Source organism: Phoenix dactylifera, chromosome 4, assembly GCF_051530095.1.
Source record: "Phoenix dactylifera cultivar Ajwa chromosome 4, Ajwa_hap1_PhDact_Kaust_v1.1, whole genome shotgun sequence".
Lineage (NCBI taxonomy): Eukaryota > Viridiplantae > Streptophyta > Magnoliopsida > Arecales > Arecaceae > Phoenix > Phoenix dactylifera.
The window spans coordinates 49,567,724-49,680,568 of record NC_143193.1 but is presented as its reverse complement, the minus strand read 5'-3'; the positions used below and the strand labels follow the sequence as shown (position 1 = coordinate 49,680,568).

Here is a 112,845-nt window from a genome sequence, read left to right as displayed (position 1 = left end):
AAGAGGCAGAAGATTGGGCAGAAGTAGTGAGGCAAGGAGAGAGCACTGCAAGGCAAAGCTGATGCAGTGGATCAAAGTTCCTTTTGTAAATCTGCTTTATCTGACATCAGGACATAGCAACCACAAGTTTCATCGAACGCTTTTCATCTGGATTTCCATCCAGCAGCAACACTGCATCAGACTTGATGGTTAAATAAGCAGTCAGAATCCCACCGGTTGAAGTTAACATCAATTTTTGATCCACTTCCCCTCTTGACAGGAAACGGGGTAAAGCCTCTCAAACATTCCCCCAGAAAGCAGCAGCCCCGAGTACCTGTCCAAGCATCAAGATCAAAAGGAGAAAGACAGATTGGCATGCATGCTATCCCTAAGGTGAGTACGCAATACAAGCCACTCAATTGAAAAGGACTCTTGGATCTAATGTCAGAGAGATGAGAATGGCGTCATGCCAAAGTCGCAACAACAGTTGCAGGAAAATAAGTTGGATATCAGAACTGATGTCTGAACATCATCAAGCCAGTTCTAGTACAGATGGAATTTCTCTCTGATACAGAATTTTTAGTACAATTTTCAAAAAGCAGCTTAAAGAACGTTAAACACAGTTTGAAGGAAGAAACTGAACCAAGGAATTCTCTCCACCAAATATCTAGAAAAGAAAACTGGACATCTTTCTGATTTCTTGGACCTTGTCTCTCAATACTTGCATATTCCTTGACATCGCCTTGCATCATGTTTGAACTTTGCGCTTTGTACTTCTGGGCATATAGCAAAACCAGAAAAGAGGTGGAGGGGAGGGGATGCAACCGGGCTTTCCTTTGGGATTGAAAGAGGGGGAGAGAGATACCTGCATGCCCTTACAACCTGAAAAATGCTAATTAGGCCGAGGGGAAGGGGAGCATTTGCTGCGGCTGATGCTGGCACTTCTCCCTCTAGCAGGCCTAAACAGCACATCATAAAAGAAAGATTAAACACACAATGTGAAAGATGGGAAAAATTAAGGCTTGCTTTAATCCTAGTGTGGAGAAGGAGAATTTTTTTTTAAACAAAAAAAAAGTTCGAGACCAAGTGTAACTGCAAAGGTTGGAGAATAGAAACTATGCACGACTGCAACCAGAAAAAAAGAATACTATGCCCGAACAAAAGGGAGCATCTACAGTGCAGACGAGAAACATATAGGGCCTGCTATACTTTTGTACCTAAAAACCAAGTCCCCACTGCTACTAGAATCTTTTGATCTCTTAGGTGGCGACCTACAAGAGCATGTACAGAGTATGCTTGTCCGCAGAGCGAAGCTGGTGGCTGTACATTGCAACAGCCAGCATCAACGATCCTTCAAGCCTCTCCATCTAACCCTCCATGCATGTGGCTACACTGACAGGCCCCACGGTGAATCTCTATCCATATATAGGAGATGAAGCAGCATCATCACATAATTTTGAAGGGCCATCCAGTACATCGATGTGAAGAGCATTTTCATTCCCCAATAGAACTTGTGAATCTAAATTTCAACTTAAGGATAAAAACTCCACTAGTCTCTGATTATAATACAATGAGGATAACCTATGACAGCTCAGAAAAGAGAAGGTGATACAAAAAATAAATGCATGGGAAAATGCAGAATAAGGCTACCTTCTAGGACTGCGACTTCTTGATATCTTTCGAGCTCCCTGGTTCACAAAAAAAAATACAATTCACCAAGTGTTGTCTCCAGTAATTCAAAAAAACGAAGCATTTATAGGTGTGTGCACAAGCATGTGTCCATGTGTGCGCCTTTTTTTTTTCACGAGAGGCGATAATAACCTTACGAGGACTGGGTGATTCAGAATATGATGAGTCTGACCTTCCACGCCTTTGAGGTGGTGCCCGACCCCTGCGTCTAATTAGAAAGCAAAATTTAAAGATCGGCATAGATGAGAATTCCATTCAAGTCATAAATAGATAAATCTAGATAAACACTTGCTCTAATCACTAATCGATCAGTGACATATAAACATTTCATTATGCGGCATAAATATATAAATCTAGAGATGAGAATTCCACTCAAACAGATGTGTCAGTAAATCTCACTTTTCCCTTTAGCAACAAGGAGTTGTGAGGGTTGGGATGCATTGACAGGAGATGGAATTTATTTTATATTGAAAAATTGAGAGGATGTCCAACACCATGCATGTGTGGAAATTTTTTTGCCATTATTAGAATAGATATCGAGACCACATATTTGAACAGGCAGCATATAGCTGCACCCAGCTACATAATAAAAAACCTATTCCTGCAACTCCATGTGTTTCTGCTCAAATTCTAACTCAATGTATAAATTCTCCACATGAGCTGGAAAATCCTTAGGGGAACTGCATCATGAGCCCTTGAGGTTTAATCTTACATTAAAGAACCAAACGAGCCTACTTTTCCTCCAAGCAAACAGTGTCGATGGCACCTTTGCAGCCCCTAAGTCTCCGTCATTCCAGTCGATGGCACCCTTGCAGCCCCTAAGTCTGTCATTCCAACAAAAATTATCTTATAATAAATTTCCAGAGGCCACAATCCTTCTGGAAACCACTTTTGCCTAAAAATATTTATCAAATACATTACCACGAACCCTCCTTACCATATAATTAGATGACAGCTACTATAGTTGCTCTTGTTTCACAAAATTTAGCTGGAATGCTATGAATCCTCACTGTAAGAGCCAAGGAACTTCTTAGAAGGAAAAAATGTAGGAGGATTCGTATGCTAACTCATCTTCCTATTCTTAAAGGATCCACCTAGATATTTTGACATACTGGCCAATTTGACTGATATTAGCAAAAGGAAACACTAGAGTACCTTCAGGTACATAAGAAAAGTTGATGGTTTCAAATTTCCATCTGCTCTAGGCCTACCTTCAAAAGGCTATAACACTTACATGAAACAAAAGAATGCACAGAAGAAATAGACAAATAGAATAGCATAATAATTAGTAGGTGATGTAAGAGGAGGATGATCACAACAACAATATCCATGAACCAGCCACCACATGCAGATGGCAAAAACTCTTTGAGAAAAACAAACAAATCAGTTGCTTAGTGAATGGAAGAATCACCCCATCACAAGAGTATGCACTTGTTTGTTTCAATCTGGCTGACCACAATAGATTGTCGTGTTCAGTGTACAAGGCTCTCGATGCAGTAGTTTAAAGCAAACTTTCCATCACGAAGACTTGAAAGCTCATAACGAAGTAACCTCATCACAAAGCCACACGTAATTCAGCAAATGGTTTATAAACCACCGACATGTTAAGGTCCCAGATTGATTAGAAAAGGCTCAGTTAAGCATATGCTAGCATGTTCAGATAAAACACTATACAGCAGGCTCAAAGTTTGACCAAAAGAAATAACGACACATGAGAAAAATTAGATAGATGGGCCATGCAATTTTAGCTGTTTACCTGCGAGGAGAGACCGATCTAGAATGGGAACGAACAGGCCTTCGAACAGGTGAACGGCTACGATGGCGAGGAGGAGGTGACCTTCTTGGAGGGCTCCTTGGTCGTCTTGGAGGTGATCTGGAACAAAACCAATTTTATTAAGAATACACCCATGACACCTACTGGAGCTTAAATTATTTTGGAAAAGTTAAAAACCAATCGCAGCAAATGGAAAAGTAAAATCTTGAACTGGGGCTACAATGTATAAATGAAGGTCATGTCTTTGTTTTTTTTTAAGTGAAAAGGAAATGTATGGAATGTATTCATCTCATTACAATGCAATGAAAGGCTTCATAAAATGTCCTCTGAATTTTTCCCCCAACTTAAGGAAAGTTGAGAAAAAGGAATAACAACCTGGGAATAATGGCCAAATCCTGATGTACATGCTTGTGTCTGGTCAAGTATAACAGTTGTTTTGGAACCCTTGAAGGTTACATCAAATATTAAAATTTCACAGCACATTTATGCAGAACATCTCAGCTCCCCTATGGACTATTTAGGTATGCCAATAATATGTAAGTAAAAACAGTTGCAGAAAACAGAAAGAAAAATAGCCAAATTGCCTAGATGGCACATATAATGAAGACAAATCCTGATGTACATGATTGCGTCTAGTCAAGTATAGCAGTTGTTTTGGAACCCATGAAGGCTACATCAAATTTTAAAATTTCACAGCACATTTATGCAGAACATTTCAGCTCCCCCATTGACTATTTACGTATGCCAATAATATGTAAGTAAAAACAGTTGCAGAAAACAGAAAGAAAGATAGTCGAATTGCCTAGATGGCACAAATAATGAAGACAAGTATTGATACAAGTCTGACATTTTCAGAGTAAACTACAAATAAATTGCAAAAGGACATATCTAGATCATGTTTACCTGTATCAATGGCATCAGTATATCATTTGCAGTTAAAAATTACAAATTAAAATTACTACAGCCAAATACTCGGTCAACCTTTTCTCCTTGTCAAATAATACACAGAATCAAGATTCAGAACAGAAGCACATCTGTCACTTCATTGAAGTTAGAAGAGAGTGTTCCAACTTCCAAGTTTATGATATTTAGAGGAAAAGGGAGGAGGAATTGGAGAACACTTGCAGACTTGACCTTTTATTATTTGCATCCCAGATGAGTCACTGTACGATAAGCAAAAAATCGAATCATAAGTTGTACAGATTAACTTACCGCCGCCTAGGAGGAATTGGGGAACGCTTGTGGACTAGACCACCACGACTCCTTCGTGGAGAGAACCTAATAAACATGAGGATAAGTCAATGTTATCACTGCAGAAAATGAGCGGAACATAAGCTAAGAGAGTACATGGCAGACATAACTAACCGTGCAGGTGATCTATGCCTCCTTGGAGGAGGAGAAGGAGAACGTCTTCTAGGAGGAGATGCTGCTCTCCTCCAAGGTGGGGTTCCACGTTGGTAAGGAGAAGAATCTGCTCGGCGACGCATAGGCGAATCTACACGACGACGAGGAGGTGAATCAGGTCGATGCCTAGGTGAATCAACTCTTCGATTTGCTGGAGGAGAGCGTCTTCGCGGAGGTGACAGTGGTTTCCGACGTGGAGAAGCTGATAACATTAGGTCATCAACAGCAAACATCAGATGCTACAATTAAAGCACACAATACTAAATACAATGTGCATTTATAAAAAGAAACCAAAAGTATTAGCAATAGTAGTGTAATGAAACAAAAAAAATTGAACTATAAGAAGAAATAAAAAAACAAAGCAAAAGTTCGAGTCTTCTAGAAAACTTCAGGCCAAATTCATCATCTAATCTCAAATAAACCACAAGTTGGTAACAAACAGAAAAGATAACATAAAGAAGGAATTAATGGTTACATAAAAAGAAATAAGAGTAAAGAAGCTTCGAATTGAGCTTCAAACAAGATAATATTAAGAAGCTTACACTCCCTAGGCCACTGTTGAGCATCCTTTTCAGCACTGGCACCAACTTTATCTCTTTGAGGAGCTTCTCTTTTTGGAGCACGAGGAATTGCCTTTGCAGGGGGAGATGCTTTTTGCCGTTGCGCTAGAGTAAATTTTACTCGGATAACATTTCCATCAATTTGACCCTGTGATGAGATTTGCAACAAGAAAATTACTTTAAGATATACTAAAGCAACAGGCTATGAGCTTTTCTTTTGAGACAAAAACACATACACCATCCATGTAAAGAAGAGCCTTCTCAGCATCAGACCTCTTCCTGAACTCAACATAGCCATAACCCCGAGGAAGATTAACCTGATTCACAAACATATGCGAGAATCATGTGCACGAAATGAGAGAGATTTATATTATCGGTAACATAAAATAACCAATATTTGCCAACTTACAATCCGGTCCATTGTCAGCTCCACATTGACTATTTCACCAAAATTACCTGCGAAGAGATTATCTTAATTTCCGATTTTTTTAAAGTTTTTGCATTCTAAGTTTGGTCATGGCACATACTGATCTGCACAGGTCATCCAGTTTTGGAGCCAAAAGACAGTCAAAATAAGAACATGAACAGAAAGTGTAATATACATTTACAAGCAAGTTTTCTATAAAGAGAAGATGCACTTATTGATACTATACTTCACTAATCTATAATGATTCAAATTCTAGAGCCTATGTCCACCAAATTATTCAATTTTCAGTTTATCATAAAATTTCGTTTCTGAAGTTTTGGTCTTGATCTTTGGCCCCCATTTAGTAGTAGAAGGATCTAGATTTTTAACCGAATATTGTTAATTAGAAGATTGCCGTGCATCCTTCATTAATTGTTTCTGGAATTTCGAGGATATTGTAAGATATTCTACTTATTGTCCTCTCTTCCTGTGCGCGCGCAGGGGCAGGGTGGATTGCACACATGCTTCTGTGTGTATCTAAACTTTAGTAATTCGAAATATACCCATATCTCCCCAAATAAATCATGAATCTCCATTATCTTCCTAGAGAATTTTGTATATTGTACCACTAAAAAAAATCAAAAAATAAAAAAATATTAGTAAAATAATAAAACCTTAGTTGCATACAATTAATGCTAAGTTACAGTTAATAAGCAAGACAAAAATTTAAAACAGGGACCCATCGATGCCAAAAAACAGTTGTCAAACAATCTAGTTACTGTCAAACTGAAATATATGATAAGATTAATTAGTGTTTCTTCTAAACAACCCCATATCTAATGCTTAGAAAGCTTAAATTTAGCTAAAAAGGCATCCTGATGAAGGTATCTTGCCCAGAATAATGGCCGTCCAATTTAGATACTGAAATTTAAGGAAAAAACAAAACTTACTGAATATTTCTTTTAGATGAGCTTCACTGACATTCCTTGACAGATGATTAATGTGAAGAACCACAGACTCAGATACTGGAGATGCTTTCCTGAAATAAAAGAGCATTTTATAAAAGTTGTCTCTCACTCTTGAATGGAAAGGGAAATGATCAATATTCATAACTAAACATATGGATAATCTATAAATTATAGGTAGCAAATTCCCTATCCAGCTGAAGAAAATGAGGGCATAAATGACAGTATTGCTCTTTTTTTTAAAAAAAAGGCAAAAAGGACATGAAATATCAATGCATTTTTCATTGGAAAATAATAATAAATCCACAAAAGGAGTTTAGATTTGTATATCAAAGCAAAAAAGAATCGAAAACTTCACTATTCACCAAATTCATTGCTCCCAACAATCATACTTGGGTCAAACATGATACAAAACCAATTCGGAATGCACTCCATATTAAGGGTACAGGCTTGGTCTCAGTAGAAATGGATGACAGCTCCAGTCAAGGTTGAGCATGTTCAAGAACTGTTTGCTTTTGAAAGGATAAAGCGGGCCAGATAAGAGACAAAATGAAAAGAGGATATAGCGGGCCAGATAAGAGACAAAATGAAAAGAGGAAAAAAATCAGAATTAACAGTCAACATTTCAGGTTCATTTCAATCAAGTCATATAACCAGTAGGTCTAAGCCACTTGATTTTGAATTACAATAGCCAGCTTCAACGGTCAGGTCAACTACTCTCTCAATTTGTATGGTCTGGATCCAAATGTTCTTGATGCCCAGACAAACCCAAAAGCACATAGCTGAGAACTGTATTGATCAATTTACAGTTTATTTCAGTTAATATTGATGATCCCGTTATAACCACCCTTTTACAACAATTGCTACAAAGCCTTCAGTTATTATCTTAGCAATCTTCCAATGGTATTTATTGCACAACAAAAAAAAATTCTGATACTATTTCAAAGTGGACAAACAATAGGATGATACCTTACAAGGTATCCATCTTCTACATTAGTCTCTTAAATAGCTCCAAGTTTCAACAAAAACCAAAAAAGTTCTTTCTGAAATAGAATAGTTTTTGCCAACACCAAGCCAAACATCCTAAGATTTGATGCTTTTAGGAATTTTGGTCAGGTTCAGTCAAAGCTGACTGATTTATGGCATTTCAACCATAGTTTCAAATCCCAGTGAGACGTCTCGTAGAATATGCCATTCCAGGAGTTGCGACTGGGTAGTCCCGCCATCATCCCAGCGCATCCTAGGGCATTGCCTATCCCAATTGTCAAGGCAAGCTACAGGGAAGCGCATCCTATTCCACAAAAAAAAAAAAATTGGTGATGACCTCGTCCTACAATATTTAAAACCTTAATTTCAACAAAGAAGACTAATTAATATTGGTTCGAATCAAGGTATGCTGAATAGGTATCGGTCCGCGACCGGATCAGTTCAGCATGTTTGGTACCGGACCCATACCAGGAAAGCCTAGCCGGAGCCGGAGAAGGAGAAGAGAAACAGCTAGCGAGCAGGGGGAGGAAGGAGAGGCTGCGGACTCTCTCCGAGGGCCGCGGGGGCGTCTCCTGTTTCGAAAGGAGGCGCGGCGGAGGCCGAGGCCGCGGCCGCATCCTCTGTTTTGAAAGGGGCGGCCTTGGCCTACGCCCCCCCCTCGGCCCTCCGCAGGCGGCTGCTCCCTCCCTCCCCCGCTTATTGTTTCTCTTTTTCTTCTCCGACTCTGGCGCGAACCAATTTCCACAGCGGAGCCGTACCAGTAAGCTACCGATCGGTCCAATACAGGCCGGTTCAGCATACCATGGTTCGAACTGACAAATATGGAGCAAAAGGCCTCAATTTCATGTTCTTTTTCTGAGCTTTCTCTTGAAAGATAAAATAAGCATTCACAAACATTTTACAAAGAGATAAAATAAGCATGCAAAAACATTTCTACAAAATCAAACTTGAATATTGCGAGTTGTAAATGTAAGAAATGAAAATAGGAATCAAGATGAAAAATTGCAAGAAATGTTAAAATTTTGAATTATTAATCATGCTATTCTTTTAAATTGGTACAAATCCTACTATGGTTCGTTGTACTGGTCCGAACCGGACAATACAGAGCGTACCATACTGTACTGGTTCGGTATCGATACCAATACAGATAGCATCGACACTCGATAAGCTGAAAGACCCCATACCGTACAGTATCGTACCGACACAGTGCTAGGGTGGTATCGGTATGGGGTCCAGTACCAAGACAGCGAACCTTGAATCTTACGACTAGGTAGACCTTACAAACATCTTGCAAGATCTTAAAAAAATAAATTCATAAAATAGGATAAAAAATCCTTACAAAATAGAAAATCTCTTGTTATATCAAGATGAATGTATACATACATACATACATACATACATACATATATATATATATATATCTGTTATATATGGTTCTTTATTTGTTATATAAGATTCTCATCAAATAACATTTTATGATTTTGAAGTGAAATCTGATATATTTTCCAACTTAATAATCTTTCTTTAGATTTCTTGTTCTTGATCATTCTTGATGGTTTTTAAAAGGTACCAAACCACCAAAAAAAATATATATTGATAGACATATCTAACATATTCAAAATGTATAATTTAATATACTTGCCTTGTTTTCTTCACTTTGTAAGAGTATTTCATTTTTTGAATTTTTATCTTTTCAACCAAGAAATTCAACATTCAAATTTCAAACTAAAACTACAAAACCTAGGAAACTGATTTGTCTAAGCCAAAATTGAAATGGTATACTCCAACTTTATTCTCAAGATAAAACTATGTTTTTACCCTCGTTATTAGTGAGCTTAGTGTCACAAACACAACCCAAAAGCTTAAACCAGTGTCTACCGAACCATTCTGAACTAGACCAATTAGCCTACCGGCATGATTCATCATATAAAATCAATTTGCCTCTTCTACAGTGATTCGACAGCTAATATCCCTCCTCGATCGTGGCTTTGACCCTCCCTCTCGATGCCTAAACCCTAATCTGTGTCCCCAGTGCTCGACAACAACGAGAACACAAGCACCGATGAGGTCCTTGAAGCCTTAGGTAGGTCTCTCTCCCTCTCTCTCTCTCTCTCTCAACAACAGTCTCTCCTTCTCTCTCTCTCTATTCCTCCCTCCCTCCCTCTTCCTCTCTCCCCCTCTATTCCTCCCTCCCTCCCTCCCTCTTCCTCTCTCTCCCCCCCCCCACTTCCTCCCTCTCCATCTTCTATGGTACAAGGAGAAAGGGAATAGAGCAAAGAATCACAATCGCAGTCCTCTATTTTGAAACCCTTTTTTATTTGCAAATTTCGAATAAAAATCAGCAAACCATTGGCCGACTTCAGTTTGAATTTTGAAAACCAAAGAAGGAAGCTTGAAACACCCTGGAACGGTATAGTATGGACCCGCACCGTGTTGAACTAGTCGCCGGCCGGTCTGGTATCAGTTCGGCAACCCTTGAGTTAAACTATTAAAAGGACTAACCTAGGATAATAAACCCATGCAGCGCCCTATTTATTAGTTGATGTGAGACTATAACAATCTCCCCATCCAATCTTGTGATGCCCTTGTCGTAGTTAGCTCCTACCTGAAAGAGAAGCCCACCCATGGCCAAGGTCCTACTCGACCCTGGTATTCCCCAATAAGTAGACCACATGATTAATAAAGGTTGTAACACACACTAAGCCTGGCTTTGATACCACCTGTCATGGACTCACAGCCCAAAGCTTAAGCTGTTGGAAGAAAGACCAGCCTAGGCTAAAAAACCTGTGACTTTTATTAGTCAGTGTGGGACTATGACATTAAGCTTTCTTATTATCATTGTGCCAGTCTCAAGAATGAAAACATTATTTTTCACCACAATAAGTGCAAACTTTTAAATCCTCTATATGCGATAGCTATGGTTTTATCTTCCTATGATTAAGCAAATAATGGTGAATGAATCATCAAGAAGCCTTAATCACCTAGCAATGCAAGTTTTGTCGATCCAATCGTTTGAACCTACCTAAATTTGTGACACGTCATTGCCCAAATTAGCTATTGAATTCATAAAACATAGATTAGATTAGACAGGTTGGGCCGAATATAAAATCTGTCCCACTTCTGATACATTTAACATTCAAATGCGAACCAGCAATATGAATGAATGCCACACCAAGTGGCTGATTGGAGGCATACAATGGCAGAAAATTGAAATTGAGGTGATAGAGGTGCAGTAGTTAAAACCACCAGAGTCTAGATAATAATGCCACAAGGATACTCATTATAAAGTAATAGATCTGAGAGCATATCTATTATATATCCATTACAATCAAGTCTTGAGTCAATAACAATAATGAAACTAGAAAAAATGTTAACCAGAAACCCACCTTGGGGGTGAAGCTCTTTTAGGCAGTGGTGATGGCGAACGACCTCTTCTACCAGCTCCACTTGGACTGGAAGAACAATGAACAACAGGTAAGACCTTAATTTATTCTAGAGCAAGCGATAACAACAACAGAAAAAGAAAACAGAAATAGATGAATAAAAAACATCACCTGCTTTTACCAAAATAAACAGATAAATAATGTTATTAACTAGTCTTGAACATGCAAACTCCAGTTTGAAGATAAAGGTTTGCATCATATTTTAGTTATCCTAAAGCATGTGATCATTTTTTTTTGCTATATAAGAAATGAGAATTAATTGATAAGATAAAAGTAATAAACATATTAGGACCTACATGAAAGCATGGGTATACATGTCAGTGCATGACCCACTAACCCTAAATACATAAACTGTGGTTAATTCATAAGTTCAACAAATCAACCTCCTCGAGAAGTTGGTTTCTTTTTAAGTTATGGAATGATTGTAAATGTGCATAAACCAAAATCTAATTGTAATTGTATAATTCCATTTTCCTTTTCATCTGTGTAAAACTAATGTTACAATTTTTGTAATAAGTATCTCCTGAACATTGTCAGCCACTGATTCACAATTCCACATTCTCCCACTTCCACTCTACCCAATGTTTAGGAAACTAGAGGAAATTCTCTTTCAATTTCAGAAAGATTATGCTTCATACAGAGCTGATATCGATAAAGCATGTCTATGTATCCTATGATATGAAGCTAAGGCTGAAGCATATTATACTTGAGAAAGAAGGCAGATTGCTAACCAGAAAATTTAATATGAAGAGATCCAGGCAGGCGTAGGGATGGCAATGGATTGGGCTAGCTTGTGTTCAGGTCTGGTAAGAAAAAACTCCCCAACCCACATGCAAACATTTATTTATGCGGACCTTTACCTAATCCACCAACCCACTTAGTGCTTTACTTATCATTTGTATACCTCAGTAAATGAATATAAATATGTCCAAACATAGCGGCAGTTAAGGATAAGGTCATAATGCAAGAAAGTGAGGAGGAAAAAATTAAAGTCAAAAAGAAAACATGGTAAATTTTACACACATCATTCTCTCCACATTTCTTTTTATAAATTCTCTTAACCTTAATTATGAAGCCTTCCCAATCATCACAACCAAATTTTGACAAGGAATATCCTGTTGCACAATTATCATGACCCTAGGGGTTTGTTCAACAGCTGGTGACCCATGATTCGACAGGCCAGACCCATAGCCAATTATGAAAACCTTCACCCAGAGCCATTTAGTTTGTGTGGGTTTGGGTGGGTTGGCAGATCTCGGACAAAAATTGCACCCCTTGCTAGGTGAAAGGAATTGATAAGCCCTAAGAAAAATAATGAAATTCAATTAATTAAGTATTTCAAACTCCGCCGTTCTTTTGAGAAGACTAGAAGTTAACCCCAGGCCCAAAAAAGACAACCAACACCAAGGTATGTAATTATGGAGTAATGCAAGGAATCTAAACATAAACTATCGCTGCGTTACTGGTTTACCCTAGAATGCAGCACGTATAAGCGAAAAATATCAATAAAAACAACCCATCAAGGAGAGATTTATTTATAAGGCAATGTACATTATCGGCAATAATATCTTCTAATTAGTAAACAAAAAAAAGTACCGACTTACATCCATAGTTCAAGAAAACCGAAACAAGAACGTATTTTTATGGGATAAAAACCAATCAACTTGTTTTATTTGCTCACAGACTATACCAAGACCCTATTTCGTGGGGTACGACCTCACCTTCTTCTCTGTGGCGGAGGTGATCGGCTCCGAGAGCTCACGCTTCGGGAGGGAGAGGAGGAGGAGTAGGACAAGGACCTGGATCGTGAGCGAGACCGCGACCGGGAGTACGAACCGGAGGTCGAGCGCGAGGGCGAAGAGGAAGAGGGCGACGCCGACCCCGACGGAGCGGCCGGCCGGGCTCGACCGGGCTTCACCATGGCCGCGGCGGCGGGGGAGGGAGCGGTGGAATCCCTAGAAGGCTAGGGTTTTGGTCGGGAACGGCTGAGCAACTTTGGTGGGAGCGAACTTGTTAAAAGAAGATGGGATACGGGCGCCCAGACGGGGCCCTTTGCACGTAGGTAAATTACGGAAATACCCATAACCATTTCCAAAGTGTTAAGAAGGTTCCCAAATGACACTTATGGCGTAAGATTCGTCACTAGGATGCTTGCCGCAGGGGGTGGGCGAAGTTTCGGACTGCTTGGAAGGGTTTATTCTACACCAGGCAGGTACTTGACGTCGAGCGGGTGTACCTTGAGGAAGACTCTGCGGTGGTGATCGACTGGATCCAGAGTACGGACAGGTATAGTGATGGTCACCCTTTTATACGGAAGACTCGCAGGATGGCTTAGCTGATGAGCGGCTTTTAGACAGATGACGTGTTTATGGAGGCGAACAGGGCTGCAGACTGGGTAATCTCTTTCGTAGCCCGGCATTCCGGAGATTTTTTGTGGACGTCTGCATCAGATGCTCCTTTTACTTTGTTGTTTTTTCTTTTCCGTGATGTGATTGGTTGCACTCATGTTAGACTTATACGAATGAGTAGTTGTTTTTACTTAAAAAAAAATTTTTTTATATTTTTTTTATTTCTCTTAACAATAAAAGATATCGGCGCTGCTATTATAGTCCTCATTTGTCTACACAATTTCAAAACATAATTTTTTTTATGAAAATAAAAAAATATGTAGCATCTCATAATTTAGTAACTAGGACAAGATAATTTGTATGGTTTAATCAATGAATACTTTAATTGATTATCATTTATTTAGTGATGACTATAACCTTTTATTATTGATTTTAAAATAAGAAAGGAAAGTAAATCATTCGTATTAACAAATTATGTCATATTAATAGAAATATTGAATTATAATACGTCAGTGATCAATCAAATCAATCATTCGTTAATAAAGCCGATTATTTCATCTTAAATATAAAAAATAGTATGGTACATGAGATTTGGGTAAATAGCTATAAAAAGAGGGCAAAACGTAAAGCACTTTTTATTTACCTCTTGTACCACTATTTTGTCCGGACTTGCATGCATATTGAAATATTGGCCATGACTTTTTAATTAGCCACGTCGTTACTAAAAAAGCAATGTCGATGTATATAATACGTGAAAAAATATATTTTAAATTAATAAATAAATAAATATATTTTGGTAATAAAAAATTAATACAATATTATATATGCAAGTATGCAATTAAAGTATCAATAATTAATGCCCAATTTATCATTGCATAATAAAACTATTCTCAATTTCAACGATCCCCGCTATTTGTTATATGCGCAAGTATACTAAAAGCCCTGGTCGTAAGAGATTTTTTTTTTTAAGAATTTAAGATTTTTTTACTAGATTTTAATATATAGTTTCTTAACCATTATGCATCTACTCTTTTTTTTTCATACAATTATAAATTATTTTTACACAGTTATATTTTTCCTACATATAGTTATATTATTTTTGTATATGTTTATATCTATGTATATTATGTATTAGAAAAATAAGTATGTACCGAAACAGGATATCAATTTATTTAATTTTTTTGGGTGAAATTCTTACTCCAAAGATGAACCTAAGATTTTCATATTAAGCATATTTTTTATGGAGCTAACGGAGCTACGGACTGGATGACCAGTTATGTAACGAGTCGCTCCACTAGTACCTTTTGGACTAGTGATGAATCTTAAAGGCTGGACCATGAACATATGGAGGGCACGTGACGCAGCACTCGCGAGTCAAGAACCGGAGCCGCCTCCCGTCTTCTCCGAGTCTCGAGCTTCCGAACGCCGCCATGCCTTCGAAGGCGCGGAAATCCTCCAGACCTCCTCCAACAGCCGCCGACCGCGGTCCCCTCCCCAATTCGCCGGCGACCCCCGGCCGGGAACCGTCGGAGGCCGGCGACGACGAAGCCCTTCACCGCCGCCTCCTCTCCGACGCCTCCGCCAAGTTCCCGGGCCTCATCTCCGATGCCGCCTTCTGTGGGAGGATCTCCGAGACGGAGTCGTCTTGCTCCAAGGGAGCCCGTGCTACCGTTTGGCTCTCCGAGACCGCCATGGTCTCCTCCTCTTTCGTCCCCGGCTCCCTCGTTTCGGTACTCCCACATTGCTTTAGCCTTAGTAGTTACTACTTTTTTATCTGGATTTTTTATGTGAAAGAACTGGATTTATCATCATCATCATCCAATCGCGCGAGTCTGAATTCATATTTAGAATCATACTCTGGGTTCGCTTTTGCTCCAAGGTTTAGGCCTTTCTCGCTTGTTAAAGGAAAGGGACAATCTTTTTGCATAAATATGTTCTTTGACGCTTTCATGAATGAGATTGGACACCAAGATGAGTTCATGTTGGATTGAGTGATTAGATTTAAATTTAAAGTTTTTGTTTTTATTTTCTGTAGAACCAATCAATAGGCAGGGGAGTTTTCTTGAATTTAAAGAAATTTACGGAGATAATACTTATTTTTCAGTCCACGCGAATCTATTCACTGTTTATTTGCCAGTATCTAGGCTACTTCTGTTAATTTCCTCATTTCCTTTTAGCTGAAGACAAGTTAAGCACTTTGGAGAATAAATTGCACTGTGGTTGCATTGTTATTTGAATTCTTTTCTTTTTACTAACAACTGGTTAGTACAGTTGGACGAGTCTTGGCGATTTTAGCTTTGAAGTTCTTGGTTCCTTTTATTCTTTTTCACCATTACAGGTATCTCTTGCTGCGTCGGGCAAAAAACCTTTGGATAACTTTCCACTTGATACTTTGGCTGAGGACTGTGCTAGACATTTTGGGTTTGATGTTAGTGATCGCTTGACTGATGGACTAGGAAGCTACTTTGCAATTGCAAACGTTCTCCCTTCACGCAAGGTATGACTACATCTTGAATGATTAATAGGTACCTGGTTCTTTAGATATGATCCTCTCATGTTGCACAATAGGGTCCTTGCTCTTATCACTAATTTTACACTGAGATGGCTTGTGATTGTACCTTCTGTTTATCCAATTTTCAACTAACACATAGCTCTTTGGAGAAAATATTATGTTAAAGAAGCCCTTTCTGGTTCCAAAACTCTACTTTGTATTGGGGTTCATGTCTTAATCTAGGTTCTCAAGAATGGAGTAAGGCTGTCATGGGGTCTTTCATGCACCATGGGCTTTCCTGCTACGGGCAGAGCGGTGTTTGTCTGCCCTATTGAAAACATGTCTAACAACCTAAACAGGACTGACAATACTCCTCAGCTCTACCTGTGCAAGTGCAAGGATCTTTACCTAGATTTGGTTCCTCCAAAGCCTGGACATATTAGTTGTGGCAAAGGGTTATCTATCAGTGATTCTCCAACCAAATCAGTGCCAATTGGAAATTGGAACGTTGCATCACCTAAGACTCCTTCATCCCGTCAATCAAAGCTTTCTTCTCCTGTTGCCTCTCCAATGCACTCGAGAAAACCACATGACTGTGTACTAAGTACAGATTCTTCTACATGCTTGGATGTCTCTGCTGCACGGTTGGTACTAGCAGATGAAGGAGTTAATGAACTGCTGCAGATTTATGCTGCCCGGTGGCTTTATGGACGCCATTTGCTCAAGGGGAACTTTGCAACTGTTCCACTATGTGGACAGATGTGGGTTTTCTTGGTGCATGGTTTGGATAAGTTATCAGCATGCTGCTCTAATCAAGATTTAACTTCTGAAAATTATAAATTGTTGCCTCATGAGATTCAAATTCTTAATTCTTTAGAACAAGTGCAAGCTGCTTTCCTAGTGGACTCGGGAACGAAAGTCCATTTTTCAGATTCCATGTTAGATGTGGGAACCACAGATAAAGTAGAACTGCCAGCAGAGAAAATCAAATACAAAGCAAACTGTGATAATACTGCTGATGTCCCAAGATTGGGTGGCTTATCTAAAGAATTTGCAGCTCTGAAAGAAACCATTCTATTCTCCTTGGCGGACAAGGATGCTTTGCCAAGGTAGTCTCAATTCATCCTTTATATTGGCCTCTTTCTAGATATTGCACTATTTGATCTTTTTTTAACTCTGCTGGCCTTCATTGGTAGAGTGGAATGAAGTTGAGAAAATCTTACCTTTTGAATGTTTATCTGCACATGCCCCTTAGTTATTAAGATTTTTGCTGAATGAGATCCTTATGGAAATAATTTTGAGGATATCCATGGTTTAGAAGATCTAATGTAAGTGATCATTCATGAAAGGCTAATTGGATTTGGAATTGTAGCTGCATGTTTGTCAATTTGTAGGCTGCATGGTATTGGCGCATGAGCTGCTCAAATTAGCTGCACCACTCTGAAAGAAAAACTTGTACTATAATATGCTACTTAAATGTTGATTATGATATATGCTTGAATCACTTGACTCTTAGGAGAAGCTCGAAAGGAAAAGAAAAAGAAATAGGAGACTTTCACTTCTCTTCGGGAGTCTAGACAATGAACTTTATAGGGTCAATAACTTTCATATCAGTTTTGAACTTCAATTTGCAATCTTCATAAACTTTTCCTCTAGTGAATATTCTTCACATCTCTTCTTAACATTAGTCAGCAGAGGGTGGCATTTGAGGAAGGGATGGGGAGCAAAAACACAGGATTCTCATTCTGATGCATGGTATTCACCGAAAAATAAAAACTCATTATCTAAGGATGACCCGATATTTATAATATCACGATAGGTAAAAATTAATATGGGGTTTGAATGTAAGCTTCGAGGTCAAAGTATATATACTCTTCATGTATTAATATTTTCAAGTTAGCCTTCTACATAATGGACTTCTAGGAGCCCAACAAATTTTGTGGCCATTTTCTACCTGTCATTTGTCAAATGGACTTGAAGATCTTGCTGACACTTATATTTTGTTGCACTTTCATAGGTTATGGTAGGTTGTATATGATGTATAAACATTCAATCTTCATTCCTTGACACTATTGGTGACTAAGAACATTTGCCTTAATAAGGTGTGACCATGGTTTACTTCCTCTTCGAGATAGATTGTTTAACATTGAAGAAATATCTCTTCCTTTTGTTTTGTTAATACTTTTGGGTTAATTATTATTGTTGTGTTATATAATAGGTACAAAGGTGTTCTTCTTTATGGTCCACCTGGCACAGGAAAAACATCTTTGGCATCATCTTGTGCTCATAATGCTGGTGCTAGCCTATTCTGTATCAATGGGCCTGAAATCATCAGTCAGTACTATGGAGAAAGTGAGCAAGCTCTGCATGAAGTTTTTGATTCAGCTAGGCGAGCCGCCCCTGCTGTGGTTAGATTACTTCTTCTCAGTTCACAATGCTGTCTTGTGTTCTTATTTGTTTCCCTGGTCCATAAATTTGCTGATATATTTTTAGACCATTTCTATCTGCTTTATTATTTTTCTATATAATATGTGGCTATCAAAGATAGGTTGTTGCAGAAATATTAATTAAATGAACCAGAAAAGGAATATGGATGTTTAGATAGTAAACTGAGATTGCTGTCTGTGGTTGTATATTTCATACAAAGTCTACGAGTTGTTTATTAAAAGGACTGTCTATTTTTCAGGCATAATTGCCTTGTGTCGAATGGATTTTGTTTGCCTTCTTATTTTTGCCTTTTGAATTTGTCTTTTATTTTTAAAGTCATTCACTCTTGAACATATTTTCTTTTGAATTTGCAAAAGATATCATTTGTAGCATTTAGCTATCAAGCTAGGTTGGATACAACAGACTGTTAATTCAACTAGTTTCTCTTAAAAAAATGGATAGAATAGAAAACTTAGAACTCTGAGCTTGATGCAGCAGATTCATTAGTGTGATGATGAAAGATGAGGACAGCCACCTTAAAAAAGGATTTAAGATACAAGTTCCATGAAGAGAGTTTGAGAGAGGTTACATGCAAATGTTGCATTATGAATTGTATGCAATATTTTGTGTGTCTTCATGTATCATACACTCATTATCAATGGAAAATATGTGTGACTGGCAGCCCAGCGTAAGCATACATGTTGACTATTGCTTCTGGTTAGTGGAATCACTTCATTATTCCATCCATGCAGTGTTAGCTATTTAAGTTACCTGGTACCGATCCACATAAATTTCTTCACTACTTAAGATTGCCTCAGCATGACAACATCTCATACTTTGCTAATGTTTCTCATTATATTTGTGATCTTGTCATTCTGTACTATGCACTTGTGGTTGTTGAAGTCGTTGGCTTTGCTTAAATAATGTGCATGACCTTTTGTTTTAGTATTTAAACTGTGTGATATGTGATATGTATTTTACTATGATTCACTTGTTGAGAGACTTTCATTGTATTGGCAAGCCAGGGTCTACTTATCTTGTGTATGCATTATTAATAGCTTTGTTGTTTTCAAGGTTTTTATTGATGAATTGGATGCCATTGCTCCAGCACGAAAATATGGGGGCGAAGAATTATCTCTCCGAATGGTTGCAACACTACTGAAATTGATGGATGAGATAAATAGTGGTGATCGCATTCTTGTAATTGCTGCTACAAATCGGCCTGACAGTATCGATCCTGCTTTGAGGCGACCTGGAAGATTGGATCGAGAAATTGAAATAGGTATTCTCCTATAATTTCTATAATTCATGCTTTGAAAGATAAGAGCATCTATGCACCAATATGCATGGTCTGCATCACAACAACAAACATAAAAAAAGAGAAAGCAATGCATTAACTTAATGTTGTTCAGGTTCGTGTTTTGGTGTTCGTTTTTTTTAAAAATAATTAATAAGACAATTGAAGAACTGAATCTGGAGATTTTGATTGTTTCTTGTTAGTTGACTTCGAATTTCATCCTTTTAGTGGCAATATAGGTGAGCATTTTTTTTTTGTCTATGTTGGTGGTTTCATGAAAGGGTCACAGGCTCATAGCAGATGTTTTGTTTTAAAGTCTGGAGGTAAATAGAGCTACATCACTTAATTGGCAAGAGTTTGTAAAGTTGGAAAGAACCAAACGAGGTGCTGGTGAATAGCCAGAGACTGTCAAATATAGGTCATATTAATGAATAGGGCATTTATCTATAAATTACTATACAAAAAATATTTTAAATAGATTTTGAGAGGATATTGTTAAACTAAACATATTGAAGAGTTTTTGTTCAATGACCAAGGACTCGTGTTTAAGATGGCACTATCAGCAGTATGTTATGTAACATACGGTATTGGTCCTTTTTTGATGGTTTATGTACTTTCTGTATAAATCACCAGTAGAAATCCATCAAGCTGGGTTGTCACTCGTTCATGTGTCTTAATTTGTAGCAATTGAATTTATGCATATTAGATCCAAATTTTCAGAAGCGTGTTTTTTAAATGTTCGTTTAATGAACTAATAATGGTGTTAATTTGTGCTTTCATTTACTATTGTACAATATTTTGTTCTTTATCAATGTTTGTTAGAAATAAAAAAAAAAAAGTGTACCCAAGGGGATTTTTGGTATATCATGTATTATAAGAATCAAACATATTTAACCTTTTGACAAGTTTGGGTATTAATAAGAATTAAACATGTTATGAAAGGAAAACTCTAGCACATTTATTTTTCTGATCGGTTTGAGATGCATACATTATTAATGTCAATCTGGGAAAGTTTAAAATTATTTTAGAATTATCTAGTGTATCCTTTGCAATTTTTCCTTCAAAAAGATGTATAAACATATTCTTCTTTCGCATATTCCGCATCTTTGCTTTAGAAAACTAATCTTAAGATATTTATACACTCTAAATTGTCATGTTATCTTTGACTAACCAACAAAAGTAGTCTGCAGCATCATACATGATGTTGGTAACTAACTTTAATGAAACACAACATGTTTGTGTTCTGTTCAGATCGAGTTTGATTGATGAGTATTCATTATTCTTATATTTTGCTTTTTTGACCTACTCCAGGAGTGCCATCTCCAGAACAGAGATCAGATATACTTCGTACCCTTTTAAGTGAGATGGATCACTCCCTTAGCAGCACAGAAATTGAGTCTCTGGCTTTGGCTACACATGGATTTGTAGGTGCTGATTTAGCTGCCCTTTGCAATGAGGCTGCAATGACTGCTCTTCGCCGCCACATTAAGCTAAAAGGTCTATGCAAGCAATCTAAGAAAACATTTTGTGAACCTGATGGAGATGTAGCTGGTATTCAAGGCTCTGATATTTGCAAAGATGAGGATGGAGCATCTCTGGATCAGGTGAGTTTGTTGTCATCATCACTGTCAGAGCTGAGTGTGTCATCAAGGCCTATTTCTACTGTTGGTTCCCAAGGGACACTAGAATGTTGTGTCATTTCTCAACATGGATCTTACAGACCTCATGAAGTGGAAGAAGATATACTGCTTAAAGTGATGGCTGAAGATTTTGAAAAGGCCATGATGAAAGTGAGGCCCAGTGCCATGCGTGAGGTAATTTATTTTGTTTTACTTATTCTAGACTTGTATCTGTGCACTACTGGTTCCAGTTGGTTCCTCGCATTGGTCCAGATGGCAAGGGCCATGTGGTGCTGGTTCTGGTGGTGGGGCCTTCATATCATCCTTACCTGGACCGTCCATGGTCCTGCATCCATTGTCCCATCTTCACCCTGTGGGCCAATCACCTTGTGGCTCCCTGGAAGTCCAGTCGATGAAGGCCATTGAGGATCTGCACTCTACTTCTACTGTCCTATGTCCTATGCGTTAATAATGTCGATACATATAATGTGAACCCTGATTTATTTTGTCTCTTGGTTGAGAACATATTCTCACATCTGGCCAATCTACTTGTATGAAAATTTATCTGAGACTGATGGATAATTGAGCCGATCCTTCCAATTGGAAGACTAACTTGAAAGCACTCACACACCATCTTGATAGTGCCTGTTGTAGCCCAAATATATTGTATGGTACAATAAAAACACATCCAGAGATGGCCATAATCCAGATTGCTGTTTCCATGATTTTCACTCCATGAAGACTGATGGTTTGCAATGGTTACGAACACTTTTACACACTCATTCTTCTATGGATAATTAAACACTTGTGCATGTGTTAGCATATTCATTCAACCACACTCATATGCCCAATGTTTGTTTACTTTTTTTTGCATGCTCGAAATGCGCAAAATAGCATCATGCTTTTTCATCATCAGGTAATGCTTGAGCTTCCAAAGGTACGTTGGGAAGATGTAGGTGGTCAAGCTAAGGTTAAGAAGCAGTTGATTGAAGCAGTCCAGTGGCCACAAATATGTCCAGATGCATTTAGACGCATAGGAATTCGTCCTCCAAGGGGTTTATTGATGATTGGCCCGCCAGGCTGTAGTAAGACCTTGATGGCCCGAGCAGTAGCTTCTGAAGCAAAATTGAACTTTCTTGCAGTCAAAGGCCCTGAACTTTTCAGCAAATGGGTTGGGGAATCTGAGAAGGCAGTGAGATCTTTATTTGCAAAGGCGAGAGTTAACTCTCCAGCAATTATATTCTTTGATGAAATAGATGGCCTTGCAGTGACACGTGGGCAGGAAAATGATGGGACATCTGTTGCTGACAGGGTCCTGAGCCAGTTGCTCGTGGAAATGGATGGTATGTATAATGAATCTTATTTCAGTAATATCTTAGAATATGTTGTTTTAAGTCAAGTCTAGCAACCATCTAAAGTGCTTCATCTGTATATGCTGTCTCTTCTGGACTGAATTGTTTTGTTAATGTTGATGCCTTGATTATTCATGAAGCGGTATTGTCAAAATATTTAACTGATCAGAAGAGCATTTGAAAGGTGCCTGTAAAACAAAATGGACCTCAATATGCTCTGTGCCCTTCAGCAGACACACTATTAAATAAAGTTTCCACTGCTATGTTCCTCTGGAAAAAAGAGTTCCTATCTAGCAAACCCCCGGCCCCCACCTCAACCATTTTTTGAGAAAAGATGATCAAGCAGTAATATCAGTGTTCTCTGTTTAACAGCATGGACTTTGCCATGCAATTGTACACTAGAAGGAACTCTTTTTAATTTCCCTACATTATCATCTGTAAGATATTTTATTTGAAATGTAGTATCTTCAAGTTTGAAATTATCTCATTAACATTCATTGTTGTGTTTGGACTTGATTGCATTTTGTATTCCTAGCTAACCATGTCAAATACAGGTTTGGACCAAAGAATTGGTGTTACAGTTATTGCAGCTACTAATCGCCCCGACAAGATTGATCATGCCCTTCTAAGACCAGGTTCTACCATGAATTTATCATTAATCTGGCTTTTCTACTTGTTTTCTTGTTCGTGTTTGCTGCCATTGAATCCATAACCTCACCATTTTCACTTTTTGTGTTTGTTTCTTTACTAGAATATCTGAAAATTATTTCTATGGCCCAGCTAATAAATAATGGTTTGAACAGGACGCTTTGACAGACTGTTGGATGTCCAGCCACCAGATGAGAGTGATCGTGAAGATATATTCCGAATTCATATGCGTAACATGCCTTGTAGTCCTGATGTCAACGCAAAAGACCTTGCTAATCTTACTGAAGGATATACTGGGGCAGATATAAAACTGATATGCAGGGAAGCAGCTATTGCTGCGCTTGAAGTATGTTGATTTACTTATTCAACTATTATTTTTGTGAAACATTTGGGAACACAAAAAGCATTAATTTGTTGCTAAAATATCTATTCTGACAAACTGGCTGTAAGTACTAAACAGAGATTACTGAGAGGAAAAACATTTGCATTCATTTGAGCGGAGAATAGGGGAAAATATTCATGTTGAATTACAAGGCACATAATTGGAAACTGCCATATCAGTGGATATGATTTTTTAAGGATCAAGATTATCACCATAAATCCATAACCAGTCAGTTTTGTTGCATATTTAGGTCTGAATATACAAATTTTATTTTGTCATCTATTTACAGTTAACACAAGTCTTCGCTATATCCTTTTGCCTGATAATATCCAGGCCATAAAGCCCAGTTCCAGGAAAAGGAAAGCCAGGGTGATCTGTCAGCACAGATCATTGCTACCCATCTAATGTTTTCTTTTTGGGGTTTATTAAACTTGACCAAACCATCTCATTTTCTTTGTTTTTCCGTACATTATGTTTTCTGAGCACTTAAATTAATGTACATCAATCACTTCCACCTGGCGAACTCTCTTAGTTCGCAATTGACTTCTTTGTTTACTTATTGTGAATCTTGCCAAGACTCTCATTTTACACTGTGATTTTAGATTTCTATCTATGTCAATATTATTTTCCTTTAAATTCATTCATTATGCTTTCATGTTACTTACCATTGATCCTACTCAAAGAGCATGACAAACTTATAATCTGCTTCTTTTTTTTTCCCTTCACTGGCAAATGTTGATCCAATGATATTCTTGAAGTGCATCTTTAGTTCATTTACCACTTGACGCTATTACTTGGAGCACCATTAGCCGTTCTTGTTCTAATACATTTGTTGATGTATTTGAATTTCATCAGGAGAATCTGGAGATTTCTGAAGTATCAATGGCACACTTTAGGATTGGAGTCAGTAGGGTACAGCCATCAAATGTTCAATTTTATCAGGAACTTGCAGCGCAGTTCCGAAGGCTTGTTGACACTGGCTCTGTCAGAGATGAGTGAAACCAAAGGAACTCTTTGTTATGTGTCTGCCTTCTTTTCTTCTCAAACTCAGCTCCTTTGGTTGCAGAAGATCGCCTCCCATTTATTGGTTCTCTATTCATTGTCACTGTAGGGAATATACATAATACAGTCTTGAGCCTGCCTCATATCTGCAGTCTCAGAGTACCAACTGCATGCATAGGTTTGAAGTGCAGAAGAGTGGCAATAGTGGCTCGCAGTCATCCTCCTGTTTTTGATATTGTCGGATAGTCGACTATCGATAGTCTGTGACTCTTGCAGTTTTGGCTGCATTTACTGGTATTGGTAACCCGTTATCCTGTATGTACATTTCTATGAAATGTGTCTGTTGATCTTCACTCCTTAGGTTCAAAGTTGCGAGGTCAAATGCTTTTCATCAGGTGACAAATACATGTCAAAAATTTCAGCACCAAGCTGAAGCAGTTTTGATTGCTTTGTCGAAGAGAGGCTTGGAAATTTTCGACTGCATTGCTGGAAGTTCATAACTGCAGTGGAAATGCCCAGATTTTCCCCCGGGTTTAATACTACTACATTTGACTCCTGTATACTAGTTTGGACATTTAGTATGCATTTCTTGTGCTGGTTCATTTATCGATCTATCAAATATGTCTTGATCTTCAATTTGCTTGCATTCTGTATTGGATTGAGTTGAGCATGGACTTGAGGAGAGTTTCCTAGCCATGGTAGGCATAGATTTCGTTGACCATATGACTGGACCAAGGCCTAGCCCTCTTAGCTTTCTGATGCTTTTCAGACTGGTGCAATTTATTGGTCATCCTTGATCCATTTTTGCATTGAGATGGGAAGCCTGCTCCAGGGGAGATTTTTCTCCTGGCTGTAACACAAAACCAATGCGGCTGGTAAGAGAACTGTAACCATGTTCGCTGCAGAAGAACTGTTATAGTTGCTGCTGACACCGTTGATCCAACCATGGCTGTTGTATCGGGTAACTCGTGACCTCTTGGCGAAAATCTTTCGCTTACAGCTCTGAGCAAACTTTCCCAGATTAGACCAGGCTGGAGAAAATTCAAGTCAAGGATATTGAGATCTAGTAGACTTCAACCGGTGGTACTCGAGCTGGAACAGGTTCAGGTTGGACCAGGAAAGTAGCCAGATCTTGGGCCCTGGTCTTGAAAAACTTTTCTGACGAATTTAACAGCAGAATAATATAAATATTTAAAGCCGCGACTTAAATTTCATATGTGAAAATTTAATGACTGAAACAACTGGGAAGTTGAAATAAAATCCAAGGTCGAAATGTTAAATTCACAAACCAGTTCCTTCCCTGATATCTGTGTTCCTGAATAAAATCAGAAAGCCCTAAAACTAACCATCGTTCTTCATAATTCCACATTTCATTCTGAATCAACTCCTTGAAGGAACTGCTGTGGTTCCAAGAAATATGGTTTTGCTCAGCATAAATTCTTTCAAAGGTTTCCAACACTGCAAATAGGTCGAGTGTGTTATTATGTTCATCACAAGAACAATGAAGAAGGCAGGCTGGTAGAAGATGAATTATATGAAAGCACTTGCATTAATCACAGATTTGGTCTCGTGTATGCCAAACCATATCTCAAATACAATTTAGTGCTACAAAATTCGTTGTAATTAAATTCTCAGCAATTTAGGCTGAGGCAATGCTCAAGAAACATTGCTAATACTTGCAGTTGGAAAGCCTGCATGTTCCTTTTGCTCGTCTTGGAACTTCACACACATTAGAATTGCTTTATGATTGCATACTTGAAGCAACTTGAGGTTCAGGGGGGGACCAAAGCTTCCATGGTCAAATAACTCGAAGATTCAGAAGGCACTGAGGCTTCTAAATTGGGAGAAGTTTCGGCGGGGACTGAAGCTTCAACAATACTGACTGGCTTGAATTTGTTGATGTAGTAACTTAGAGGTGGCCCAGAGTAGTCTATGCTCTGAACTTGTGGTTGGTTCTTACCAACCTGGAGAAGAATGGAAGAGGCTGCAGCAATCGATACAAGGGCCAAGCCAGCAAAAATGGCTGCAGTATTCTCTGCTCCCTCTGCTGATCTGCCTGCACTCCCTGAGCTTATTGCACTCTCCGCCACGTAAACTGAGGGCTGGAGAACATGGCGTTTGTTAAATCAATCGATATAATATGCTGTCGACAGGTGGGAGAAGCAACTCAAATATTCGACTTAGGTTATGCTCTAAAAAGAAAAAATTGTCACAACAATGTGTTGCAATATATCAGTCTCCATCCATAATTTGTTACTTATTGCTTGTAATGACTATGATTTTGTGGATAAATTCAATGAGATCACATTATTTTTTTACTTCATGTGAAAACATCATAAATAAAAAGGCACGAACTGATCTTTTTTTTACAAAGCAGTTTTATAAGATATAAGATTAACGGGACAATTTGCATTTCTATTATGAAAGAACTAATGACCTAGAGGTACAGGGTCTGTTACCCTATGTACTCAGCTGCTGATTTTAAAGACTCATGATAATTTCAAGGCTTGTGTACCAAAATGACTGAATTAGTTAGAGTCTACTCCGAAACTAAAGAACCAACCAACTCTGAAGGGCTTCATATTGTATTTCCTGATTTATCCAGGACTAGTTCCGATATTTATGACGAAATTTCCATAACTAGTAAAGGCATATGGTAAAGATTATGAACCCAATTTCCACTGTGAAATCCACAATTCAGAAGGACTTTGAAGATCTATGGTACCCAAAAAAAATTCATAAATTTTGGAAGCCATGGTGGAGCAAATGACAAACTAAACATGTACCTCAACTGAGTATATATTTGTTTGTCCAGCCGTATCTTTCTCAACATAACCAGTCCAACCCTGTTTCCGAGGAGGGAAAGTCCCGACTACCTTTGTTTTTTCCCCAGCTAACCATTCCATGCTGACCTTTCCAACCTGCAAATCTTATAGAAGTCATTTTTCAGCTATGTTGTATTGGAGCAACCTTGCAATATGGTATCTCTGATTTCATCTAATTTTTTAAAATATAATAACTGCTAGCAAAGCATAACATCTAAGAAGTTGCTATTACTTGAGAACATGCAACTTTAAAAGATGTGCAGTACTGATAGGGAATTAAGCAGAAATTTAAAAAAAGAACATTTGGTTTAAGCAGCAAACAGAGACTTGACAATCTAGTACATGACAATGCAGTAAAACAATGAAAGTGAAAACTGCTTACAACTCATCTCTTCTAATACTTTGGCAGTAATCAAAAGAAGAGAATATACATCAATCAGTTAGGAAAATGAAAAAAAAAAAGAAGAAAAACCGTGACATGAATGCTCAGAAGCAACATTTTGTTAGAAATACTGTAATAGTGCAACGAATTTTGCTGTCAATTTGGAACAAAGATGTCCCACAGTGCCAACCGATGTGTACAAATCTGTATTCTGGCACTACAGTTTCAAGCTGTGCTTTTTTGCCTTATACTAGCACCTTCTGTTGAAATAATTATTTGTATCAAATATCAAGAGCCAGCAACATGGACAGGTATTGACAATCAAATTATGCAAACTGCGAAGAAAAGGCCAGTAGCTGTCTTTCACAATTGGAAGGGCTGAGGTTAACATGACAAACTGAATGTTGCAGCTTTGAAGCAAAGGCATTTGCAAAGTGTCAGGTTTGAGAAGCAGTGGAAACAAGCAATTATTACTGATAACGTGGGACATGAAATTGATAGCTCATAACTTGTATAATTAATATTCTTTCTTTCTTTCTTTCTTTCTTTTTCTTGAAGAACGGAGGAGTGAAAACTATAAGGATGTTTATGATCAGATCGACTTTAATCTCAGTATATGTGATTTCATATGTAACTCAACCAACAAGGATTTAGAGACATCGATGTTGTATATGGCGACGATGTATATCCGAGAAGACAATACCACAAACATTTCTGTAACATGATATCTAAATGTAGAACCACATGATTTTAGACTCTTCACAACATCAGAGAAACTAAAAGAAGAGAGGAGCACAATAGCACGTGATTCAAAGGAAACATAATAGAAGAACCCATCAAAATAAAAAAAATAAAAAAACAAGCATAAAGAATCTAACTTCGGTAAGACAAAGACAAATAAGGACTTAGAATTGACACAAAATGGACCATGTTACGATAAAGCCTGAAACTCACCAACGTCTTCCTAGAAAAATAAAAATTTCTGGTAGAAACTGCCAGGACCCACTGTGGAAAAAGCATACTTTCGTTTATAAGACTTGCGTTCAAATCCTATTTGATAATAGCATTAAAGTAAACAAATTAACGACGGCAAATTTCAAGGCAAGCAACATAACATGAGTTCATATAAAGTATTCTAAGAACCCCCCAATGTTTTTTTCCTCCGAATGAAAAGGAAAGAACCAGAAGAATGATTAGATGAGTTCAAGTAACGAAGAATTAAAGCAACCTCCTTATCCGGAGCACACTCTTCGACATTGCAGTCAGATTCGTCTGAGCCGGTGGAAGCGTTCACAGTAAAGAGCCTCGTGTTCCACTTGACAATCCTCGGGGAGTCTCTTAGAATCCTCTTGGAGGGAAACACGCAGGTGCTGGCAGATATTATGGACTGGGAGGTGCAGGCCATTGGAGACCACCTCTTTCGAGAGGAATGGTGGCTTGATGATTTTGAGAACACAAGCAGAAGATTTTTTTCTTTTTCTTTTTTTTTTTCTCTTTTTTTTGGGTGGGGGGACAAGGAGGAGAAGATGATGGTTGGACAGAGAAATCTGAAGGCCTCCTTAGCCCTCCCGTGCTCTTAGATCTTATGCTTTTGGATGGAAGTTTTTTTTTTTTGAGTGGATTTAGTGCCGGCCACGTGTTCCTACGGGATGGACGTCATTCCAAGTTCTTGGTTATGAATGCGGATACGTGGTGGGATAGGCAAACCATTCCGGCAGCTATGATGACCTTGCTACCAGTAGTAGGGGAAATCGTCATGGGATTTTATTCCTAGCGAGATTGGAGTTGGGATTTAGGATTGAATGAGAGAAGCCTATTTCGAAGGTTGGCAATTGTTAAGTGGAATTTCATGCGGTACATGTATATGGCCATGATTAGGAGGGACCACTCTAATTCCTTGCAAGACTTGGAGTTGCGCGCAGGTGTGCGGTTTTTGAAGTTAATATGGAAATCGAAGGATTACAATTGTTTTCTGTATGCAATTTGCGGGCCCAAAAAAACCTAATTATAATAGTGCCTGCAAAAGATACAAAATTACTTCAGTAAGAGTTGCATACGTGGATGATGGTCCCAACAAATGTCATCTTAACATTGGCCCAAGCCCATAACATAGCCCCTCTCTCTCTCTCTCTTCCCCCCTCTTCTGTGTGTGACACAACGAAATCCTTCCATAAGATAATAAAAGAGCCTTGACCTTTTACTACCTAGAAAAGCAAATTATGCATTAACCGCAGGCTGTTAATATGACCATGATACATATAGTTGGATATACTCCAGATAGATTAAATCAGCCTGACCAGAAAAATAGAATTACAATTAATTGCTTGATAACAACCATGTCATGAAACTTTATAATTTGTAACAAGGCAATTCAAAAATGGGATGAGCTGGAAGGCTCGGATCACATGATGTAAGTCTTGAGGCCGATGAAACATCAGTTTTTGATTTCTTTGCTTCTGTACCAAGGCCTGAGAAGAACCTGTCTTTGATTAGATACAAAGGCAACATGGGGAAATTTCAAATATGTCATCAGAGATAAAAATCAGCTCCCGTACCTTGAGACAGGAGGCCCATCATCCACATATCATTTAAGGGATATGGCAGTAACAGAAATTGCCAATTTAATCATTTGGTATTTCAGTTCTCCTTCCACTTGTTGACATACCTGAGGAATGCCATAGCAGGGCTATCCCTCGGTTGGGCTCGAACACGTGTAGACCGCCTGAGCACAGCTTCCTCAAGCAGGATTTTTTGGGCAACATCTTTTGATCTCTTCTGTAACGCCGTACTGTATAATAAAATACATCAAGACAAGATGAAAGATCACAGCTTGAGATGTGCATAGTTTGATAAAGAAATGGTAAGGTGATACCAACAGTTTACAATTAAGTCTGATAATAGGTTCCCAGATCGGGAATAAAATGTATAAAAAATATAGTGATTCCAAGACACTGTACAGCTACAATGCCATGGTGCCAATAGACACATTTTATGGGAATGAAACATAGGAAACAATCAATTGGACATGCATTTTGCACATGTAGGTAGTCAGCAAAAAATAATCCACATAGAGGTAATTTATCTTGCAACTTGGTTTCACAAGGTTCAATTTCCTTCTACTAAAAAAGAAAGGAAAAGGAAAAGGAAAAAAAAAAAAAACAGAGTTACAAGGTTCAATCAAGCTTGACTTCTGCAGAAATGAAAAAAAAAAACCTATAATTCTGGAGTCCCCTCCAGATTGCATTGCATTGTGACTTAATTCATCATGAGCCAAAAAAAGAATAATAATCCGATCCCATGTTTGTGTTACATATCATTTATTTATCAATCAGGAGATCAGTGAATGGCAACTAAGGCTCCTAAATCCATGATAAGAGTTGGAAATGCACCCTTTTCCTTTCTTTGAACATGAAACCACTAATCAGGATGCAAATTTCTGAGCAATGCAACTGGCTGATTTACCACCGGGGCTCTCTGGCCTTCAAATGTCAGTGGTTGAGTGTCACAAATTCATTTCGCTTTTCTTAGCCTAGTGAATTTCAACTACATAGACAAGTTAGCTTACTACCCTCTGTGACGTTCCCCCTTACTACCCTCTGTGACCTTCCCCCTGATGACTAGTGCAATGCCATGCAAATTGCTTAAGACAACAAAAAGAAAAGTGGAAGATGATAGAAAATTCTTATTTTCTTGAAGTAGAAAGGACTTGAACAATTGCACTGGTTTGCATAGAAGAGATTCAACATCCACCCCTATTAAGAGGGAGAGTCAGATCTAGTGGCAATAATTACACATCTTCATCAGAGTCCAATGGAGGAACTCCACAAATACTGCACTTTATTTTCAAGAATAAACAGGGGAACCTTACAACAAAGAAAAAGAAAGCCCTGTTTAATTCTGGAAACCTTTAATACAATCTCCCATATTACACGTGGCCCAGAAGTTTGAGTAGCTAGGCACAGATGAAGCTTGACAGAGCAAAACTGTTGTGTTATGAGAACCTCCTGCACCCATAGCATTAATGCCCTTGTTGCATGGAGGAAAAAAATAAAGAATAAAAATGAGCAACTTTCCCCCAGGAGGTTAATGACCTTTTGTTAGACCAACCAATGAACTCAGATCCTTATCAAATATGATACTCCTCGAGATTGCATAATTCTCATGCCTAATGAAGAGGCATGTGGCTTCCTCACAAGGCAACTGGTAGGCATGATGATTAAAGAACCTATCTGAAGAACTAGTCCACCAGCACCATGGTTAAATCATAATCTCCAATATTTGTGTCCAAATTAAGGTCCATCGAGACAAATTCTCTGTGGATGACTTGCAAGGAACATAGATAGATTACGCTGTCCACCCTCGCTTAGCATACAAGACAAGTGCATTTACATATTCTTTTGTGTGCTCCATGTGAATAACCTTATTTGGCAATAATCAAATGCAAAATAGGGTTGGACAAAAGATTCCTTTCTCCATGATTGCTTCAAAAATATATTCTCTCTCCAAAGAACTACAACATATCTTTGCCATTGGTTTAGGTTCAGTAAAGTGTCATTATGCCTTAAAACTAACACCATCTGAACATATCATTCTCCCTAACAATGAAGTATTACCCAGTATCAGGTATCTCTCAGTTCTCATTGGCAATCTACTGTTCTTCTTCCACAAACATCCATAAACAGTGAAATCCGTTGCATCTTTGCACACCTCAAAAGGCTTAACACGACCTAAAAAATTCAATACTAGCTTTTAGGCAATAGCAGCCCACAGAAGATAAGCTAAGCATCTCTTTGCACAAATCCTGATATTCCCAACTCTTCCGTTAACGATGTAGCTGTTAAATTCTTTCCTAATAACTCTGTGTGGTTTAAGGAAAGGAACATGAAAGAATATAGGGGGAGGATGCAACACCTTAGGATTTCGTTTAAAAGGTGAAATTTTTAACTTTGACTCCATGAGAACATGACATAAATCCATATGATAAATAAATTTATGATTTATTTCTTACAAAATTAAGCATAAATGATTTTGTTATACATGCATTCCCATGAGTTGCTTTCCTAGAAATTAAATAAACATATCATTAGTGACACCGTTGAAGATGCCTAAAAAATTCATCCAGAAGAGGAACAAAGATATGAAACATTGGAGTACATAACTAGCAAATCTTAACATATATTTGAGAAGACGCAGAATAAGAATAAGAATCAGATATACCTTATCCTGAGATAGTACTTCTCTAACTGCCTTTGCAGGGCTCTCTCCCTCTCACCTTTTGGATTTAATGAGCCCATCAATGCATCAAGCTGATTATATTTAAAATATGTAGATTAGCATCATACAAGGCATTAAGAAGATTTTAGAAAAAAATTATGGCACATGAGCATTGAATGAATCACCTCTTCCTTGGTACTGTAGTAGCCCCACTGCTTATGGTCTGAACTTTCAACAAAAAGTCTTCCTTCATGCCGGAAAAACCAATACCTGTTGTAGTTTCTATCTTTTCCTAATGAACTAGTGCGTATGGACAATTTCTCTATCTCCCTTTCAAGGTGCTGCTCCTGTGTTGCAGGTATTTTAAACTGTCAACAGAGAAAAAAGCAAGACCATGGGGGGACAACCATGCACGTGCATGCAGTCATGTCATGCGCACGAGCACGCGCGCGCGCACACACAGAGAGAGATTATATAAGTACCTTGTATTCTCCAGGTTTCTTCTCCCAAGCTTCTTTGTCTTTGTCCTTCCCTCTTCTCTGTCCCTTCATAGCATCCTTGGTAGCAGATAAATGCTTTAGTCTCTCAGCGCCACCTCCATCATCCATCCTTGGCTTATTTGCAATTTCCCTAGAGTTTGTGACATCACACTTACCATGAACGACCATCGACATGGAAAATTACATGCCCCAGCAATATGTAATACTGCATAGGATAATTGTTAACTAATTCTAATTGGGTAAAGATAAGGATTTGCATACCCATTTTCTGAAATGTGGTTTTTCTTAGATGAAATAACCTTCTCAGTTCCTTGCTGTGAAACAGAATTATGTGAGTTTTCTTTGCCATTCTCCAGAACATGTCCCCGATCCATTTGTTTATTGTCAGTCTCTTCCTTTTTCAGATGCTGCTCTTTTTTCTTCTTTCTAAGTTGCTCCCTTCTAGTAGCTGCAAGTGCCTGCTGCTGTTCAATGCAGTCATCTAATTTCTCTCTAATAGCATCGGTTGTGAGAGCCTCTAAAACCAATTCACGGAGAATTTCCAGTTTCACATTAATGTCAAGAAGACCATAATGCCCCCGTTTTATAGTCGCCACGTGACTTGACAATTCAGCTCTACCTTCCATCTCCAAGAAGTCACATAAGTATTCAGCCCAGTTGGCTAACGTAATCTGAGGAAATGGGTAAAAAAGTCAGCTAACACTTGGAATCTAAAGGATAAATCTGCTAGCTAGATATAAAGACAGACACTCCACAGATTAAACATTTTATTATAAATATCATGATTCCGAAAAAGAGTAAAATAAATAAATTCACCTTTGATTTCCTTCTTTTGCTCTGTACAGCCATGAAATAGTCACTTTCATCCTTAATAAGCAAGCGGAAAATTGCAGAATGCAATTCCACAAGGAGCATAAGATCACTGTCCTTGTGGCAGAGTGCATTTTCAAAATCTTCCAGAGAAAATGGCCAAAGATGCAACAACCTACTAAAAGAAGAGCAAAAATCCCAAACCATAAGAAGGTCCCCAACACAATCCATAGGCACATGAAAATCCATAGACAGAGTAGGGCGATCTGTGAAAACAGGATCATCTGCAGCAGGCTGCACTAAGAGGTCATCAATTGGGTATTTAACTGGTTTTTCTTCCGGCTTCTCTTCCTCTGCAAATTTAGGGAACATGTAAACAAGTGGCATGAAAATATTGTTTTCAAGATATTTAAACCTGAAAACTGAAAAGAATAAAATTTAAGGAACTAAACAAATAGACCTTAGCAAGTTCAAGAATGGGAGCAAAATTTAGTTTGTAGATAACAAATTAAAGTTTCTTCCATGTACCTTTCTTTAATTTTTTCTTGATCGTACCCATGCCTTCCAAATTTTCATTTTCTATCTCTTTCCTTTTCTTGTTGATTTTGTTATCTTTGACATCCTGAAGATGATATGAATTTTAGAAATACTATATATGCAACTCAACAAGCAGGGGGATCAGGATAGAATATTACCATAACATTGTTTCTTCCTGCTTTTTTGTGTACTTTGCCATTTTGAACAATAAATCTGTCCTTCAACTCTTCAAGAAGTTCAGTGGAAATCCCATGCTTCTTCGCAAGGTTTTCATGAACCACCCATGGGGCACTCTTTGAAGTTGATTCTCTAATAAATGCTTTCAGTACATTCCTACTAAATGGTGGCTTCTTCCGTATCAGTTCACCAGCCTTGACTATTGAAGTGTCAGTTACTTTCCTAGCTTTATCAACCCAACCCACTTTGTATAATGTGGTGTCTCCATTATCTAAAATCTTCAAGATTTTGCATGCACATACAGACTGCTCCTTCCTCCCATGCAATTCTAAGCCTTCAAACATACGTTCTTGTAACATAGTGTAAACTTCATTGACAAGATCTTTTAAACTGAGAGTACCTGCAAAACCAATAGCGCCGCTGATGAAATTACAAGAAATGGAACAAAAGCACATTTTGCAAAAAATCAGTTTCACTGATTCAATAGGCAGGAAAAAAAAAAAATCCATAACAGGATACAACGAAAGGCATTTGAGGTATGATGAACATAACCTTATGCAAGCCAACTTGTAAACGCAGAAGAAGGATCTCTTCAGCATGAAACCTTCATTTTTTTTTAAAATGCCAAACTGTTGTTTTCTCATGTCCATTTTTTGGACTCCACTCTTACCTTCTCAATTTTACACCAAGTCAAATGAAAATCACTGATGACCCTCTCAAAGTGAAAGCAACAAGGTTGATTATGATCTATGATGCTAAAATGCCTTGAAAATAAAATCATTTGTTTAGGAGGTCTCTTGCCTATGTATCAACTCAGGCACAAAATGAATGGTGGAAGCAATCTGGCTAGCAAGCAAAAGTGCTTCATAGACAATATAATCTGACCCATTGAAATTGATCTAAACATCTTAGAATATATACAGATCAGAATATAACTGATTTGGATGCCTTTAGATTATAAATCAAATTAAAACACGGCATCATACCATAAAAACTACCTATTTTGTATCAATTTGATGCACATGTAAAAGATCTCTAAAACAGTAATATTTGGTTTCTAGTCAATTTAAATGTCATAGATAATGATAAATTATGGACTTTCACTTCAAGAGGCCAGCATTGATTATCCTTGGGAGACATTAGAGGCCACATGCTCAACTTTGATATCCAAAAACTATACTAAAGAAGGGTTTTTTTGGTACCATAAAAAACCAATATTAAAGAAGTTAAAGGATAACAATTCGATATCTTAAAATTTATAAAAAAAAAACTTTGTACATTTAAAATTTCTCATACAAGAAAGCAAAACTAAACCATGCATAACAAATCATCATATTTATTCCAGTATATAAAGATCACATTCTAAAATATTGGCTCAAGTGTTTGTTATACAGTTATGAACCAAGTGGAATATTGAATATGCCTAGGCCCTTTTTCAGCTGACTAATGGAGCAATTTATGACAATTTATGCGACGACACATCTATAATATAACATAACAACCTATGCAGATCTTTTGCAAATTATTCATTCTTCCAAATCTTAAAAAACATTTGGCAAAATTGAAATTAAGCTTCCCAAGTTCTGAGAACAAAAAACTTTCTGATATTGTCCGTATGAGATATTTACAGATAATTCATTACGAATTTTGTTATTCTGAAACTTAAAAATCTTATGAACATTTAGATCGTCATGTTTTAGAATCTCATAAAGCAATATATTATACATTTCACTCCAAAATGAAATGATACATAATTACTATCTTCTTTATTTTATAAAAAAAATGACCATTTCATAGTGACACCGCCGAGGGCAATCCATCCAAAGGTCTCAACAATACAAATATATCTTCAATGATATCTATTTATTTTTTTTGATGTTTTTTTATTCTATTTTTCAAAAAGTTCCTTATTTTTCATTGTTTTTGTGTTAAGACTACCGAATCTTTTGAAATTGTCAAAACTCTTTGGGCAAGCCAATCAAAACTGAAACCAAAACCAAGCTTTTGAAACTTGCATAATTTGCTTACACAATGTGAGTTTTCTTTTCCCACTTTCCACTTATACCTCCTCCCAGATCGACTCCTTTCCCTCTTTTAAGGTAGAGTAAGAAACTAAATGAAATGTTTGTTCTTTTACCAACACCAACAAGACATCATTACAGGGGGAGCTCACTCAATTTGCAGATTGGTACGCCTCAGTGCTTTGGGTGAATCGATCACCAGTGTACGATGGGTGGTATGCACAGCACCACGGTACATATTCACCACAGCCTGCTGATCCATGCCCCACAGCCATAGCTTTCCTGTAACCAACCAATCTTAGCTAAGAACTATATATTTCCTCCTCTACGCATCTCTTGTTTCTATCTTTATGGAGATGTTAACTTCAAGTTGGCACCACAACCTAGAGTGGCTTCATAGTCAGCCTCATTTGGTTAGAAAGAGGGTTAACTGTCATTATTGTTATCGTCTCTTGGGGCTTAGACATGGAAGATCATATTCCCGACCCATGGCCACCACTATCCAAGCATGCAACAATGTTGTCTGTATTTTGATTATTGTTCATTGTTATAAATTTATACAAAACAAACCCATATCAACTTCTCATATACATAATATGACATTAGATGGAAAACACAACTAAAGGCTTAAGTAATGATGATTATTATGTGATAAATTTTCTTTACATGTATGATATGTTACAAACTAGAATTTAAAATCTTAATCCTAATCATGTAGCCATTCTTGTGTTTCCAACCCCTTTTCTGACCAAGCACATACATTGCACCCACTAACTATCAAGTCTACTCTTACTGTTGTGCTATTCAAGGTTTTAAATCCCATTGGATGGGGTTGTCCCGGTTTTTCCATGGAACGGGATGTACCACCATCCCGCCCCATCTCGACACTTGGGATAGAGGATGTGCCAAGACATGCAAATCGGGATATTGGGACGATGACAGGATGGTCTTGTCCCGACACATAAGATGGTACCCCATCCTAGTGTCCCACGAGACATCCCGCCGGGACTTGAATCCTTGGTGTTATTTATAGTTTTCTCTCTCCTACGATAAAAGACCAAGTTTAGTTAAAAAAGAAGTGGAACTTATATGTTATCTAATAATTAATATGATTGCATATAGGCACTTTCTAAGTGGCACCACATCCTAATATTTTGCAGGCAGCCAAGGACCACTTCCTTGTTGACACCAAAATGTGCTAACTGCACTAGCTCTTAATCCAGCTTTTAAGGTTGTGCATCCTCTCCCTCTTCTGAATTTAAGCCCACTTCCACATCAAAATATCCTAAGATCAAGTTGCACAAACAGCTAATGCTTTGAATGTCAAATATAAAACTGTGATACCTTAGTAGCTAGGAAATAACTTACTTGGCATTCTATGCTATACATTTGTTCTTTGAGATTGGGTGCAGTTAATTATATGCATCTCGAAATGAGCATCTCATGTCATTAGTTTTTTGCTCATGTTCATGCTCACATGATGTTTTCTAGTAATAGTCTTCAATACTCCATATTCTCATCTCTAATGTCATATTGTGCCAAAAAGGACCAGAAGCATGAGTATTATGTGGAGAGAAGAAACCGTGGTTCTGTGAAAGCAATAAATTATTTTTGTTAGTCTACTCATCTGGAACTATGAAACCTAATATTGAACATCAAGTGTACTGCATATGTTCTCACACGCTGCCTCTTAATTAAATCTTGAAGGACAGGTTCCGTATGGTAGGCTACAGAGATTACACGCTAGGCCAGAGATTACACGCTACAGAGAATGTCTTTTTTCATAAGTAATATGTATGTTATTAAATTAGAAAAGAATAAAAACATTCAACAAGAAAAAGAAAACATTAAGAACATATTAAAGGGGAGTTAAAAACAAATATAGAGAAAATCAAAGAAGCCCAGGTGTAATATAGAAGGTTAGAAGCCAATCAACAGCACAAGCCAGACTTCCTTGTATCATATGCAAGGATAAACCCTTTTTGCCCTCCAACTTTAAATCACTTAACTACAAAAGGAGCTGACATCCACCTTTATATGTTTCTAAGTTGTATGAAAAACTCAATGACTTCCCAGAAAATGCGGTGACAAGGGAATGCAACCCATCTATCATACTTTGTGACTTATGACAATCTTTGCACGAGTCATAAAACTTCGGCATTTTAAAACAACCTTTTTGAATCCTCCACTGCATAATAGAAATCCAAGAACAAAACGGTGTCTATGCCTTAAACAACCAAGCATGAAATTAAGAAGTCAAAGAATGACAAACTTATGGATAGCTCTCATACCTTGCATACCACCCTTGATTTCTAAGACACAAATGGGGACAAAAATATAAATTAAAAACTACAATATCTTTATATATTGTCCATGCTGATTTGTGGTAGAACAGAAAATGACCAACAGCATAGGAACAACATGACATCAATTAATGCATGAGATAAACCTGATGCATGATATCCCATGTATGGACAATGAATGGAACAATTATGCAGGAAGTAGAGTATGATAGCATAAATCCAATAGTGCATCATAAAGCGAAATACAGGAGAAAAAAATAAGCATCATATTTCAAATTCCAAAGGGTGCAAATAAGATATATTGCTAGTTTTAACCAAAGGAAATGAGTAGAACTACAAAGGCAAATTAACAAAGAAACAAGTAGATAGATACTAATGCCTGAGTAGTCTAGTTCTTACTGTATTGGATCAGATGAAGAACAGGAGCCACTAATTCCTTAGGGAATTGTTGAACCTTCTCCGTTGCACGACGCTCTGAGACCAAAGCTTCTTCATAAGTTAAATTAGTTTTCCCAGTAACTTTACATGTCCAAACTCTTTGGCGATAAAAATTCAATCTCTTCAAGTACTCTCTAAATACAGGTTAAGGAGATAAGCAGAGGAAAATAGTCATCAGCTACAAGCAACACTGATGTTTATAACAAAAAGCATGATTCATTACCATTTAGGATGTGTTTGGGTAATCCAACAGGATTTGGGCAGAATTTCCTGCTGGATTCGTAGACTGGGAAGTCCATTTGAACATGGCCTATATCAACCTAACACCCACAGCCTGAATCATGTGGGAAGGAAAAAAAGATCTACATGGGCTTTTTTTTTCTCCTGCAGACCAACAGGCCTACAGGTTAGGATCTAGGCTAGGACTTTGGCGAGCCTTTAGAAGACACCGAGCTGGGTGGGCAAACAGGATCGATTCCAGCAGGATATTCCTGCCGGAAATCCAAATAGGCCCTTAGTCTAATCTAATTTAAAATACAAATGACATTAGCTACTGATGATTGCATCAAAGGATTGAAGAAATAAAGACCATTCATGTTGATCAGCTAAGAAAGCATTGTAGAAGAGGATACTGATAATCCCGAAATACCTCCTTTGTAAAACGAACTTGGAAAACAAGCTCGTTCGGATCCATATCTTGTGGTGGCTCTGCCAGGTAAAAGGGCTTCCTTTTGTACAGAGGCATAGCAAATTCCAGACAGCTTTAACGATACCGGGCTTTAATGAAAATATCCACTGCAAAAACTCTTGCCACCAAAAGCTTCAGTACCTGCAATACAAATTCATTAAACATGCTTTCCCAATTCATTTAGATTTTTGTGAAATTAAATCCAAACAAAACAAAGGATAGTCCTATAATTGAGCCATCAAATATAGAAAACCGGAAAAAAAAACTCAGATGCAATTTATTCTTTCTCGTCGATTTAGGAATAGTTGAGTGTCAATTCATACGGGAGTCCCAAACACACATTGTACGGCAAGGGAGTCACCAGAGGACTAAGAACTTTATGTAGAACAAAACCCTAGAACCAAATTTCCCAACCACTAAACCAAAGGCCAATCAATTGCCGAATGCAAAGCTGCATTACAAAGAGAAGATCATCCGCAGTCAACTACATCCGCAGCAATAGATTCAAGTATAATCAGCAAAAGTGACCAAAGAAAACATCTAACAAGAAACCCTAGATAGCAGTTTTCAAGACAATGCAATATGTTCCAGCTTCTCTTTTCCATTTTCACTTCAAAAATTAATGTTCTACCCTCCAAACAAAGCAAAAAAAATTACAAGAAACAGCGAAAACCAAGAACGTGACCAAATAGATATCTCAAAAGTTAAAAGAAGATAGGCATGAGCACAAACTTCACAAGATTCCCATCAACAAAGACACAACGAAGAGCTTTTTGAACAACGAACCCACTAGAACACAGCAAACTCCACTACCAATCCAAAGAAATACAAAAAGAAGATAAATCTTAGATAGAAAACCAGATACCAATGTTGGCACGAAAGGAACTGAATTTGACCTAGAATTCGCGCGAGCTACGGCGGTTCCTACCGTGAAGAGGCGAGAACTCTCGGAGCGGCGAATCGTATGGAAACAGAGCGGAAATCGATAGGAGAAAGACGAGATGGTTACCTTCGTAGCATTAGAGAAGGCGGGGATGGAGACGGCGCTGGGAGGGAAGAAAACCCCCGACGCGGTCCTGTTTTTTAGAGGAGTCGATCCTTTTGGGAGGAGCGCTCGTTTTCGACTTTATATATGCTCTCCGCTCTCGCTCGCTCGCTCGCCTCTCCCTTCCGTTTTGAAAGAAATCGTCTTTTTGTAACCCAAAAAAAAACTCGTCTTTTTATTTATATGGCTATTACACGAAACCGTCTCGTGGGGGTTCATGAGCCGCCACGTGGAGGTGACTTGGCGGGGAGCGACACATGGTCACATGATGACGTGGCCGCCGTTTCGGAAGCTTCCAGGAAGATGGGAGAAGGGCGGCCCAGAAGCGGATCGTGTGGCATATGATCTGTACGCCCTGATGGTCACGGTTGACCCATCGCTCACAGGTTCATCGAGCGACACGAGGTTGATGGAGATGGGGATTGTACAGTGTTTGATTAACAATCACTTTAACCAGCAAATATACTACAAGTTTTTTTTTATATATATATAGTGCAGGAAAATCATATTATTCTAATATAAATGCATTCTACAAAATCGAAAAATAAAATATTATGCTATTAAGGTGGTAGCCCAGTGGGAGCGTGGCCTTACTTCCAACCAAGTGGTTCCGAGTTCGAAACGCACGGGCGTAGCCTTGATGGTGCCAGATGTGACGTACTCACATGTGGTATTCGTGCCATAGCCCAAAGGGGTAACCGAGCCGGGCCCATGGGTGGGAAGGGTGTGAGTAAAACCAGCCGAGGTGCGCAACACACAGTCATTTCTGCCCACATCGAACATTCTCCTGGTGGAGTGGGGGCTCAGTAGGGGCCGCTACGCGGGGGTGGGCTCGTCCCTTCCTCCCTTCTTCCCCTTTTTCAAAGCAAAAAAAATAAAAATAAAAATAAAATAAAATAAAATAGTACGAATCAAAGAAGAAATGTACAGAATTAGTCTACAGGGTATCACCAGAGTGCTCAACCATTGAAGAAGCCACCCAATCCGCATTACTATTCGCCTTTTGAGATTGAAATAGCTCGGAATATAATACAACTCGTAACTATCCTTTAGATATCCACCAGCAAAAGGGGTTCATCCATCGGTTGGGTCAATCTCGAAATCCATTCAATAACAATCGTTGAGTCGCCCTCAATATGAATCTAGTCAACTTTGAGGATGAACCTCGCATAACTGATATCCTCTCATATGGCTCTAAATTTTGCTCTAGGAACTGAGATAGCACAAATTTGTCTACCACCTATAGCAATACACCTAGAATTAGGGCCTTTGATCACAAAACCCTACACTTCCTCTCCCATCTGTATCAGCCATATTATCGTCGAAGTTTATTTTGAGGAAGCTAAGGGGTTGAAGATTCTAAATGAAGAAGATCATTTGAAATGCAGTTGATTTTGAAAAGTCCTAGGTATCTCTAGTTGTTACAGGTTCTTCAACTGCAAGTGGGTGAATAACCTCAGCTGCTTGTGAGAGTGCCCTCTCCACAATAAGTCTCTACGAGTGGATATTACTCTCTAAAATATTGGCATTTCTAGCCAATTAGATACAATACATAATATAAGCAGCCCTGATATCCTGAAGAATAGTAATAGTTCTATCCTGCAACTTTTCAAATAAGCAAGAAAAGTCTCAATCAGTGACGTATACCTAGGATCACTAATAGGAAGGCTAAACATGCTCCACATTGGGTTGCTCTCGAGTGTAGAAAAATGACATGGGCAATAGATTCCTCCATATTAGGATAGCAATCACAACTCGAGGGAATGCTCAGATACCTCGTAGCTAGCACCCCTCCGCAAGTAATTTGACCTCACGCAACCTTCTAGAGGAAAAGAGAGAGCCTTAGATGGACACCAAGTTTCCGAATCTAAGCACTATCCATCCTCTCACCAGTACTTTCTTGTAGAGGTTATATAGATCCTTAGCCCTTACTCTGAAACTATAAGTGGACCTCCATACTCTCCTATCAAGCACATCATGTCCAAGGATCGCTATAGATAACACCTTCTCGGCCAAACACTCCCCAAACATAATGATAATAAGAGGGCCCTTTCATCTCCTCTCGCCATATAAAATCAGATCTCGAACCCTTATGCCACTATAGCCTCCTGGTTGACCATTGTGGGCCACTGAATCAACAGCATATCAGATACTCAGGCATCCTCAAACACATCTACGGATCAGCCATCACTTATAAACCATTTGATATGTGGCATCACAATTGGAAGGTGGGCACATACCTCTCTCCAAACAAAGGAGATTTTACAACCAGACTAAGGTGTTGAAGCTGATGCCCAATGCCTATACTTGGCTCTCATCATAGAGCTCCATAAGTTATCAGGCTCAAAAATATACCTCAAGGTGTGTCTGGTCACCAATGACTCCCTTCTAATTAGCAAAGATTAGATTCCCAGAACCCCCTCTTGGAGAGGCTGATAGCCTGAGTCCCATAAATTTCCCGAACATCTGTTTCATCTTCTGCAAGAAAGGCTTTAGGAGAAAAGCATCGGTCATGAGATACTCATGAACAGAGCTAAGCACATATTCCACGAAAGCTATCTTTTCCCTCGTGGTTAGAGATTTTGACTTCCATATCTCGAGTCCTACAACTGCATCACATTCCACCAACGTTATAAATGTTGGTCTAATTGGCAACAATTGTTTTACCTTGAGAAGGATGACAGTAGGTATCAAAATATGACTAGTATGAGGGACATGACTGTGACCCGGCCATCAGTCCATGCGATCAGATAGATTATTTTGTACTGGTTGCCAAACTAATATGAGGATGAGAATAGCTGCTAGGGTAGAGGCGAGACATAAGACAAAGCCACGAAACCTTTTGGTTTGTAGAATTGAAATATATATATATATATATATATGATCAGCATGGCATTATTCTTCAAGAACCAGTCAAAATTGCCTTTGATTGGAGTAAACGACCCGGTGGTTTCTCGCCCTTCCACGAAAATGCCCCATGATAGAAGTCAAATCACACTGCTGAATAATCCTTCCAATAGAAGAAAATCAGGACACTCCACTGTGGGTGACCATTTACTGATTCCAGCTACTCGGGCACAATTGTTTAGCTTCTTCTGATGGTAACAAATTCTGCCCATGCCTGAGCAAAATAGAATGAAGGATTTTTAATGTGGTCACACCTGGCGAAAGAAACTGTTAAAGATAATAAACAAATGACATGAGAATATTTTTATGTCAATATGAAGCCCATAATCTGCAAAGAATAACCAATTTACTTCCGCTATCTTCTGTTTTAGACCATCATTCTCATCATCCATGGATTCCAAGTCGTCTTCTTTCAGTGTCATCGTCAACAATTCATGAAGAGGAGCTGGTTCACTAAGTTGGATGGCATTGAAATGGGAAAACCGATGTATGGCTTGTCGACACATTAATTCCTTGAAAGAACAATATATTGAATTAATTTAAGCAGTAAATGTCAAGATAATTTACAACTGACAACAATAGCAAAAACGGAAATTTAGCGATTAGGAGAATCAATTCTATTAAATATCTAAACAAGTACAAAAAATTGTCACATTATAACATTTTATCATGAAGATAAGAATAGCCCCCTGATTCAATGAACAAAAAAAATAATAAATGGTGGAGATATGTGAAATACATGGTTGATCCCTCTCACTTTCAGAGTAGACAGCCACTCTCCTGATTTAAAATAAGTTGCATAATAATTCTGCCCTACATTGTATTTGAGTTTCCATGATTACAGATCCATTATATATCCTTCACTCGACCATGAAACTTAAGAGGCTTCCATGTGCCTGGAGTAAATCCAACATACAAAAGATAGCAGCAAATCTTCTCATAGTAATTTTTAGCCAATTGGATAAAGAACAAAAAAACTATGTGATCCCATGCAACAGTCGTGAAGCTTCAGATATCCATATACAGCAAAACTGAAGCACAGCGAAGCAAATTAAAACATGCTAGGACATTGAATTTTCATATTGGCAGCTCAAATGAATAATACTTGAGCTTATCTGTCTTTGTGTATCTCAAGTTCTGTGGTATTCCGGTCAAGTCCATACCCCAGTCCAAGTCCTTAACCTATACCTCATGCTTTGTGATACTCCAGTCAAGTACTTATCCACAATATTAAAATAAATGCATGCATGCAAGCATTCACCAGGCTGCAAAAATGCAAACTCAATGTATGGGAACTATATTTGAACTTTGAAGTTACATGAGCTCCATGAGAAGGGGGAAAAACACGTTGCTTTGTTATTGAACATGGTTATTGGAATATTCATGCACCCTTGTGAAGGCCACAAATTAATACAAAATACATAAGGCCTAAGGTTGACTAGAATATCAAAGTACTACTCCTGCAAAAAGCTGACTTGAACATTATATAGTAAATGCAATTAATATAAATAAAGGAGCCTTTGTGAATTCATGACTCATCAGTCTGCAGAATACTTTGCATTAGACTCAACCTATGATATAGACAGCAGCTTACAATATGAGTGATTCAGTACATGACCAACTTCCAATTGCCCCTTTTAACTCTAGGTAGAATCTAATCGACAATATCTAAATCTTATTTTAAGTATCTAAATCATATTTGGCAGCAAATGTGAAGTCATGATTTTTTGAGATGGAACCAATAGTTTGTAATAATCACATGAAGCAAGTCCTTAGATTAGATGCCAGAGAGAATTACATCTATGAATCCATAAAAGAAAACTAAAATGGAAATTTAAAAAAAAATTGTTGCAAGTACTAGTAGATTGCTTTTTATAGCCAAAAGCTAGCTAAGTATTTTATTCTAGACTACGCAGAAAATAGATAGTAGGGAAAAAGAAAACCCAAATTTATATGCTGAATGACCTTTTAGAGCAAACTCAAGAGCTAATACTGGCTCAAGATCTACAAAACTAGATAATTTAGAGAATAATATAGTTAGCATCAAAATAACTACAGTGATGTGCTGACACATGCCATCCCATACCAAATTAATGAAAAATATTTAAAAAATGGCTCAGTACTGAGTGGTACCAAGCCATATGGAGCCACACCCAATAGGCACACATCGATGGGCCAGAATGGGCAGATACCATGCAATGCACAAAGTATCACGACAGACATGCATGCCCAATGGCAGCACCCTGCCAGTTTGTCATGACATGTGCAGCATGTTGACACATTTTTTGACAGAACTATTGAGATAATGCCACAAAAATGTAGTCGAAATTTGAATTAGAAAAAAGGGAGAAAATTTAAGGTTTAAAATCATACCCCACAGAAACCACATTCATTAGGTACAGTGAAGATTGTGCTGTAGCAATGCAAAAACTTCATCAGCAAGTCCAAGAAATGTGCAATTCTTAACAAAATCCAAGAGACCTACATTGACAAAAGAAAACAAATGAGACTAAAATAGTATGGCAGCACCTCTCTCAGACATGATCAAGAGAACAGAAAGTACTGTCATAACTCACCTGAATGAACATCAGAATCAATGTCATTAAGAATCTCATAGATGCTGGTCAAATCTGAAGACTCTTTAGAGTTCCTTACAGCATTTCTTGCAGAAGAAGAAAAAATAGATGGTGGGTGTACCAAAAACAGTAGGATTAGGATGGCCTGCCTGCTTAAGGTAGAGGGCATTGTGAAAAACTGGCCCACTATTTTCTTTTTTTATAGATTCAGACATTTTCTTCTTTTTTTCTCAACAATTGCCTATCTCTAAAATTTTTGGATGCTCTTGCACCTAAGGCCTTACCCTAATAAGTCCACTCCAGATGTATGTTTAAGCAGAGCTGAATGCACATAATTTTTATGGTGGTTGCGCATATCTTGACAATAAATGCATATCTATTACAAAAAAAAAAGTACATATTATAAACACCAGAGAAGTGCGTATTTGGTGAATGTGCCATGCACATCCCTAAGCTAGATTGTATCTGCAGCGCCAAGGACGCAAGCTCCCTAAAATTTCAAAAATTGGGCAACTTCCAAAGAAGGAAAAACAAATAAACCATGGCTGGCAATACTATACCACACCAGGCATACCAACATGTATTGGTATTGAATTGATACTCGGTACACTCCCCATAACAAGAATTGGAGCTACCAACACTGTACCAGTTTGGTACCGGTACAGGTACTAGAACCGATATTTTAAACCTTGAAATAAGTAAAATAAAAGTGGCTTGAATCTGAAAAAGCATAAACAAATGGGCCATTTCTGCAATTTCCTCAAGAAAAAGGTAAAACCATAAAAGGCTGAAAGAAACTTGCATATCATGAGGGAGAATATTTATTAAAAAAGTAGCCTTCCAGCCATCAACTGATCAAAAACCTAGAATAATAACAAAGAACCTTAGAATACCTATTTGAATAAGTTTTATTGCATTTAAGGTGTGTCTAACATTACTCTAGAAAAGTTCCTTTATAGCAAAAACATTATGCTTCTATTAGAAAAGCACACAACATTTGCAATAGCCTACCATGAAGTGCTTCATGACACAGCTGAGGGACAAAAGTAACTTTAGGGGTTAACCACAGTGGCTTAATGAAACAATAAAGAATATGACCTAAGGGTGAAAGTGGATTGGATAATATTTGTCAGAATCCGTTTTCGACTAATACCCATATTCGCATTCATATCGGTCTAAGAAAAATGGATATGAATATGGATAAACAACCACCCGATCCGTATCCGAATATCTAATTCTATTTGTAACCTTATTTAATTTTATATATCATTCATGAACTTTTAAGAAAAATATATAACCACATTAACATGCTTTTAGCTTGATTTACCATCCAGTTAGTAATATCTTTGATTGTCTGGTCATAAAGTTTAATTATCATACTTATATTCATATTTATATCCATACTTCTAGTATCTGATTTGTATTCATATCCGTTTAAAACAAATATGGATATAAATTTTTGCAACTGACCAATATCCATATCCGTATTTATATTCGTCAAACAAAACAAATATGGATATGGAGACATTGGTATCCGATCCGCATCTGATCCGATTTCAATCCTAATCTAACCAATGATTCTAGTGGAAGTTGATTTTGACTCACAAAGCTATGATGACTCACCCCCCTCCCACTCCCCAAGAAAAAGCACCCAAAAAAAGCAGGGGGAGGGGGTTGGGGAGGGAATTGAAGTATGAGAGGAAAACATTGGAAAACAATTAAACAGAGACAATAGATTATGAGGCAGCTTCAGATAACTATAGTATGAAGTATGAACTATAATTTCTATTGTTTGTACCTGAAACCCCAATGTATCTAACTGCCGTTTGGCATAATTACAGAATGGCTTTAATGGGTGAGGGGCATGGTTCTAAAGTACGAACAAAGGGTGTTTAATATATTTTTTCTTAAATAATATTTTCAAATAAAATTATTGTCATTTAACAATGTTTTAATTCTTGATACATTTTAGAGAAAAAGTATTCTAACATTAGATGCAACTGCACATCTCCTAGCCAATGTTTCCCTTGGTAAAACATTTACACCATTCTTTGAAGGAATTTCTCATAATAGACAAATGCATAAAACAACAGTACAAACTTGAAACTGAAATTAGATTATACCTCATAGAAGCTAAATCGGATCTCTTTTCATGCAGTCAAGCAGGCCCATCTCACCAGTAATGCATGCAACCTTACAAAAGAATCGTGTGAATCTGTTCAAACCATTTTATGCAAGGTACCTTTTGAGATTTTGTCCCTATATCATCAAATTACAATAATAATTAAAAACAAATAAACAGATGGATATCTAAACATCATAAAGTTATGACGAAGTAGCTGCAATTTATATTGATTATACTGTTACACTATAAGAAAAGGTATACTGCAAGTAGAAAATGACTGGATGTACCAGAACTGGAGGCATTGTTCTCGGGATCCTTTTTTCACTAATATGGCTCGCCTGTGGTGTATAAACTGAGGAATTTACATACTGTGATGTGGATAAAAAAACCACTGATCAGGTAGGATGATGGGTTACAAATCACATTCAAAAATTTCCACGGCACTAAATGTGCCAACAAAACTACAGTGACATAAATGTGAAACTATTATGCAAATTTTCTCTTAAAGGATCTTCATAACAGCATTTCTGTGGTATCATCCTCTTCTGATTGTTCTCTTGCACACCATTTTTATAATTTACCTTCTTGACAGCAACTTCGACAAAAAAGATGGTTGGTTGCATGGCAATATCAACAAATAAATGAAGTCAGAAGAACATAAATAAATATATAAATCCTCTGTAGCCTCGCCGATGCAACTCAAGAAAAATTGCTTTTGATACGATAAAAAACAAGTAGAAATAGAAATCTAATCCCAAGAGGAACGAAGAAAATGGCATCTTGGGAACGTAACAGGTGCCTATTAAGTATCTTTTGTCCTGCAACAATCAGATCTTTGAGAAGAATTGGATGAAAATATGTGACCATATGCATACAGCCTTGCTGATGCAACTGAAAATAACCAAGTAAATAATAATGATAGAAGGAAATTTTGGGTTATTTTAATGTCTTTTTGAATTACATGTACCTATGAGACGAATATAGATTCCAACCTCAAAAGTGATCATCTTCCCTCTTTGTCTATAATCTTTCCAAGTCTAGGGGAACTTCCGAGGGCACCTTCTTGGTCATATGAGCTTAGTCTCCAATCAATAAGGTAGATCTCCCTGCCCGCCAATTAGACACCTTAGTTTTATGCCAAGTTCTTCTTTTGCCAAAGTTTGCCTTGGCAAGGAATTCAGCAGAAATTTATAGAGAATTGACATCAGCTTGACAACCACTCATAAGATTTATTCACTCCATTGAGCCTTCTTAACTCTGAGTTGTGCTTATAGCCAACCCCACATTTGATGGGAAAAGACTTAAGCGATGAAGATGATTAATGGAAGGAAAACAAGAAAGCAAACAAATCTATGTTTGAGGAAGGAAAAAAGAAAGGACAACCTGGGAAGTGCCTTCAAGTACCATTGGTTTTGTGTCAACGAGATAAGTTGAGAAGATTACATATAAGATCTATTTGTCATAGATTTGGGGATAAATAAGAGAATCCCTTTAAGAGGACATAAGAAAGAACTAAGAAATAACCAGATGATGATGAAGTTTCCCTCTATACACAAATATAAGCAGCCCCAATACTATAGTCCCACAACCCCACCCCACCCCCTTTTAAATCTTTGTATGTTTCAAAAAACCCTCCATGCTGAGAGTCTATTCCTGCCTAAGTTTTGGTGTGAGAGCCTCTCCCCCTAAAATCTCTAAATTACAGTCCCACAAAAAGAAGAGGAAAAAAGAATTGCTCCCACAAAAAATCTCTAGCTTTAAATAAGAAAGTCCAAATAAACTTCATAATCCCACATACCCAACACCCCCCCCCCCCCCCCAACACACACACACAAACAATCTCTTGTTCTCCATCAAGAGAACACCATAAAAAGTTTGTCCTCCTATACTACATCTTTCTCAAATATTTGAATATATCTCAGAACTATGCTGCAATAGCAGAAATAGAAATCCTTTTTTGCTGTATGGTGGTTTCATTCTTTAATGATGAAAATTTTCAAATGTTTATCCAGCATTATCCTAATCATTCTTTTCCATCACATTGCAACTGATAATGAAAGAAAGAAAAGCAAGGGCAGTGCTTGGATTAATTTTTTGCTAGCTACAAACAAATTCATCACAAAGCTTCCTTTACACAAATCTCTATCTCCCAGTGTGCACCGACTAATCGACTTTACAATATTTGGATAATCATCATTGGAGTTTTACAATGTCTTTCTACAAGCAATCATATTGTAAAATAGATTCTCAGCCTGAAATAAGTGAGCTTTGATAATCAAAAATCCATTTCCACAACCTAGATGGTAGTCAAAAAAAAATGATGAGAAACTTGTTAAGCATGGAATGATACCAAAACAATGCAGAATGCTCTACCATTATCAGAGTTCCTCTAACAGCAGCACAGGGCCTGGGTTCATGCTCCATTACTCCATCTCTATGGCATCTGGAAAAGTACTGAATATGATAGAACTGTATAACAGTGATGGAAGGGACTTGAGATAGACACCTGTAACCATGCAGTAGACCTTCAGTTATATTTGTCATAGTAATATGACCAACATATGCCATGCTGGCCAAAGCCTCCCCTCTAAAACCCATTGATTTAAGTGTCTGTAGGTCCTCATATGCAGGCAACTTTGCACAGTATTGGCAGATCTTCATACTGTTACCACGATAAGTCTGTGCCATTAATAATAAGAAATATCAACTGACTGCAAGACACCAAGTATCACAAATCTGTAATACAATTCACAGAAAGGAGTAAGCATTTTACCAATTTTGAATCAAGTTTGATGTTCCCAAAGGCTTATCCTTTCTATTGAATTTATATAAAGACTTGACTTTATGATTTTTTAACAAATTCGAAACTCCTGGTACCTGAATCATTCGTTCAGAGAGCGACTATCCTCCATTAGCTCGATATGAGCCTTCCTATATCCTCCAGTTCCCAAGCTTTCCACTATCTATTGTTTGCCAACAATTCCATAAGCAAAATGCCCTTGAGAGGCAGTCAGATAAAAAAACCATAGATCGAACAGCTCTTGAAGATAATTTAGAATTCACCACTCGGCGAATCAACATGATCAGCCACGCTTGCCTTCCATTTCTTGAACCAAGAAATTGGGTCACAATAAAAACCCTATATGCGTAAAAGAATCAAGATTGGAGAACAAAGGCACCAAATTAAAGGATCGAATACATTTTTTCCGTACATTAATCAAGAGGAAGAGGCTCAAGATTTGCGCAAGTGTATCATCGGGGGCAATCGGAGAACATGGGTCTAGGTGTTGAACTTGGTTACTCGGATGCCGCGGCCGTTGTCGGAGACCAGGATGAGCTTGAGGCTTCCGTCCTTGACGACGACGGAGATGGAGGTGGCCCCGTCGTCGAGGCTGTTCTCCACCAGCTCCTTGACCGCCGAGGCTTGCGCTAGATCACCTCCCCCTCCGCGAACCGGTTCACCACCGCCTCGTTCAGCCGCCGGATCCTCTGCGGCTCCGCCCTCGCCGCGGCAGAGTGCGTCGCCCGCTCAGGCACGCCAATGGCGAGCGAGCGCGCGCGCGCGCGAGAGAGGGAGGCGTCGGTGATTTCGAAAGAGAAGTCGAACATTGGCGCGGAGCTTGTGATCTTTTGACTAAGTAGACCGTACTTTGAACTTCCATGAAGTCGGCACATTATACCGATTTTATCTGTTGAAAATTCATAATCTTTTTTTTCTTTCTTTGCACGATTAAACCGAAGTTTCACCACTATCAGCTTGATGTTAGTTTGAGGCCTGAAACTTGAGATCAAGCTCGAGTCATTTGTTATGTGATTGTTTAATTTCGCACCTTGCTAAACTCATGTCTAACTTTGTTAGTTTGGTAAGCTTCCATCAAGCCAAAACCAGTTTAGGCTTACATCAAAATTAGTCCAAGTTTGGTTGAAGCTTGCTTAAGTTTGAGCTTGAGTTAAAGCTTGATTCGAGCTTGAACTAAAGTTACAGGATTTTGATAATAATTAAAGGTGGGTGGTGTAGACGTGATCGGGTTCAATAGTGGTGAGAGGTGAGAAAGAGAGGAGGTTGCAGGGAATGAGCAATGAAGGTCGTAGAAAAGCATGAGATTGTGGAAAGCAAGTTAGGCAGCAAAGAGAAGAGTCCCTAAGAGAAGTTATAGAATACGGATGTATGCTAATAAATTTTAATATGCACATGAGGGCAAAATTTCAAAGCATAAAAATGTAACTCTAAGCACAACAAAATTGACTATTTTATGGTTTTCAATGTTTGATCAAACCATTGAAAATAAGATTGTTAAAAAGAAAAATTTAGATAAAATTAGCATCTTTTCTTTTTTTTTAAAAAAAAAAAGTGATTGTAATTTAGAGCCCAAAAATAAACTATGTAATACTGTGCTTAATGAGAAGCACCAATACCAAGAAAATCCTTGGCCATGTCAAATAATATACATTTGTAAATTTTAGAGGATTTGATTTCAACTGATTTTCATGGCTAATGGGATAGCGTATACAATAATTACAATCTTGATATAAGGAGAGATATATACTCGCACATTATTTTGATTATAACTATATAGAATAAGAAAAAGTAGAGTGCGCATTCTTCTAAACTCATTATCATACTTGTGAGCTTTCTGTATAATTTTTGCAACATAATTCTTGATGATGGAAGCATCATACCAAAAAATAAACTCCCTTACTGATACGAATAGTAACAAAGCAAACATTCCTCGGATTTCCACTAAACAGTTATGTAATGGCAAAAAATTTCTATAAGCAATAAGCCTAAAATAATTAAAATTTATCAATTTATCACAAAAGGTGCCTGCTTATGAGTCATGCATTACAACTTTATTTGGAGACCTAGGTTGAGATCCATTGGAGAGTTTGGAGGATTTGGAGGAGCTAGGGTTATCTCCGTTGTATAGCTCTCATTATCTAGATCTCTTCCAACAGAAAAAAAAGACAGAAGCATAGCCACAAAGGATGGAATGTTACATTTATATGGTGGAAAAACCAATGATACAATCTTATCAACCACCTTTGAACAGAATACAACCTTTCAAATTACTTTTCCCTCATAATTTTTTATGAACTGTACATAACATAGTTGAGATGCTGACTTTCTTGTTATTCCCTAGTCAGTATCCATAGCTGTAACCATTCAAGCATTGTCTATGAAGAAAGGAATCAATAAAGGTGATCGACCACAGGTATTCCTCCTTCAAAACCCATCCATTCGTCCCATTCGTCCCATTCATCATTAAGTGCTCGTTCAGTGGAGTGACTTTCTTCTTCAAATTGGGCCATTATACTCTGTCAACAATAAATAAGAAGTGAGTGCAAGAAAAATTTATAAAATTGGTAACTATCAAGTAGATCATTAATTGTAAACATAAACTCGGATTATTATTTTTTAACATATATCATTACATAAGCGGTCATGTAGTTGTTGAGATTAATAAAAAAAAGGAATTGGTGGCCACGTAAACTTTATATATGTATATGTTTCTTAGTCAACAAGTTTATCACTTTCTTAAAAAACTTATTCGACGGCCTCTTTCTCATGACACAGAAATCTTCTCTTATTGGGACTAGATAAAACTACAAGTAAACTTGTAAGAGCGTTCTCCAAGTTTCTTTCCATTTAATCCACTCATCTAACATAGTAATGATTGGAATTTGGATGCTAAATATTTGATGAACTTGTATCATTTATTCAAAGAACCCATTATTCTTCCATTGTCCTCTTAACTAGTTATATAGATGTTTTTCTCCCTTAAAAGCCAGGATCTTCTCAAGTTTGGAATTGAAGTAGAATGGTCCACTTTCCAATCACCTGCTATTCCAATACATGCATAGTGGTCCTTGCTGAATCACCAGCCATTGCGTGATACACGTAAGGCAAGTGTTTTAGAAACAGATCTCTCTAATAGAACCCTGAATTAGTGAAGAACGGAATGTTTTCTATGTGAAAAGTTTGTTCAATGCATAGGCAAAACTAAAAAAACTAGAGATTTGAGAAATGCTTGCCTTCTGTGATATGTTTCTGAGCCATGCTATTTTAGTCAAAAGTTAAAATTTTTCTCACTTTCAGGTAATCACCTTTTGTTCTCTTATCCTTTGTTTTGAAAGAGAAAAAGCTTCTGCGTGGTGGAGTGGAGCTGGAGGATCATTTCATCTCACACTTTCTAAATTCTCAACAGCTCACTAAAAGGTATTCATGTAGCAGAGATCATTAAGCAACAGTCATATAAGAAAAAGAGCTTTGCAAAATGCTTCTCAAAAATATTGACATTAGTACAAGATTTTGTCATTACAGACCTTTTATCCAGGGGGAAAAGTAAAACATATCGTTATGCAATATACATGATAGTCATTCAAGGCACAATATTTCTATATTTCAATCCTGGTTGCAATATATAAAAGATCATTAGATTTATATAATGCTCCATGTATCTAAGTAAGTTATTAGTGCACCATTGGATATACAATGATAGACATGATTTTCAAAACCCATCATATATCATCGGTAGATCTAAAAAAATATTTAAAAAAATATACTCAATTACTACTTTATAAGAAACTTAAAAGAGTGTTGCTTTCAAGCACCATTCCACTCTTTGCTCTGGGGGATTGATGCGATATATAGAGATTATGGGGTTCATAGGCAGACCTAATATTGACCAACCGATCACCATCGGTGAGCGCTGCGAGCAAGAGTGATGCTCGAAAATTTTTTCGAGACTTAAACCATGCTGGATTTTACAATATCCAAGTCTTTAAGTCTCATGTATTTTGTAACCCACTAGCATTGTCCAGGTAAGCACAAGTTTATAAGTCTATATAACCTAAAACCATTTATTTTCTCGGTTTAGAAAGAAACGACTCAAAAATATCATTTATGACGTCAGCTGCGCATGCAAGTTACAAACACCTAACGTCCAATCATTGTCCGTGAAATGCATCATGAATGGGTTAGATGGATCCATTTGTTTATTACCTCGTATGCAGATTTGATCTCCCTAAAAGCTTCCTCCTCTTGGACCCCCTTCTCCCCCCTCATCACATCCGGGTGGTACTGCAAATATTACCATTTATAACCCAAATAATATTATTTTTTTTAAAAAAAATTATTTAGGCCCATGCCATAAGTAGGCGAGAAATTTTCGATATATTAAACTCGCAGTAAAGCCTTAATAAAACGTACTAAAAAAATCGAACAAATTTGTACCGTTTGATCCATTCAGGCAGCTCTTAAGTCCTACGATCGCATCAGTCTAAAAGTTATCCGCGGGTAATTATACCTTCAAGGCCAGGTGTTTGTAGGCGCGCTTGACGTCGGACTTGGACGCGGACGGCGCCAGCCCCAGGGCGGCGAACCGGCCGGAGAACGGCAGAGATCTCGCTGGAAATCTCACCCATCGCCGACTCTCCGGCGACCTCGAGAAGAGACCGCCGCCGGCCGATCCGTTCCCAAGTCCCCTCGACGGTGTGGCGGCCTTCTTCATCGCGTCCTCTCCGTTAATTGTCTTTTGTTCTCGCCTAACGGAGATTATTTAGTATTTAAATGGTTAGGACTTAGGGAAAAGCCTTAAAAATTTGCTCAAATACACGAAATGCCACTGTGATGGCCATGATAGTTTTCATTTGGGGCCGTTGGATTAGTTATTGGCGGCTGGATTGAAGTGGATGGCGACTTTGGGACCGTTTGGTTATAAGGGGTTTTCGGCTCTTTTATTTTTTTTAAGTTTCTTTTATTGCAGGGAACATTGGGTTTGTCTTTCACGGATAATGACGGATTGACCCCTCATCTAACGCTTGGCCCGGCTCTGGCCAGTCCACCTACCGCAAAGTGATGGTGACGTGGAAATCTATCAAGTTAGGTATTTTGAGCCAGAATCTCGATGCTAAATTTGAGGGCGGATAGCCTACGATTTTTGCGATTCCAACAATTGTTTGGTGAGAGTTCCACTTTGAGCTTATTGGGGAATTTCTTTCTTAAGTCCGGTAAGATGGCTGAAGATGGATAGTGCAAGCCAAGGAGGTTATGAATCATGGAGCTTTGTCACACCTTATCATAATTCAAGATTTTATTTGAAAAAGCTAGCCAAAAAATATTATTTAGTACTCATCCCATGTAGCTCATTTTATACTCATCCTATTTAAGCTCTTGCATCTTCGCTAGGCTAAGAATCCAAATCTATTCGCATTCAAACATAATTATCATAAATCTAATCATATAACACTACAATCAATTTGTGGTCAACCCATATGGGCTCATATTGCAATATTCTCTAATTTAGGTATGTTATGAGCTGGCTAAATACTTCACTCAAAAAAGTTGGCTAGAAAGTGTTATTTAGGTTCCTTAGCCTCTATAAGTATCTAAGATTTATCTAATGCATAGTCGATGTCTGACTAAATATACGCCTATGCAGATCCTCAAGCACCCTCTTTTGCCGCCGCCCGGTACATCGCCATCATGGAGGATTCCCTCAAGGTGACTGGTGCATGCTTACATCAGGCAAAGCAAGTGGGCGAGGGAGATCAAGGTAACGAAGGCAGCAATGAGGGAGCTTGGCGGCGGCAGCAGAGGCTAAGAGCAAGGCCGAGCCGCTAGGGTCAGGTGGAGGTCCAACAAAATCAAATCTTTAGTACTTATTGATCTCTCGACATCCGTAGCCAAAACATTCTTAACATTATCATAAGCAATTGCAAGAATGGAAAGATCAATACCATGAAGTGCATCTTCTACGATCAAACCTTATTAAAATAACCATATCTGTTATTTGCATGGATTAACCTCTCAGCCCCTCTGCACTAGTTGTCAAGCAAAGGAAAACCTGGTAGGAGGCAGAAGAAAGGTGCCACTTTTTGCCTAGTAAGGTGAATCTCTATACAATATAATGATAAAAGAAATTTATAGGGGTAATTAATTCTCCACTCTCCGGATGACTCGGCTATAACAAACCGTCTCTGTTGACCGAAAATGAAACTTTCTGTCCAATAGCTCTCGAAAGTATAATTTCCGGTTCCTGAGAGGAATAATGTCTCAAGATAATGTGCCGAATATGCCCCGATCCATGCCAACGCTAGTATTTTGAAGGCGGAAAATTGAGACGTTTGGAGTTTCCGTAATCCCCAAATTTATATGGAAGATTTGAGGAAAAAAAAAAAGGAGCTCCTAGAAAGATAGAGCTCATACGGGAAGAAACTATATATACAAACTTGCGCATGCAAACCCAACAAATTATCTGGAACTTGTGGGCTCTATCTTTCCCCTCTTTGCTCCGGCGTAAGTCCTCCCTTGCCACAATTGGGGCAGCTCTTCATGCCAAATCCTTGGCACTCAAAACACCTAAAACAAACACTTCTTAGAGGGGTAAACATCATACTATAGACTATATTTTTGCTATAAATTAAACACAATTTTTTAAGATGAAGAAATTAGAAGAAAAATATTTTTAAGAAGGGAAAAAAAAGGAACTTACTTCCATCTTTCAAAAATATTGCCGTTCTTCTTGTTCTTTCCTGTCCCCTATATATAACAGATGCCGCATAAAAAGATTAGAGAAATGATTGTTTCTTCTTATGCTGAACCAGAATAAAAAAAAAGATGAATTTTCAGTCATGCAAACTCGACTGTGAATTGTCTATTAACCTGCTTCTTTTGTTATTTACTTTTTTGTAAGAAAGAAGAAAAAATGTTCTTCTGTTAGAGCGAAAACAGTTGTGACTCTAATTTAAAAGACTAGAAGCAGAAATTAGAAAGAAACAATGCAAGCAAATGAGCCATGACCCTAATAATTTTATTCTTTACTCTCAAAATTAAAAGGAGAGTGTGAGGAAGAAGACCTTGCACCCAGGGCACTCAACTGCACCTTTTCCTCGGCACGTTCGACAACTATTGAAAACCTGTAAAAATTCTCTAGTTAGATTTGCTTGTGAAGGATGGATGGTGGCATTTTTCCTGCATGTATAGGATTCACATTTGTTATGTTAAGCTATGCCAGAAAAATATAAAGAAAGGGCTTTACCTAGGGGTGGCAAAATATGACCCGACCCGCCAACCCGACCCGCGTTCGACCCGCCATAAACAGGTTTGGGTTTGGCCTAAACGGGTTCGGGTCGTAAACAGGTTGACCCATTTAACCTGTTTATTAATTGGGTCGGATATGGGTTTTGGATATCTGACCTGTTTAACCGTTTAACCCGTTTATAATTTTAGATTTTTTTTTTCAATTTTGTTTGCTTGCTGGGAACTTGGCAGGGTGGGACGATTAGCCCGACCACAGTCCACAGAGTCACAGGCGGGGAGACGGAGACGAACTGGCGGCCCTTAGAAAAATCCTTTACCCAATCCCCTCACGGCTCACCCTCACTCCCACCACCCTGCTCCCCCTCCCTCCCTCCCTCCCTCCCTCCTTCCCGTTCTCAAAAATCCAAGAGCATCAAGGAAGAAGAGGTAAGAGTTCCTTTCCTTTTTGTCTTTCGTTTAACTCTTTTTTTTTGTTCCTGTTTGCTGGAGGGCCCGAAGCTCCATCTTCATGGCAAAAGATCTCCACCACCTCCGAGCCCCACCTCCGCCGCAAGCAGTGGAAGATCTTCTCCTCCTTAGTCGGCGATCACCCCCGCCATTCCCTGCCGTCCCATCACCATCCTCGGCCCCGACGACCCCCGCGACGCCCCCGGACGCTGCCGACCTGAAATCGAGCGGCGGCAGGGGCTAGGGTTAGGGTTTCGGGCCCTCCCCTCTCTCCATTCTCCTTCTTTGGCGATGAGAAGGTATGATTTCTTCGTCTTCTTCCATGGGGGGTGGGGGTTTGCGGAAGGATGGGATCGTGGGAGGAAGACAGTAGGGCCGGCTGCGACTGCGAGTGAAATTTTGAATAGGTGGTTCACTGGTTCTCCACCACAGAGGGATTTGATATTTGGGAGGAAGACATTAGGGCGCCATTAGGGCCGGCTGTGAGCCTGTGATGCTATTCCAATTTTTTTTTTTTTTATTAAACGGGTTAAACGGGTCGGGTCGGATTACCCGTTTAATAAACAGGTCAGATTCAGGTTGTAATTTTCTGACCTGTTTATTAAACAGGTCGGGTTCAGGTCTGCAATTTTCTGACCTGATCTGCATCTGACCCGACCCGTTTATGCCTGACCCGACCCGATTGCCACCCCTAGCTTTACCTGATTGCTAATTCCCTCATCTTTAGCAAGAGTGTAAAAAAAGGTTTTACAGAATCTCAAATTGGATAACCCAAAATCTAACTCTTACAGAAAACATCCATGTTTTAGCCTGTCAAAGCCTTTGTTTGACTGATATCCTTTTTTTTTTCTTTACCTTCCTCCTTGTTTCAAGCTCTCTTTTCTCCTCTCATGGCTTGCATGGTACAATGAAAAGAACTTGTTCTATGAATTCTATAAACAATAAATGAAAATTCTGCAGGAATTCATATGTTTTCCATTGGGGTCAGGTCGGAGAACTGAATTATAAGAAGCAAGGAGAACTCAAAAATATTATGGTACCAATGTCATGATGCCATATACGATGAAAATCAGAAATAAAACCTGATACATTCTAATGAAAGATCGGATAAAATTTTTCTTCATGTATTTATCATCGACCGCTCTATTATATTTTTAAAATTTTTATAGTATTAAAGTTTTTTGCATTTGTTTCCTATATATACTCAATGATGCTTTATGGAAATACTTTAGCATCAATCATTCAAACAAGCATGGTGACACAAGTTTGATTGAATATAAAATAAGGTCTATACATACTGCTTTGATGGGCACACTCCTAGATTTTGATGCTGAAACTGTGGTCTTCCTTGCTTTTGCTTGCCATGCATGAAAATATTTCACAGGATAACTAGCCAAGGAAGAGATCATGGCCATCTCCATATCTTCCTGACTAAAATGAGAAATAATGTGAAGGGAGAAAAACTTTGTACAACATACTCCAACCTCTCCGGCTTGTTCTCTGTTCTGTATAAAGGAACAGTCCTGAAGAGATTGATATATATGAAACTATGAGGCTAGACAATAAGAAAGTTGGGAGCCACACGTTTGGCTACTCCTGAGTCGAGACATCATCTCATCCACAAGTAGTTCCGGTATGTTACATGGCGGATCCTTTTTGTTGAACTGCACCAACAGTGGGTGACCCATGGAAATCATCCAAGACCACATCACCTTTTTCTTAGGACACAAGTATTGGAAATCATCTCCAATCTCCTCCTTTCCCATGGAAACAGTCTTTTTTTCTTCTTTGATGAAATGGGAGGGTTTTACCACCCAGATTTATTAGAAAAGATATGTAGGTGAGGGTAATTGGAGACCATAATCCATTATTAGCCCGGTCCAGAAAACCGTGCTTGTAATGATGTATTCTATGATACCAACTTCATTAAGACAAATACATACTATTACTTGCTTCTGTTTTTAACTGTTTGATGCATTAAGTATGAAAACTAAATTGACTTTAATATTAACTTGGCTTATTTGAGATTGTAATCAAACACTTGTTATACTATAATATATGTATTGATCCTTATGCTCAAGGGACATTTAAGCGCTCCTCTGGATGGTAGCAAACCTAACTACTGATTAAGTTGAGAGAGAACAAATATAATCATTTTTAAAAACATTAATAATCTCATCATTTTTTATGTTCTGCTTATCTTTTGATTCTTTTTTTAAAAAATATACAGTCATTTTATTCTTATTATTACTAGTTAGAGTGCATGGTCTAGTTTACATAGGTGAAAATAGAAAGTCAATATCTTAATGGCAAACCATGGGAATCTACATGAGAAAAATCCAATGATAAGCTTACAAATTTTTTTTAAAAATTCTAATCTTCCTTCTTTTAACGTGGCACTTTAACCTTCCATCTTTTTGCTGACCAATGGTCCAACTGATTAGGATACCTTTTCATCGAGAGTCATGTTGACAAAATTCAGAATTTTAAAAAATCATTATTTTCCTATGATTTTTTAAAAATCATTATTTTCTTTCACCATAACAGTAGCCAGCAGCTTGCCATTGGTGAGGTATTTTTTTTTTAGTGCATATAACTAATATTGGCATTCCAAAAGAGGTTTCATATAAATATCCCAAGATTAAACTACTCTCGGTAAACTAATTGCCGATATAAATTCCTGTTTGGCACAGGCATTACATAAATTCCTGTTTAACAACATATGCTTAGAGATAATATTTATGTTATTTGAGGGTTTGCTGCTCAATATGAATTTGTGAGTTTGGTTTGATATCGGCAAATAAGTTGCCGATATTACATTGCAATTTATATATAACCCCCTGTCAAAAATTACAATTGGCGGATCCCGGCGGGTGCTATTCCAATGTCCGGCGCCTCAAGAAAACCCTCATAAAACCCACGCACACCCTCTGCGAGTCGTTCGATCTTTTCTCGATGCGCCTGTTCGACACAGCAATTACATAAACCCCCCTTGCAGGGACTGTCTAACAACATATACTTAGAGATAATATTTATGTTAGTTGAGGGGTTTACTGCTCAATATGAATTTCTGAGTTTGGTTTGATATCGGCAAATGCGGTGCTGATATTACATTGCAATTTATATATAAACCCCTGTCAAAAATTACAATTAGCGGATCCCGGCGGGTGCTTTTGCAATGTCCGGGGCCTCAAGAAAACCCTCATAAAACCCACGCGCACCCTCTGCGAGTCGTTCGATCTTTTCTCGATGCGGCGATGAGCGACGACGGCGGGCGTCCATCTCAGGCGGCGGGATCGCCGGACTCGCAGCACGACTCGAAGCGATTCCTCGACCCCTCCTTGGATTCCTCGAAGCCGTCGAAGCTTTCGAGATCTATAACGGAAGGCGAGGCGGGTGCAGAGGAGGCGAAAGATCGGGTAGAAGAGGGGCGCGAGATCATGAGCCAAAACCCTAGAATCCAGAGGTATTTGGTGGCGGTAGAGTACATTGGGACCCGGTTCTCGGGATCCCAGAAGCAGCCCACCTGCAGGACCGTCGTCGGCGTTCTTGAGGTATGGGCTCGTCGTCTGGATAAGTTCTTTTTCTTGATCTTTAGAGTTTTCTTGTTTGATTCCTTTTGGAATAAATTTTGGATGTGCTCATTCTTGTCTCGAGAAATTGGTTGAAAATAGGGATAACACGTGAAACAAATTTCAAGAAGAAAGCAGCAAACCCTGCATGTATTATTTGATGGAAAAATTATAAAGGAGGCATCTTGTGATAAAAAATTAGTGGAAATATGTGTTAGAATTCAAAAAAAGAGGCGTTTTTTTAGTTTTTTAATCTTTAATGCGGTTTTTCTAGGAAGGAACTTTCTTTAAGAGAGCCGGCATGATCTTCAAGTTTCCTAATGTTATCTAGGCACTTGCAGTTATCTAAGATATGCTATTTCAGAAAGTGGATTAAATTCTTCTTCTTCTTCACTTTCTTCTGCTTCATCATCATCTTTTGTCTTATTATATGAAGTGAATTTGTATAATATTAGGAAATGTTGAATACTTAACGAGCATAACAAACATGAAAAATTGTAACTTTTAAATCATGCTGTCATATTGGTTTATGAATTGACATTTTGGTGTTCAATAAGATACAACTGATACTGGTTTCATGCAAGTTCATGATACATATATAAGTAAATGTGTACGAATCCATTAACATCAGGTCTGTTGTAATTGCAGTCCACGAAATAGAAACTCCCCCCGTCTCTTCATGATAGAGCTGAGCTGTACAATTCCATGAAAGCTCAAGCAGGTTTAGTTCATTTGGCTTCGCTTACAAGGTCTGGACATCCCAGTTAGCTGGCTTAGTTTAGCTCACCTGTAATATTAGCTTGATTGCAAGGTTAAATATTGGTTTTGTTAACTGAACCTTAGAGTAGAGTGGGAATGAGAGTTGGGGCGGACATGAGGTTTAATGAAATGACCGGAGTGCAGCTTGAGATTATTGTCTAGCCATAGTGCCATACATGCATTTTAGAACCCGAGCCTTTGTAAAGACTTGATTTGCAATCAAGAACCTGGTCCATGTGTATACTAGTAAGTTTGTCAATTTGTCTATTTGTAAAGCAATACTTTAAAAAAGAAGGCCTAGAATTACTATCACTAAAAGATTTTTCTTATCAAGACATTGTGCCATGAACTGAGACATATGACCTTCTGAGCTGAGTTATGTTGAACCTAGGAAAATTTAGATTGTCTTGCTTGAATAATGCCCAGCACTAAGTGTTATGACTTGCTTGATTGTTAACATCCATAACACTTTTCATGTATATGCCCTATTTTTATGAATTTAGACATGCATACATGGATGGGTAGAAAAGGTCGCCTTTTATTCTCATTTTTCAAAATCTCTCCTTTAGCTGCTGTTAATGTTTGATGTGCATAAGACTTTTTCGACTCAACCGAAGAGTGGTTCTGATTATTGAATTTCTTGCGATTCATGCAGGAGGCTTTTCATAAATTTGTTGGACAGCCTGTTTCTATCTTCTGCTCTAGTAGAACAGTAAGTGGTGATACCAAGTTGCACAAAAATTTCAATCTAATCCATGTTTAATACCATAATTGTAAAAATTGCTGTTTGCTAATCATATATTTATATCTTGATTATGTTGAGATATCTGCAATTTGAGAAAAATCGCACTTTTTATTGCATTTTTAAGCTTTGTTGTCCAATATTATCATTTTGCAGTTGTTGCTATCAGTTATATTTATTGATCATCTGGACCTTGTTCTTGTAAATTTGTCCAGTACTTCCTCAACTAGGAGAAATCTTTTGTTTTGCACACTTGTTCTAATAATCTGTACAAATTGGTCCATTGCAACCTTTCAAAAAAATTGATTTGTGGATTAGAATTTGGATAGCCATGATTTAGGCAAGTTGGAAATGTTGATATTGTCTTGAAGAAATTATAATTGCCTTTTGAGCCAATATTTTAATATCGATAACCTATCATCTCTTTATATAACAAACCATTAGGACATTGTTGACTCTTATTAGAGGTCAAAACATCTTGAATAGTAAGCATTTTTAAATTCATTTGTGTTATTTCTATCATCATTTTTACTCTCCTTCATTCTCTTTGAGTTGAACTGGAGATTCCTCCTAACGTGGGCAGTCTATAGCCCTTGGTCACTGTACGTCATGTCTCATATCAAGCTCTTTTTGTATTGTAATTTGCCATAGACTATTGTGATAAGAGTCCTTTTAGTTTTGGAAATTGTTAACCTTGTCTAGTTAGTCCACTAAAATCATGTGCAAAATGGAACCTCAAATAAACTTGCATCTGATTTTAATCGAGCTTGCATGCGAGTTCAGAGCTAACCTGTTTTGATGGATCTAAACTTGAATCAGCTATTGAGCACCTTAAAGTTCAAACCTGAGATGCTATTAGCTTTTGTAATCACAAGTTCTATGATTTATGTTCTGATCAAAGATATTGCAGATCAAGTTCTGGACTTATGCAAAACTTGCCTCTGAATATATTAAGGAAAAATGCTGTCAAGATCACTTGAAACCATCATATTGGAAGTTTTGGCTTAAAATGCTTCTAAGCTTGGTTTCATATACCTAGCTACCTGCACGGTTAATTGTAAATTTGGATTTGTTTCTAACTGAGATTGCAAAACCCATGCTCAGTTTCTGCACATGGATTGTTCCAACCTTTTCCCCTCGACTTATGAATGATATAATGGTAACAAGAAATAGCACTCTTTGCTTGTATCAGTGACATGGTTTTGCCTCAGGTCTTTATGAACCCCACCTCTCTGATATTGTTCACTGGTCTCACTCTTGTTTATGATTTTTGCTCTATGTTTATTAATGTGTCACCACCATTTATACATATATAGACATTAAATTGTTTTATCGTGAAATACTGTTCTTGTGCTTTATAATTGTAAAATTCTTCAAAATCACGGCCTGAGCATATGTCAAAGTCAAGTAAGCTAGTATTACTAATTTACTACATTGATCTGTCATGACCTTTTCATTTTCACTTGCCTGTTAGCTCCAAATGTATGAAGTTTTAGTATGGAGGCGGCCATATGGTTCTGCTGGTATTCTACTGACGTGATGATTGTTTGTATTTTTTCACCGTTACCTGCATCACTTTTATCTTGACAAACAGAAAGCGACTGCCATCAATGATTGAGCACTCCGGATGTCATGAGATGGTTGTCACTTTTTTCTACCATTTTTCTCTCGATGAGATTTAATCACTCCCTCTCTACATTGCTGAAATCATTCAACATATCAAAAGTCCCATATTATGTAATTGTATCTTTTACTTTTCCTTGTACCTTGTGGACAACCAATTTTACATTGGGTAGGACATCTATAACATATTTATTGATTCAGGATGCAGGAGTACATGCTTTATCAAATGTATGCCATGTTGACGTGGAGCGCATAAGTAAAAGAAAGCCTGGTGAAGTGGTTTGTAACTAGCACTCTTGAGTATGTAATTGTTAAGTTACCTAATGCAGTTTCTGTGCTTCCAGTAAGAGTGACTTTTTTGTTTTTTAATTAATTTTTATGTTTATTTAATTTCTGCTATCAGTTAAGTACGTGAAGGAAAAGTATATGCAGAATGCTTAGATCCTCTCATTCGCAGTGATGCGGATTGCCTATTTGTCTTTTAATACATGGTAGGTGATAAGTTTGTTAGCAAAAGACTTATCGAAGATCAACAAAATATGTATGCAAGGTGTTCCTGAAAAGGAGAAAGTCATTCTTTTAGGATATATGTTTAAAGAATGATTCAATATGTAGAATAATTTCGAATCCTTGTGGCAACATGCATCTTAAAGAGCAACATTTGAGATATCACTGGGATTATGGATTTGGTGTATGACATGCTAGATAACCAGTCTTTGTTGTCCTGTTATATTTATCTAGTGATTGTTTTACAGTACCCAGTATCTAAGCCATCTTGGTGGGTGGACATAATAAGAGGAACCTATTTCTCTGTTTATCCTAGTCAAGAAAGAAGGTCAGAAAATTTGAGAAGAACTGAGAACCTGAGATGTTACATTATCTTAGCTGGTATTGACTAACTGAGATAATCAAAATATTATTTGGTATAATAAAACCCTGGATCAACTATTTTCTTAAATCATTTAGCTTAATACTTGATACATAAGGTACCGATTTAGGATTGAATAAAGGATAGATAGGAAATCTTGGCCAATATTATTGATATTGTCTTGGCTGATATCACAAGACATATTGGCGTATATTTCTGAGATAATTAGGGCTGTGATTTTATAAGCCATGTTTTGGGTGCCTGATATTGATACAAATCAATATCTCGGCTGGATGAATACTGTTGATTTCAGATGAACCTCATTACTCCTGCTGAGGTCTTTGCCTGTGTGTTCAGTAATAACAATTAGTCCATCGAAGTTAATTCCTTTGGCCCTTTTAAGTCAATATGTTTAATATGTTAAGCCACAAATTATGCTACTCCTATATTTTTATACGTATATGCTTACTCTTCTTATTTTGTGCTTCCAGCCTTCCACTGTGTACTATATCTTAAAATTCACTGCTTGCAACTCCTGCATTAGTCTGTGCTTATTATTCTCTCTTGTTATGCAACTGTGCACAACTCTGTTCTCAATAACTCTAACAAAAGTAATGCTATATGCCTGCATGTTATCATTCTTTACAAATGCAGTTGCCACCTCATGAACCTGGAGTTGTTAGACGTGCTGTGAACCATTTCTTACAGGTGTGTTTCTTTCTCATCCAACTTTGTGATCAATTTCCTTCAGGCCCATATTTTTCTCATCATAAACTGATTTAGGGCCATACTGGATCTCATGGCAATTTACATCTATTATATTCTGGTATATACTTATACAATGAGAGATTGTAACTAATCTGTGGGTCCTATTTGTTTTTTTTTTTTTGATAATTTTGCACTGATGATGTTCAGAACTAGATATAGTTTGTTCTCATATGTATGGGTTCACTGTGAAAACTCAAAGGACATTGTCCCAGAAGATTAATATTTATCCACTTGTTTTTTTGGGTATCTGGCAGAAGAATGAAGGTGATATAATGGTGATTGATGTTCGATGTGTCCCAGCAAATTTTCATGCTAGATTCAAGGCCCTAGAGCGCACGTAGGTGGCAAGGAAGCTTCTTTTTGTGCAAAGTTACAGTTTACATACTTTATTATAATATGCTTGTTTAAATAATTTCGTTTATATCCATGTATAAAGTAGGGAATTTTGAGATGTTTATATTCATAGCTATAAAGTAAGGATTTTTGGATATATCTGGAGTAAGCATCATTATCTAACCCAAAAGAAGGAGAAAAACTAAATACTTTGTGATCAAGACAAGAATATTTAAGATCAGAAGTGTTTGCCACTACACTGGAAATCTAATTATTAGCAACAAGCCCTTTCAACAAGTAAAAGCAATAATAGGGTCACATAAGACATTTTGACAGGCACTAGTAATGATGATTGGGTGTGATATATGAAGCTCATCTGTTGAAAAATTACTTATACTTCTACCTTTTACTCAATGATTTTTTTTTTAAACATGTATTCCTGGAAATCTCATAGTTTTACATTAAAATATTGTTTTTATGTAAAATTTTTCATAGGTACCACTACCGCATACTCTATGGGCCAGAGCCGTTATCAACCTTTGACAAAGAGCGTGCCTGGCACGTTTCAGAGGAGCTAGATATACCTGCTATGAAGGTTCATTATTTGCTTTACTTTTACTCCATAATTTCCTCTTCAATTATGGTTTTGTTTTATCTAACAAATGCTTTCCATGCAGAAAGCATGCAGCATACTTGTTGGTTGTCATGACTTCAGTTCATTTAGGGCTGCTGGCTGCCAGGTTAACTTTTGTTCCAAAGCTCTTGAGGAATGAGATTTCATGTGAATTTGTAAACATCATTTAGTAATTATTATCGAAAACTTGAAATATACTGGGAAGAAAGTAAGAAACTAGTGCCAGGCATTTCTGTGTTATTCATCTTTTAATTTGCTTTCCATGTAAATTGATGCTAACATTTGCAATTTTAAACTGCTTCAACTCTCCCTTTGGCACTTTGCATTGAAATTTCTGAGGAAATAAAAAGTGTCATTTAACCTTAGCGAAAAATAAAAGATGAAAAAAAAGTGAAATAAATCAAGGAAAATAAATTAGAAATCATCTTAAAATAAAATCTTGCTTAAAACATCAGGGTGTATTGTTTTAGTTGTTTGATAAAGGAGTAAAAAATCATTTTTCTAAAGTATGTCTAATATATGATTTTGCTGTTTGCTAAAATCTAAGATATGCCAATAAATGTGTCCATGAGATTTGAGCTCTAGAATGGCCAAACCTACACCAACTAATATACCTTTGTCTAAATCCTTTTGGAGTCTAATGTGATGATGCTTCCAGATCTTCTCAAAACTATCAAATTCTAATTTTATTTAATCTGGAGAAAATTATTCTGAAAAATTTAATCGAGAGAAGTGACTCCTAACATTGAAGAAAATGAACAAGTGGCAAAACATTAGAATGACTCCAAAACTGACCTCAATTTTGGGTTGGCTCTGGTTGAATCAAATGCTTCGGTTTCAATTCAGAGTTCCATACGAAACTTCAGACCATGGTTCTGATATGAAAATTTGAAACTTATTGTTTCATACTGATGTGCTTTTTGGTTGGTAAATAAACTCCGTTTCACATATTGATTAGCTGCATGGATGTTATGGAATTTCTTGTTTTACCCTGATATTCTTAGAGGTTGATAAATAGACTTCTTATGAGTTAGATTATACCCTTTTTAATTGTTGATTATAGTATTTAAGATGGAAAGAAACAGTTATCTATATATGCCCCTTTTTGACATACAAAATGCCTATTTGATAGCATATTTGCTGCCCTTTTTCAAGTTTCGGGTAATCAGAGTTGGTTTCAGCATAGTTTGAAGTTCAGAACATCATAATTTAGGGAAAAAATTGTATATGAAATGTTATTAAATCTTGGTCTTCTATTTGAGCATTACCCTCTAGCAAGAAATCACAATAATAGTCAAAATAGTATCAAGAAACTGGTGAGCTTAGATGTTTTCTTTGACTGAATTGACTGCTTTCAGTGGTTCACAAGTAATAATTAGTAGGGATTACACTGCATATTCTTTTAACTTATGTGTTCCTAAAGTTTCAGTATGACGGAAATTTTGTTCTTAATTTGTTGTGTTACTTTCTTTATGTCTATATATTGGCCACTAATTGAATGTTTGCATGGGAACATAGATTTCAGTAAAACCCTAAGTTTCTTTCCTTGAAATAGTGTTCTTGTAATGATGGATTCTCGAATGGTCTGTTGATTCCTTTCTCTAAATTCTTGCTAAGAATATGATCATATGTTTTTGTGTTATGAACTCAATTAGTTCACTTACTGATGCACAGGCAAACTCTCCTATTAAAACCCTAGATGAACTTAATGTTACTGAAGTTTTTCCATCTCTTTACTTCCCATCAATTTCGGAGAGAACAGAGATGGAATCCTTGAATGGGCATCATTCTAATACATCAGAACTGGAATCATTCACAGAATGTTCTAATGTCTCTCATATGAGTGTCAGGAAGTGCAATGCTGAAACTGGTCAAGAGTTTGGCCAAAGATCAAGGCATCGTTGCTATGTTATAACAGCACGAGCACGCTCTTTTCTCTACCACCAGGTTCACTATCTATACTTTTTTATTCAACATCAATGAATTGATTTGCTTGTCCTTCCCTCTCATAGGAAAATAAACATATACTAGTTGTTCGTATGTTACTTCTGAAGAAAAGTTTTTGTTATTCTGTTTTTCTGATCTACAGCATCCTAATGTTTTTTTAACTCTAAGATGATCATTAAGAAGATAAAATATCTCATTATGTCATAATTATCTTAAACACTGAATGTGTTTTCTAAATATATGAAGGAATTAATATTATTGTCTTCCCTCATCAAAGATACGGCATTAAAAGAGCAACACTAGTTGCAAGGTTTTAAATCCCATGGGTTGGGGCCGTCCTGGTTTTTTTGTGGACAGGATGTGCTGCCATCCCACCCCATCCTGACACATCGGAGAGGAATGCCCTAGGACACGCCGACAGGGATGCTGGGATGGTCCCATCTTGATACTTGGGATGGTACGCTGTCTCGCCATCCTGTGGGACATCCGATAGGGATTTGAAACCATGACTAGTAGTGAAACTTGCAAAACCCGAACAGGAATCCTTAGTAGCTTGAATTTTCTTTTGGGGTGCCTTATTTCTTTGAATATTTCTTTGAATATCTTGCTTATGCCTATACCTATTTTTTGATGCTTCATCCTACTCTTCAATCCAGTAGTCGATTAAAACAGATGTTTTATACTACATATGACCTTATACATATGTTTTGTGTGTGTATTTGCCTGCTATGTTACAGTAATATATGTAGTGAATCATATTATTTAAAAGAACATTATAAGCGGTTGACTTTTGATTTTCGATAATTTAGTTTAACAGTAGGCTTATTTAAAATTATAAGCATGCTGCTTTCCTGTTTGGTAATAAAAATCTTATGCAAAATATCCAAAAGAATAGTCTGAGATTCACACCTTTTCCCCACATAACTGAGCATTCCAAGTCTGCTAACTTTACTAATTAGAAACATAGTTTTGATATTATGTAACAGATATGGGAGGTGAAAAATGAGGGGAAAGGGAATGCTTGAAATTGTTGATGCCTTTGACATTTACATTTGACATTGTATTGAAGCCAATGTAGTCTGCTCTTATGGCAGAATATTTCTAAGCAACTCCTCTTTTTCTTGTTAAATCATGCAATAAGTGACAGGGGTATTTTATTTTTTCCCCCTTTTGAAAAAATGAAGTGCGTAACATAAAATTTTGTGACATTTAAAATTTTGAACTTTAAATCTTTTTTTTAAGAAAATCCCTTCAGTTTTCACTATTCTTAAAACTAGAACATTAGCTTCACTTGGAAGTTGACTTGAAAGGTGCTGTTTAATCCTAGAAGGTGCATCTTTTTTGTGTGTGGGTACCTAATCAACTTCCTGTGGAATCTATTGTACAATAAAGTGAGTTGCATAATGATGGCATCTTATTCAAGATTTGGGTTAATACTGGAAGATGTGCCACATTCCAGATGTTCAACTTCTCCTCCTCCTATTCTGCTTCATTCCTGGAAATCTTTCTGCTGAGGAAGATGTTACCTAGCTAATGCTCTTAGAGAATGATGATCATCCCAATTGAGAGAGAGAGGTCATAAAATTTGGTTGAGAGTAGATGGAGGATGCTGCTGCTATTGCTGTTTTGTTTTGTTCTGCTGGAAGGATGAAGGTCAGAATGATGGTGATGTGAAAAATAGCCATTGTCTTGCCTGTGTTAAATCTGCAGCCTTAGCCCACACAAAAGGATTCCAATTGTCCAAGTCATGGTAAAAACATCCTCAAGACTAGTATCAACATAAGCAATACTTAAATAATCAGCAAATGTTATGTACAGTGCCTGATCCGAAGGCTTCACAATATGGATTTTTAAGTACTAAGATCACCATGATAACTCGTTGCCTCTTGACATGCAACTCAAGCTCCTGGTTGCTGCCGATTATTCATTGAATACATGATAAATATTGCCCTCAATCTGCATTGTGGATCCTCATTGTGCTTAGCTACATTCAGGGCTTATTTTCAGTGAGGTCCTCTTTATACACCGGAGTCTATTCTTTTATTCTATCAAATGTTGTCGTTAACTTGTATAGTTCACACTTTTTGGTTCTACTCATCAATTATACAGTAATAGTTTTTTTCACAATAAGAGTTATCCATATAGTGACGACATTTAATTATGAAAGTTGGCTAGGTAGCTGACCCTGTTAGTCCGTTCTTTCAAGAATAGGAGTTTCGCCTTGCCCCTTGAGCTCTCTCCTTTATCAGTTGTTGATGGAAGCTCCCCCCCTCTTCGGGGCCTGGAGCCTTGCCCACCCGAATGTGAAGGACATTTTTCTTTAGGACTAGGAGGATCTTCTTTCATTTTTCTGCAAAGTAAAGAATCTTAGAGTCTATTGATATCGGAGAACTCGGGTATATATACTGTTTACCCGCAGATAATTTTCACTTATAAAAAGAAGTTGGACAACAAAATGAGATTTGCCCAAGTTGTAGACAATATGCTATGTCAATAGTGCTGCATACTTATTTTTAACTTAAAGATGATTTAATATCAATTTAGAAAGTTGCCTATTTGACCTTTAGAATGGTAGCCTGAGGTTTTGAAGTCTGCACTGAAAGTTCTTAATTTCTGCAGGTCAGACTAATGGTTGGTGCCCTAAAATCTGTTGGGACTGGAGACTTAACATTTAGTGATGGTCTGTTTTCACTCTTATGCTTTCTCTTATTTATTGCTATTAATATTATCTTAAAATGATTATATCAAATTTAAATGTTGTTATTAATATGATGCAGTCGAAAGAATTCTGAATGCAAAGACGATCACTGCTGCAAGTCCTATGGCTCCTGCTTGTGGTCTCTACCTTGGCAATGTGAAATATGATTTTCATGAATTTTCTTAGATGAAATTATTCTATCGGACACTGTAATTGGAGTTGCTGCAAAGTTCAATATGCCTTACTGTACAAGTCTAAGGTAATTTCCAACTCAGTTATTATCTCATTATGGAAAATGAGCTGCAAAATTCTTGGCCATACTTTCATAGAAAAGGAAGTTTTTGCAAGTATGGAGCTCTTTTTTGGAAAATTATTATTTGGTCATGAGATTTTGTGATGCTAACCATTTATTTAATACTCTATCTTCTTCAGTAGCTATCTGTGGAGTAAACTGACAATGGCTTTTTTGTCATGTTTGTTTCTATGTTGACCTCAATAACTAGCACACTAGAACAATGTGCGAGTTCGATTATGTAGGTGCTCTTCCATTAAATTTTATTGCTTTCTAGCGGGAATTGGGGTCATTGTTCATGTCAACAGTAGGCGTTACATGATTATATTGATGTTAAAAGAACTAACTGGAAAAAAATAGGACAGCTGCGGGAGTTGTTTATTTTTAATGATAATGCCTTTTGCTGTATGATGATTCATCCAACCAATAAGCTGAATTATGAAGAAAGCATGTGTACTGTTAATAAAAACACTCGACTAAAGTTTTCAGACTAGATTGAGGAGCTTGTTTGATGTTATCAATTGAGCAACAAAACATTACCTGTAACAATCAACTTCTAGCTTTAGTTTTATATAACAATTAGTTTTTTCTATTGACATCCCATTAGCATATGTGGGATCTATTCTGAATGTATCTGCCGAATATTTTCTTAGATCTAGCCCTCCACAATCCACACCTTGAACTCAAAGGCAAGCCCTATTTCACTGTATCTGGGAGTTATTGTGCACTGTCCAAGAATCGCAATGTCTTCTTCAGTTATGATCTGTTTTTGACAACTCTTTCTTTTCTTCTCTCTTTATTTTTTGGTTAGAGATAATCATCTGTGGGTTGTTGCTTCTGATTCTTTTCATTTCATTGTGGCCCAGTCTATGTTCTGCATATGTTCATGCTAGAATTCCTCTCATATGCTAAGGAACATAGACCCATTTCAGTGTGCTACTTTTGATCCATGCACCATCATTGAACATTCATTGGCTTTTTATTTGCACAATCAGTTTCCTGGTCTCTTTCCTTGTTAGTTACAATGAGAAACTATGGAGAATTACTATGATGTATGTTGTGGCTGTAGGCTTCGGCTGAAAGTTTCTTTCCTATTTAGTCTCCAAAATTTCGTCCCATTTACCGTATTCCATTTTGCTTGGTGATCGGGTATTCTATGTGTTGTTCACCTGTAACACTGCAGTAATTTAATACCCACGACTCGACTTGAAGAGTCCAGCTTCAATTAAAGACATTTATTTCATGAGGAATTTCTTTACGGGCGAGTGGATCTGTCCAGTCATCTAGCCTTGTCTTAAAGGCTAGTCGAACCCACGTCCTAAATACCTTTTTGCCTTCGATGCTCTTGATAATGAAGGATTCCACTCTGCATGGCATCTTAAATTTTTGTAAATAATCTTACTCTATATCAAGTCCTGTAACTGAAATAATGCTTGTTGGCAGAAACTCTCTCCCCTTCGTTTTATAACCCATGTCCAATTTTATGCATACATCTTTTTTGGTTCAACAGCATGGACTTTTAGTTATTTTTTTCCCGTTCTATAAATTTATTCAGAACTCAATTTTATGAAACCATGTGTCTTTGCTACAGGTGGATATGCACTACAGAATCGGGGCTTTTCTTCTGGAATGATGGTGATTCCCTTCGCCTCAAGTTATTTAAAGCAGGTACTTAGTTTTCCTCCATTATTCTGGATGCTTCTTGGTGGGTCATCAAATGGCAACCAATGCATGCCACGGCGCTGCTTAAGCTTGCAATCAACTGCTCAAAGTGGTGTAGAATCCATGTACACTGAATCGCAAAAGATCATTTGCTAGGCTTTCGTAATGAGAGTCAGCATGAAGCCGAATCCATGTGTGCTTGTGGAATTCTTGGAGTACATCTCAAGTAGCATCTCAAGTAGCACTGCGCCTAACTAGAAGATGCTCTCTGTTCCCTACATAATTTATGCTCTTTTTATTACCATGAGTATATTCTCTTCAATAGAAATTTGAAGGTATGCATACCTCAAAGAAAATAAACAATTTCATATTAACTATAAAAATAGAACAAGAAGTTATAAGTCCTACTCCTTATGCATGACTGCAGGATAGAACTATTGTCAGGTTGTTTTGCCCATGCTTTTAAGTCTCGGCTACTATTTTGGATTCTTATCCATCTAAGTAGGAATTTGTTCACGACTCGTTTGCATTGGACTTACTGGCCTTTTAAGCTGTCTTCCACAATTCCCTCGGCCGGTGGATCACCCAACCCTCCGGACATATGGTGTTGAAGAACTCCTTTTCTTCATTCATAACGTTCATAACTTTGATTCTTTTTTCTCTCGCAAAATTCCATATGTTGAGGTATAATCCCCTTGTAAGGAAGGAAAGAAAGAAAAAGTTGGCCATCGAAAAAGGCGACATAAGGCTGCCATGAAAAGAGCGCACAAGAGAGAAGAACCCCATGAAAGAAAGGAAGGAGGTGACTCGAAGTCAAGGATGGCATCAGAAACCCACCATTTTCCCAATAGCTAGAGTAGTGCACCTGGAAAGGGACACCGCACGAGCTTAAAGCGCAAAACCCTGTTTCTTTATGGCAGTGTAGATTGATTGATATGATGGCTCTATTGCTGGCTAGCATGGCTCTTTCCTGTCCTGTACGTGCTCTCATTCGTTTGGTGAATGTGGGTCTGGTGCTAAAGGCCTCAATTCATCTTTCCTTTGGATCTGGCACAGTTTCTAGCTCTGGGACGGGTTCTGGACTTCTTCCAAGGTAGTGGTGGTATGTTTCCTCCGTTTGTCGAAACACTATACTCTACACTATGTGCCCCATGCGGTCATGCAGGTAGCCAATCACAACCGACGTGAATGCTTAATGAATGGATCCCATAAAAATGAGCAGATGTGATTGGTTGTATGCACGGCCGCATGGTACATGCACTGTAGGTTATAATTGTGGCGATGGTGCCTGTTGGGTTTGAAATTTGGCATGAGGGTGACGACGCCGAAGGAAGCTGAGAAAACGCCGGTTGGGATGGAGAAAGAGGGCCACCTCCTCCTGCGCTCTGGGGTACCTGCGCAAAATTTTGGCCGGAGATTCTGGCGAAGGCCCTTCGATGGTTAAGTTAGAGTTGATTCAGAGTTTTTGGCCAAAAGTCCTCCGAGTACTTTTTTATGGCCTCTTTTATAGTCCTCACAAGAGTGTCCAGGTGGCGGAGGGTATGGTCCATGCTCATCATGGGAGGAGATGGTCTTGGCCAAGTGGTGTGTGGCCAAGGCTTGCTTGAGACACACGGTTTGGGCAATCCTTGTGCACGGCATGGTGTTGGCGGGTGTGACAGGGTATGGCCCTTGGCAGCAAGGCATGGTCCTTGGTTGACATGTCATGGCGTGGCCAGCAAGCAAAGCACGGCGCGGTGAGGTTGCTATAGGCCATGGCTGCGGCATGGTTCGTGAAAAGGGGCTAGCTAGCCTGGAATACTCAGTCATATGTGCGGGCATGGGCGTGCGCATGAGTGCGGCTGCGGGCGAGGTCGGGCAGGTTTGGAGGCCACAGCATGTGTTTGACGAGGTCGGCTCGGCCTTTGGTGGGGGCTGAGGTCAGCCTGGCCTCTAGCCGAGGCCAGTTTGGCCTTCGGCAGGTCCGAAGTCGGCCTGGCTCTTAGCGGGACCAAGGTCTGCTCAGCTCTGAGGTTTGCTCGGCAGGAATTGGATGGTTCTATGCTAGGGCAGCACGACCCATTTTGCCTCCCATCAATGCCGGATGCCCTGAGAAGAGTTATAAATTGGACCCGAAGTTTTGATTGATTCGGACGGGATGGTGCGAAAGAAAATTATGGGAAGTCGATGAGGTCTGAAAGGAAGCTTAATGGAGGGGGAGGGGTTGGATGGAAATGACCGAGCCAGTGGTACTAGGGAGCTCAACCTCAGCTTGGAAGCTAAATGAGCCGCTTGAGCTTGGCACGGACTCAAGCCAAGCTCGTTCAATCTCGGCTCGGCCATGCCTTGAGCCCAGCTTTAGTCGAGACAAGCCAAGCTATTATTTTTCCACTACATCGGAGCAACGCGGCTATTCATTCCGGCTGGTTCAAGAAATGAGTTCTAAGATGTGTTTGAGCTCGGATCGGGGCTAAGATGAGCTCTAAGCGATGCTGTATAAGAATGCTTCCCTTTTCACCCATTTATCGTAACGAAGATCCCTGCAATAGAGATTAATTTCAGTTGCAGACTAACGCATAAGGGTGATGTTAATCCGATGCCTATATATTTCAAAGAAATGGCAAATTGTTACTTTGGGTTGTAATGATTACTATTTGGTTAAGATAAGCAAAAAGATAACATACAATATTAAATACCTAATTTCATGTGTCTACTGTTTATTCATTTTTATTTCCTCGATATTTTGTATTTTTGGTAGAAGCTTGGGTGTTCCTTTTGTTAGACACATTTAAAGAAATTGCTAGATTTGATTTTCAAGCTTTTTTTTTTTGTGTAGTGTAGATCTTGAATTTCGATAGTCTATCATCGATCTCGAATCACTAACCCTTTTTTTTAACAGACGATTTTCAATAATGCAAGGGGTTCGCATTGCTATCTTTATAAAGTAGTATCCAACACTCACTTGATTTAAATTTTAGCCGTATCTATAGATCATGTTAACCTGGATCAAGGAGAATGTTGACCTTAATTAAATTTAAGCTCAAACAGAAAGGAATTTCTTTAAATTCCTTAAGCACTGTATCATTACAGCCCCACATTTTGCACAAATGAACATATATTATTTTGGTCAGGCTGTTCCTTCGGCCCTTTTATGCATGGTTTAGGTTTGCAAGTTTGCTTGTTAAAGTGAATCATACTGCAAACTAGCTTTGGCGTGCTACTTTAATCCTTAAGATCTCTTCTTTAACATGACCAGTCTCTTTCTATGCCATTTTTCTTAACTTTTCTTTCTCACCCTGTCAAATAAAAGAGAGGGGAAATAAAGAAGAAAGGAGTTGATGGACAGTTAGGCTCGGCATGCATGCTCAAGTGATGAGTAGCTAAACTTTTTGCACTGCAGAGAGTGTATTTTTTTGCAGCCGAGTTGTTAAGAAAGAAAGGAAGATCATTTTAGTAGTTTTGAGGGTGGGGACTGGGGAAAAGAAGAAAGCTTGAAGGTGATGATGGTTGTAGGATGGTTTGGATGGCATCCCGTAATAGCGTGCGATCATGACTCACCTTTGCACTTTATCATTCCCATCACATCATCTCACTGCAAGTTGCCCTCCACACAAGAAGAAGGGCTCTTTCAATCTGAAGTGATCCCTTTGTTTTGTCATATCAGACTATGAGACTGCCAAAAGAAAGAAAGAAACAAAAAAGGCGAACAAGGCACACATGCATGTGATGGTGTTGAGAGCCAAAACCTATTGATCTTATTCTGAATCTCACCACTTACGTAGGGAGAATCTTCTATTTGGTGCAGGAGTCGTTCAATGAGTTACTCATGAGCAGCTCTTTTGTCAACGAGATGGCACTTCAAGCAACATAAGTTGCTTGTCCTTAAACTCTATCACACTTCTTTGGGAAGTCTTCCATAATCCTGTTATGATCCTCTAAATTCCCAGTGTTTTCATTTTTCTTTTCCCCTCCTCATCCTCCTTCTATGGTGATAGAAGAAAGAAATGCAAGTCAAGAATTGGGAAGGGAGGGCACCTGACACTAGAACAATGAGTGCGGAAGTTTTTACTTGAAAAAATCCAGTATCGATCTCATGGTGTTTTATTGGTGGTCTTCCCTTCCACCACATATATAGTTTCCTCCTAAACTTGAGGGCTCTGTGATAACTATGACTTATTAATAATTTATATTTCTAGTTTAGTGTATAACGACCTACATATGCAAGTCATGTAATGAGGATGATTTTAATGTTATCCCTGCTGATATGGTAATAGATTGTTGACTTCATCCTGACATCCCATATACTGCAGTTCTTGTGCAGTCTGAGTATATCTCATCCCTGCTGAATAGTCAACTTAGTCAACTCACCATTTCAATTGAAGTTCTCACAAAGATCATCCTTCCAATTGACCAACTTTTTATTACAGTTAACCTTTTCTCATTAAATGAGAATCCATGAAATTGAAGAACATTGTATTTTGAGTTAAAATTATTTGATCATCCTATGAAGTAGTCAAGATTGGCTGTCAAGGGTTGCTAGCAGAAGGCATTGACCTTTCAAAACTGCAAATACTTTTTTGGGTACAAATATATGCAACTTGACAGATAACGCCAATTTGTCATGCAACTGAAAGAGTGAAATATTTCTGTCATAAAAGATTTTTAAATAAGAAGATTTGAAGATCATTAATCTGCTGGTTAAACTTTCTTCTTAGTGCTCTTTTATGACTGCCATTTAACAAATGGAGCTGCAAGACTTTTTGTTTAGGTTAAAGATCCTTTCATATAGCAATAGCTATAGAAAAAAATATTAGACATCTTAAAGCATATCCAAAAGCGAGTGCTAGTGGATAGCCCTATCGAGAAGGCCTGAAACTTAATCAGTTTAAAATTCAGACAGGGTTGCTCATTGTAAAACACGTGTTTCGATTATTTTGTCGATAAGAGAACAAATTATAACTGCAGCATCGGAGAACATGAAACAAGCTCTCAATGTATCTATGATGGATACTGAGATAATGATGAGTGTAGTTAGTAATAATGCTTGGATTGGGAAAAAGATGGTATTCACTTTTAGTGGGTCGACATGTTGTGTCTTCTTTTTAAAAATTCTCAGTGTAAAGCAGAGATTCTAGTAATAATTAAAGATGTTAAAGAGGGGAAGAAAGGAGATACCATCCCCACAATGAGCCGTAAATCCAAGCAAAACTGTATTATTATTATTATTATTATTAGAGGGGGGGTGGGGGTGGGAGAGAGAATCTTCTGGGTGAAATTGAGAACTGCAAATTCTTTATTCATGTACCGAGGATGATAAAGAGAAATAAATTACAAAGCCACAATGCATTTACTGAGGTTTGTGTCACAGCTTCACAAAGAAGCCCAACTAAGGTTGTATATATACCTGCACAATTTTATTATTGAGATGGTAATTTGAGAGGAGGAGATTGAGAAGAAACAAACTAGAAACTATTAATCACCCTCATCAGTCTATCATATTTGGAGTAAAAGTTAACTGCATGGTTGCATCGAAGAAATAAAGTTCAAAATATAATTTGCCCAAGATGAGGACAATATATATATACTTGTAAATACCAGTTTTCTTCTTTGTTCAATGCTCAAACTTGAGACTTTCATTTCAACTCATTATCCTTTTCAATAAAAAAAAGAGAAGATTTAACCAAAAAAAAAAAGACACAGAGAGAAACGTTGGAACAACATGACAATGTTTCAGAGCAATACTTGAAACACCCTCTTCCTCCCCCATTTGGAGACAATTGAATGGGTGCTGCCATCAGGTATTGTGGGAAGAGGTGCATCAACCATGTTTGATATTTTAGAAGTCCAGTCTTTTAAAATTAAGATACTTTCAGTGAACCTAATTACAAAGACAATAGTCTTTTTATCTTTCTTTTTATAAGAGAAGAAAGAAATCCATCTTTTGGTAGTTTTTCATTTTAATTTATGTGGAAACTTTTACGGGGTATGGCAACGGTTCGATGCCGGTTCCCAACATCCACGAGCCGGATCTTTTATAACAATACAACTCCTTGTACGACCCTCTCAAATCTCAACGACTCAATTATAGTAGCGAGCTGTAGGCGCAGCAGCAGTGATTTGTGAAGCGAAAAAGAGAGCACTTGGGAAGCTTAACCAAATCATTTCATAGCAAAATAACAAGAAGTCTGTACTGTGACAGAGTCCCTACAACACAATAAACACACAACCATCCTTCCTTCATTAGCGTATGCAATGTAAACTCCGACGTTCCTCTTGGCTCTTGCTTAGGCCACCACAGTCCCTACAAGCCTCCGGCTCAGTTTTTATTTTTTTATCTGCCACTCCACCTCCTGTTCTCCCCCATCTCTCACCCCTTCAAACCCCTTAAGGAAGCCTTCTTCTCCATCCCTTTCCCCTCTCCCTCATTCTTCACAAACTTTGTACTATCTCTCTCTCTCTCTCTCTCTCTCTGTGTGTGCGTGCGCGTCTCCTCCGAAAAAATATTTCTGTACCTTATATTTCAATAGTAAAACAAGAAACAAGCAGCATGAAGGCCATACTGTTTGAAACCCCACCCAAAGAAAAGGCAGGATGGGGTGGAGGAGAGTTGCATGAAGATAGAGCTAAGGAAACAGCCAGTGGCTTGCAGAACCACCTTGAGCTGAGGCTTGGCATCTCCTTAAACAACGGCTCGGACGACACGGTAGCTACCCCCACCAGCGATGGAAGATCTCGTGGAGGAAGCAGACCGAGTTTCTTCACCACACCGGATGGGCTACATCTCCAAGCGGCCGAGACATGGCTTCCTCAAAGCCGTACTGGATTCATTCACCCATGGAGTCTTGCTGCCCGGCAACAGAAGGCCGTCCTCGAGCAAGCTCACCACAATCCCAATCCTCCTCCTCCTCCTCCTTCTTCTACCACACCAAGGTTGGTCGCTCTCTCTTCTTCTTCTACTAGTAACTAATAAGAGTACTACTACTTGTTTCAATTTCAACATGCATGATAGGTACGTTGATCTGCCGGAACATGCTAAAGGCAAATATTTTTGCTGCTGTTTGTGCACGTAATTAAAGCATGGCTAGATTAAAATTGAGCGCTAGAGTCTTAGATAGCATTTGGTTGCTGATGAACAAATTTTAGAAGGGCCGGACATCCCTTGTACTGCTGTTGGAGGACTAGACATAATCCACCGAGTGGTAAAGAGAGTAAGATGCATCTAATGTGCATTTAATCTCAAAATATTTTAGATTTTATTGCAAAGAAAAAGTCATATATGTGTTTATAGAGCGAAAAAGGAAAATTGATAAACGGAGGGACTAGGACCCTTGTATAAGTCCATTCTACAAAAATAGTGGAAATTAATTAACCATTTATATCCCATTAAGTATAAACTTCTGTGTCGTGCCTTTTTAAGCATTTGGCAAATATATTCCTCTAAATGATGGACATCGATCCCCAATTTATTCGGCAACTGATCAAGCCATAGGTTATAAATCTGTTGGGCATACTGATAGAGGCATTGGAAAATGAATAAGTGTAGTAGTATGTGAGCCATGGTATACATGGCCTCAAAATAGGTATATATATGCTCCTAATTTGATGTGGCATCAGCCTTTGCTGAGATTTATGCCTTGTGGTTTAGCTTGTAGGAATTTGAATTATAGAGTACCACAATGCACATGTATATGAGTTGAGGAGGTGCCAATCGTGGGGCCAAATGGATCCCCTCGTGCTTTGATGGAACTTGTATTTTTTTCTTCTTTGTATATTCAAAGGGAAAAAACTCAGACTCAAACCCTTAGGAATGTCATAATCTAGGACCTCACTTAAAAAGACTAGCCAAAAGGTATTTTTTGAGTTTCGGAATATAAGTACTTAAGATCTTCTCGACAAATAACCGATGTGGGACTAAACATACGTTTGTACAGGTCCTCACAAGAGGTTTGACCATTTATTTGGTCCATCTAGCTCTTTTTTCCATATTGGAATGGCTCACCCACTTATGGAGAGAGAGAGAGAGAGAGAGAGAGAGCGATATCGAATTACTTGTTAAGTAATCTAGAAATCTAGTTAATTTACATTGAATTGACAAATGATAACTAAAATTATGTGTTAATTGATATAACATAATAGGCCTATTCTTTAAGAGGCTACAATCTAGCAACTTTGTTTAATCTCATGCCAAAGTGGTGATCTAGGTTTCACAAATATATATTCTTTAAGCGAAAAAAAAGATATTGCTATGGCGTAAACCAAATTTTTAGTATCAAAATGATGGGCTGGTGGTTTATGAGGAGTTGGAATACCAATTTCATAAAAAAAAAAAAAAAATCAGTTCAACAAGTTTTGGAGAGATTTCAGGGAAGATAAAGCATTTTTGAAAGAAAAAGATAAAGAAAAATATAACAGAAAGATAGATAAAGAAGATGATTTTTTTTTATTTTAAATTTTATGTTCATATTTTGCTTGATTAAAGTAAATGGTTTTCAAAACAAGGCTAACATGCCAATGTAGGAAGATATTCTGAAACCTAGGAACTCCATTTAAGCAAAATTTTCTATTTCATTAATTAAGAAAAATATACCAACATACATCTGATTATTTATAACTTGTTTTGTGCAAACCATTGAGAAACCATAAACTTATGTAACTAATATATTTATATAAGTTTTGATGTCTGAAACGCTGGCATACAATAGCATTCCTACTTTAAAAAAATATGACTACTAATAGTTGAACCAATATGGTATTTTTTTAATGTAACCTGATGCATATAAATTATAGACAAAAATGAAAATCATATAAATATGAATATAATGATCTTGCCATGGAATGGACTACCTAGAAGTAACCTATATTTTGCTTAATATTTTTGAACTCCTTTTTTAAAAAAAAATAAAAGAGAGGAGTATACATTAAGTTTTAATATAAATTGAAATACAAATCCAAATTTGCACAAGGATTCAACTTTATTGACTGTGAGCTGACCCCTCCCATTAGTAATAGCTTTTATCATCATTTGTAAGCATCTTAAATATAACTATGATCCCCCCCCTCCCTTTCTTTTAAACAGTGCAACACAAGGTTAAACATCAGCAGTCCTACTAAACAAACAAAAACTTGAATCAACTCTTGCTTTCTCATCAAGAGATGGAGGATAGTGATCAGTCCACATGATCTGCCTGCATGTCCATGATTTTATTTTAAAAGATTTCAAAAGAAACTTCTGATTTGGCTTTACATTGATAGCTGTACATGATTTCCTCGATTCCCTCTGTCTATAGTTGACAATGAGTCAAACCTTGACACACACACACACACACATACTTACAGATCTTGGCACATTAGGAAATGCACTATATATTCAACAAACTTTCATGATATAGTAAATAAAATAAAAATAATATATATATATATATTTTAAATTTTAAAGTTTTACACAACAATCATAAATAGGAAAATTAGGTGCGATATAGACAGCAATATCGTATTTATTCTCTTAACTTTTTTTTTTGCATGAATGTCCTTGTATAAACTGACAATAAGTTCGCTTCCTTTACATTCTATTTTATAATAGTCATGTATGACTAATTCTATGCTTGGTCCATTAAGCATCACCAATCATGTAATGGCATGATGCACTTGCACTAATGTGAGACATAACATGTACTCAATCTAATATGTGATCGATAAAATGATGATAAAAATAAGAATAATAATATGAGAAAGCACTTTCATGTAACCATAATAGTTTCTCTAAATGTTTATTTTTCAAAAACCAATTTAATACCATGTTGTTTACTCGGCAAGGTCCCAAACAGCAAGTCCCAAATGCTGACTTCCACCTTATGCCCATTTAAATGGGCTGGGCTTGCAGACCCATAATATATCAATGGGCCAAAGAAATATTTATACTAGACAATAGAAGAATCCCATCAATTAATGGACTTGTCTTTCCATTCCCACTTCTACACCCACAGGTTTTGCAATTGCCCTAAGCCCTTGCTACAAAATGCTTAATGTACAATGAATTCCTGGCTGCATATCCTATTAGGGTTCACTAAATAAATGAGATTCATGTACATTTATATCTTTAAAATGTCCTTGCACTGAAAGGAGTCCATATCAATGTTTCATCAATAGGGTTATCCCATTATATAGCCCCTTCCAAAAATAGTTGCTTATTCATTTTTAGAGTAAAAAAATAGTGACTACTATAGCAAATATAATGGCCGTATACACCCAATTTAGTCTTTGATTATAATTTTAGAAGAAATGGCATCTTCATGGATTGTCATTTGTAGTCATGATGGAACAATAATAAGCAAAGATGGTTAGATAATGGCGTTTTCTAAATGTCGATTGTTATGCTCTAGTTTTCCTAGATTAGAAAAAAGTGGAGGGCCTTTTTTGTCATTTTAGCATAAATCTAGATTACCACCTGGTTATATAGTGATTCCTACATTTGGCAACTCAAACGTCTCTATTTCTGTGGGCTCTTCACTATATATAAGTCGAACAAAACATACCAACTTTCCCACTTCCATCACCTTCCACCAAGGTTTAACAATCTTCTTCCATGTATATTAACAAAGATTTATCTTTCTTTCCTCCTTATTCTTTCAATTTTGTCAAGTATTGTTTTTCTAAGAGAGCATTTTTGTGAATTATTGTTGTTATGCCTCGTTTGATACCTTAATATGGTTTTATTGTATCGATTATTTTACAGAACCACGCATCAACAATCTTTTTCACCAGTCGTGGGCTGGCCTCCAATTTGTGCTTTCCGGAAGAATTTAGTAGATCCACAATCATTGAAATCTGAGATGGATGAGGAAAAGGATGCGAAAAGAGTAAAGCTGGTAGAGGCGGAAGCCATAATCAAAGAGCTTGAGGTAAAACCTACAATGTTTGTGAAAGTAAATATGGAAGGATGCTTTGTTGGAAGGAAGATTGACTTGAAGGCTCATGATAGCTATAAATCGCTCTTTCATGCCCTCAAAAAAATGTTCGACAACTTTCTCTCAAGTAAGTAACATGAAATCTAATTAGAGATTTGGCTTTTTAAATTTGGATCCCCTTGATCAAATGATGTTCTTCCATTTATTTTATGGCTTCTTGGCATTATGAGAAAGTTAGTTTTTCTTTATATATTTAATGGTCTTATTTATCTTTTATTTTATTCTCTTTTTAACAGTTTTGTTTCTTTCCATTTAAAAACCTAGATTAAGTTGAACTTTTGCATAATTTTTTCTATTTTTGAATTATTTAGTGTTCAATATAATAATTTGATACTTATGCATAAAAAATATATACGGATTTGCTTGCATATGGATGGTTTATTAATGTGCACCAGTTTTTATCATCATATACATTACTATTAAGTAGATGTTATATTCTTTTTCTCATTTCTTTTTGGTATTTCTTGAAGCAATATTATATATAAAGTTATTTTCTTAATTTTAGTTTAATTGTGATTGTTTTGTATGGCACGACTATTTTAGAGATTCATCCAGTGCCCTATTGCAAGAGTATCTTTTTTTTTTCTTTTCCTTTATTGAAGAATAAGATCAATTACTACTTTATTTATTTATATGACTAATTTATTAAATTTATCTTCACTTTTGCTGCCACAAATTCAAGCAAGACTTCATTCTATAATGCATTTGACTTTTTTTAATCTTTATATTGATAGATCTTTTTCTTCGTATTATCATTTCAAAGAATTTGTTGATTTAGTTTATATGATAAAATTTTTGTATTTGGCCATTTTACATGAATCAAACAATTATATATAAGGTTCTTATATTTTATGAAATTCTTATAAAGTATTCATGTTATCGTTCTGTTTGTATATATGCAATAAACTAATGAAGTAGGTTACTTTACATCTCTTTTATCTTTATATTCTAATTATATAAATCTTAGTACATATTTATTTTTTTCATATGAAAATTCTAATTAGAAATAAAAATTTATTTTGAATAGTATTCTTACCATCTTAATGTTCATTTTCTAATATGTTTAATACATATATAAATTAAATATGCTAATATTATTTTTTTATTTAAATAGATATGTATTTTTTTACTTTCAGTTAATGACTCAAACAACTCTAATGAGGAAGAACAAGATGAAGTGGCTTCTTCCGACTTCATTCTTATTTATGAAGATCATGAAGGTGATAGAATGCTTGTGGGAGATGTGCCATGGAAGTATGTATCTTATTACTTAATTATTTGAGATAATTTTAATTCCTAAATCTTTTCTAGAAATATAAATGCTTATATACTTTAAGATATGCTACTTGAAGAAAAATTAATATAAAAAAATTGCAGGTTATTTCTCGCTTCAGTAAAAAGGCTATATATTGGCCATAATCCTAATGCACCAAATAAAGGTATGGTTATATGGAAACTTTTTTTTTTCATGAGCTTCTATTTCTTTCAGTAATTATATTATTTTATAAATCTGCAGTTAATGGAGAAGTACCTGGAGATCAAAACTAAGCAAGTAATCAATAAAGCAAAATGATGAGAGAAAAGAGGCAATATGTTGTAATCAATTTACTCTTTACATTTTGTTACATGTTGTGCTTTATCTTTAATTTGTTGTGAGTGAGGGTTTAATAATGTAATTCAATCATTTCGTCATGCTTATCTAGTATTGGGACTTGTATCATGTATGCCTTAGTTAATCAAATCAAAATTCAAGATATATGATAATTGGACTCGATGTCATTATTAGCTTGAATTGTGAGCATTCTATTGTTTTCATTTAAAATATATTTTATTATTGTATTCATCCAGTATAGTATTATGTCATTTTATTCTTCTAATGCCATTTCTTGGGGCAAGTCATGTGACAATATATCGGTAATTGTAACTTAGGAAAACAAGCAATTTAATATTGATTGATTATCTAAAAAGGATTGCTAACAGATATGAGGTGCCTGGTTAACTTGTTGGAATCATAAAAATCAGTATAAGGCTCTCTAGAATGAGTAAATCTGATATTATGTTTAATATAGTGGATATAAATTAAATTTCTTTTTACATAGCAAACAAATATTGACTCTCAACTTACTCTTTGAACTTGAAACCAAATTATAATCATGATATGTGATAACATTGAAAAGTTTATTATTTTATAAGAATGAGGTAAGAATAAATTGATACTAATAAGGAGATAAACTTGGTATCAAAATTAAATGGTTAATTTTGTATCATACCATTCATTGTCAAAGTTAAATGGTTTTTTTTAAATGCAAGTCAGTTTTACATAATAAAGTTAGCAAGTCTTACAAACCACATAAAAATTCTATATCTCGAGAATTCATACGTAAGCCTCAACTAGGTATTTGTAGATAGTATTTTCTAAATATATAAAGTCAATTCGGCAGCACCTTTTGGTCTATGTTTGAAGTTTGCAAGTTAGAAACTATAAGTAATTTAAAACATTGAGGCTTAATAAATGGCCTATAAATAATTTTTTATTTTATATTAGAGTTATCAACACTTGCTAACTTTGTATAAATATATATCTTATGATTATAAGTAATTCAAGGCTTTCATACAAAATGAAGTTGGCAAAATCTGCCAGCTTCATGCAAAGCTTGTAATTTAAGAACTTAAAAGTAATTTTATAACCTGCAAAGGAGTGAAATACTCACCCTCGATATTATTCTGTAGTAGAATATAAAAAATGTTATCCATGTATTTTTATTAAAAATAAATTAATAAACATAATGTATACAATGAGATATTTTTTTATTTTTAATAAAACTTATTTAAATATTTTTTAATAAAACTTGTCAAATAAAAATAATGAGAAATGTTATAAGAGGAATTGGAATCTTTGATCTTGTCTTTAAGAGACACATGCTTTATGTTACCCAGATGGGATAAGAGAAATGTGATGTGAGAAAATAAGGAAGAGATAAATAGAGCGTAGAACTAGATTATGCATGTAATTTTAATTTTTAAATAATAAATTTATATAAATAAATATATAATAAATGTTACTTTAACTAGAACCAGTGGAAGGAGTGGGGAAATATGAATAGCACGAGATTGGAGAATGCAGGATAGGAAATATGGATGGTTATATACCTCTCATACAAATTCACATTAGAGTTGGCATTTTATAGTAGACTAGAGTATGACATGTGCAACTCACATTGTCGGAAAAATATGAACAATGGAATATAGTAGGAAATATATATACATGTATATGTATACGCATGTATATATATATAAATAAATATATATGTATAATGTATGTATGTATTGATGAGCCTTGAGAAGAGTTCGCACTTCTAGATGCTCATATTGAAAGAGAATTCTATATATAGGAAAAGTGGGGAACATCACACTCTTGGAAAGATGTGAAAATGTTGATAATGCTAAAGCCTGACGCAAGGCAAACACCAAAATATGCATTACATAGTAGATAAGTGCTGCTTTATAGCACCACTCTACTCCCTATTTAGAGCACCAATTCTCCTTTAGCAATTAAGGATTGGTGTAATGCATGGGGTCATGTTGATGACAGGTAGGCCACATGTGCTAGCCTAGAAATCACCATGGGTTAATACTATAGTGGAGATAAGAGTGGTCTAATGAAGGAAAATATCTTATCCATGAATTTTGATGGCTTAAGAGTAGTTTTGGAGAAAAAAAGGTATTCCAATTTTCAACTGGTGAGAAAGTAACTTTTCTATGTTTCTTATGGATTTTTCTTTTCTATGAAATATAGAGATCTTATTTCCATGAAAATGTTACTATTCCATCTCTCTCTTTTAAAAACTTCAACCAAATAAGAGGTCATTCTTCATTTTTCCGTTGACTATACTTTTTCCTCTTCTTTTTTCGCGAACCAAACGAGTCCTACGAATTGGTGCAATATATGATGTAATGTTGATGACAGGTAGGCCACACGTGCTAGCCTAGAAATCACCATGGGTTAATTCTACAGGGGAGCTAAGAGTGGACCAATGAAGCTTTTTTCCATAGTACATTTAATACTCTCTCTCTCTCTCTCTCTCTCTCTCTCTCTCTCTCTCTCTCTCTATATATATATATATATATATATATATATATATATATATAACTTTAGGTGTAATCGACCGTCTGTTTAACTATCTCATATGTGTGAGATGAAAATTCAGTATCAAGAAAATGTCATAGAATTAAAAACTAAACATAGTCATGATAAATCTCAAGTCTCCATAATTCTTGCTACTATAATACGAAAACCGAAAAAAAAAAATTTATGTTAGAAATTGAGAACCTTCATCTTATTAGAATCTTTTTTTTCAAAAAATATATTTTTAGAAAACTGACCTATCTCGAAACTCTGAAAAAAAAACCCTTTCAAGAGAAAAAATTGATTTATCATAGGTACTTAAAAGTAAGTTTAGATTCCATCAGGGATGTCTGAATAAATTTACCACCAATTCCTTCTACCCTAAACCAAGACGACCGAAGGATTCCAGTGTCGACGGCCCGATGGCTGAATCCTTTTCCCTCGCGCGAAAAAAGAGACTTGCAAGGGGCCATTTATCGCAGGTCAGTGTGTCCAAGTTCCGTTCCCATGGTTAGGGTTTGTCTGATTTCTATTCTCCATTGCCGGATTCCTCTCTCCTTTGGATGCGGATCATATTATATTTTGAAGATTTGGGAAATCTAGAGTGATCCAATTATATTATTTGATGTTTGTTTATTTTTATTGCTAGCTGTTATCTTTTCCATAATCACTTAATTTGGTCGTCTGTGGCTCTGCCACCTGAGCTCGGTGGTCTTTATCTCACTATAGTTGAACTCCAAACCATTCATTTCTTGTTGTGTTTTTATTCAGCTAGCTATGATTTTTATGAAGCATGAAGTAGTTTTGTGTTGGAGTGAGTTTGCCAGAAAGATAAAAGAATGTTATGCCAAGAGTCTTTGAAATCTTTGCTTGCTTTAATGTTGCAGGAAATCTTTGCTTGCTTTAATGTTGCAAGAAGCTCTTTTGTTTTTGTTAAAAACAAGAAGCTCTTCCTATGCGAAAAAAAAGACCCTGTTTATCATTTGGCAGCTCATTATCATGGTCTATCACGTTGTTATTGTTATTACCCAGGATGTGGACCTTGGTTCTCTTCCAAGGGCAAGCCATTACGGAGAGGTGCCAACCAATTGACCTAAGAGTTGTTGGCAATAAAACTTTATTTATTGATTAGGGAATAAATTGATTCAACACTTTGTGACTGCGAACTTCTTCTTCTTCTTCTTCTCCTCCTTTCCAAAGATTTGAGTCTTGGATCTCCTCCATGGGCAAGCCCTTAGGCGAGAGGTGCCAACCAACTGATCTAACAATTGTTGGTGATAAAACTTCATTTATTGACTGACACTTTTTAATTTCATGCTTTCATTTTTGTAATCAGATGACTGCAAACATTGGGAAGTAAATTGATTTTCTTGTTCAAACAAACAAAATTTGAATTGTTATTAAACTAAGATATTTGCATAGTGCAAGGATACTTGTGTGCTTCCTGAATATAATTGTGTTGAATCATTTTTCAATGAATAACCTGTGTACTTTTTCTCACTGTTTCATAGTGTGGGATTGACTGACAAATCTATTATATCTGTGGCTTGGAACGGGTTTTAGATGTGAAGAAACTGGTACCATAAAAGATGACACATGATTAAGTTAAGAATAGTTGTAGTTATCCAATAGTAATGGGCATTGGATATCAGAAGTTGAGGAAACCATATTAAACAAGAGGGTGCCAGTTTTGGAACTAACTCGTCTTTGGGCCCAGAATCTTAATAAAGCACACAAAGCTCCCATTATTTTTGAGAAAAGCTAATTTACTAGAACTGGCAAAAAAATGCTTTTGAAGGAACTAGTGTGTAAGGGAATATGACCTCAAGAATTTATCAGTTGCCAAGTATCTTGGTCAAATTGTATATTTCTGATATTTAATGGATCCAGAAGCTCAGGAATATGGTCTAACTATGGTGAGGATTTCTTCTCATTTAAGTTCCTATTCCCTCCATGATAGGAAAATCATGAAATCCTTTGTTTGACATCTATATGTAGCTCCAGTGGCTCCTTTTCACTCAAAGGCTGCTATTTTCCATGCTTTAAGAAACAACCATTTGGTAAAAGAAAAGAAAATCCATTACACAGTGAGTTATTGCTGCAATCAATTTAGTGTAACTACTTCCTAAAGTCTTCAAATGTTCAGAGATCTCTCCACTCTTGCTGCATTTAAAGAAAAAAAAAATCAATACAATTGGAAAACAGTTAGAGAGGGACAGAGGAATGTCAAATTACTCTTTCAAGTAAGTTAAGTGGGTATTGGATGGGGAAAACTTGAAATATATACTCTACATTATTAAAACTCGAAATTAGAAAATCAGGGAATACTCCCAAGTTACTTTTTTCAACAAGTTTGTACTAGAATTTGGAGTCCACTCGGACCAAAACTTTTTTTATTTACAAGATTGAAAAGGTAAGAAAATGGCTGAGAATGCACTTTTGACATGTGACCATGGTAGTATTTAGAGTACTATGCAGAGTACGAGGCAAAATGCAAGTTGGATGCTATGCACTACACCTCCTTATCCACCTCCCCTTCCTCATGCACCACCTCCTCTCCTCCTCCTCCTCCATAACCCTCCTCCCCCTTCTCAGCTTCCTTCTTCACCCTGTTTGTACTCCCTCTCCAACTCCGTCACCTCTCTTCTCACCTCCTTCTCTTCCTCTTCTTCCATATAGGCACCCACCTGGTTGCCCGTGGCCTGCCTGGGTGATATGCGGTACACTGAATGCGTGCACACCAGAATAGCATCGTAGAATCTTGGTTCATAAAGCATAAAAACTTTATAAAATAATTTGAGCCCTTTAAATTTAAGCCTGTGATATTAGAAGCTGTCGCCTTAAGAATTATAGGAATTACCTAAAATTTCCGATTCTTGATGGCCTGTCTGCCTTTGCAAGGATACTTCATGTGTGGGTGCTGATTTTATCCTTGAAACATGCAAACTAAATGCTTTGTTTCCCATTGCAAGAAAGCTCTCCTAATACATAACCATTCATGAAGGATGCTTGATGCCTAAGGTAATGCTGGAAGCACCTGAACTCTGAAATTTTGATTACTAATAGACTAGATGATAACCTGTAAGAGAAGTAGAAGATTATCGGAACCCCAGAATGCAAGTAGCAGCTATGTACCTTCCAATAGTTGCCACTTGAAAATAGAACTCAGGAGTCAAATGACTATAACCAGCATCCTGAAGAATTGGAACCAGAGTGTTGTTTAGTAATTCAACATGGACGAAAGATGTAGCTGTCTCCACAGGAAGAGACAATTGTTGAGCATTACAAACAGGAACAAGATTCTGTTGGTTGCAGTTATTTGTCTTCAAACAACTTCTATTAGTACACTCTTTTCATTCTATCATCATGCAGCACAGTACTTACAACTTGCTTGACTTGCGGATGCATAAATTTGATGCATTTTAGATGTAGTTGCATGCTCCATCTTACAACTGCAATGCAACGATCAATGGGAATTTTCCTGTTTGTTTCTTGTGTTTGTTGAGCTTATCTGATGGATCTGTGCATGCATACATACATTAAAAGCACGTACACCAAAAGTATATGCTTTCCATAGTAGGCATTGAATCTTTTAGATCATAATTGGGTGAATTCCGAGAGAAATTGGCTCTGAGGATTCTGCCAATTATATTGCAAAAGAATCTTCTGTTGAGAGACTTTTTCAATCATGCTCGTGCACAGAAGCCTTTTCCTTGTCCTTCAGTCCATGTGAAATTATCCTGCATCTTTAAAGCAACAGACGTATCAATATGATCCAGCTCCTTTTATGCTGCAATGGCAGCAATGAATTAACAGTAAAGCCTCGTTCATAGGGCTTTCGTGACTGAACATGTTGCTCCATTTCATAATCCTTTATATATGCTAGTACTTTATTAATAGTAAGAAAGGAACCATATAAGAACAATTTATTGTGAAATACATGACAGAATTATGATGATGGTGCAATCATAATCCATCACAGCCATTTTATGGTACTGAAATTGTTTGGTTTTATTTTTTAATTATTTTATGTACAGAGCAATGGCAAGACTGCACTTGAATGTGATGCTTGTATTTCAATAGCTTGGCCAGCAACCATAAGAGTGCTCACTTAAAATGTTTGGCAGAGGAAACCTTAACTAGAGATCATTACAAGGTCGTGTTCAACTTTTTTCCTTTTCCTTTCATTTCCCCTACCAATTTAGTTGCATGGTTCAGATGATGATGATTGTTTGTTATTAAGCGAACATCCAAACCCTAGTTGTGACCCAAGAACAATCTGTACTCTGCAGGATGTACTCGGGGTATTGAGGCATGAAACATTTTTTTATATTTAGGATGAAACTTCCAAGATTGGGAAAGAGAATACCAATAGGCACCATTTTTAGGTAATTAACACCATGCTTCTGTGAATGGGAGCTATGAGTATGACATCATATTTTATTGCTTGGACTAGAAAATGACCGAACCCCACAACTCCATCAGGCAACTTTCAGTCAGAGACTCAGAGGTCCTCGGTAAAACCATCAGGATACTTCACCAGCAGCACTGGCAGCTTCAAGTAATAACTATGGTTTAGAAAAGTACTATTGGCAAAAAAAGAAGAAGAAAAACAGAACTTTTATTATTATTATTATTATTATTTGGTAAACATTCAAGAACTCTCATTTAGTATATGTACCTTTAAGATAATTTCAAAATATTTTCTAACCAGAGTTTATAACATTATTCTTCGTTAGCAAAACAAAATTTGAATCAGGTCTATTTAAGCAGAGGGAAGCCAAGTAATAAAGAGCATTTGCTTAATTAGTTTTTACTTGAAATTTTGATATTTTTCAGTTCCTCTCTTGTTGATTCAAGTATATTTCTATTCAATCACTAGTTAATTACTGAATTGAAGAAATACCAAAGTAAAAAAAAAAAATCGCTAACAGAATTATGAGGAAAACAACAATCTAAAGCCAACTAAAGAGGATATGATAATCAGAACACTAGCAAGAAGACAAAACAAGGTAGCATGTTAGAGGATGAAATTGGCATTTGTGCCATACTATTGCTCATATGATGGAAAAGAAAGATGAATTGAATTTTCTCTTAGTTTCACTGAGAACTTGAATTTTCTCTTATGATGGAAAAGAAAGATGAATTGAATTTTCTCTTGCTATTGCTCATATGATGGAAAAGAAAGATGAATTGAATTTTCTCTTAGTTTCACTGAGAACTTGAATTTTCTCTTATGATGGAAAAGAAAGATGAATTGAATTTTCTCTTGCTATTGCTCATATGATGGAAAAGAAAGATGAATTGAATTTTCTCTTAGTTTCACTGAGAACTTGTTTTGGGTTAATTTTGTAAAGAAAATCAAAGAGAGTTGTGCAGCGATATCTCGCCTTGAGATGCTTCTTGTATCATCATCTCATCTAAGTTCTTGGAGAGGGACAAACTTTTGATTTTCTTTCTCAAAATCTGTATCACTTAGAGGGGAAAAGTTTCAGGATGGTTAGAAATGTTTTACATAAATATCTATTTTGAAATTTTCATTTCACAATCACACACTGGAGAAAAGAGAAGATTTCTCTTCGAAAAACTTTCTTTCACTTTCCTGTCAATCAAACAAAGTCTTAATTTTTCTTGACTATAAATTATCTGATAGAGAAGATTCTCTTTGAAACTTTCTTATCCTCTTCGAAGAATGAGCAAGGAAACTGAGATCCTTAAAAAAACCCTATCGTGAACATGTCAATCAATAGAAGCCCAAAAAAAAAAAAAAAAGAAGTCTCCCACTACTGTAATAAAAAAAGTTGGAAATAAGAACATGCGAGGACCTGTAGGGCCAAGAGGATATATTACAACGTAAGACGATGGGTCTTCATCTTTCAAATAATTAAAAACATCCGAATTTATAGCTTTCAGAAAGAAAAGTTGTTATTCTCTCCTGTTCTTCTGGCTTTGCACAGACTTACATAAGTTTTATATGGCAGAACCTGCTTTGCGTTCTAAACAAAATAAAATGATCTCGTCGCAAAAACGACACCCAGCGTGCAACCTTTGAGCTCAGACCACTACCGAAAAGCTAACATCTTATGTGATGAGACCCGGACCCTTTAAAGCTATGCAATCAGTGCGGCACTAGCCAGAGAGAGCCTTCTCCTTTTCTATAGTTCTTTCCTTTAATAATTGCTCTCTTTTCTAGACTTGTGACCTTTCATGAGAATATATGCAATGAGCTCTGGTGGAACACGCGTATGCATAGAAAACTCAATCAAACGCAATACCGAATGGGATTTGATTAATGTCGCACGTAACTTGGACAGATTAGCTTGACTCAGAAGTATTTAAAAAGGTTTTAATGGTGTCAATATATCGTCATGGTGAAGTCTCTCTCATTATCTACGAACCTCTTCCCTTCAAATCAATAATAAATAGTTTTTTTAAAAAATATTAATATCAAATTTATTTGTAGAATATTATTGAGGATTGTAGAATATATTTTTTTCTCTCGAGTTGTGTACGTTACCACCTTAATGTTCTCTTATGGCTGGTAGTGTAGTTATTATTGGAACAACATTGTTTTCTTTACTTGCTAAGAAAAAAGAAAACAAACCCCAATTCTCTTGGAAGTCATATTGTCAAGCTTTTAAGTTGGAACATCAATGATAAACAAAGAGCTTCAAGGGCTCGTTCAATCTGATATCTTGCCAACCACCTCTGCATTCTTTTTATTTATTGATGAAAAAGCGAGGCATTCTTATGTAGTCGCTAGTTTTAAACCGGACCTTGGCACCTCTCCCATCATCCCTTGCGTTGGAGAAGTTTTGGAATATTGATTCGAAATGATGGTGAGCGTCTAATCTGTCTCTCAAAAAGAAAGTGCTCCAAAAAAACAAATCCTGCCATCGTTCTTTAAAAAAGATCTCATATATATGACGCAGGAGCCCAACCAGCATTTATCCCTGCCCATTTGCAAGCTAACATAAAGCATAAACCAAGGGAATGCATCCTCCAGCATCAGCAGTCATGGCAGAACTCTGTCGATTGTGCAATCTGGCAAAAAAGAAGACGAATTGGCCAAGAAATCAAAAAGAGAGCAATCATCAGACTTCTCTCTCTTTCCTCCCCTCTCTAGCTTCAGCTTTTGGCAAAGGCTATGGTGAAATAGGTGCTGTGGCCTTTGAAGTCGAAGCACTAGCGCGAAGTTCTTGGATTCTTGATGCCTCTCAAAACCACTAATGAAACCAAGGCTGGCTCACAAGCCATGAATTCTTTAGAGAGGCAACCACTCGACAAGTGGTCTGTGGGGGAACTCCGGGGGACAAAAAAAGGGAAAAACCCAAGAAGAAAAGAAGAAAAGGGGTTGGTGTAGGTATCCTACGAGGATTGCACCCACCCAGAAAGCAGAAAAGATTGAGACCCAAAACGACCTCCAAGTTGATGCCTTGTTTGAATTTGCTATTGCAATGCACCCGGACAAAGCACCGAACTTGTAACAATGCTTTTACCTTTCTTGGATTCTTTTGGATAATATTCCTTCACGTACGTAGAGTAGGTGCCAAACCTTTGGTGCAATACGTGGGGTCTGTGGGGTCTTTTGTCAGGCCCCATATATCACCTTTCTCCCCAGCTTTTCTGTGGAAAAAATCCGGCTTGTGCGCGTATTCTGTGCATGCATGCACTGGGATGCACGAAGAATTCTCCTCCTTTTATATTGGCTTCAATCGATCATATTTCAAGGGGAAACGTGACTTCCATGTTGTTGAGCATATTCTATACAGAATGTGGTTGACAAATAGATTAGATTAATTTGGTTTTCCTGATGTAAAGCACCAGAGAAAAACCTATATTTTGAGGACAATTGAAGGAAACAATAAATAAACCGCTTTGTTTACCATGGTTTATGACTTTCCATGCATTTGTCATAAACTTCCGCATATTTTGGATTTTTTTTGTTGGCAGCTTGCTGCATGCATATCATTTCCTGCATGAATTACGCAGGGTGGCAACTAAATTATGAATTATCTCCTCAAGTTAAGGAGCCTGCGTTATGGGTCACCAATTGGTGAATCTAGGTGAAGTATTATAGGCTGAAAACGTGGACTAGAGAATTTCTATTGCTTATGCTACACCAACCTCCATTTAACTACCAGTGAATTTCTTAACAAGCAATACTCCATCACTTCTATTGTTTATACTAGTCTTCAAAATTTAAATGAGTGGTCCATTCTATGCAATCAAGAAAACCTACTAGCTTTAGAGAGAATGTGGAGCAAAATCAAGAATATTTTATAGCCTCTTCCTATTGTTTGATTTTCATTGGGTTCTTATTATTCATCCCTTCATCTCTTTAACTGATCTTGTTCTCTCTTCCAAGATGTAAATTCTTTTTATCTTTATTAATAAAACTGAGTGGCTCCTTTTAGCCTCCCTCTCTTCTCTTTGAACTATACATAAAAGCTCGCTCTTTCAGTTCCGGCTTATTGAATAGGGCTGCTTCCCCTAACAACACAACTACAACTGGCATTCTGAAAAATCCATGAATCGGCAACCCGACTTAACACTTACTTAATGTTCTCCGCTCAATCCTCTCAAAGGGCGAGGGCATAGTAGGCTAAAAGCAGTGATCAATCTCCCTTTCCTTTGTAGCTCGTTGGGTCAGAGAGTTTTGTTTGGAGGCATTTGCGAACATGGTTGCAAATTCTTCAGAGATTGATTTATAATTAATGTTGAGTTTATACATGAGAATATGATTTTTAACCTATATGTTAGCGATCTTTCTTTTAATTTATGTTACTTATCTAACAAAGAAGCCTATGCACTTTTAGTATTTTTTTTTGGCATTTTGCTTGAGTGCTAAAATAACGAACAACTCTAACAAACACTCTGAAAAAAAAAGGATTAGTGCTTCAAGAAAAATAACGGTCCAGGTTGCAGGATATTATATTATGCAAAGATTTTAGACAATCTAAAACCTGGTCTCTTTGGAGTATTTTTAAGAATTGTTAATCTGCCACCCGGTTTTATTAAAACAGATGAAAGAAATTACAAGTTCTAAAGAGCATATTTACATGGATTAAAGAAAAATAAGCAGAAGGTAGAACAACAGAGTTTCAGAGCCAGATAACAGCATGTGGAGTTTCCTTTCATGTTTAACGGTTTTTCGAGAGAATTTGCAATGCTTCTATTTATTTTATAATTTACTTGTTTATTTTTGGCAATCCTTCCGTTTATTTTTCTTCAAGAAAATGTTATGTTCCTGTGGATTTACTCAGTATTTGTTCACATTGTCGGTAAGATGTATAGATCCAGGTCATCGATGACACAGTTCTAATTTAAGTTGTGGGCTTCAAGTAGTAAACGCATCTTTATTTTGGTTTAATCCAATTTTGACTTACTGATCAAAGTAAACACTGTATTTACCCAAATTGTACAGATGATAGCAATAATGTTTGTGGGCAGACACAAAATCAAGAAAATATACAATTCTAAATGACTAGATAAAGCATTGGGAAGAACCATGGCCTGCTTCATTGGAATCCACATGGCAGATAATTAGTGGGACTTGGAATATCTGAAGTTCTAGTTTTTTTTTTTTCTTTCAGAAAATTCATAGACAAGGAATGGTACTATATCTCTTTAAAGATTTGCAATGGGTAATTCTATCCATTCATCTCCTCAAAAGTATGTGGATTTTCTGATTCTAATTGCCTTCTTTGGAGGTAACTGCATCCCTCCCTTTTATAGGTGTTTTGGGATCTCTTAATGCATTGGCTCTTCACTGTCTCCAGTAGATGAAATGATGGCCGGGCATTTGAAATACGTACATGGGCATTTCCGTCATGAAAATATTATCTAGGTGGCTGACACTAGTATATAATACTGAGCCACCAGCTCCATGGTGCACTCTTCCATGTTCATATATACTATGGAGATGCAGCCCTTCTCTTCTCTCATTTAATTTGTGACTGTGTGTGAGTGTGTGTGTCTGTGTGTGAGAGAGGGAGAGAGAGCAATGAAAGACGTTGAGGGAGGTAACCATGAAAGGCAAGGTAGCTAAATCAAGTTTTTTTTGATGATTATGTTCTTTACACGCAGCAGTTCATTGAAGTTCAATAAAATTTGTAGCCACAAATGAATAAATCTGATGGATTCGGTATTCCCTTCCTCTCCCAATTTTGTTTTTCTTGTTCTATTATTTTTTTCCCTTCTTTTGTTTTGAATTCACAATTTAAGTTCATGTTAGAAGTGGGTGAGTTGAGACTTAATCGTATAAGATTGGTTATATTGCATGCGTACTTATGTTTTTTTGTTTTTTTTATAATCAATTCTTTGTTCTTTAGAAGTAAATTTCCTTTTATTTGTTTTTATCATAGCTGATAAAAAAGAGCGACGCAAAACTTATGTTCATCTGGGAAAGAGCGCCTAATGTAGCATGTATGATTTTGTCTAATGAGCAAAGCTATGACAAAATATACTTGAGGAAGTCCTATAGCTGCTCACAACTGGAGCAGGGGGGCCTTCTTCTTTCCTGATATGAGTTACGCGCGTCTATAGCTAGCTTTTTCCTGATAGGAACCTTTCAAGGGGTATTTTTATCGGGTCATTATTCTATAGGGTATCCTTTTCAATTAAGTATATATGATGATGATGGATTCTTCATGGATTGCTGGAAATTAAGAACTACTACCATCAGAAAATTATTTAAATTATGTATGAATCGTATATTAAAATTTACCATCAAGATAACCATCTTCTTGTTTATCATTGAAATTAAAGAATAGGTCAAAACTTGGCTTAGAAGAATGTTTGTTGTTCATGGTAATAGTGTCTTTCCCTCTTTTATGCATGATCATTTGTATATATAAACCCAACCTAGTAACAATCCAGAACCTCCTGGATAAGTACCCAAGATCTATCCAGAAAATAACCGATGTGGGACTAAACACATGTGTCCCCTAGTTCACATAGGTTATGGATCATGTTTGCTCTGATACCGTTTATGACAATTTAGGATCTTACCCAAAATGACTAGTCAAATGATATTATTTGGGTTCTTTAATTCTGTATAAGTATCCAATATCTATCCAACGAATAACCGATATGGAACTAAACAGACGCCCACATGAGTCCTCACATACAGTTTCGAAACCAAGCAGCTTGCTTGAAATCACACTATCATAGATATACGATTGGTATATTATTTTTTGAGAACTAGGACTAGAGGAAATCCAGCAGAAATCTGGGCGAAAGCTAGTATCATCTTCTACTCGTGCCTACAATCAAACTGAGGGCCCCTCTTATATGCCGCTTATATGGGTGGTCATCATAGCTATAGCGTGAAGAGGGAGCTAAGAGTTCTCAATGCAGCCAAGCTATTGCATAACATCTGGAAATGGCCCGCACCATCGGTCAAAAATGGGCCTGGATGTGAGCCCAAATTTATTCTCTCTCTCTCTCTCTCTCTCTCTCTCTCTCTGTGTGTGTGTGTGTGTGTGTGTGTGTGTGTGTGTGTGTGTGTGTGTGGGTCTGGTCCTTCTGTGCTTGATCAATGGGCTTGGACCAGTTCAGGGCCATGAATTTCTTAAGCACTCCATGGTCCAAGAGACCTCTTTGAGATGAGTCTCGTTTCAAAGCAGTGCTTTAACATGGTCTTCATGTCCTCAACCTCTGCATGCAGGAACCTTGTGGTCCGCAACAGCTCACATCGTCGCAGCCGTGATAGGCTCTGGTGCACTAGCGCTTGCATGGAGTGTTGCTCAGTTGGGTTGGATGGTCGGGCCTGTCGTTCTCTTTGGCTTCTCCTGCGTCACCTACTACACCTCCACTCTCCTGGCCAACTGCTATAGGTTCCCCGATCCGATAAATGGGACCATCAATCGCTCGTATATTGATGCAGTTAGATCCTATCTAGGTAACCTCGACCTTCAGAAGAATCGCAATGTTGATATCCTCTAATTAAGTTCACTACGTTAATATACATATACCACCTCTTGCTTCTTCTTCAAGGACCAAGAAAAGTGTTCTTCTGTGGATGTGCTCAGTATGTGAATCTATGGGGAACTCTAGTGGGCTACACTATAACAGCCAGTACTAGCATGATGTAAGTCCATTTTATTTCAATTATATTCATGTTTTTTCTTTTCTTTTGAGCAACCTCGATTGGCTTCATGAGGGTGCTTATTCTTTGTGTGCTGCTGAAGTGCGGTGAAGCGAGCGAGCTGCTTCCATAGGCATGGGCATGGTGCGAGATGTGATGCTTCTGGGAGCATGTACATGGTGGTATTTGGGGTGTTTCAACTTATTCTGTCGCAGTTTCCGAGCTTGGAGAACATAACATGCCTCTCTGTGGTGGCGGTGGCGACAGCATTCGGTTATTCCTTCATCAGCCTCGGCCTCTGTATCGGTAAATGGGTGTCTCATGGTGACTTCAGAGGGACATTAGCTGGTGCTACCGATGGATCATCAGGTCACAAGGCATTTAATGTGCTCCTCTCCCTCGGAAACATGGCTTTTTCTTATACTTTCGCCGATATCTTGATCGAGATACAGGTAAATCCTTGTTATCTCCAAGCTAATTAATGATTCTTTCTTTTACCGACGCACACATTTTAGTAGTTTCTTCTGTACATATCCATCGATCGCTTGATGGGTTCAGACCTAAGCAAACCTGGATATAAGTTGACTCTGGATAGTCCATTGTGGGACTCAAGAGCTTTAATAGAATAAGCAAATAGATTCACTAAGCATATTATATCTATCCTACAAGTGTTTCCATTAAATTGCTCTGAACAAGTACTCGCTATGAATTCATCAACTCGAATAAATAAGCGCTAAACTTAGAGAGGTGTTGCAATTTCCTAAATGATAGGATACATTGAAGTCACCACCCCCCGAAAACAAGACCATGAAGAAGGCGACGTTCTACGGAATTGGGCTGACCACCATCTTCTACCTATCGCTTGGTTGCACAGGATATGCTGCATTCGGAAATGATGCTCCTGGTAACATCCTCGCTGGCTCTGGATTCTATGAGCCCTTCTGGCTTGTCGACATAGCCAATATATGTGTCGTAGTTCATCTCATTGGAGCATACCAGGTATAAATCTAATTCAAGCATTGGAACAGTATGCTTTCGCATTACCTGAATCACCACAAGTCGATCTTTTATTGACTTTAATTACTCCCTTCAGGTCTACGCTCAACCAATCTTCTTCAGGTTTGAGAATTATATTGCTTCCCAATGGCCAGAAGCCAAGTTCATCCACACAACCTACTATGTCAGAGTGCCGTTCGCAGAGGCTGGCTCGCTGAGCTTCACGCTGTCGAAGCTCGTCCTGCGAACTATCTTCATCATGTTCACGACTTTGGTCGCCATGCTGCTGCCTTTCTTTAATGCAGTTCTAGGCCTTATTGGTGCTTTAGGCTTCTGGCCGCTATCAGTTTACTTTCCAGTGGGCATGCACATCGCTCAGAAAAAGATCAGCAGGGGAGCACCAAAATGGTTCTTGCTGCAGGGTCTTAGTTTCCTTTGTCTACTAATCTCTCTTGCTGCCAGCATTGGCTCTGTGGCTGATATTGTACGTAACCTTAAGGTTGCTGCTCCTTTCAAGACTGTTTACTAGGGGGTGTGCAGATGAATCCACACAAACTCATGTTGCTGCTGGAATTAACTGTGATGTAAGGAAATTAATATGAGAAGACAAATATAAATTAAAAAAAAAAAAAATCGGACTCTAGGCCTTGAAGGAGGTCAGACACTTGTGGTGGTACTTCCTGAGAAATTAGAACATAATTATTAATCACTCGAAGAGCTATCCTTCTCGGATTGTTGATTGAGCCGGTTGAAATGCATCTCATAATCTTCATGGAATGAATCTGGTGAACTTGCCCCTCTCTTTTATCTCAAAAAACAAAAAATGATACTGATTTTTTTTTTCTGAATTTATTGACCCCGAATCTCAGACATGTTCATCGATCAGAACTTTGATATCACAGGCCTAAACATGCCTGATGTGCCACAGATGAGTTTATAACTCTGATGCTGCCTTGAAGCAAGATAAGTGGATTGTTACACTGCAAGAAGTATGGATGCAAGTTCGCAGGCTAGGGCGTTGTCTTTGAATGTATTTAACTATGGATTGGGATTCTTATCCAGTCTGTGTTGTTGGCAAAAAATCTAAAAGGAAGGGGTAGGTTAGGCCTATACTATTTAGCTTGATGCCTAATGGGCCTGTGTTAGGCTCATGAGGTAGTATATTAATCTAGAAACTTATGATGCTTTAGCTAGATTGATTCTGCTATGACCTGCAGCCTGTGTTAGGTAAACTCACTGCACTAGGTCAAGCTGCGGCAGCTTATTAATCCCCGACATTATTAAAATAATGCTCATGTCAGCAGTTAAAGACTGATAGATCCATCTGACTTACTCCTAATGAAATTTCACCCAAAATCAAAGCGTCATCAACTTCATCATTAGCATCAACATCAAAATTTCCTACTAATTCTACATCGGAGACAGGCTTCGCAAACTATGTCAAAAAAAATCCGGAGTGACTGATGAAAATGGAAGATAGGAAAGGCAGGAACCACTCAACTTTCTAGACACCACTAGAAGCAATGAGTACTCCAGTCGGCAGAGCTGTGCTCAAGAGAACTTAATTAGTACTAACTCTAGGCATACATAACTAGGATTCCATGCATGGTGCATCAAAGGACTATCTTCTGTTAACTCTGATGATCTGCACCTTATTTAGCTCTTATATTCTCTCACTTTGTTTACAATAAAGTTCGTTCATGGTTCTTTCAGGTGATTAAATGTTAGGTTGGAGTGGTTGGTATACCATGTTTTGGTTTTGTACTACTTAATACTAAATAAATTTTATTATAATTAACTGATTACAATGTTTCAACTAATTAAGCTAAGAAATAAATTACAAGCACTTGATATAGATTTTAACAGGTAGAAAATTTGTTAGCGGGGACAAGCGTGATTGGTGGCTTCGACTTCGATTAGGTTGAAGCAGAGTGTACTGCAGAGTAGAAGCCTGTACGACTGTTTGCTATTGGACAAATGAGTTAGGTAACCATTAGCGTATGTTTGAATCTAATGTCAAGAGAGTTCCATGAACCTTCTTACTAATGTAGTCTATGATTGGCTAAGATGGTTTAGCTTGCCAATGTCTTCTCTTGCCGTAGCAAAGCTCCTCTCCTCATCAGAAGTTAACGAGATAAAAAGGGCAGGTTTGGACCTGACCTGAAGTAGGAGTTGAAATGCCTGCCAGCTATTGAAGTTAGAATGTTCTTACTTGCTGAGAATGAAAAATTAGTACCTGCATGCAAGTGCATGCACCAAATCACATCAGCTAAATTTCTATGATGGTGCACTGAGATGCATACTTGATAAATGAGCCCATAAAAATCAGCTGCTGTGATTGGCTGCGTGAATGGCTATGTGGTGCATGCAGTATAGACAATAATTTTTTGATGCGGATTGGACCAGAGATTCTCCTGCCAAAATGAGAACAAAATTTTGTGTTTGCCAGGGCCACGCCGGCATTAGATTTGCATTAATTACTGATGGATGAGATAATGACTTCCCTCAAATAAAGATGGATATGCTAATGACCTCATATAATTTAAATCCAATCACTATTGATAGGATCAATAAACATCTGAACGTGAAGACAGCAGCATAGTGACATACAGTCATAATTATGGATTTTAATCCTCCATCTATGACTAAGAAAGCTTACCTTGGAGTCAAAACATGGGGTATGCAGTTTAGAATAAATACAAAATTGTCGTCATTCTTCAATCTTCTTTTGGACCAATATTTAGCCTGCTGAAAGCAGAATTTTCACTTTCTACTCATGAATCAAATCAAGATGACAAATAAGCTATCGACTCTCTCGTCAATTGCCAGAATTTATTCACTTGATTAACTTCACATAACCATACCCTCGCCAAGTATTTTCCATCTATTTTCTTGATGTATTGATCATTATATATATCTAAATACATCCTCCTAGACATGCAAATATCTATGCTTACAAGTTACCGAATCTCAAATCTTCAAACAATATAGTTTTTGTTGAATAACTTGATTCAGAATTTTGCATCTTGAGAACAAACTCCAATTTCTTAGAATCGCAGCTGTAAGAAAAGGCGGCGACGACTACAATAGAAAGTTACAAAATAACCTTCCATTCATATCATCATCTCAATGATTTTTCTTTTTGTTTTTATGATTCTTAAACAAGATGCAAGGTTCCAAGTTCAAAGAAAACGACTCCATATTGGTTGTCCATAATATTATATAAATGGCGATGAATTGTTTATGCCTTTAACGTGCAAGACACTCCAGATTAACAACACCAATACAATATAGTCCGTTAGTTATGCCTTCCGTCTTCCACCTTCCACCTTCCACCTTCCACCTTCCACCTTCCACCTTCAACCCTTTCATTACTTGTTCTAAAATTTTTGCTTGCATCCTTTTCTCTCCTGTACTGGAAGCCCCACTCCATGTCTCGAGCCCTTTTTCCTGTCAGCAAACCCCCAAAGTGCGTCGCACCATGCTACAGTCTCCACCATTTCCGTGGCTATCGTTGGTTGGGTCCCGTCCCCGCCCCACAAAAGGGTACGACGCCACCACCCTATGTCTTAGGTTTAGACTTATTCCCCTCACTTGTCTCTCTCTCTTTCAGGAAAAGGTTTAGATTTTTCCAAATCCAACTCCCAATTTTATGTGCCCACGTACCTACGAGAAAAAAGTGAAGACTTTGCCCGCCTCACCCTTCCATTTCTCTTATTCCAACCACCTCACCATACTAACCTTCCCTTCTCCCATAGTGTGTATATATATATATATATATATCGAGCAACTAAACAAATTCTTAATGAATTATATTGTTACAAGAAATATTTTACTATTTAATTTGATGAAAACTTTTGTCCTTTCAAAAAGAAAAAAAAAAAACAATTTTTAGGGATCATCTTCCAAGCAACCAGACCCTTAACAAATCAGGTCGATTATGACGAAAAAATATTTTACCAAAAAAATAAATTAAAAATCGGACAACACGTGCACAAAATTTTCCGTAGCACGTGTCAAAAGGACCGGGCGGTGGCAGACCGGGACAGCGCCGGCGGGGCCTGCCCGGCGCAAGCCGCCATGGCCCGCTCGAGACCGGAGACGATCTCGGTCATGGTGGGCCGGTCGGTGCCGTCTGGGCTCACACAATCCGCAGCCAAATAGCCCACGAAAGCCACCGTCTCGATCTCGCTGGGCGTCGGCGGCGGCAGTCGCCGGTCCATGACGCGGTGGACATCGTCGGCGTCAATGTGCGGCACGGCGTACTCCACCAGGTTCGTCGGTGTACCACTATCGTCATTCCGGTGTACCGCTCTGCACCCAGTCAACAACTCCAACAAGACCACGCCGAAGCTATAGACGTCGCTCTTGGTGGTCAGGTGCTGGAGCCGGTAGTATTGGGGGTCCATGTATCCGACGGTGCCGGCGGCTCGCGGGGACGACAGGTCGCGGGTATCCTCGTCGTCTGAGGAAGGGGAGAGGAGGGAGAGGCCGAAGTCGGCGACCTTGGCCGTCCACGTGGCGTCGAGCAGGATGTTGGAGGACTTGATGTCCCGGTGTATGATGGGCGGCACCGCGTAGGCGTGCAGGTATTCGATCCCCCGGGCCGCGTCGAGCGCCACCCTTAGCCGCGCCGCCCACGAAGCCAGGGGCGAGACGGCGAGCTTGTGGAGGTGGTCATGGAGCGTGCCGTTGGGCATGAACTCGTACACTAAAATTCTCTCGCCGTCTTGGTTGCAGAAGCCGAGGAGCCGGACTAGGTTCTTGTGGTTGACTCTGGAGAGGAGAGCCAGCTCGGAGAGGAAGGCAGCTTCGCGGTCGCGATCGCGGCGGCGGCGGTCGGCGTGGGAGGTGGAGGAGGTGGCGGCGGCGGCGGTGGGTGGCTCGGCGCGCTTGATGGCGACGACGCGGCCGTCGTCGAGCACTGCACGGTAGACCAACCCGAAGCCGCCGGAGCCGATCTTGTGGTCGTCGGAGAAGTTGTCGGTGGCGGCGAGGAGGGCTGCCAGCGGGAATTCCTTGATCGTGGAGCTGTGACCAATGCTCAGCTGCCGGTTGATTAGTAGGTTCGAGAATGCCTCGACGTTTGGGCGAACACGCTCACTTGGCACGCCCGGCGGCAGCGGCGCCGCCGCTGCTGCTGCGGCATGCAGTCTTACGGTGTCGTGGATTCGGCCATTGTTTCGGTAGACTGGGAGGATGATGAACCATATGGCAGCCGCCAACAATACGACGGCGAGGCTGACGGAGCCAATGACTATAAAGACTAGCCTTCTCCTGCCACTGCCGCTACTTGGAGGAGTTGGTGGCAGCGGCGGCGGCGGCGGCGGCGGTGGAGGATTAGCTTGCCGTGCAGACCTGCATGGCCCGCAGATGGCGATGCCGGCGGCGCCGTTGCCGCAGATGTTTGCGGACCCTGCCAGGACGCCGCAAGGACAGGTGGACATCGGCACGCAAGATCCGGGCAGGACCCGGTTGAAGACCATGAGATGGGGCTTGAAGATCTCATTCCCCCAGCAAACCAAGGAGTAATTAGCCATGAGTACCCCACATAGAGCACTGCCCTTGGCTTCAATTGCTACAAATTGGGACATGGAGAGGCCATTCGGTAGCTGAGAGTTCTCCCCCCAACATTTCACTGCTCCATTGGTACTCAGAGCACAAGTCCGGTTCTCTCCTAAGGCTAACGAGCCGATCTCAAATGGATTTCTCTCCACTTCTGGAGCACCAATTCCCCAACAGACCAATTCCCCACCCTTGGAGACGGCGCACGCATGCTGCGATCCGGCTGCGAGCGTGACGTAGGACCCGTTGGGCTCAAGGCTTACAACAGTCGAGTCATTTCCGAAGCACTGGATCTGCTGGGATACCGACAATAATCCACAGACGAAATCTGCGCCGACGGCGATGTCGGTGAAGTTTAGCTCTTCAGGGAAGACCAGCTGTGGCCATCGCCAGCAGTCGAGTTTGCGGGTGGAGCCTTCTTGGAGGCCACAGACATGGGTATCGCCGGCGGAGAGCGAGACGAGAGGCGACCCCCGGTAGACCCGTTTGGACTTGGGGTTTGAACTGTTACCGGATTCTTGCTTGAATTCCCACCAGCGCATGGTGGATAAACCAGCGACTGGTATCCAACCGAGCGCACAGAGGAAGCCGTCGCCGGCGGCGATGGCAGTGTAGGAAGAGTTGTTCGCCGACGGGTAGTTTCGCTGGACTCTTTTGGCTATGCTGGTGCAGTTGAGGTCGAATTGCTTGCTCGTGTGGGAATGAAGGAGAGCGCAGACTATGGTTTGATTGGAGACATGGGAGATTGCTACGGTAGAGAGATGACAAGAAATGGTGGGAATTGTGACTAAGAGAAATAGGACTACTAGGAGGAGAAGTGGGGAGTGGTCTGGGAGAGACATGGGAAAGGAAGAGGGGAGGTTAAGGGGATACGGTATATCATTGTAACAAGGACTCGGGCGAGAGAGGTGTTTGAAGGATGGCAACTTTCCCTTTCTTTTGGGCGTATTATTTCTGTGGGATGAGATGGCTTCGGGTGATGGGTGAGTTGGGTGGCGACCAGCGAGGCTGGGGCGAAGGGGCAGACGCCTTGAAAAAGAGCAAAGACCGAAGACCAGCTTGTTTGAATTCTCTAAGCCCAAGCTAGAGTCTTGCTGTTCTCTTTTTTTTTCTTTTTTGTATAGATACATCCATCTAAAAACTATATGAAAGGCACTAATGCAGAAATCTATGATGTAGAATCTATATGATTAATTAGTCACATACGCCGCAACCTAACCCATTGTATTGTTTGCTTTCTCATAAATATTGTAGGGCCGTAACCCAATCAACCGTATTATTTCTTTCTTCTCATCCGCGTGTTATTTAAAATTTTGACCAATTTTTTGTTTCTAATTTGGCCATAATTGCCTCGGGTGAGCGTGAATTAAACTTGAGACCTTTGAAGCCTAACGGTGAGGAAAGGAATAGATAGGAACCAAAGGGAAACTCATCTCATTCTTTTTTCTACTTTAAGTCCCGGCAAAATTGACGTGGGTGGGCTTTGCTTTTCTTTCCTTTTTCTTCTTATATATTTTTATACATACCAAAAAGTTTGTTTTAGTGGAAAAAAAAGTTTGAATTTTTTTGTCGAATCAGAATGATTTGGCAGCCTATATGGTTTTGCTCTCATGAATTCTTTTGATGAATCTGTCATTGATTATGCATCCATGTCTCATCATATTGGTTTTATATAAATTTCAATAAATATAAGCAAGACATGTTTCATGTAATTAAACTTTCAATATTACATATTCGGAAATAGAATTTATAAATTGTAGACTACCCTTCTTCTAAGTACGCTAATGTTTGTGTGGTGGAGGTTAGGGAAAATACCAAGTGCATTCTACTGACAGAAGATTGAGTTGTCAGGAATGGATTAAAAAAAATTGAAAAGTTAGGTTAAGAAGTAGAAAATCATGAATTTGACCATAAACATCAAGAGCTGATGTTAGCTTGGAAGGACAAAGCTATTTTATTGTACCTAGTCCTGCTTGGTTGGAGGATAGTGGAAAAAATTTAGAACCCTCGTTGTCCTATATAACCCTATCATGCCAACAATATTGTTAGCTCCAGATTCAAGGAGATTGATGGTGGAAAAGAAAATGATACTTCAGAAAGCTTTGACAAGATCTTATTTGATTTAATCTATGGATAAAAGTTAAAACTATTCTGTCAAAATAGCATAATATATCTTACTACAATTTATCCACCCACTTTGGTTCCAAGTTTATTCCATTTATTCCACCAACTAGGACAAAATTATTTCCCAACCAAACAAGTTTATTCCATTTATTCCATTTTGCAATTCAGGGTTCGATCTTTTCGAATGAAGATGTTATGGAAAAGTAAATTTCTCGAATCATAACAAAGATTATATTATTTTTACACTATAATATAACTCATCAATATCAATTTTCATATGGTTGTCCATTTTTATAATGAAGCGCATCTCTGCCATAAATTATAATACTTTTACAAGAAAAACAAATTTTAGCAATTAGCAAGAGGGTCTTGCCTCCATATAATATTCACAGTACCTTCAAAAGCATTGTAACAGCAATGTTCAACCTTAGGCTAGGTTTGTATATTGGCCTACCAATATATATATATACCCACTACATGTCCTATGGAGCTCCAAAATAGAAGTGGCAGAAGACACTGGTTTTCCTACCTAGTTTGATAAATATTTTTCTTTGCAAGGAAGTAATATGGGAAAGGAGGAGTTAAAAAATTTGAAAGATGGCATAGGATGATTTATATGTGGGGGCTTTGATAGAAGAGTTTGAAAAGTTTGTCAGCTTCTAATTAAAGTAGTGATGGCTGCAGATGGACGTGTTTGAACGGCAGCCATTGACAATTTGACATCCATGATGGGAACATCATTGCGTTGGCGACTGCTTATAGTCTTTTCCTTTAGGTTGGGGGTACACCATGGAACCCAATCTGGCCTCTAGAAAAAGCCTTTCTTAGCTAGCATGCAGTGTAGCGTAATTCATGAGATGGACAAATTATTGGTGCAAAGCACCAATCAACAAGTGGTACTGAAGCTTCTTCTTGGTACCATATTTTGGCTGCAAAATATTTTAGTTCACATAAGAACGGTTGCTGCTGCATCTTCCTAAGGGTATTTGGAGGTGATAGAGTGAATTCTATAGAAAAGATCGGGGGTCGTCGACCATCAGTTTTTAGAGGACGTCAGATGGTTATTACATGAGTATGCTGTATTTTAGATTAGTCATGTATTCCGGAAGGCGAACAGAGCTGCTAATTGGGTCGCCTCTTTTACTGCTCATCATACTGGAGAGATTTTGTGAACTCACTATGTACATGTTCCTCTACCGTTGTGAAGTATTTTGGCTTGTGACTCTGTTGGTAATACTTACGTGAGATTAACGTGAGCGGCCGGTTTATCCCACAAAAAAAAAGGTGGGAAT

General features: G+C 37.8%; 10 protein-coding genes, 1 long non-coding RNA gene and 1 pseudogene across 24 annotated transcripts; 5 read left to right on the top strand and 7 right to left on the bottom strand.

Moving 5' to 3' along the window:
* Positions 1-466: 466 nt before the first annotated feature.
* Positions 467-13,246, bottom strand: LOC103704825 (uncharacterized). Of its 5 annotated transcripts, none has more exons than XM_008788280.5 (13): positions 12,929-13,236; positions 11,151-11,216; positions 6,763-6,851; positions 5,816-5,862; positions 5,643-5,723; positions 5,389-5,554; positions 4,808-5,048; positions 4,655-4,720; positions 3,425-3,541; positions 1,801-1,876; positions 1,630-1,667; positions 845-938; positions 467-755 (listed from the first exon to the last, which is right to left on the bottom strand). In XM_008788280.5, exons 1-12 carry the CDS (start codon positions 13,126-13,128, stop codon positions 872-874), a joined length of 1,254 nt encoding a protein of 417 aa, XP_008786502.3. In that variant the 5' UTR covers positions 13,129-13,236; the 3' UTR covers positions 467-755; positions 845-871. The 5 variants fall into 5 exon arrangements, 4 of the variants coding, with proteins under 4 accessions (XP_008786502.3, XP_088576490.1, XP_008786501.3 ...); XM_088720364.1 differs by having other exon boundaries at positions 1,801-1,870; XR_015977334.2 differs by having other exon boundaries at positions 467-938; positions 1,197-1,667; positions 1,801-1,870; positions 12,929-13,237.
* Positions 13,247-14,891: 1,645 nt separating this feature from the next.
* Positions 14,892-25,409, top strand: CIP111 (Cam interacting protein 111). The gene is made up of 10 exons (XM_008788278.6): positions 14,892-15,285; positions 15,894-16,052; positions 16,290-17,155; positions 18,265-18,454; positions 19,548-19,755; positions 21,082-21,584; positions 22,306-22,732; positions 23,296-23,376; positions 23,545-23,735; positions 24,627-25,409. Exons 1-10 carry the CDS (start codon positions 14,986-14,988, stop codon positions 24,768-24,770), a joined length of 3,069 nt encoding a protein of 1,022 aa, XP_008786500.1. The 5' UTR covers positions 14,892-14,985; the 3' UTR covers positions 24,771-25,409.
* An 883-nt stretch (positions 25,410-26,292) lies between these two features.
* LOC103704823 (proline-rich family protein) lies at positions 26,293-29,545 on the bottom strand. The gene is made up of 3 exons (XM_008788277.6): positions 29,209-29,545; positions 27,560-27,694; positions 26,293-26,875 (listed from the first exon to the last, which is right to left on the bottom strand). Exons 1-3 carry the CDS (start codon positions 29,383-29,385, stop codon positions 26,546-26,548), a joined length of 642 nt encoding a protein of 213 aa, XP_008786499.1. The 5' UTR covers positions 29,386-29,545; the 3' UTR covers positions 26,293-26,545.
* A 630-nt stretch (positions 29,546-30,175) lies between these two features.
* Positions 30,176-41,865, bottom strand: LOC103704822 (uncharacterized). Of its 4 annotated transcripts, none has more exons than XM_008788276.5 (12): positions 41,678-41,865; positions 40,613-40,809; positions 39,942-40,114; positions 35,200-35,618; positions 35,033-35,126; positions 34,511-34,857; positions 33,956-34,365; positions 33,677-33,824; positions 33,380-33,541; positions 33,198-33,286; positions 30,536-30,768; positions 30,176-30,448 (listed from the first exon to the last, which is right to left on the bottom strand). In XM_008788276.5, exons 2-11 carry the CDS (start codon positions 40,723-40,725, stop codon positions 30,618-30,620), a joined length of 2,106 nt encoding a protein of 701 aa, XP_008786498.1. In that variant the 5' UTR covers positions 40,726-40,809; positions 41,678-41,865; the 3' UTR covers positions 30,176-30,448; positions 30,536-30,617. The 4 variants fall into 4 exon arrangements, with proteins under 4 accessions (XP_008786498.1, XP_088576488.1, XP_088576487.1 ...); XM_088720362.1 differs by having other exon boundaries at positions 40,630-40,809; positions 41,678-41,740; XM_088720361.1 differs by lacking the exon at positions 39,942-40,114 and having other exon boundaries at positions 40,630-40,809; positions 41,678-41,836.
* A 1,311-nt stretch (positions 41,866-43,176) lies between these two features.
* LOC108511201 (DNA mismatch repair protein MLH1-like) lies at positions 43,177-52,974 on the bottom strand. Its single transcript, XM_088720360.2, has 5 exons — positions 52,199-52,974; positions 51,695-52,000; positions 49,609-49,689; positions 46,994-49,455; positions 43,177-45,132 (listed from the first exon to the last, which is right to left on the bottom strand). Exons 1-4 carry the CDS (start codon positions 52,205-52,207, stop codon positions 49,426-49,428), a joined length of 426 nt encoding a protein of 141 aa, XP_088576486.1. The 5' UTR covers positions 52,208-52,974; the 3' UTR covers positions 43,177-45,132; positions 46,994-49,425.
* A 1,155-nt stretch (positions 52,975-54,129) lies between these two features.
* Positions 54,130-58,343, bottom strand: LOC103704821 (Chaperone DnaJ-domain superfamily protein). Of its 3 annotated transcripts, none has more exons than XM_008788274.6 (3): positions 56,629-58,343; positions 56,325-56,402; positions 54,130-54,637 (listed from the first exon to the last, which is right to left on the bottom strand). In XM_008788274.6, exons 1-3 carry the CDS (start codon positions 56,830-56,832, stop codon positions 54,512-54,514), a joined length of 408 nt encoding a protein of 135 aa, XP_008786496.4. In that variant the 5' UTR covers positions 56,833-58,343; the 3' UTR covers positions 54,130-54,511. The 3 variants fall into 3 exon arrangements, 2 of the variants coding, with proteins under 2 accessions (XP_008786496.4, XP_008786497.4); XR_016400353.1 differs by having other exon boundaries at positions 54,575-54,637; positions 56,556-56,772; XM_008788275.6 differs by lacking the exon at positions 56,325-56,402.
* Positions 58,344-58,438: 95 nt separating this feature from the next.
* On the bottom strand, positions 58,439-61,344 carry LOC103704819 (SSUH2-like protein). Its single transcript, XM_008788273.6, has 4 exons — positions 61,109-61,344; positions 59,180-59,239; positions 58,816-58,862; positions 58,439-58,682 (listed from the first exon to the last, which is right to left on the bottom strand). The coding sequence occupies exons 1-4, from the start codon at positions 61,229-61,231 to the stop codon at positions 58,595-58,597; spliced, it is 318 nt and encodes a 105-aa protein (XP_008786495.2). The 5' UTR covers positions 61,232-61,344; the 3' UTR covers positions 58,439-58,594.
* Positions 61,345-62,967: 1,623 nt separating this feature from the next.
* LOC103704818 (Pseudouridine synthase family protein) lies at positions 62,968-76,224 on the top strand. 2 transcript variants are annotated; one of them, XM_008788269.6, is made up of 11 exons: positions 62,968-63,364; positions 64,797-64,853; positions 66,708-66,785; positions 68,029-68,082; positions 68,397-68,479; positions 68,971-69,070; positions 69,153-69,215; positions 70,784-71,056; positions 73,676-73,736; positions 73,834-74,013; positions 75,638-76,224. In XM_008788269.6, the coding sequence occupies exons 1-10, from the start codon at positions 63,068-63,070 to the stop codon at positions 73,938-73,940; spliced, it is 1,173 nt and encodes a 390-aa protein (XP_008786491.3). In that variant the 5' UTR covers positions 62,968-63,067; the 3' UTR covers positions 73,941-74,013; positions 75,638-76,224. The 2 variants fall into 2 exon arrangements, with proteins under 2 accessions (XP_008786491.3, XP_088576484.2); XM_088720358.2 differs by lacking the exon at positions 70,784-71,056 and having other exon boundaries at positions 62,969-63,364.
* A 5,442-nt stretch (positions 76,225-81,666) lies between these two features.
* On the top strand, positions 81,667-88,407 carry LOC103704816 (auxin-responsive protein IAA25-like). The gene is made up of 5 exons (XM_008788268.6): positions 81,667-82,617; positions 86,420-86,718; positions 87,788-87,905; positions 88,029-88,090; positions 88,168-88,407. The coding sequence occupies exons 1-5, from the start codon at positions 82,235-82,237 to the stop codon at positions 88,197-88,199; spliced, it is 894 nt and encodes a 297-aa protein (XP_008786490.2). The 5' UTR covers positions 81,667-82,234; the 3' UTR covers positions 88,200-88,407.
* A 2,413-nt stretch (positions 88,408-90,820) lies between these two features.
* Positions 90,821-97,605, top strand: LOC148714134 (uncharacterized). The gene is made up of 2 exons (XR_015977333.2): positions 90,821-91,259; positions 91,665-97,605. It is a non-coding gene; the product is annotated as an uncharacterized LOC148714134 (long non-coding RNA).
* Positions 97,606-100,652: 3,047 nt separating this feature from the next.
* On the top strand, positions 100,653-104,645 carry LOC103704814 (amino acid permease 6-like). 3 transcript variants are annotated; one of them, XM_008788267.6, is made up of 6 exons: positions 100,653-100,820; positions 102,449-102,682; positions 102,778-102,871; positions 102,972-103,320; positions 103,640-103,867; positions 103,962-104,645. In XM_008788267.6, exons 1-6 carry the CDS (start codon positions 100,784-100,786, stop codon positions 104,391-104,393), a joined length of 1,374 nt encoding a protein of 457 aa, XP_008786489.1. In that variant the 5' UTR covers positions 100,653-100,783; the 3' UTR covers positions 104,394-104,645. The 3 variants fall into 3 exon arrangements, with proteins under 3 accessions (XP_008786489.1, XP_017697688.1, XP_088576483.1); XM_017842199.4 differs by having other exon boundaries at positions 100,658-100,924; XM_088720357.2 differs by having other exon boundaries at positions 100,658-102,198.
* A 2,778-nt stretch (positions 104,646-107,423) lies between these two features.
* LOC120113038 (serine/threonine-protein kinase-like protein CCR4 pseudogene) lies at positions 107,424-110,681 on the bottom strand (annotated as a pseudogene). The gene has a single exon (XR_015977332.2). The product of XR_015977332.2 is annotated as a serine/threonine-protein kinase-like protein CCR4 pseudogene (transcript).
* Positions 110,682-112,845: the final 2,164 nt, after the last annotated feature.

Bases quoted from the DNA above. Each gene is read 5' to 3' on its own strand.
- LOC103704814 (XM_008788267.6), top strand. From the start codon at position 100,784: ATGAAAGACGTTGAGGGAGGTAACCATGAAAGGCAAG. The intron at 100,821-102,448 runs GTAGCTAAATCA...CTCTGCATGCAG, and splicing joins AGGTAACCATGAAAGGCAAG to GAACCTTGTGGTCCGCAACA. The intron at 103,321-103,639 runs GTAAATCCTTGT...CCTAAATGATAG, and splicing joins ATATCTTGATCGAGATACAG to GATACATTGAAGTCACCACC.
- LOC103704823 (XM_008788277.6), bottom strand. From the start codon at position 29,385: ATGGCCTGCACCTCCCAGTCCATAATATCTGCCAGCACCTGCGTGTTT. The intron at 27,695-29,208 runs GTTGCTTTAATT...TAAGATTTGCAG, and splicing joins AGTGTGCTCCGGATAAGGAG to GTTGGAAAGGTCAGCATGGA. The intron at 26,876-27,559 runs GTACATGTTTAG...CATGTTCTCCAG, and splicing joins CAAATATATACTCAGTTGAG to CCCTCAGTTTACGTGGCGGA.
- LOC108511201 (XM_088720360.2), bottom strand. The intron at 49,690-51,694 runs GTAGAGCATTCT...TCCACATCACAG, and splicing joins TTAGAGGAACTCTGATAATG to TATGTAAATTCCTCAGTTTA. The intron at 49,456-49,608 runs GTACATCCAGTC...TTGATGATATAG, and splicing joins GAACAATGCCTCCAGTTCTG to GGACAAAATCTCAAAAGGTA.
- LOC103704821 (XM_008788274.6), bottom strand. From the start codon at position 56,832: ATGAAGAAGGCCGCCACACCGTCGAGGGGACTTGGGAACGGATCGGCC. The intron at 56,403-56,628 runs GTATAATTACCC...TAATATTTGCAG, and splicing joins ACAAACACCTGGCCTTGAAG to TACCACCCGGATGTGATGAG. The intron at 54,638-56,324 runs GTAATAAACAAA...TATTGTTGACAG, and splicing joins AGATCAAATCTGCATACGAG to AGTATAATGGCCCAATTTGA.
- LOC103704818 (XM_008788269.6), top strand. From the start codon at position 63,068: ATGAGCGACGACGGCGGGCGTCCATCTCAGGCGGCGGGATCGCCGGAC. The intron at 64,854-66,707 runs GTAAGTGGTGAT...TTATTGATTCAG, and splicing joins TCTTCTGCTCTAGTAGAACA to GATGCAGGAGTACATGCTTT. The intron at 69,216-70,783 runs GTTAACTTTTGT...ACTGATGCACAG, and splicing joins TTAGGGCTGCTGGCTGCCAG to GCAAACTCTCCTATTAAAAC.
- LOC103704822 (XM_008788276.5), bottom strand. From the start codon at position 40,725: ATGCCTCTGTACAAAAGGAAGCCCTTTTACCTGGCAGAGCCACCACAA. The intron at 34,366-34,510 runs GTGAATTTATTT...CCATTTCCTCAG, and splicing joins GCAAAAGAAGGAAATCAAAG to ATTACGTTAGCCAACTGGGC. The intron at 30,769-33,197 runs GTATATCTGATT...TTTATTATACAG, and splicing joins AAGTACTATCTCAGGATAAG to TACGGCGTTACAGAAGAGAT.
- LOC103704825 (XM_008788279.5), bottom strand. From the start codon at position 13,128: ATGGTGAAGCCCGGTCGAGCCCGGCCGGCCGCTCCGTCGGGGTCGGCG. The intron at 5,555-5,642 runs GTATGTGTTTTT...ATCTCATCACAG, and splicing joins CTCTTCTTTACATGGATGGT to GGTCAAATTGATGGAAATGT. The intron at 4,721-4,807 runs GTTAGTTATGTC...CATGTTTATTAG, and splicing joins AGGCATAGATCACCTGCACG to GTTCTCTCCACGAAGGAGTC.
- LOC103704819 (XM_008788273.6), bottom strand. From the start codon at position 61,231: ATGGAGATGGCCATGATCTCTTCCTTGGCTAGTTATCCTGTGAAATAT. The intron at 59,240-61,108 runs GTATGTATAGAC...GAATTTTTACAG, and splicing joins GGAGTGTGCCCATCAAAGCA to GTTTTCAATAGTTGTCGAAC. The intron at 58,683-58,815 runs GTAAGTTCCTTT...TGTTTGTTTTAG, and splicing joins AATATTTTTGAAAGATGGAA to GTGTTTTGAGTGCCAAGGAT.
- LOC103704816 (XM_008788268.6), top strand. From the start codon at position 82,235: ATGAAGGCCATACTGTTTGAAACCCCACCCAAAGAAAAGGCAGGATGG. The intron at 86,719-87,787 runs GTAAGTAACATG...TTTTACTTTCAG, and splicing joins GTTCGACAACTTTCTCTCAA to TTAATGACTCAAACAACTCT. The intron at 87,906-88,028 runs GTATGTATCTTA...AAAAAATTGCAG, and splicing joins GTGGGAGATGTGCCATGGAA to GTTATTTCTCGCTTCAGTAA.
- CIP111 (XM_008788278.6), top strand. From the start codon at position 14,986: ATGCCTTCGAAGGCGCGGAAATCCTCCAGACCTCCTCCAACAGCCGCC. The intron at 15,286-15,893 runs GTACTCCCACAT...TCACCATTACAG, and splicing joins TCCCCGGCTCCCTCGTTTCG to GTATCTCTTGCTGCGTCGGG. The intron at 23,736-24,626 runs GTATGTTGATTT...GAATTTCATCAG, and splicing joins CAGCTATTGCTGCGCTTGAA to GAGAATCTGGAGATTTCTGA.